This window comes from Lytechinus variegatus, chromosome 19 (assembly GCF_018143015.1).
Source record: "Lytechinus variegatus isolate NC3 chromosome 19, Lvar_3.0, whole genome shotgun sequence".
NCBI lineage: Eukaryota > Metazoa > Echinodermata > Echinoidea > Temnopleuroida > Toxopneustidae > Lytechinus > Lytechinus variegatus.
In genome coordinates, this window is record NC_054758.1 from 12,308,448 (window position 1) to 12,432,837 (window position 124,390).

The 124,390-nt window shown below is 36.4% G+C and overlaps 3 protein-coding genes across 4 annotated transcripts; 2 read left to right on the top strand and 1 right to left on the bottom strand.

The window, feature by feature from the left end:
* Positions 1-2,187: 2,187 nt before the first annotated feature.
* LOC121406380 (CMP-N-acetylneuraminate-poly-alpha-2,8-sialyltransferase-like) lies at positions 2,188-22,959 on the top strand. 2 transcript variants are annotated; one of them, XM_041597421.1, is made up of 9 exons: positions 2,188-2,321; positions 12,922-13,124; positions 14,947-15,063; positions 16,178-16,300; positions 17,005-17,140; positions 18,235-18,356; positions 19,600-19,689; positions 20,144-20,376; positions 21,218-22,959. In XM_041597421.1, the coding sequence occupies exons 2-9, from the start codon at positions 12,928-12,930 to the stop codon at positions 21,448-21,450; spliced, it is 1,251 nt and encodes a 416-aa protein (XP_041453355.1). In that variant the 5' UTR covers positions 2,188-2,321; positions 12,922-12,927; the 3' UTR covers positions 21,451-22,959. The 2 variants fall into 2 exon arrangements, with proteins under 2 accessions (XP_041453355.1, XP_041453356.1); XM_041597422.1 differs by lacking the exon at positions 2,188-2,321 and adding an exon at positions 7,999-8,082.
* Positions 22,960-26,973: 4,014 nt separating this feature from the next.
* LOC121405840 lies at positions 26,974-32,552 on the top strand. Its single transcript, XM_041596809.1, has 4 exons — positions 26,974-27,112; positions 29,531-29,581; positions 31,333-31,449; positions 32,077-32,552. Exons 1-4 carry the CDS (start codon positions 27,053-27,055, stop codon positions 32,092-32,094), a joined length of 246 nt encoding a protein of 81 aa, XP_041452743.1. The 5' UTR covers positions 26,974-27,052; the 3' UTR covers positions 32,095-32,552.
* A 9,147-nt stretch (positions 32,553-41,699) lies between these two features.
* LOC121406051 (acetyl-CoA carboxylase-like) lies at positions 41,700-111,106 on the bottom strand. Its single transcript, XM_041597059.1, has 53 exons — positions 110,943-111,106; positions 107,449-107,796; positions 106,218-106,313; positions 100,742-100,904; positions 100,194-100,332; positions 98,341-98,532; positions 96,934-97,142; positions 96,196-96,359; positions 95,358-95,514; positions 94,379-94,552; positions 93,235-93,326; positions 92,524-92,593; positions 91,798-91,961; positions 91,034-91,184; positions 89,982-90,085; positions 89,301-89,528; positions 88,366-88,560; positions 87,870-87,960; positions 87,085-87,231; positions 86,089-86,277; positions 85,076-85,179; positions 84,298-84,511; positions 83,370-83,597; positions 81,363-81,452; positions 80,755-80,873; positions 78,669-78,746; positions 75,390-75,407; positions 70,065-70,199; positions 67,952-68,147; positions 66,824-66,922; positions 64,920-65,057; positions 64,228-64,302; positions 60,813-60,980; positions 60,253-60,413; positions 59,696-59,807; positions 59,051-59,206; positions 57,607-57,672; positions 56,930-57,004; positions 55,524-55,655; positions 54,150-54,287; positions 53,346-53,466; positions 52,588-52,685; positions 51,397-51,651; positions 50,597-50,717; positions 49,850-49,946; positions 49,210-49,306; positions 48,564-48,699; positions 47,654-47,831; positions 46,103-46,248; positions 45,099-45,220; positions 44,582-44,752; positions 42,823-42,962; positions 41,700-42,039 (listed from the first exon to the last, which is right to left on the bottom strand). The coding sequence occupies exons 2-53, from the start codon at positions 107,718-107,720 to the stop codon at positions 41,916-41,918; spliced, it is 7,305 nt and encodes a 2,434-aa protein (XP_041452993.1). The 5' UTR covers positions 107,721-107,796; positions 110,943-111,106; the 3' UTR covers positions 41,700-41,915.
* Positions 111,107-124,390: the final 13,284 nt, after the last annotated feature.

A 124,390-nucleotide genomic window follows, 5' to 3' on the forward strand; every position in this document is an offset into this window, starting at 1 on the left:
AATATTCAAAATACAAGAAATCGTTCATAGAACATTGTAGAAAGGGCCACACTCCCTCATCCAAAACATCATGATTCAAATGAAAGTGTAAAATACGATATAGGAAGAAAATTCAATTATACTACAAAAAGTAATAACTAAATCAAAAGTACATTGCTTATTTATGTCAGTATAAGCTAGATGTTCGATTGTAACAGCGCCCCCAGAATGAGACCGTTGGTAAGGCTGACAAGAAAGGTGCTACAAAAAAAGTTTTACTTGCATTATGCTCTCGCTTGATATATCATAAAAGTATCTGGATCCAGAATGAAATACATGATAATGTTTATAAGCAGGCATATAGAAAAGGTTTTTCTCGGAGAGAGGAATCCATTTTTCAACAAAATGATTAGAGCAGGCAAATATGAATTAATTTTGTGTATCAAAACAAGCAGCACTCGTAAGGCCAAAACTGTTGTTTTGATTTACGGATACTCGACAAAGACTGTTTTGCAAAAGGACTTGATAATAAATTAGTGCTGAAAAATAAACAGTAAATTGAAACATAAACGGTTTTCATATTTTCATAAATTTTTCAAAGTCTTTCCTATTTCACTTCATGCTATGTCATAACATTTTATATTACAACACGACAAATCCATTTTACTCTGTTGATTGTTATTCAGTAGCCCTAATTCTGTAACTCCTAAGACCAAAGTTCAAAATCAATGGATTGATTAGTGCAACAATAAAAAGAAAATATTATACAAATAATGAGTGTTTATGAGTGCGATGGACAGAATACTTCACGAGGTGAAGGATAAAATGATCCATTTAACGAGGCGTAGCCGAGTTGAATGGATCATTATTTCATCTTTCACCGAGTGAAGTATTCCGCCCATTGCACGAATGAAAAAAACAAATTCATTATTTGGTTTATATGACACTTAAAAAATGATTTATTTTATTCACATGAAATTCATGAATTTCGATGCAGAACATTGTCTATCTAGGTGTCATATAAAGTCTGTTATAAGACACCTAGATAGATCCTTGTGATTTGATTGGTTGTTTGATATCGTTCATTCAGCCCATTTCGCAATGACGTCATCAACCGTGCAATGTTGGATCCATACGATTTTGTCCATTGCACTCGCGCACCGAGACTGCAGCTCATGCAACAGCAGTGCGCATGTTGTAATGACAACAATCAACAGACCGAACTCGCACTGCATGAGCATGTTTTGCATCGATTTTCATGAATTTCATATGGACAAAAAAATCGTTTTTTAGGTGTCATATAAACCAAATAATGATTTTTTTTTCATTCGTGCAATGGACAGAATACTTCATTCGGTGAAAGATGAAATAAGGATCCATTCGACTCGGCTACGCCTCGTTGAATGGATCATTTCATCTTTCACCTCATGAAGTATTCTGTCCATTGCACTCATAAACATTGATAATTTTATGATATGATTGATATGATAGAAAGCGAAAGTATCACACAAATTATAGGTGCGGGTGTGTGTGTGTGGAGGGGTGTTGTGTATGTGTATATGTGTATATACAGTGGTGCTCGGGAGTTTTTGGATTCCAACCAGAAAATAAACATATTCCAAGTGTTTAAGTTCTGCAATGTTTTAGATATTTTAATTATGAATTCATTGCAATCTAGTTGTCTACATTCAACACTCAGCATGAAAGGGTGTATTATTTTGTGGTGGGGTTCATTTAGTTTTGAGTATAAGTCTATATACATGTATATGTTCAATTCATAAATCATGAATATGACCATAAGACAGAAAATTATTAAACCGAACAATGGTTTGTACACTCTAAAAACAAATCAGTCAAAATGACTAGTTGATAGGGTCAGTTGGGTGCATCTTGTTCTAGACTATTTTCTAGTATTTTACTAGAAAAGACTCATTTCTGACTAGAATATATGTCATAAATGTGTCTAGCAATGATTGCCATGTCAGTTGCACCCAGCTGACTACTGGTCTAGTCAATTTGAGTGATTTTACATTTTGAGTATTTTGAGTGTAGTTACATTAGTATAATCTGAAAAGCCCCTTAATGTCAACAAGCCTGTTTATTCAATTCCAGTGCTATTCTCCACCCTTATCCCACCTCCACCGCCATTCAACATGAATAATAAATACTTTTTATACGTAGGTCACGATAACCAAACAGAAGCATATTCGAGAACGTGAGCATCGCGTGTATTACGGGCAGGCAGATAATGAAAGCTGTGTAAAACAAAACTAAGCGATATTTGGAGCTATGATTATGCGGTAGGAAATAGGTAGATCATAGATTGTGGTGCGCTGTATTCGGTAAGATTCTGTCTTTAATTTAAATTATGTGCACTTGTCTTTTTTTCTTATTTTGTCAAGAAACGGTAAGTTTAAATCTAACGAATATGTTCATACCTCTTTTAGCGATATAGTGACAATTAACCGCCAGATATTTCTGCCGGCATCTTTTCGCGCGAATGCGTGCATTAGCAATAAAAGTAGGCTCCACAGAAAATTATGTTTCGAAAAAAATGATTTGCTTCGTTCGATTTTACGCAATTATCATTTACGATTGTGGTAATTGTCGATTTGGACATTAACAGAAAGTGTTTGATAGATTAATTATTTATTTACTTATTTATTCACTCATTCATGTCTCAGTTCAATTTTGTTACAATATTGGCTCTTTAGACGTGCCAAGTACTATTAACTGCTGTATCAATTAAACTACTATTATATCTTGTTACTGTTGCAGTGACAAATTATAAAAAATGGAGTATTCAATTATATTCAAGGAAATAAATACTCCTTGCATCATTTTCATAATATTTGGAAATAGTAACCACTGGCGAAGATTTTTTTTTCGGGGGGATTGGGTGGGGATTCGGGGTATAAATAATTTACAACCAATAAAAAAAAAATTGAAGAAAAAAACGAACGAAAAGGGGGTGAAACATTACCTTCTGAGTATCGTGTCAAAATATATTATTACGGAATTTCATGTTTGCGTTATGATGTTCAATTTACTTGCTCATCGGCTTTGCTCGCTTGCAGATTTTTTTTTTCATTTGGGCCTCATTCGCCATTTTTGCCCCCTTTATATTTTGGCTCACTCTGCTTCTGTTGTGCACCGTATTTAATATCGTTATCGTTAGAAAAAAGGTACCAAATTACAATGGACCTTGCACATGTCTTTGCATGATGTATTGAAATCTCTCGTATTCCGGTTGATCATGTGTACCAAATATAATTATTAAGGACCTTACATTTGATATGTATATCGGGCAGGGAGGGTTATAATAAATAATCACTTTTTGATTCAATAGGAAAAAGAATATGTTAAGACACAGTAACATCCGGATGGACTCAGATTTCGATAGGGTGGAGTTGTGTGGCCCAGAAAAATCTGAAACCATATGCAATGAGGGGCCCTCTTCTTAGATCTTCGAAAACTGAAGTCTAAAATGAGGGGCTATTGAAGGAGGAGAATTGGTTAGTCAATCAAAAAGGGTGGATATTACAAGCCTGCGTACAGTAACTGCTTGCAATAAATAAAATGAGAGGCTGTTCTCACTACGAGGCCGTTCTCATTACGCTTTCTAAAACTAGTTTACTGGAAACCGATTCAGGAAACCACTTTGGAAGCTCGCTTTGCTAACGTACTTGATCACACGAAAGTTGGTCTTAAGGGCTGCACATAATTTTACGACCATTATATGCCCCCCCCCCCTTGGGTAACATAGTTAACAGCCATTATTTCACTATTTCCTCAGTATCCGTATGATACACAAAACGTATCAAGTGAAGGCAACTATCATACAGTAGTTCAGGATTAATGGATGTTACCGTTTTGAGTTTGAATACCGTACTGAAATGGAAGAAAATAGATGTTTTATTTGAATTTGAATTTTACTAAAAAGTGATGAGGGCAACTCCTAATCATATAATTAATAACATTGGCACTATGCATGATAGAAAGGGAATAATTGAGGCATTATCTAGCGTGGGTGAAACATGACAATATCTTTTTGAGTATTCTGATATGACTAGATTACCACTTGTTCAGACTCCATCTTGGAAGCCCGTGTAAGAGAACGGTGTCCCCCTATTCCTACTGGAAGGAGCACCTCAGTGTCCCACAGTAGGTACCACAGTGTGTTCACAGTGTAGAACACAATGTGAAATTACCCTCACACTGTTGAGTTTGAGCATTTTAACATTGTGAATCGCATATTAAAATAGTCGACCATGCACTGTAAAAACTGTGGTGTTAAAACTGACACCAATTGGGGTTAATAGAGGACCACACCCTGAGGTGTTAAAACTACACCCTAGAGATTGAACATAACACCAAAGAGTGTAAATATAACAACCAAAGGTGTTGTAATATCACCTATAGGTGTAAAACTAGCACCACCAATTTAACACCGGTGTAAAATAACTGGTGTGGTCCTCTATGTACACCAGTTGACACCACAGTTTTTGCTGTGTGTGAACACAATATCCAGGTGTCCACAGTGTGTGAATTATCTTCGCAAAACAGCACAGCTCCCCCCCTCCTTCAAAATTTTAGAGTGGAATAAATGATGATAGATATTTTTTATTTACACATGATATTGTTCTCTTCATCCATTTCTTTACACAATATTTAAAATAAAAGAGTTGCCAAATATGTTGTACATGTATAGCTTCACACACAATACTTTCTCCCATACGTGTACTGTATCAAAGCAACACTCTAAAAAATGAAGTGCTAATTCAGCTCTTAAAGAGCGTGTACAGTGACTGCACTTCAAAGTGCTGATTTGTCTAGTTCAAATTTGAACGAGAAAAATCAGCACTCCGAAGTGCAGTCACTATACACGCTCTTTAAGAGCTGAATTAGCACTTCATTTTTTAGAGTGAATAGCTTTGATCCAGCTGAGGCATGGCGGCTTGTCATTGTTCAAAACCCAACTTTCACCCGACAAAGGAAATTACAATTGGTATGGTGTCGAAAATCTGTCTATCTGACAGTCAATTGGATCAGGGTCACCCTAGCCACTAACCCGTCTCTGTCGTCTAGTGGTTAAGGCACCGGCGTTCAAAGCTGGGGGCCCGGGTTCGATTCCCGGCAGAGATATTTTTTGGCATCACCTAGTTTTCCAAAGGGTAGATAGCTCTGGGGAACCTTGATTTAAGCTAGGCCTACCATTGTTCTCTTCATCCATTTCTTTATATATGTATATATATATATATATATATATATTATACTATTTGTTTATTTTACACTTTTTATTTAGAGAATTCTGCTTCCTTACAAGCTAGAATAAAAAGAGACATATATATGATCAATGTAAGCTATACATCAGTGGACCGTAGATTGTTGGCTGTATCACAGGTCCTTACTCGATTGTGTAGATTCTCGACATCGCATTGCAAACTGTGAAGTCAAATTTCAGTACAAAAAAGCTTCCTCATTATTGATACAGGGCAAACATGATCAGCCTTAAACAAACACCAAGACAGAATATTTATGAAATAATATTGTTGTTTTAATAAGAAGAGGGCAGTGTTTCCCGGCAAGATTAAGCACTATGCAGCAGGCTTAGTTTCTTTTTCTGTTTTCTCCTCTTCACCTGAACCATTTTCTAACCCTTCTTTATTTTCCTGCTGTTTTTTTTATATTTGCTACTATTTATTCGTCTATAGGCGAATTCCCACCAGAAGATTCGTTTTTAAGGTCATACTCCTCTGTTAACATAACTTGTATGTGTTTTTATGCTTCATTACAAATTAATTTTTATATGAATTAATTTCTAAAGCATGGGGAAATTTGTGAAACGGAGGAAAACAAAATGTTTACATGAATGAAAAAAGGTGCATCCTGTCATCAATATGATTTCTACGCAGCCAAAAATGTTGGGTAGTAATGAAACACACTAAACTTGAAGGCCTGGTTCCACTGGCCGACGGCCACAAAACGCATTTATAACGGATACAGCGGACAAGCAAAATCTCAATCAATTCAATTCAATCTTTATTTCGCAAAATAGGATGAAAATACAAAGAAAGACAAATAATGTGATTAGATAATAAAATAAATTGCGTGGCTTTCCATGAAGGTTATAAGAAACCTGTAAGGCTGCATCGCCAAAACATAGTCAAAAGACAACAATATTGAAAAAAAAAAAACAGAATGTCATGTCATTATAGTAAATACAACGTAGGAAAAAGGAGAAAAAAAAACAACAACAAAGAATACAAAAAGACACGAAACGAAGGGGGGGGGGGGTAGATACGGTATACAAGTAATGCATCGATATCAACTGCGAAAATTAATTATTTACTCGGGGTGGCTCCATCCGTTTTCATCCATTCCAAACAATGAAATCACAGCGGTCGTATGTTTGATGGATATATTATTGTTATAATCATTTATTCGGCATTTCACAATACATAAATTATAGTACAATACAAGTTACATAAACAATAGGACATACGTGACATAGTACAAAAGACCTGGAATAGAGATGAAGGGGCTGCCTGCATGGGTTTGGAAAAGGTTAACTAAATTACCATGACCCACATGTCTCCTTTCCCACACCCCTTTACATCCATCCAGGTCAGTAAAGAATATAATGATTATAAAAAGAAACACATAAATTAAAATTATTCATAAAGAAACGCGTATGCAAAGAGTACACAACGGATACATAACGTTTTCCAACGGATGGCAAGATTCTTTCACATCCTCTCTGCATCCGTAAATGCAGTGGGACCAAGCCTTAACGCTTCCCTCTTTGCTCCTATTTATCCAACACCGTCGCAGGTTAGGCATACACTTCACTTTAAAGGTCAAGTCCACCTCAGAAAAAATGTTGATTTGAATTAGACAAGCACAATGCTGAAAATTTCATCAAAATCGGATAAAAAATAAGAAAGTTATAACATTTCAAAGTTTCGCTTATTTTCAACAAAATATTTATATCAACGAGCCAGTTACATCCAAATGAGTGAGTTGGTGATGTCACTCACTCACTATTTATTTTGTTTTTTATTGTTTGAATTATACAATATTTCAATTTTTACGAATTTGATGATTATGACCTCCTTGCCTGAAGCACAAAATGTTGAAATAATGGGATGTTCAGGGAGGAATGAACCTTCATTTCACATGACAGTGAAGAGAAAATAAAAATATTTCATATATCATATATTATGAAATACAAAAGAAATATTGAGTGATGTCATCAGTTCCTCATTTGCATACCGACCGAGATGTGCATATAACTGTTTTGTGAAATGAAGCGAAACTTTAAAATGCCATAATTTTCTTATTTTACATCCGATTTTGATGTTGAAATTTTCTTTTTTTTATTCAAATCAAGTTTTTGTTTGGGTGGACTTGTCCTTTCAACAAACACATCCTGCTAAGCGTTCGATCTATAAACAGATAAAGGAAGATCAGCATTATCATGATTGTGTATGTAGTCAAATGTAAACCATTCTCTCTAGAAAATAAGCAATGTTGCATTGAAGATTTATTTTATATTTCCTTGATTTCGAGTTGTATGGTTTTGTTGCTGAGACATGTGCTACTTTAGTTGAGATCCTCTCGAGTCCGCCGAGTGTCTAAATACCATTGTTACAAATGTGAATTTCTCGCACAATGATAATTATGCTATTGTAGCATAATTATCATGTGTACTTATACTTCAACTTACACTATAATAATGTAAGTTGAAGTATAAGTACACATCATAAAAAGATGATGATTGACATTGTTGTACACTTCACATTCTGAAAGAGATATAAATGCCGCGTAGTTTAGTCAACCCGCGCCCTTCCAGCACTTGTGCCCATGCACACATCCACACGTATTAATATATCAAGTCAATAATGTTGCTTTCAGCTTTCTTGTCACCATGGCAACGAGAAAAGAAGAGGGTTGTAAATTGATCCTTCACTGTGGCATAATCTCTGCATGGTATAATTGGTTCCTCGTTTGATGTGGTTTATTTCACATAGCGTGCAGATACACAGTATATAAAAACCTAACAGTATGGAATAAATATAGTATTTGTGACACTGGCTATCGGTGAGTAAAGAAACGTTGCATATTATATTGTCGTTGTGTTGTTGCTTGTAATAGTATTCATCGTATTCGCAATTGCCTTATTGGGGAGTGATATTTGTGCATAAGACACACTTTTGGGGTTTATGTCGAGACAATGTAAATAATAACGGAAAAGATGGTAGATTTTGTCCAACGGAGTCCTACTTTTCTAAGGTCAAGTGTGCACGCTCAAAAATATGTTGAATAGGGAAACGGAAACATCGATTACCGGCGCCGGAAATTGATGAACCCCAAAACGCAAGATGTATCACTTTGCTGGAAAATAATGATTAATTTTGCACAACCATGCATAATTATGCACATTTCGTTGCCCAATGCGAATCAAAAGAGAACAAGGAAACCATTTTTTCTGCAACTAACTGACAAGAAGGCCCTTTCTTACAAAAAAGGGGGAAAACATGGAATGATGTTCTCAGAGAACATTCAGAACACCACCCTGTCAATTAGCAAATCACCTCTTGGGGATTTGTTTTAACCAATGCATGTGTCACAGCCAGAAATTAACTAACACAAACCCTGCCCCATGGTATAGAAAATTTATGAGGTCATATATGTGTATCTTGTTGACTTTCAATTTAGGTCAAGAGCCAGTTTTCAAAGTCCATGGCGGGGGGGGGGGGCACTCAGTATATAATGCATAGTGGGTATGTGCCGCGGAGGGGACCCCCATTTTCACACTCAAATTTCCGTTCCAAGGCATAGCATTTTTGCCTTGTTGAGAAAAAGAACAAAGAAAGCCGCTCCAAGGCATAGCATTTTCTTCTTATCGAGAAAAAAGAAGAGAGAAATCCGCTCCAAAGCTTCGCATATTTTTCGTTACGCCGCTCCGATCGCATTGAATGAGCCGCAATTTTGGTGAAAAGCGGCCGCAGAGCTCCCCCGGCGGAGGCCGCGCTAGCTGCATCATGCGCACATGACCGTTCCATAGGGATGCATACGCACTCACACGCTGGCGATCCGTTCCAAGGACCCCCGTTTTCACAAACATTTGTCGTTCCGAAGCCCGTTCCGAGGACCCTCCTTTTTACAATAAGCCCGCTCCAAGGCCCCTGTTTTTTGTCTCGCCCACGGCACACCCCCACCACTTTTTTGGTCGAGTGCCCCCCCCCCCGGGTCCATGGTCGTCACCAGGTGGTGAATTGCACATGGCCTTATCCACTGTGCTTTTTTTCCGGGGTATGTGTGTGTGTTGGGGGGGGGGGGCAGGAAGAAATCCAGGCCCCCGAAGCCACCGCCATTTTTATATGCATTAGAAGCTGGAATAATTCATGAGGTTCGTGAATTTTGCAAGAGTACGATGCTCCCACGCCATATATGATTTGGTATGTGTATTAAGCAAAACGCATATCAGCGAAAAAGGCAAAGGTCGACTCGGAACATTTCATTTCGGCTCTAAAATTCTATATCACAAAAATGCAACCACACATTTTGGATCACGATCCGATTTTGGATCAAATCGCATTTTGTTCATTTTCTTGAATATATGAAATGAAAAGTGTGTTTTTTTAATTTAACACTCGAGTCGTAGCCAATCGTACGATATTTATGACGTCATAACGACTAGATATTGAATTCGCTTTTAATTTAGTAATGGAGGATAGCATAGTCACACAATTGAACATGGGTATGCGTTACATGAATAAGAACATCAGACAGTGTCAAATATATTCCATTCTTAATATTAGCTTCAAATTCTTCGACATTTCATTCCAAAATCGGGTCGCAGGCCAATCGTAATGTGTGCGCTGGCCTTTATAGGTAAAGCATTGTGTGTGTATTGCATGTTCTAGGGCCCGTTGCAGAAAGAGTTGCAATCAATCGCAACTCTAAAAAAATCATGCGCAATTTGATTTTCGACCAATCAACAACGCGCATTCGGGACTTGCGCATGATTTTTAGAGTTGCGATTGATTGCAACTCTTTCTGCAACGGGCCCCTATGCATACATAAGCACATGCTGTTTGAGATTATATTAGGCCCTTACCTGGGCGTGGGAGCGGAGTGATGAGCTCGTCTTCTAACGTTTGAATTTCGAATATCTCATCAGATAATCGATTTTGTATCAAATATTCGAAGGCAATGTAATTGGACTCCCATTGGGTTCACAAACTGAAGGAAATTCCATTGATAATATTTAGTAGCGTACGCAGGACTTTTAAAGAGGGGAAGGGGGTTCGTGCGGAATGAAGATTTGACACAAAAAAGGATTAACCCAAAAGTTGGTGTCGTTTCGTACCAAAGAATTAATGAGAATCCCCCAAAAGGGTTTCAAAGAACATTAAGGGAGGGGGGGGGGGGGTAAACCTATGGGTCAAACACCTGTCACCCCCAACTCCCCCCCCCTTCCCTTACCCCGCGGACGCTACTGATAATGTTGACCAATGTTAGTAGCAGGTGCCTTGAAATGCTCGTTGTTTCCACAAACGATCGACATTTTGGCATTTTTTTGCAATCACTACGCACACTCTTTCTATAACACAGATAATATTTTATCAAAAGCCCTTCAATGACAAAACAACCTTTGTCGAAAATCGGCGAAGATACAGAAAGATAGATAAATAAATAAATAGATTTTATAAAAATCAAGACATCAAGGCCAAGTTGCGATCTATTTACCAGGTAATAACGAAACAATAAAATGTTCAAACAATAACACAGATAATTACAAAACAAATGATACGGATAAAGTATGGTATTGAAACTACTTGTGTTGTGGAATTCTAGAAAGGAATATTGACTCAAAGTAAATTATGTGTTTGGAAATTGACTAGTGTGTATGACATTGTAGTATTCAACTATACCATAATAAAATCGGAAGTAATCAACAAATTAACGGAAACATTAAACAAATTGGCAAAGGGTATTTTAAATGACGACAGCATAAAGAGATAAAAGATATAAGGACTATATGATTCATGCATGTGCTATGATATAAGTTTATGAAAACGTGGGTAGCGTATGTGTTGATAAATTGTCTAGTATACTGCCATTTTGTTTAAATGTTACGTATATTAATTTCAAATAATTAACCTATACAGATTTTTACAAAAGTAGCAAGTTAATGTATCTCTTAAACACAAACATAATAACATAACATAATGGACAAATCCTTATATCGGTGAAAAAGAAGAAGAAGATTATAGTCAGAAGTGTTTCATGGTGTACAAGCAGATCCGAATAATAGAGACAGTAAAGGAGAATTAATATTAATCTGAAAGTAACCGTTTCAAAGGGTAAGGACCACAAATATTACATGAAATAAGAATTCCTAAACATTACGAATAAAAAAAACTGATTGAATCATGACATTGTATATGTATATACATTGTATATGTATATTGATATATATCTCTTAAAGTTTCACGTATTGGCTTCTGTAAGGTAACAAAATATGCTGAAGATAATGCTTTCATTGCCAATAAAGTTTTTATTAAAAAAAACAATAAAAACTATATTGGCAATGAAAGCATTATTTTCAGCATATTTTGTTATATATATATATATATATATATTATATATATATATATATATATATTTGTGCAGTTAGACGTTGGACTTCGTTTAGCAATGAGAAATAAAGTTAAAAAACATAAAATGTATATTTGTCAAGATTATTGTACAGACAGGTTGGGAATTGAGGAACCTGGTAAAAGCGCAGCCTGTACATTACAGACATACTGTCAAAGCAAGGAATTCTAACTACAACTTCCCGACCAAAGGTTATGGATAATTGATCGCTCTTGGTATATTTGTTGATAATTCACAATCTATTTCATGTGTATTCTTTATAGAATCTGAAAAGCAGGTGCAAATGTCAGGTTTGCCCGTGTGCAAATTGAACGGTTGCTAGCACTCTTGCGTGGAGGAGGATGAATGGGGGTGGGGTGGACAAGGCGATATGTGCCCTCATTTTCTTATGTTATACACAAATAATTCAATGTATTGGGCATAAGATTATCCAAAACTTACTTTCTTGACAGATTATGATTATTTTCCTTCAATATGTATTTTAAGTTGATGTATTTGCATTTAAGTTGATGACCTAATCAGAATCTATGTTTAGTATGTTCATGTGTGGTTGGATGTGGTTGTATGTGTGTGCGTGTGTGTTTATATATGCATCTTTGCAACAGTTTTTCCATTCTATTTTTAGCATCTTAACCTTATTATACATTTTTTTCTCTCTCTCCTTTGTATCTTGTAGATTAGTATATCCTAGGTTTTATGTTAATAATTATAAGTATTCCAGGGCCCTACTCACAAGCTTTGCTTTTAACATGTTTAAAGGGGTCCTAAAACCAATTCGTATATGCTATAGTCTAACTGATGTATGTTAATGTACTTATTTACGTTGTATGTACATCTATTTTGATAATGATGTGATGTTTTTGGTTTGAATAAACAAACTTGAACTTGTATTTACATGCTTATATGCCGCCCCTCTAAAAATGAAAAAAGGGTTTAAAAAATCAAGGGGGGGGGTAACCCCTATATTATAATAATATATAGAGTAAAAACTCTCTTTATGCTACACTCTTAAAATAGTTGGGCAAAAATGCCCCACTTTTAACCAACCCTGGGCAACATTCTGTCCACACAAGTTTTGGTTAAAATCTTTCCAAATTGGGTAATGATAGCTAATAATTGGGTAAGAAATTTGCTCAATTGGATAATACTTGCCGAGATTATATATATATATATATCTCGACACACTGCCATTGAGCAAGGAAACGGTTTTTAATCGAGTTTTTACTTTTACGCATTGTTGTTTTTGTCTTCTGTACTTCATAAACTTCATAGGGCGCCATGAGCGCATTAAGATCGTTGCGTGCCCCCAGTAGAGGGACGGTCCTTTCATCATTGGCCATCGTGGGGTTTTCATTGGCAATCATTTCATTGACATTGTCGTCGCATTCCAGTCGGATTCTGTCGGGCATCACAGGCCAGAAGGAGTCGATAAGACGGTTATTTGCTGAAGAGACAGAGGAATCAAACTGTACCTGGTAAGTCACACAGACAGGTTTACTAAAAAATAACAGCACGCTAAGGAATAACGGGTCAGGTTTGCACCTTAAATGATACACTTTAGGGTGTAATCCTGCACCCTATGTTATAATAGTGAAAAAAACTATTCAACTTTTTGAAAATGTTTGACCTAAATTTGATTTGTTTTGACACCAATGGGTGCAAGTTTGTACCCTTAAGCTAACAACTTTGTACAATTTAGGGTGCACAGTATTTAGGTTAGAAATATTTGCAGCTTCCTTAAAGGTTTGGTCTGCATGATCTCTACACCATTTAGGGTGCATAATGTAACTGCATCATTTAGGGTATATGATGTAGCTGACCTCATCATTAAAAGTGCCTTTAATATGCATGTCAACGCCCAGTGGGTTAGTCAAATTTGAAACTCCGTTTCTGTTATATTATATCAATATCAATTTGAAAGTGACAAAGCATAGCCACTATTGTATGTATAACAAAATTACTCGATATACTGCATTCGATACTCCCACTGCTAATTCCACAAAAATCAATATTATCTAATTAAATGCTTTTTTACACAGATGTTTCTTAAATAAAGACATAAAACAGACTGGTTCATTGCTATTGCAATGGGAAGATGGTTCCACAAGTTAGGAGCTGCGCAGCTGAATACGCTGTCTCCAAGTGTTCGTTATAGTGTAGGGTATTTCTTTTAGTTAGATAGAACATTTATAGATTTTTTAATGTACTGCACTTATTATGTTTGATGTGTTAATGGATCTATTTGTAGAAATGAATGAATGAATGAATGAATGAATGAATGAAAGATTTATTTATTTATTTGCCAACAAGAAAAGCTCTGTAGTGAATTGCATTCCACAAATCTTTTAAGGAAGATGAGAGATATAAGATCACACTCCCAACGAATCCTCATTTATGATGGAAACATTCACTGAGCTTACATGAATGAATGAATGTACATTTATTTCCAACGATAAAAGCTACAATACATTTAAAGAACTTGAACTAAAAAAGCACAGCTTGTGATGAGTGCACTATGACATAAATTCACAATTTGCTTTTAGTCGATTTGTCAAAACGATATCACACTTTCGCTCCAATACAGGATGCGAAATGTGTAGATGACATCTGTTGACTGGAGCACTCTTAATGAAATTAATGGTATTCACATTATTCAATTATTGCTTTTACCGCCCTTTCAAACGGTAAAAAAATGACGAATATCATGCACGTGTGAAACCAAACCAGAACGTGATTAGAATCACAAACGCTAATCAAAGTCACGATTACAATAGCAATTATCATTACAATGATGATTCAAGATTCACATCTGAAAAGGCCCATAGTTTCCTTCCCCTCATATCCATGTGCTCTATAATTATACTGTTTTTTTCTTTAAAATGCCAATCCATCAATTTCTATGTGATTCTTTTTTATTTATTTGAATTATGTTTGAATGGAAATTAAATCAAGAAGAGAGAACAATTTTCATCGTAGTTTTGGTAACTTTTGTTCCTGAGACTTCCTCAGGGTTCGTTACAATTTTATTGATGACAACCCCCCCCCTCCAAGGTACAAAAGAAAGAAAGGGGAAGAGGTCAAATGTTTCCGGAAACACTGTCCCATCCATAATTTACTGACAGAAAAGATTATTAAATTTTTTTTCCACAATCTGTGCTTACATACTGACTATTAATATGCCAATATGTTTCCTATCCCTTTCATGTGTTTATGCTACGATCATACAAAGCAAATAATGAAACGACTTTTGCCCCTTTCAGTCTTTTGTGTATATTTATTCATTAACTATATTATCAGCAACTGCTCCTGTGAAAGTGACGTCCCGGATTACGATTCTGATTACCGAAATACTTCGGGGGGAATATCTCGACATAGCTCTGGTAGCCATCTTCTTAAAGGAGCAGCAAGCGATACGTAAGTACCCATTGATTCCTAAGAATATTCTAAGAAGGTTCTGCAAGAAAATATTGGCAATCAACGGCAAAATTCAGTTTCAAGTTTCCAAGGAATACGATTCATTTAATTAAATAAATTTAAACATGTTGATGCAAGAAGCAGATTGATCAATCTATTGTAATTTGCGATGAAATGTATGACTTTCAATTGATTTCGGAACTGAAATTGACACAATTACAAGATTTTTATAACATCCCAAAAGACAGTTTCCGATACATCGTCATGATCTTGGAAACTGACTTGAACGGTAAAGCATGCAGATTATTGATAACATACCCAGGGATCCGTAACACAAAGCTTAGCAAATTTTTATCCTAGAACACTTTTTTAACTATTAATGTACATTTAATCGTTAAATGATCTCCGGAAATCAGAACTTCAATACATTATACATACATACATATACATATATATATATATATATATATATATACATATATATTTATACATATACAGATGTATATTTATATGTATATCCTAGTAAGGATGAATGTAACGTAGATAAAATAATACCGGAGGCAAAACAGAACCTTGCCGGACGCCTGAATATTGTCTTGTCGTGGCGGCTTTGGGGTAAGGTTTCAACGAACGACACCGGTGCATGACATCAGTTCGATCAGCTGAGTGCTATAGTGCAGTGGGTTTGGACCCAAATAACTAAATTTGCGCTTTTAACAATAAAACCTGGGTTTCGGGGCTTGTGCAGGAATAACTTGGATAATTATGTCAATGGTTTATGACTCAGCGACCAATAGCACCCTGCTCGAACCCCGAGACAATATTATGATGGTATCTTATTTTTATCATTGGCTTTGCTTTCGTCATGCTGCCATTCTGCCGATTGTTCTTGCAAGGAGCTTATTTGGTTGCTGCCAGGAACCCGAGAATTAAAGCACAGTGTGGGTAATTTCATTTGGGCCTAGGTTGTAAATCGAACCAACGACTCATTGATTGATGTCCAGTTGATATATGCAATCCAGGCAGATTTAATTAATAATATAGAAATGATTTGTACGTACGTCCAATAATCAGAAAATTACTGGCGATTTTTTCATGATTGTATGTATTGCAGAGAGAGATCGATAGTCAACAATCTGTGGAATTTCAAGGACATTAATGATGAAGTTCTGTTTCTTTATGAACAATTAGCCATCAGGAATAGTCATGTGAATCATACAAATACAAATATTTTCAGGTGAGTTTGAACCTTCTTCCAATAAGAGGCAGAAACACTTGGGGTGGGGGGTGGTGAACAACCATACTCCATGTTTTTTTTTTTTGGGGGGCGGGTAAATGGAGAAAAAAGATAAAAAGAACGAAAAGTGGAAGGAAGAAGGGGTATAACAATACTGTGGTCTCAATCACGTCGCTATACTACACATGTTCTTCGAATTGGAAAGAACATGGAGTTCTGTTTAGGTCATCTAGCTCCACCCCTCCCTATTACAACACAACCAGTCGGACTTGTCGGACGTTTTATCCGACAGTTACCATAGTAACAGTGCTTCTCAGCCAATCAAAATCCAGAAAAGTTGTCAGATCTGACCACTTGTCGGACAAAAATGTTGATGAAACGCCCCCCTGATGCTGCTCCTGGCACGATATAACGCTCGACATAGACAGTTGGTGTTGGCGTTCGTCACATATTATTTGATCGGATAAACCATCCCATTCGTCATATATTATTTGTCATGGGATAAATGACGGTGACCTATGAACTAACTATTTCCCCCCCTTTTTTTGGGGGGGGGTAGTTTTCATTAGATTATACTATAGCCTGCAAGTACTTCTGGTAATTGATGTGACACTTGGTGTTAGAAGATGTCCCTCCAATGACGAAGGTTCCCAGGGACACGGGTTTCTCTAAAATCTCTAATCTGTACTGTCCATTCTATTCAGAGAAGAGCTGGCGAAATATCGAGCTGATTTGAACGGTAGTTCAGCCATTCTTCTTCATCAAGGCAATTGCCAAGTGGATGGGTCATCCAGAAAATTGATTAAAACATCTGCTGAATTTTTCGATCTCCTTCCAAAGGTAAGTGATATTCATAACCACTCTTTTGTAAGCATATACCATTCCAAGTGAGTTTATGCTAGTTGGGGTTACAAGCATAGATTTTTAGAGGGGGGGGGGCTTATTTGCCACAAAAAGGTGCTCTCGTCGACAAAAATTGTCGACCACGGGGAATGAATGGATCGGCATTGACCTGTTAGTGAGTTGAAAAGAAAATACAAAAGAGAAAAGGCTGTCGACCCCACATGCGTACAGAAGGGGGCATGGGGGCCATGGACCCCTCCCCCGAAAAATTCGAGATCAAGAAAAAAAGTGAAAGAGAAAGAGAGTGATGGAAAAAGGAGTGAAGGAAGTTATTTTCTGATTATTGTATCAAATTCTATCACAAAATTTGATTTTTGTATCAATGTCAAAATTTGTGCCCGCTCGCTTGCGTGGCTCGCTCGCAGCTTTCATTTAGAAATGTTGTCAATATGCCATGCCTGCCCTCCCCTTGGCTCATTTCGTTACTGGTAAGCCCCAGAACCCCTAGTTTATACGGTTTGTTTAGCTAGGCATGCTACATATTAATCGTGAATGGTCGTGGTACTTGACTCGAATATAGTTAGGTGGACTAATAGAGATAAAAATAAAGGGTAGAATTGTTTATTTCACTAATTTTCGAGTTACCTCCAGATGATCACGATAATGATTTTGAATCGGTTATTCTAATGGAACAATATTTTCCTTTTCACTCTAAATTGACCCTTTAAAGACTAATTTTCCAAGCATTCTACCTGTACATTTAACATTATCATGTGGAGCGTTGTGGCCCAGTGGATAAGTATTCGGACTTTAAAACAGAGGGTCGTGGGTTCGAATCCCAGCCATGGCGTAATTTCCTTCAGCAAGAAACTGATCCACAATGTGCTGCACTCAACCGAGGTGAGGTAAATGGGTACCGGTAGGAAGTAATCCCTTAAAAGCTGTGCGCGCTATATGAACGCCTAGCTTAGCCGGGTAATATAGGAGCGCCTTGAGCATCTAACAAGGTGGATATGTGCGCAATATAAATACCCTATATTATTATAATATTCATGATATAATGAGGGAACCTTTTCCGTTTCTTTCTAAAGGGTGATCCTTTTGGTCTGCCGGAGCAAAAACGTTTTCCAAAATGTGCTATTGTAGGAAACAGCGGGTCACTTCTACACAGTGGTTGTGGAAAATCTATCGACAAACACGATTTTGTAATCAGGTATGTTGTTTTTTATGTTTGTTTTCTTTGACCGACTAAATGGCAAATGCTGAGAAATTATCAACTAAAGCCTGCTTCGAAAAGAACGTTTTAGGGGCAGTGATTACTTACCAACACCATCAATGGAGAACTTATACACAAGAAATTGACACTTAGTAAAACAGCCTTTGATCATGAACAATGACGATTTGAACAATTCGGGGACGTTTCAGAATTTCAAATAATTTTGTTTCTACCTAGAAGGCATGATGAGGTATTGAAGTTTAATGTGTAAGGGAACTACAGGTACCTCCACTGGCAATCGAGGACGTAGATGCGCGCGAATTCACATTTACGACATGGTTATAGGCTTTAAAGGTCAAGTTCACCTCAGAAAAATGTTGATTTGAATCAATTGAGAAAAATCAGACAAGCACAACGCTGAAAATTTCATCAAAATCGGATGTAAAATAAGAAAGTTATGACATTTCAAATTTTCGCTTATTTTCATCCAAATGAGAGAGTCGATGATGTCACTCACTCACTATTTCTTTTGTTTTATATTGTTTGAATTATACAATATTTCAATTTTTACGAATTTGACAATTAGGACCTCCTTGCCTGAAGCACAAAATGTTAAAATAATGGAATTCCACGTGTTTAGGGAGGAATGAAACTTCATTTTACGTGACAATGACGAGAAAATCAAAAAAATATTTCATATAATAAAATAGAAAAGAAATAGTGAGTGAGTGATGTCATCAACTCTCTCATTTGGATGTAACTGGCTCGTTCATATAACTATTTTGTTGAAAATAAGCGAAACTTTAAAATGCCATAACTTTCTTATTTTACATCAGATTTTGATAAAATTTTCAGTGTTGTGCTTGTTGAATTTTTCTCTTTTTATTCAAATCAAGTTTTTGTTGGGGTGGACTTGTCCTTTGGATAGTGGCAAACCGAAGATATTTTCAAAATATTATGGTTTTGCATCGTAGGGTAGGCCTTCTGTTAAAGCGTACCATCACAATTTTGATTATTATTAGTTCTCGTATGGAGAGAAAATTTTCGCATGGTCCTCGTTTGACCAGATTCCTACTAAATGAACTAATCGGTTGTTTATAAAATGTGTTTTATAGGATAAGAAAACAACGGGATTCCCACGAGGTGGAGGTTCAATATAAGCCAATGGTATACGTTTTTATTACATTTAAGTGTAAGTCATGTCAATCGCATTGCTGATTCTATTTTTTTTACCATATAGATGTAACCTTGCATCCTTAGCTCCTTTTAAAGAAGATGCTGGACTAAAAAGTGATTATATTACCATGAATCCAACACTTTATTTAAGAAGGTAAGAATACAAGCAAAAGAAGTGTACTACACAGACAGCTTTTTTTAAGTGAGTGTGAGGAAGTGTGTGTGTGTGTGTGTGGAGGGGGGGGGGGCTGACCATGCAAATCCACAATCAGTTGGGGGTTTTTACGCTCTTAAGTGGGGGCTCAAGCCCCAAACCTAACACTAAATTGTGATCCTTAAATCCCCGAATTTATATATTTGGGCTCCTTTCTAGTCCAAATGGCCATTCTGTTTTACAACATGGTAACGGGCGGTCATTCTGAATTTCGGCTTTTCTGATTCCGTCCAAACTTAGAAAACTGCCATACCCGCTATTTTTTTCTGTACGAAACAATCGAGAAACGGACCTATGCTCCACACGGTAATGGAAATGTTCTAGATGACCCTACTATGATTATGGTTTAACTGTGACTTCGTAGTTCATTGTCGTTATTCGTTCTCGTTTGCAGATATAAAGGGCTGGGTAAAAAGGTGAACATCGACCAGTACAACGAAGACATGTCGCAGTACGGCGGAATGCTCAGTATACCTTGCTTTGGAATGAGAGAAAAGCATAATGCACGGGCGATTCGATCTTATAAAGGGAAGACACCGAAAATTGTATGCATGAACGGACTTCACTTTAAAACCGTCACCGATTTCTGGAAAAAGATGGGCGTCATAGATAGGAAGCCCTCTACAGGTAATCCCTGAGGGAAAGTGTTCAACAGAGTGGTCACAGTGTGCTCACAGCGTCTTGTGCTGTGTGTACACAGTGTTTAGCCAAGTGTAGGATCCAGTGTGTTCAACAGTGTGTTCACAGTGTGGAGAACAGTGTTTCGTACAGTTTATTCACAGGATGGAATATGGTGTGTTCTACAATTTGCTTACAGTGTGGGAACAGTGTGTTGTACAGTTTGATTACAGTGTGTTCTACAGTGTGTTCTACAGTTTGTTCACAGTGTGGAAAACAGTGTGTTCTACAATTTGTTCAGTGTGTTGTACAGTGTGTTCTACAGTATGATCAGTATGGACTAGAGTGTGTTATACAGGTTGTTCAAATGTGAAATAGGAAGTGTTCTACAGTTTGTTCAGTGTGTAATATAGTGTGTTGTACAGTTTGTTCACAGTGAGAAATGCAGTGTGTTGTAGGGTTCGCAGTTTGTTCACAGTGTGTTGTACAGTAGTGTGTTCTACAGTACTGTTACTTCAGAATTAAGATACAGCTTGTAATACAGTTTGTTCACAGTTTGTTGTACAGTTTGTTTACAGTGTGGAATAGAGTGTAGTTCTTCAGTCTGTTTACAGTGTGGAATAATGGGTGTTCTATAGTATGTTCACAATGTGTTGTACAGTGTGTTCTATAATTTGTTCACAATTAAGATACAGCTTGTTCTACAGTTTGTTCCCAGTGTGTTGTACAGTTTGTCTACAGTGTGGAATAGAGTGTGTTTTACAGTTTGTTGCACAGTCTGTTCTACACTTTGTTCAGTGTTAATTTTTTTCTGACAAAAAGCTTGCGACTTTTTTTTACCTTTATGCAGGTTTCTATTTGGTGACTATGGCGGTACAGCTTTGTGATGAGATAGACCTCTATGGATTCTGGCCGTTTTCATCCAGATTAGGTAGCAACAAGACCGACGTGCCTTATCATTATTTCGACGAAATGACGAGCGTGAAAGCGGAAAGTTCGCACAGAATGGACAAAGAGTTTACAACCCTTTTACAGTTACACCTTCAAGGCATCTTAAGAGTACACCTCGGATCTTGTAGTTAATGAATATTTCATGTTTGCAATATAACCGGTGATGGCGTATCAAAGGTGGGGGAGGGGCACGTGCCATGGGCGCCATTTTCGGGGGCGCCGAAGATGCAGAATTGCCTTTTAAGAGTTTAAGCAAGTTGTTTAAGCCCGTTACTCTTGCAACTATTGTGTAAAGATTTAAACATTTTCCAACAATTAAAAAAAAGTTTAAAAAACTGTTTTGAACTCTGAACATTTTTTAGGGTCGGGCTTAACAACGTGATTTCGCGTTTTCACTAGCAGTGAAAAGGATTCGAAAAAGAAGTCTAAGGGGTAACCCCCCCCCCCCAAAGCAGCGATAGAGGAAAACGTCCTTGATAATTTGAATTTGACCATCGCCAGACATTGGGCGGAAATACACCTCTCAAATGTTGCAAGGGACGCAAATGTATCCCTCCTCCGGGTGATATACACCTCCGTTTTACTTTAATACTGAAATAAATAAGTATAGTCCTTGGTAATATAGCATAATTTAAGCTTGTGCCATCACGTCTGGTAGGGTGATCGCTTAACCAGACTATTCGAGTGGAGGCGCCCTCCCCCTATATCTTCCCTATACATCGGGTTCAATTTACCCGATTTTTTGTGAAAATTGTATTGCCAAATACACAAAGGGTCTTAATTGTAGACTGGAGCCGACCTTCCGGGAATGTAGGGGTCCGTTTTCGCAAATGGTCAGGCACGCGATTGCCCGGCCGGACGCGACATCCGATCTAATGGCACAAGCCATTTTTTAAAGGCAAAGTCCACTTCATTGTCAAGTCGGCTGATGCATGAAATTAAATGAGAATAGTCAATGAAAGTTTAACAAAAATCCGTTGAAGGAGATGAAAGTACAATATTTAAAGTTTATTATTAACTGATTACCTTGCGAGTAACTCGTATATGTCTTTTCTATAATGATGGAGAGAAGAAGTGCTATATAAATGTTCTAATGTGTATGCGTGTGTATGTATGTATTAGTACATGCATGAATGTTATAAATGCGTGTTTGTATCATGCCAAAAAGTTTAGATGACTACATCTGTTCAAATAGAATAACGCAAACTTTAATCATAGGGGAAGAAAAAAAAAACAAATCTATAACAACTCAATTCCAATTTACTGATGTGGCGCGTAGATAATGGAGACAGTTCGTTTATTTCCGAATATTTCCTAAAGTGAATGTTTAACCTACCGATAAGCTGGTTTATTAAAAGCAGTAAAACAGAGACTAATATTCTTGAATGCTTGATGAAGAGCCCCAAAAAGGAATAAGAGTCGTGAATTTCAAATGTGCAAAGTGATATGCGAACAGCTCCATTTTTCATTTAAGAATAATTTCATACTGCCCTATCCAGCACCAGTTTTTTAAATACAAACCCTGATATTTTTTCTCTATTATTTACTGCTTTCATTAAACCAATAAGGGTGAACTTCCCCTAGTGTTTTAATTGTTGCTTGTTGTTGATATTTTATTCATTCTTAGAAGGTTCTCATTTATCTGCACTGTTAGAAAAAATAAAAGAAGTTCCTGCAGCAGAGTCTCGAGAACACTTGTAATCTTACCGAATTGCGTAATAATCATTCTGTAAATTCATAAAACAAGAATTTTTCTGCAATTTAACAGAACAGGTCTGTTTAAAAAGGGGAAAAGGGTGTTTTATTCAAGGAAATTTGTAAGATTCCATACATCAAATACCAATTTCCTGTAAGATTACGCAATTCGGTAAGATTACAGGTGTTCTCGAGACTCTGCTGCAGGAACTTCTTTTATTTTTTCTAACAGTGTGCATATTTTTTTTACTTCATAATTTTTTTTAATGTACAATTTCACTTTGAGCTTTCACGAACTTTTTTTTGTCTTTCTAAAAATTGCTTGTATATATCTGAATATTCGTTATATTTATAAACAATCAATATCCTCCCAATTATGAAAAAGAGATGGGACTATTTATTGATGGTGCTTTTACATATAAAACGAAAATGCCAACTCCCTCGATCAATTTAAGACCTTATAAGAAGACCCATATTTTTAATGTCTAGATATTTCCAGTCTGCCTATTAGTTGTGGGTTGGAGATGCACGTCTTTGTTTCGTTTCGGGTTTTTTTCTGTTTCTTTTACATTTGATTTTTTTTTCTCTCATTTCTTAAGATACAGCCCCGGTTATTAATTTATAGAAAGAAAATTCAGCGCTAAGAAACATTAGTATTAAGCGCCTTACAAAAGGTTATAAACATTATTATTATATTCCCAATGTACATTATATATTTATTTGTTTGCAGATTTCTAATCCTCATAGAAATACCAGATTCCATTTTTTGCATTTTGAGTTTGTTTTCCCCACACACATTATTTCACTCATTTTTTTTTATTCAATTCGTGATACAGACTTTCAAATAAATTTTCACCCCCCCCCATGTTTGGAATATATTTTACTTTAGGCTTATAATGGAGGTAAACAAAGAAAAGAAATACAAATTCAGTACAAGTTGAATACCTGATCACTGCTCTTGTTTATCAGAATGTTTATCGGAAAGCTAGAACAAACAAAAAATGGGCAAATTGACAGTGAAAATAAGATAATTGGATCAGTTGAGATTTAAAAAAATCCATCATTTACATATAGATCATGTGGATAAGTCAGTCTTACCAATTATGATGTCAGGAGCAATAATAGACATATGAGCTGTCAAATATTTATTTTCTCTTGATGCCTAGAAAATCAATCGAATAACATAGCTTAATTTGGCTTCTGAAATGTAGCATTCTTTTGAAATTTGTTTTAAAAAATTATGGTTTATGCCCATTCTAGAAAGATTTTTTCATAATTTTATGCATATTAGACCTAATGCATTTTTTTTCATTCACGAAATATTTATCTCTTATTAGCAGTTTGTTCTTGTTAATCGTTCTATTCGTTTTGTGTGACTAATTTGTGCGCTCATTTCATATACGATCGAACATCGATTTGGGTGCGTGTGTGTGATTGTGTATGGGATTTGTAATGACCTACTTATGGGGCTATTTTTTTTTTTTAATTTACCCATCAACCGAGGACGTCCCCGGTGAAGATAACAATGCCAATCAATTCTTCATCTCATTTGAAACCGTTTCATTAACTCGTGAGGGGGGGGGGGGGTCGGATTCCGGTGACCCGGGTTCGATTCCCAAATGGTGCGCTAGTGCCCTTTGCAGTGGCGTATCTAGGATTTTCCACAGGGGGGGGGGCAAATTCGTCCCCCCAAAAAATTGACGAGCACAAAAAAGGGTCTTCAACCACAAATATAGGATTTCGTACGTACCAGACAAAAAATTTACAAGCCCCCCAAAAGGGTCTTCAAGCTCGTACGCTAGTGGCCCATTGGTAAGCCATTTATCCTCATTACCAGGTCCATCGGAGAGAACCTGAAGTCGTTGGTCCCCTGGTTGCTTGCTCGCAGGCAATCGTGCTTTCTTAGCAGTCAGGTAAAGAAAAACATCGGTATAATGATTTGTAAAAACACACAAAAAGTCATGTTCGGCAAATTAAAGTGAAGTTGTGTGTAGGACGTATTATCGAAACTGTGCTTACATTTAACTTTTTTTTACTTGTCCGATTTCGTCTGTCTTCATTTTTTCGCTTGTCAAATTCATCACCCAAATCACCTTTTTAATGAACGGTTCAAACACTTTTTTTCACCAAAAGAGCACCCTCTTAAAAAAATCGTTCCCAATCCATCGTGTGTGTGTGTTTTGTTAGAGAGAAAGAGAGTTGATGTGGAGTGTGTGCGTGCAATGATAATAACGATTTTTTTCTGCAAATCATTTTATGCATATTGATTTCCATATAACTGTTAGGCGTACATAAGATTCAGGATCAAAATTAGTTGTTTTAGTAATTAAAAAAAATAGGCATTTCATCCCACCACTATTTTGCTTCAGTTTTATTGTAACTATTTTTGTATATCATGTTTATATAACATGGAGACTTGCAAATCTTGTAATGAATTAACTTTGAGTTAATGTAACTCATTTTAATAAAATCCTTGATAAAAAACATGTCGAAAAAAGTGTTTGAGTGACTGGTATGTGTTGGGGTGTGGTTGGATATTGATTTGATTAGTGTCGTGTGTTTTCTATTCTATATGGTTTCTTAGCAATCAGGTAAAAAAAAATCACCACCAAAGGGGCGTGGAAGAAATATAGTGTGGAGGAATGGAGGAGGGGAAGGGGGTATGGGGGGGGGTCTGATACCAAGATAGAACCTCGTCCTCTTTTAATTTGCTATTAGTTTTGAAAGCTAAACTCGATGCTTTAGTCGTATATGAAACAAGAAGAAATATATCATATAGAGAGAAAGGTTCACGTTTTTATTATTGACTCTCTGATGTAATTTCATTAAGTTTGTCATGTCGCCAAGATTAAGAAACCACCCGATTCCAGGATATTGTACCACGGGTGATGTAATGGCATCGTGTATCTGTTTACTTTCTTGTTTGTTTGCCTTGTCATTGTACAATCTTATTACTCTAATCTATACCTTGTATTGTATTGATTTGTATTTAGATTTAATAAACAGTTAAATTGAAGAAAGAATATTAATTGAAAGTAGTATCCGTTTATCATTTGACATTAACATTTTGATTGACTCTTATGTATACTAATTTTCATAATTTTCGTGTTAGAATGATGATGATTATAATGATAATGATGATGATGATGATGACAATGTTAATGATGATGATGATGATGATGATAGTGATGATTATAATGATGATGATGATGATGATAGTGATGATGATGATGATGATGATAATGATGATGATGATGATGATGATAATGATGAAATTAATTTACGCCTGAACTCTTTTACTTTGGATAGTCCAGGCCCAACGCATGCACAGAACAAATAGGCCTACTCCTTTACTTCAGAAAAGTCCGAATTCGAGCAATGAAGAAATTTATAGGCAATTTTAAAAATATATGCTAGCATAAGGAAAGTAAAATGAGATAACCTAAAAGAATAAAATCTAGCTAAACAATTAAAGCGATCACATACGGTACGGCAAGTTGAACATTTTCAGATTTAACACTTTTTGTAAACATGCAGGAACGTATACGTACGTAGGCCTATTTGTTAATAAGTAAAGTAAATAACAAAAACTCGAATCAAGAGAAGAATAATTTGAACAATATTACTTAAACACTGGATTATTAAGCCCTAATTGTCCAGTTGAACAAATCTTTAGTGGGATGGTTATCATAGCATTTAATAAAAAATAAATCTTCAGTTTCAACCTTATGGGGGAGGCGACGTAAGATTTTTTTAAAAGGCTAATACAAAAAAGATTTTGTGTTTGAGGGGGTGGGCAGGTGTCCCTTGTCCCTGCTCCCTCCCTTTTTAGCCGCCCCTGCTGATTTTGTTATTAATGCATCGTTGAATAAGTTAAATAGGCCTACCGGTCATGATGTGATTCAATGCCTAGGCCTGGATCGAGCTTCCAAATTTTTCTTCCATAATTGGACGCTTCTCGGAGACCCCATCCTGTTTTGTTGATTTTTCTCTGACAGACAGTGATACTCTTTTGCCAATAATAAAAGGTCTCTTTACAATGGGTGCTTGTAACGAATGCTTGTTTGGAGCAAGGGAGGATTATGAAGACGTCGATCCGGTAAGTCTGCCTATTTTCCAACTGTTCATTGTTATGTTTTATATGAGTGAAATATAGGAATTGAATCGCTCTAAATAATTCAGCACCCGCCGTTTTGAGTATGTGGGACAATACACTCGTCCAAAGTGTTCCGTATGGGGGGGGGGGGATGGAGGGATGTCCTTATTATATAGCAGATACAATTTTTGCTTTGGGCATCTAAAAAAATCATACATCATATATGAAGAATAATTGTGAATGTTTGTGTTTTGTTAACATATGCAATTTGATGAATCTTTGTAAAGTATTAATGTAATTACGGTACTTATAAAAATAAATAATAAAAATAAATAAATTTAAAACAGGAAGTTCACCCTGACCTTTTTCATATCATAACCTTGTTCATAGAATGAGTGCCCTGACTGAGGCTGAGCCTCGCTGAGTCCATTCAATGAACAAGGTGATAATAAAAGTTAGATCTAATGTTAAAGCCTGACGAAAACTTTTTTTTAAAAATAGCAGAAAAAAAAATTGGTGAAAGTTTGAGGAAAATCAAGAGTAAGAAAGTATATCAGAAAATAGAATTACAATTTTTTTATTTGTGATTTCAAAGGAGCAGCTGCCCCATACTAGTATACGGATATCAATTTCATTTTTGTTATGGTTCATGATGGCTTTTTTTTCTTTTAAAGGTCAAGTCTTCCTCAGAAAAATGTTGATTTAAACCAATAGAGAAAAATCAGACAAGCACAATGCTGAAAATTTCATCAAAATCGGATGTAAAATAAGAAAGTTATGACATTTCAAAGTTTCGCTTATTTTTAACAAAATAGTTATATGAAGGAGCCTGTTACATCCAAATGAGAGAGTCGATGATGTCACTCACTCACAATTTCTTTTGTTTTTTATTGTTTGAATTATTCAATATTTCAATTTTTACGAACTTGACGATTAGGACCTCCTTGCGTAGAAGCCCAAAGTGTTAAAATAATGGAATTCCACGTGTTCAGGGAGGAATGAATCTTCATTTCACATGACAATGACAAGAAAATGAAAATATTTCATATAATAAAATACAAAAATAATAGTGAGTGAGTGGTGTCATCAGTTCCTCATTTGCATACCGACCAAGATGTGCATATAACTGTTTTGTGAAATGAAGCGAAACATTCAAATGCCATAACTCTTGTATTTTACATATGATTTTGATGTAATTTTCAGTGTTATGCTTGTTGAATTTTTCTCTTTTTATTCAAATCAAGTTTTTGTTGGGGTGGACTTGTCCTTTGAGGAGCAGGTTTGATACAATTTGTGTATTGATAATGATATACTGAAGGTGTAGTGAGTGATTGTAACACCGACCCCCTTGAACGCGTTCATAATACGCGTCGGAAAATATTTTTTTTACGCTCAAAACTTTCCAATATCCTTCCAAAGGGAACTTGAATACATGTAACGTTACAAAGATGATGAAAAACATATTTTCAGTGGAAATAATCTCAAAATAATAAAATATGGTCATAAAAGCTCATTAGTGATTTTGTAGTTTTCTCAACTTTTCCTGTAGAAAACACATGTTCGGAAATATTATAAAATTTTTAAGTGACCAAAATATTTCATATGCGAAGAGGGGTCTGATTGGAAGCTGATATTGTAAAAAGGAAAACGATTTTGGCAAATTTTTAACAAATTTCTATTTTGTAGGTATAGTGTGTTTGATATGATTCAATTAATGAAAAGTGTTTGGTGATACTATCACTACCATACAAAAAAAAAAATTCAATTTCCTGAGAAGACATATTGATTTTTTACCACATGATAAGTAGAAAAGCTGCTTGCATATGACATCATATATCAAATAATTACAATTCCAATAACTTTTTAATTCTTTGATGGATTTCTCTCAAACCTTTTGCCAATATTTTTTAATAGCCAGATATGCAAATGAAATTCTCACTGTTCGTCAAAAAATAATATATTCAAGAAATAATACTTGACATCCACCATTTTTTTCTTATTTTTAATTTACTATGTGAAGTTTACTCTGTGAGTACTTTATGATTTCATTTTTCCTGTAATTGTCTGTGACTGTTAAATATATTTTGATGTCATCACTCATAGGCCTTGTTGGGCCGGCCGTCGGTTTTGACGGATGTGATTTTTTAATAAAGAATAAAACTAAAAAACTGTAGAGCCTTTTTTTAAAAAGAGGACTGTTCTCAATCTTCTCAAAGGAAGAAGAAGAAGAGTAGGTCTAATTTTGATTCTACTCTCTAAAGTAAATTTATTTCATTTGCAAGCAAGAGACAAGAGTTGAAAGATATGTCCAAACATTGCCAACTTTATGTCAGCATGTGTGATGAGTTGCTCAAGAGAATCAAGTTCTATATAATTAGTACTTAAGAAGTATTTGTTTTCATCTTTTTTCCCCTTACTTAGGAAACAAAACGGAGGCAACAAGCGGAAGCAGCTGAAAAAAGATTTACTCAGGTAATTAAAAAAAGAGATTTGCTTGGAAGGAGGGCCAAAGAAAACAAATACCTGGGGGTGAAGAGGGGGTTCCATGACTATTGCTCCGGTGACACTTGCTCCAATGGAAAATCTACATGTTAAAGATAAATTCCAGTTCTGGTAACAATCTCAAAATGACTTTTTACAGAATCTAATATAATGACCACCCAAGTGTCTGTTTGTATGAATAAAAAATATGTGCCGAAGGACTCTGGAAGAAATTGTGTAATTGCTGAGAAATAAGCGAAATGAGCGCGGATTTGGTCATTTCCGTCGGGTCTTTATTCCAGCAATAATAATACACTGTCCTAGGTGTGCCTATTTGTGTTGGCGATCTTCAGTGTGATTGCATTTCACCTTAGATTTTAAGATTTCACAAAGTTAAGTTTATGTAACTGTACCAGATCTAGATCCACGATGATATAATCATACATGTACTTAACCTTGGTTTTACAGACTTTCTCACAAAATTAGTGTTTTACTACAACTACTATCATTTAGCTTTAAAGCCAAACATAAAACCTAATCTCAAAAACTAAAGATCCTTGCATTATTCCGAACCAAAACCTCTATTACAATCCTAAATCTAACCCTATGCCCTCAGAGATGTTTAGACCGGAGCAAATGTTGCAGGAGCAGATGTCGTGTCACCGAGGAGGGGTATCAGAAGGGTGGACGATATTCTTCTTTGAGACAGCTTCAGGATTTTTTTTATTTCACTTTTTTTTTCAACCCTCTCTTGGTTAAACACAAACCTGTTTGAAATAATAATTGTACTTGCTTTTATAGTGCTTAATACTTACTTTGTCAGAAGTCTCTAAGCGCTTTACAGTATATGCAGAATAATTACCCTGGCTTTAGCAGTGCAGCTGTTACGGGCGCTGCATTTCAAGGAATAAATTCCTGATTGAAAGTTTGAAATTTCATGTATTCATGTACATGTAGTAGTTACGTATATGTATTAATAAAGTTTTATTACAATAACAAATGCACAATTTCTATAACAAATTTATCTTCAGCCAAACAGATTGAAGGATTTTAGTAACTTTTAAATGTCGTTGCCAATTTGTATGACAAGTTTTGAGAAACGGGACTCTGGACCTACTTGTATTTCTACTTTTGTCTTCTTATCGTTTTGCACTAATTGAAATGTGGATCATGAGACTGATGTTAGACCAAGATGGTGTTAGGCAGAATGGGTATAGCCTAAAAATAGGAAACTAGACAGAATAGTATAGTCTTAATAGATCAGTTAGACCAAATGGGTATTAAAAAGAATGCATTCAGGGACTTTTACTTATTTCTATTAATGTTTAAAGTTAATGATGCTTTACCAAAGCTAAAGGCTGGTTTTAAAGGAGAAGTGAGCTGTGCGTGGTCTGTTACTGATGGTGTGCATACAGTACATGTAGCTCGTCTTAAAAACTACCTTTCAAATAATATAATTATTGATAATTCAGCAAATAGGTTGCCTATAATTTCATATAGAGAACCTAACATTTCCTTAAAGGATTTTTTTAGCTACTTGGTAACATAATGATTGCACTATGAATGTTACGAGTAGCGAATTACGGTAGTGGGTTGCCATTTAATTGGGTTTACAGTGTATTTTACAAGACTACACTGCTGAGAATGATGCATTATGGGTTAGGAACCTGACCAGATGTGAGTAGTTGAGGACTTGAGATGGCTCCTGGTTCATATGTTCTTTAAACTGTTTAACCCTATAGCAAGAGAGCAGAGGACTAAAGGACCCAGAAGGAGTGAAGAGGAAATTACAGCAGAAAGAAGAAGCTGAAAGGAAAGCAGCCAGAGTTGAGGATACAGGGGGGCAAGGAGGGTTAAAGGTATGTATTCGTAGACCTGGGGGCTGTTTCACAAAGTATGACTTAGTGTCGCACTTACATGTAAATGTCTAGTTGCATGCGGTATAATTGACCAATAAGATTATGTGTTTCATGTCGTGTATGCGTCAGCATTTAAGTGCGAGTGTGTGACTCTAAGTTAAATCTATGTGAAACACCCCCCTTTATTCTGACTGTACCATAGTAGAAATACAGCAATCTATGCAGATTTATGCATATTTCATCGCATACACTATAAAGAAAAGCCCAATTATAAATGCACGTTTTTGGCAAACGGCTATAAATTGGTGCTTAGATGGAATGCAATAATACAAGAAACCTTCATAATCCATTGTTCTTGTGCCGTGGAACCAATGAAACCGCTGTTTAGAAAATATGTTGAAGACCACAGCTGTGTTGACTCAACTGGTAAGACACCCAATATTCATACATATCAGGTACATTAATAACTCCTTAGCATATCCCCCAAGAAAAAAAAATATATATCTAAAAAAATAAAAATAAAAATGAATAAATAAGAAAAAAAGAAATAAACAAAAACAAATAATAATAATAATTGAAATAAATTTTCATGGATTGTATTTTAAATTATATCCTTTCTTTACTCAGTGGCAAGTTTCATCGTAGCAGAACTTCAACCTACCCTGAATTCTAACTGCTCGCGGAAGCCATTCACAAAGCAAGCTGCAAATACAAGCTGGTATGGTAATATTGCTAAAGGAATAAAAAGACATGCATCGCAATGGAGCTACTCGTGCACTCGTCTATGAATGATCTCCGGGAAAATTCCATGTTTCAGGATGAACTATTAAGGTGGTGATATTTTCTGAGCAAATATACATACATGTACATGTTCTGCCATGGAATCTCAAACATGATTGGCATACATGAATGCGTTTCTACCTAGTCATAGTGTCACACAATACATGTATTCATTTCAATAACCTATTATCAACAATGTAAGATGTCGATAAGTACTGATAATTAGGCCATGTAATGAGATATTGAATAAGAAGCTATGGAAAAAAAAATCAGAATTACTTTTACATGTATTTGTTCGCATGCTCATTATTGGCATTGTTCACGTTGCAAGTTTTGGGCTTGACAGGCTAGCATACAGTAAAAAAGGGGGGGGGGGCTGATTTGAGATTACGACCCTTTCATGACCCTTTGCAAATAGTGGCTTTTTACCATAGTGATTCGGGGAGCATTACATGGAAACAAGTACAATGATTTTTCTTTGATTCTTGTTACAAGCTACTGCAAAGTATTTACATCAAATCGGCAACAATAAATCACAAAAGGCGGCGAAAAATGCACTGTTTGCAGATTTTTTAAAATTTGCATTCTCTTAAATTTCTGTATTTTACTATAATGATTTTAATAGCTCTTTGAAATCACGTCCGTGGCAATAAACCCCTTCCAAATCTGTTGGCAAGAGCAAGAGATATGTGGATAAAAAAGTGTTTTTTTTTTCATTTTCTTGAAAATGTTGATGTACATGTACTACTGGGTGCTATAATGTCTATAAATTACAATTAGACAATATGCCCATGGATATAAATTTGCCATACATGTAGCTTTGGTCATTCCAAAAGAATGTGCGTACTAGCCTTTGGCCCCGCCACGATGCCATGTTAGGATTCATCTAGCCCACATCGTCTTTGAAGTTTAAATGGTGTAATATGTTTATATTGTTGTATTGTGAACAGTCTGGTACAGGTATAATTCGTTCAACTCTGTATTCTTTTATTGCATTATTCAATGAATGTACATGTATTACTGGATAAGGAAAGACTTGTACAGTGGTTATCTTTGCGAATACTATTATTGTACTAATTCATTATCTTTTAGTCTTTGTTGTAGTGCATTTACATGTGGTTGTATCATCAATTTCATCATCATTTTGTCATCTCTTCATGATCACCATCACTATCATCATTACCATCATCATCATCATCATCATCATCATCATCATCATCATCACCATCATCATCATTATCATCATCCTCATCATCATCACTATCGTCATCATCATCAACAAATTCATCATCTTCAACATCATCATTACCATCACCATCATCAATATAATTTCCATGACTGTTAGATAAGTAATTTTTTAATGCATCTATTGCTTGTAAATTTATACTCTATGAATTTATATTATTGCGCCATTCTTGCAAGGTTTTACTCTCATTCCTTGAAAAATATTCATTGTTGATATATTATAATTATGTACATGTATCCTTACATTGATCCATGTACCTGAATTTCAAGAAAAAAATCACGCATTTAAAATGTTTGATACAGTATATGATCTTTAATTTGATACCTCAATCACAGAAAATGGTCCAGAAAAGTTCTGTGTCTTTGAAGTGATGCTGGTATAATTTTATTTAACAAATGTGTTTTCACAGACTCCCTACTGTAGCTATTGCAGGAAAAACAAGACTTAATGTATGGCTCATTGTCAACAAGGCGTGGTGAGGGGGCGTCGTGGCCTAGATAGTGGTTACGACTCTCGCATCTGAATCAGAGTGATGTGGGCTCGAATCCTAGCCATGGCATGTTTTCCTCCACCAAGAAATTTTCACACATTGTGCTGCACTCAACCCAGGTGAGGTGAATGGGTACCCAGCAAGATTAATTCCTTGAAAAGCACCGAGCTCTGGAAGGTTGGTTGAGCTAAAGCTAGGCTAATAATAGCGCACCTGGGAATAGATGGCACAATATTATACATACCTATTATTATTAGTGTTTACTAAGTCCAACAGATAGCCTGCAATTTCTCTTCATTTTTATTGAAATTCAATTTAAAGAGAAATGCCAGTAGCTGCAGTAAACACTGATTTCATGAAAAAGTCTGTAAAACCAGGCTTAATTGTCAGAATATCATCGAGGAACTAGATCTGGTACAGTTACATAACTGAACTTTGTGAAATCTTGAAATTTACGCTGAAAAATGTTCACACTGAAGATCACCAACACAGCTAGGCACACGTGGGACAGTGTATTAATATTGCTGGAATAAAGACCCGACGGAAGTGACCAATTCCGCGCTTAGTTTGCTTATTTCTCAGCAATTACACAATTTCTTCCAAAATCCTTTGGCACATATTTTTTATTCATACAAACAGACACTTGTGTGGTCATTATTTTAGATTCTGTCAAAAGTCATTTTGAGATCGTTACCAAAACTGGAGTTTATCTTTAAATTAACAGAGCTTTGTTATTTCTTGATCATCTTCTGTGGAGGTGTGGACTTAAAGAGCAGATATTGAACTTCTGAGATGCAATTTTCTTGTTGACATCCAGATAGCCCCCCCCCCACAAGGGTTTTTTCGGTATCCTTTCTTCAAATGTTCACTTATTCATGTGTGAAAGAGGAGATTCTAGGCTTTACAGTCGTAGGTAATTAGTCATATTGGTGATTAAGATACAATAAATCACCAATAAGTATCAGTTTCTTCTTTTTTTCTGGGTTGCACTGCATATGGATGCATGGCTTACAACTCTCTGTGATTGCTATTTGTAATACTTGTTATTCATGTATTGTATTTTGATATTGAGAAATTTATATTGTTTACTATATTATATGTACATGTAGGTACTGGTGTTTTGTCATTCGTGCAAAATTATATTGAAAAAAAAAATGTACTGTTTCCATTATCCAGTTTTGCATTTCAATGTTCCTATTTTAAGTAATGTATTTGACGTAGGGAAGAGAGAGAGTAAATATGAATATGAGATGTTGATGAGTACATGCGTATGATGAATATGACGACGATGATTAATATGATGAATATGATTGTGATGATGATGATTATGATGACAATGATGATGAATATGATTTTGAGTATGACAATAATTATGATATTTGATGACTATGATGAGGATGGTGATGATGAATATGATTATGATGAAAATGATGATTGTGACAACGACGATTAATATAATATGAGGATGATGATATGATTATGTAGACGAGAATTATGATGATAATGTTGATAACTGATGATGATGACTATGATGATGATGATGAAATCAATATGATTATGTACAATGATGATAATGGTGATGATGATGATGACTATGATGAAATCAATATGATTATGACAATGATAATGGTGAAGATGATTATGATGATGAAATCAATATGATTGTGACAATGATAATGGTGAAGATGATATGATTATGATGATGAAATCAATATGATACCGTAATGACAATGATGATAATGGTGAAGATGATGACTATGATGATGATATGATAATGATGATGAAATCGATATGATTATGACAATGATAATGGTGAAGATGATATGATGATGAAATCAATATGATAATGACAATGATGATAATGGTGAAGATGATGATGACTATGATGATATGATTATGATGATGAAATCAATATGATTGTGACAATGATGATAATGGTGAAGATGATGACTAAGATGATATGATTATGAAATCAATATGATTATGAAAATGATAATGGTGAAGATGATGATGACTATGATGATGAAATAAATATGATTGTGACAATGATAATGGTGAAGATGACTATGATGATATGACTGATGATGAAATCAATATGATTGTGACAATGATGATAATGGTGAAGATGATATGACTATGATGATGAAATCAATATGACTATGATGATATGATTATGACAATGATGATAATGGTGAAGATAATGATGACTATGATGATATGATTATGATGATGAAATCAATATGATTGTGATGATGATAATGGTGAAGATGATATGATTATGATGAAATTGATATGATTATGACAATGACAATGGTGAAGATGATGACTATGATGATATGATTATGATGATGAAATTGATATGATTATGACAATGATGATAATGGTGAAGATGAGGATTATGATGATGAAATCGATATGATTATGACAATGATGATAATGGTGAAGATGATATGATTATGATGATGAAATCAATATGATTATGACAATGATGATAATGGTGAAGATGATGACTATGATGATGATATGATAATGATGAAATCAATATGATTGTGACGATGATAATGGTGAAGATGATGATGAATATGATGATATGATTATGATGAAATCAATATGATTGTGACAATGATGATAATGGTGAAGATGATGACTGTGAAGATGATATGATTATGATGATGAAATCAATATGATTATGACAATGATGATAATGGTGAAGATGATGATGATATGATTATGATGAAATCAATATGATTATGACAATGGTGAAGATGATGATGACTATGATAATGAAATCAACATGATTATGACAATGATGATAATGGTGAAGATGATGATCTTGGTTGTCCTTTGTAAGGTGCTTGAGCATTCAAGGAATTCTGCACTAATGGATATCCATCAATCATCCCATCATTCAGAATGAACATTCATACTCCAATAAACAAAGTACATTTTTCTGAAACCACAATAATGAAACCATTTGAATTTTATTCAAACAAAATTTGATTCTCTAAAGCATATACATCTATGTATGAAAAACATCTTCAATTATTCATCAAGAAAAGCATTAGTAAATAAGAGTACATATATTTCCAAATTCTCCCATACAAATTGAATATTTCATTCCAGAACATAATTTGGTCAATAATTCAATGTAGTATACTCAATACATCTCACCAAACAGATATTAATATAGTATTAATAATATTAAAGATTCAGTAATACTGCTCTGGATATGTTGATATCCGAGGCATCTAACTGTTAATATATCAGCGGTTATGTCCCATAATGTATCAGCAAATGCAAGCGATGCTTGAGAAGAAAAAAAAGGGGGCACATTGTCCTAGAAGCACACTCTACCTGTGCAAAATAATCTCAATGTACATACAATGCAACAGCTGTGATGCCAAAAAATGCCAAACTTAAAAGTTGTTAATCAATTTTGCAAAACAATACATATATTTTCTGCATTATCAAATAACCACCCAAGTACCTACATATAAATCGTGAATACAGCCCTTTGTGCTACATTCAGATTCTTAATCATAACACTTTCCCCGAAATATACAAAATACACCCACTTTCGCTCTGATAATGTATTACAATTGAATAGATACATGTAACTTATATAATAAAATTGCACAGTTTCATATCTAACACATCAATTAGAGTGATTAAATGTTAACGCTAATACAGTACACAGCGAAAATTTCATCAATACTCACTTGTGAGGTGTTGCAAAAATTTGCATTCAATTGCATGTGTATTTTTGTTCCCTAAATCAATCATATCTCTTTACAATTAACTGAAAATTTCAGGTTGATCGTTAATCTGCTTCTTGAAAAAAGTGTAATTTGATTTTTATACAGTTAAAATTGATCTATGGCCGAGCTTAAGTGGCAAAACAGTCCGTAGTAAGACTATTTTCACGTGCAGCGTACATGTATACAGCTCTTTATAACAGCCTCTGCATTGGTGAATACTCTGTATGTCGCTGACTGAAATCCGATCAAATCAAATCAAATCATAGAAATTTCTGATATTTCATCACCAATGAAAGTTGTTCACAATTCAAATTTAATACATTGTTCTTAAAAATATATAAAAAGCTGCTCACAATATATCTCTGCAATACATTTCATAAATCTCAGTTTCATACATGTGCATTTACCTTGATCGATTAAACATTATAAACTAACGATACCGATGCTTTAAATAATACGGTGGTCCAATGACTCGATCCATGAAAAAAAAAGGTGCATACAACCTTTGATGACCATTTCCTCATTTAAAAAAGAATCAAAACTACAATCAAAGAATAGAAACCAACTTAATGTGCATGTACCCCAACAAATGCTACATGTGATACAAAAACGGAAACTAAATGTCACACACAAATGGAAAATTACACATGCTTATAGAGAGCACCCAGTACTGTCAACGTACAAACACGTATATTTATTGGATCTCTATTACAGGAAATGCTACTGAAAATCGATAAAAGAAGTCTGAAAATCATCGATAAGTACCCCTTTCCTACAGTTCATGAAAAATGTGTTTTCTATGGTCGAAAATATGTTGAAAAATTCTGAATTCAGACGTTCGTCAAAAAAAGTGGCATCCATGCCATGAACACAATGGCCAGTATTCTGAAGTATGGTTTAGCTTTGGCCATAGTTAACCTGTTGCTTTTTCCCAGAGGATTTTTGTACAGGGGTTACCCAGTTCCAGTATGTAATGGGTTAAGCCGTTCACTACTGAATTCTGTAAATCCCACAGGTTTTGTAAAGGAACCACACTCAGGGTTCAAGTAGGCGATGGGTCAACAAGTTGGCTTCCGAATTCTGCAATTCCCATAGGATTCGTACAGGGATCACCTGGTTCCAGTAAGCAAGGAGTTAACTTGTTGATTGACAACTGAATTCAGTAATTCCAATAGGATTTATACAGTATCCACAGGGTGCCAGTTAGGCAATGGGTTAATCTGTTGAATTCTTACATGTAATTCTGTAATTCCTATAGGCTTTGTACAGGAACCATTTGGTTCCCGTAGGCAATGGGTAAGCCACCATACTTCCACAATAAGATGCAGTCAGTGTCTAATGGCAAAGAGCCGTACAACTACATGTATGAGGTTTACAGTACATGAAGAAAATTTCAAATGTTCAATTTCTTAACATGTATATAGGTATAATTAGAAAGAAAAAAAAGAGTCCCTGAGATATGATCTAGAAAATCAGTACTATCCTTGTTGCCAAGTTGAAATTCCATACAGGAAAAAATATCCAGTAATATGCATAATATTTGCATAACGACATGCATGTATTAAAAACAGAATATATTATATCGTATTGAATAGGAAGTGGTTTAGCTCAGATGGAACAGTGTCTGCCTGTCACACTAAAAGGTTGGGGGTTCAAGTCCTCCCTGGGTGGATGACTGAGGCATACACTATGGGTTATCAGCCCCAGCCATTTACAGTGACTCCCTCAGTCCCTCCGATAGGATGTTAAAAAGAGGACCTCGATGTATGAAAAGACATTGTCACAGAAAACACCTCAAATGTCTGGCATACACATACATGTATATCACATAACAGACTCATTCAGAATAAAAATATATAAATACAACTATCTAAAATTGTACATATGTAAGTCGGTTTCACAATTATAAGGGAATACTAAATGAAATATTTAAATAAAACTATCTCTTAAATTGTACATTTACATGTAAATAATTCTGTGCTCTAACAATAAAGAAATGGTGGAATACTAAAGGAAATATCAAAATACTTTTTGGTCATTTAGCTTAAATGCTCGACGGGTACATGCAGTTACATTTGTGAATACCAGAATTAAAAGCTAAGAAAACACAGATTTGATAACTGCTATACATTAATACATTTAGGTACCAAACCAATTTGGTAAAATGAATTGAGTTGAATAGAATATAATAAATTCTACAAATTCAAATAAACCAGCTTTAGTCAAATGTAGAGTTAGAGGGTTAATGTAACCTTATCCCAATAAACAAAGTACATGTATATGCAAGTACATTTCCATACATTACGTACATATAAGAAACAATGAAATAATATCCCACAAGTGAAGTACACCTCAATTGCGTATGCGCTCTCCAACACAAACTACTCCTTTCTGATAATTTAAAACCCTGTAAAACAAACATCGTTTAAACAAGCAAGAAGTATTCAACATAAAATACTGTACACCCTGAATATACATGTACATTTTCTTGTATTGTGTTTGCACTACCTAAAACAAGTGGAAAGCATGCCATCCTATCCCTCAGCATAAATGAGTAAAAGCCTTGTCTCATTGTTCTGTGCAAGCCTTACATGTGACTTGCGGGTGACTATTTTTGCCACCTGCAGGTCCCCAGCTATGACAGTATCCTACTCACAGTGCCCTCATCAGCGTCGTCATCACCGTCATTTTCTTCAACTTCATCATCATCATCATCTTCGTCATTTTCTTCATCATTATACTCATCATCGTCATTGTCATCAACATCAACTTCATCCTCCTCCTCATCATCATCATCACCATCATCACCATCATCACCATCCTCATCTTCCTCCTCCTCACCATCACCATCATCACCATCACCATCATCACCATCATCATCATCACCATTATCATCACCATCATCACCATCATCATCACCATCATCATTACCATCACCATCATCACCATCATCATCATCATCCTCCTCCTCTTCACCATCATCAATTACATGTGACTTGCGGGTGACTATTTTTGCCACCTGCAGGTCGCCTCTATGACAGTATCTCACTCGCAGTGGCCTCGGGAGCGCCCGCAAGTCTGCTTTGCATGCACAAAAGTTTCGAACATGCTCGAAACTTGTTTGCGGGCGAGTTCAAGGCTTGCACGCAACGCTGCGACAGGGCCTTCGTGGTAAATTCAATTTCCTAATTCAATGGACTAAATTCCCACTTGGTCCACACACCCACTTTCTGTCTGGTCCCACTCCACATGGTCTATTCCGACTTAGTCCACAACCAGTTTATCCACTTATCATTTGGTCTAATCCCCACTTAGCCTATCTACCATTTGTCTAACTTCAAGTTAGGCTATACCCATTTCGTCTGGACCGAGACAAAAGAATAGGTAGTCTAGTATTAGACCAGTGAGGGATGGTCCAATTGGCACTTGGACCAAACTGATACTAGACTAAGTGGGTTTAGCCATGATGATGCCAATACTAACCAAACATGTATGTATTCATCATATCAGTGCTACTAACATGTAATAATAATAATACATAAGATAGAAATAGAGTCTCAACCTACCACAAATAATGATTTAACCGATTAAGGCACTGTTCTATATAATTATGTAGTCTTGAGAAAATGTAAGAATTGCAGAGGTACATATACACTTTCACATCTTCAAAGAAAGAAGAGGATAACATGCAAAGTACTGTACAGGTTATATGATGCAAGGGTAGGTCCTACACATGATTTAATTCAATACAAATCGAGTGTATGAAAGAGAATTCCCGTCATGAACACAGGAATATAATGTAAGTGAATGTCGTCACTATTGCTTTCTTGCTCGATGGAAGTTCAATTTTTCATTTCAAGACAGAGGACCGCTTCAATCGGATTCTCGACATACATTCATTATTTATCAGATTCTTGTTTTATACAAGAGATATGACTTCTGTTTCCTTGGTTGCAAACTTTATTTTCATGTATCATAACCATTACTAACAATTTTGTGTATGAAACATAATTCTGTCCAGAAACAATGGAGCTACGATTCTTGTTGCGATGGGAACATAGTTCACCTATCACCATAGTTGCTAGCAAAGCCTGAGTATGAAAGAGAACTCTGTCCACAAGCAATGGCGCTATGATTCTTGTTGCCATGGTTACACAATACATCTTGATTCCGGGACGGCAGTGGAACCGCATCAATTTGATTTGTGTTCTATGGATGAGAGTATCCTGGCAGCTTCCGTGCGTTGGCTGGACGACATCTGTTGGGAGATGTGGATGATGGAGTCTAAGGCGACATCAGGGTTCTCAAGGATTAGCCTGCAGAAAGGAAAAAAAGGAAGATCAGAGATGATTGTGAAATTCTCATTAGGGGTAATTTCATGCAATCTTTGACCTATTTGTTTGTCCAACCCCCCATTTGTTTTTTGTTTACTTTCCTACTTCACTTGTCGTTGTGCTGCACTCAACCCAGGTGAGGTGAATGGGTACCAAGTAGGAAGAAATTCCTTGAATGCTTCAGCGCCTACATGACAGCACAGCTAAAGCCAGGGTGATAATAGCAGGGCGTTGTATTTTAGTATTATTAATCACTTCATGAAATGCCCAAACCTTGATTACATGTATTTGAGAGCATTACAAGCTTGATGAGACAAATAGTTTCGAAAAAGTACCAAATATAGGGTTCATATTGCATGGGATTGCCCCTATGAAGTGATTGATTGTAAAATGGGTTAACTGCTTGTTTAATCCATCCATTCATAAATTCATTCATGCATACATTCCTTCCTTCCCTTATTCATTGATCCAGTTATCTACAGTATTCATCCACTCATTCATCCATCTATCCATCCATCCATCCACCCATCCATCTCTCCATCCATCCATCCATCCACCCATCCATCTATCCATCCATCCATCCATCCATCCATCTATCTATCTATCCATCCATCCATCCATCCATCCACCCATCCATCTATCCAACCATCCATCCCTCCATCCCTCCATCCATCCATCCAACCATCCATCCCTCCATCCATCCACACACCCACCCATCCCTCCCTGCACTCATCCCTCCATCCATCCTAATAAAATCTCCCTTACTGTCTCATCTGTTGCATGATGCTGTCCCTCTTTACTGATTTAATGTTCTCCACCAAGAAGGATGTATTCGTCTCCTTTTCTTTCTTCTCTTGTTCTGCTAACCAGTTCGTCACAGCCTTGTTATCCTCCCAAAGATAGGACTAGACAAGAAAAAAGGTGAATACAAAGTTAAGCGAAGTCTGTAGAAACAAACCACTCACAAATCAAATAACAATTGAGGTTTAAAAAAAAGTGCAAAAAACCTACTTCATCTATTTAAAGACAAAATTAATTCTAAGGTCCGCAGAGTAGGAGTATGGAGTAAACCAAATTTTTCTTGCTTTCCAGGGAATAATTTTGCTTTACAAATTTGAATAGCAATTTTGATTTATAAGAGAAAAGCTCTCAAATAAGTAATGTACAGTCCTATGTAAATATATGATATACAAAAGACTTTATGCATAGCAGTCTTTCCAAAATGAGGAGCATATTGCGATGCGATACCAGGAAAATTATTTCCTGCTTTCAAATTAAATAAGGCAATTTTATCTTATCATGTTTACTGTGCCCAGATTTTACTTTAATCCTGTTTTTATCTTTTGTTTGTGAGGATCATCTCCAACAAGCTATCTGTGTGCTTTTTATGATCTTCCCTCCAACAGATATTTGATTACCTTTTTTTTGTATATTCATATGCAGGGGAAGGCGGGGTAAGTTGTGACACTTTTGCATGTTAGAATTGATATGACTAGTAATATTGTAGAAATAAATACCTTGCCTTTAAATTTGATTCTTGGGAAAGGTTTTTCACCTATACATGACTTTCTACCCCACACTGAAAGTCATTAAGACCTTTGAAATAACCGATGTCAAATGGTTCAACTTGCCCCATATATGGGGTAAGTTGTACCACCATCTGGGGGTAAGTTGAGCCACAAAAACTATGTACAAAATGTATGCGGGAAGAACCAGGATGTCCATTTTTTATTTAAAGTCTTTTCACTTGCTAATTCTCAATAAATACTAACATCTTCTAAAAGCAAAAGAACTGTCATGTGAATTTGCTCCTTTCTGCCTGCATACCAATGGCTTTTTACATTTTTTAATTTTTTATTATACATCACCATAAGAATTAACATGGCTCAACTTGCCCCATGTTGATTTGGCTTAAATTAACCCAATCCGAACTTATTGCGATATTTTCACATCCACACATTTCTCATGCATTCATCATGTAAAAAACTATGACAAGAATGAGAATCCATACCTGGACCAACAATATTGTTCGTATTTCTATAATATATTTAAAGATGTGTGTTGGTCAAAAGCACTTATCTATTTCACACCCTTTTTTACTTTTTTGGCTGAAATTTTTATTTTTCCCTCTAAAAAAGTACTTTTTGTTCAAAGTTGGAAATAAAGTGGTTGGGTTAAGGGTTATGCAATGGGTCATCAATACATGACACCACCACTATGTCTGACTCATTCATTATTAGCCTGGGGGTGGTGGCTCAACTTGCCCCTATGCTAAACTTACCCCGCCTTCCCTACAGTTAAACCTGTGTTAGTGACCACCTTTCTATAGCAACTACCTGCCAATAGTGACCAAAAACTTCTTCCATAAGAGGCATATTATGTGTACATGAACCCGTCTTCTGCAGCCACCTGTCGATAAAGGCCATATTCTCAATTTCCCTTGGGTGGCAACTATAGATAGGTTTCACTGTATGTATGAAATGTTTTGAAGTGGAAATAAATGAATGAAATGAAATCTCCTCACATTCACTGTTCCCTGGTCTTCCACGAACCATCTCCTTAGCATGGACTGGATCTCTCCGTGGGAGAGCTTAGGGTTACCCTTAGAGATCCTCTTGGTAACGGCATGCTCCAGGATGAGACGGCGCAACCTCCAGTAGAAGAACGTCCTGGATGTCTTCCACTTGAGGATTTCCTGCGGAAAGAGGATATCAAAATATACATTCAGTAGCTGGTTAAGGAGCTGTGGAGTACAAATGTAATGGAAGTTACACAGGGTAAGTTTTTTTTTTCTTTCTTTTTTGCAGAGGTATAAAGTGGGAGTCTATTGTCATGTATGTAAAGATTGTTAGGAAATGAGACGTATATAATCATATCTGCGCAATGTATGGCTTCTGTGAAAACTTATCTGCAATGTGCTGCACTCGACCCGGGTGTAGAAAATTGGTTCCTGGCAGGCACATTCATTGTTTGAAATGGTTGTGTGCCTAAACTGAGAGCAGCTTACAGTCAGGGCAAAAACAACAATCAATAAGACTTACTGAGATGACTCCCTTCTCCTGCATGCGACCTGCCCTGTCGTGAAGGTCAGCGAAGGTCACAGCGACAGTGTGATAAATGGGTAACAAGGCATCCTCTCTTTCTGTCAGCTGTTTGGTGAGTGCTGCAGGGAGAAAATTAAATGAATGAAATTATAATTCAATATAATACCTTTCCGAGTATCACCATAATAATAATAACTCTTATTTACCCAGGGTAGCCACTCTCAGCTGTAAGCTGTTCTTCCAGCGGGCCCTGCATAACATAATATGTTATTATTACCCTTCTCCATTCTAAATGCTGAGCGCCAAGCAAGAAGGCAGAAGGTCCCATTTTTATAAGTCTTTGGTATGACTCGGCTGGGGATCGAACCCACGACCTCCCGTCCATGAGCCACCATGTCCATCATCAATCATCATCATCTTCTCATTCTCGTCGTCATCACTAGCATTATTATTGTTGTAATTATCATTATCATCACCATTGTTGTCATCACTATCATCGTCATCATCATCACCATCGTCACCCTCCTCCTCCTCATCATCATCATCGTCCTTATCTTCATCATCATCATCTTCATCATCGTCGTCATCGTCATCATCATCATAATAATCATTGCCATCACTATCACCATCACAACCACCACCATCCTCTGCCGCCTCCTCCTCCTCCTCCTCCTCATCATCATCATCATCATCATCATCATCATCATCATCATCATCATCATCATCATCATCATCATCATCATCATCATCATCATCATCATCATCATCATCATCATCATCATCATCATCATCATCATCATCATCATCATCATCATCATCATCATCATCATCATCATCACCACCACCACCACCACCACCACCACCACCATCATCATCATCATCATCATCATCATCATCATCATCATCATCATCATCATCTTCATCTTCATCATCATCATCATCATCATCATCATCACCACCTCCACCACAACCACCACCTCCATCATCACCACCACCCCTACCTGTCTTTTCATCTTTGCTGAGCGTTGGTCTGGCCAGTTTCTCCATGAGAGCAGAACAAACCGGATCGATGCGTCTCATCACTTTCACTTGGTCCTTCTTACGGAATTTGATCTCTACCGTACCCTCTGGTTCTAGAACTCCTCCCCTAAAAGAATGAAAATGGGATATATGTCTAAGAATGTTCTCAAACATCTTTCATCCAGAGAAATGACCATTATATCATAATCAAATATAAACCTTAACAATTGGATTAACCAGGATCTTTATTATGATGTATCAAAAAGATATAAAAATCTCTGGTGGATAAGAAATATTTCTGATGTTCTTTATAAGGCACATGGTTTACATGTCAATTGCCAAGCTTTTATATTCAACTGAAAATATATTTTTTTTCTTAGCTCTTTTGACATTCAAATTATTTATAAAAAACTTTCAGGAAAACATTACTACTTCCTATATAAGGGGAAGTTCACCCTGACAAAAAGTTTATTGTAAAAATAGCAGAAAAAATAATAAAAAATATTGCCGAAGGTTTGAGAAAAATTCTTCAAATAATTAAAAAGTTATTAGAATTTCAATTATTTGATTTGTGACGTCATATGCGAGCAGCATTCCTACATAGCAAATGGTAAAAAATCAATGAAATGTCATTTTCTCAGAAAATTGAAAATGGTTTTCACTGTAACTTTTGTATATCAATAGACAAATCATTTCACACCCGATCATGAAAAGAAAACAAAATTAAGTCATCAGGAACCATACAAAATTTGAAATTCATACATTTTATATTACATAACACATGGGGCAGCTGCTCGTTTATGACGTCACAAATCCAAAATTTTGAACTCTAATAACTTTCTTACTCTTTAACGGATTTTCCTCAAACCTTCACCAATATTTTTTACTATTTTTTCTGCTATTTTTACAACAAAGTTTTCTTCAGGGTGAACTTCCCCTTTAATTCATCAATGATTAGAGATAACCCTAGTAAACATAACAAAAATGTGTACTTATACAGATTTAAAAAAAGGTTTTGATATATTTGATTTTCCATTATTTCAGCATAAACTTACAGTACTAGGCAATGGCTTACTGTCTAATACATGCAAGTTAAACCAAGAACCTGTAACATAAACCATTATGATACTGACTGATCTTACGGCTGATTTTTTGACTGATTATACACAATAACCTATTCAAAACATACAGTATCAATCAAGGCCCCGTCTTACAAAGAGTTCCGATTGATCCACTCAATCGTAACTATGGAAGTCAGTGTCATCATTTTTTCTACAGGAAATTTGCAAAATGTCCTTTGCAAACAAAGGAGAACAGACCAAATAGTCAAGAAATCAATGAATTTATGGATATACATTCTTATCTAGAATTTTTTTTTAACATGCATTTTATATGTTGACTTTGCTGGCTTTCCATAATTGCGATTGATCAGATCAATCGCAACTCTTTGTAAGACAGGCCCCAGCTACATGATCCATCACCAGGCTCTATTATGCAGGGTTCAGTAATGGGTCGGATTATCATTGACGTACCTGCTGTCTTCATCGGCATACATCTCCATGTACTTAGGATTGATAGAGGGATCGATAACCACCCAAGATCCTCCTCTCAGCTCAGCGAAGGGCGGGATGTAGACCATCACTGGTTGCTTGTACTCGCACAGGCCGTCGACGATGTAGGACCCGTACTTCAGCACCTGCTCGTACATGTCTGGAAAGTGGAAATGGAGGGAGTGCTTGTCACATAACAGTTACTATTCTAACAGAACACTCTCACTCTAGAAAGAAGCAACGCACTTTGTGTCTGTGCATATATAGCTGGCTGGTCCACTCCTTCCTACATGTACATCATACTATTTCTCTGTCCCTCCAATCATCCATTTAATAGCCATACTTGAAATTATGTTACCCCCTGTCTTTATCTTAATTTCTCTTATCTTTGCTTGTTGATTTGTATGCTTAATATATGTTATTCTACTATGTATCGTGTAATCTTCTGTCTATATCATGTACTATTCTAAATTATTTTGTGCAAACAAATTGAATTTCCTTTTGTACTCGAGTACAATTGGACAATAAAAATATCTGAATCTGAATCCATTTATCAAACGCTCCCCTTTCCATGCCCCCTCCCTTCATCCATCTCTATATTCATCCTTCCCTCCCTCCATCCAATTCTATAACTATCCCTCCCCTTCCTACATTTCTCTATCAATCCATCCATCCCTTGATCCTTCCCTCCCCTTCCTCTGCCCTCCCTACCCCTATCCTTCCCTCCCTCTCTCTTTCCTTCTTCCCCTTCCCTCCCTCCCTCCCTCCCTCCCTCCATCTATCTATCAAGCCATCCCTCACTCTTTTTATCCATCCATCCCTCCTTCATCTTTCCATCCATCACCCCTCTCCTCTTAATCCACCGCTTCCCTCCCTCCATTCTTCATTTTACCTTTCATTCCTCCAGAGAAACCTCTCCAGTTGGCAAAGACAATGAGTGGTAACCCTTCTCTGTTGAAATCCTTGATGGCCTGTGCAGTCTTGAAGGCTGAGTCTGGGTACCACACCATTCCAGCTTGAGAAATCGTCTATTTTGAAAGTACAAAGGACAAACATTTTCTGAATGTAAGAAATATTCAAATAGAAGATTTGACTAACGATATTATTTTTTCTTGAATAATTACTTTGCAATAACTCATGATGTCATAAGTATAATACTGGAATGTACAATCGTATGCTAAAAAAAAAATCATTGAGAAACCGTGAGATGAACTACCAATTACATGTACATGACTTGTACCCAGTGGGTGCATAATAAAGCTATTAATAGTTACGAGCGATTTTGCAGACTACTGATGATCCTTTCTTGTGGTAAATGATAAACACCAAATCTACATTAATGTGCATTTAACGTGCATTTAATGTGCATTAAGAAAGGATCACCAGTCATTCTTAAAGATGCTTGCTACTAACAGCTTTATGAAACACCCACCAGGTTAAAGAGAGAGTGAAAGACAGAAAGAGAGCTGACGATAAGGAGAGGGGAGGATAAAATAGAGAGAGTACAATAATGTACAAAAAAAATGTAAAAATTTTACCTTCGCTTCTGAGTTAGGATTGCCTGGGTCAGCAGGGATCTCAATGTTCACCGACCTCGTCTCCACGGCGACGACACCAACAGGAATACCTCCCAATCTTTTAAAATAAGAGGAAGGAGAATACAAAGGATGAATAATGTTTGCTGGAAAAGTAGCAACATTAAAAGTACTGCCATTACATGTATATTGGATTAAAAACTCAGTGTCCTTCTTTAAATTTAAACTAGGACAGTTTTTAATGTCACACTTTGACAAAGAAAATATATGATGCAAAACACTGAAATTGAATAAAATATATATAAACCGTACACACTGTGCTCTGATTTCTTTCACAAAATATTAAATACAAACAGTACAAGGAAAATCATTAAGGCCCTCAATAGCATCTACATGTATCACAGCATTTCAATGCAAATTAAAAAATTGCTGAACTCCTACACACACATTTTTGCCCTTTCTCTTCTTATTCCTGATACAATAACTGTAAAAGAAAACACACCAATGAATAGAAAACCAAACTGCTGCAATTTGAAGTATATATAATCTAAGCGAATAAGGTTTTAATAAATGAAATGTCCCCAATTCTGAGTCGAAATACAAGTACTCGAGGTTATAAAAAAATCCATGATGCCTGACTCACTTGGCTCTTCCTGCAACGACAGTCTGGGCCCATGGTTCCATAATCTCCATGAAGCTACCCTTGTCAAAGAATCCAGACTGCCACTCACTGACCTTATCTGAAACAAGATTAATGTTGATTGATTGATTGATGTCTGCATGTAGATGGTTTTAATATTAATGATTATATTTTGGATGACAATACAGTATGTCCTATTTTATCATAATCAGCTTCTTCACAATCATGGTCATCATGATCAGGGTTATTACAGTATGATCGCTTTCTTCATGACCATCATCACTATCACAAATGCTATACATGTAGCATCCTTCTGCACCTCAACCTCATATCATTAAATTCTTTCTCACCTAAATCATCATCAACATAATTTGCATCAGCATCATCGGCAGCAGCACCATCATCATTACCATCATCATCATCCTTGTAACCATCACCATCATTATTAACATCACCATCATCATCATCCTTGTAACCATCACCATCATTATCATCATCATCATCATCATCATCATCATCATCACCATATTCATTATCATCATTATCATCACCATATTCATTATCATCATTATCATCATCATTATCATCACCATCATCATCACCATCATCATCACCATCATCATCATCATCAACAGCATCAACATAATCATCATCAACATCATCATCACCATCATCATCACCACCATCATCATCATCAACATCATCATCAGGATCATCATCGCCAACGTCGTCGTCACTGCCATCCCTTACCTGGGTTGGGTCGACCAGCAAGCATGTGTCTTGGATCGTATGGTGCCTTTGATGGGATAAAATCAATCTCCCTTTCTATTGGGTCTGCACTGGGAATGATGGGAACGAGGCTATCCTTTGCCTAGAAAAAAAAATTTAAAAAATAATAATTATGCACTACATTCATACACAAAATGCTTTAATGGGAAGAAAAAAGAGCTGGGAGGAAGGTGACGGCAGCATCTTTATCAGCATCTGTCTCAGCATGACCCTCCTTTGTCTGTACAAATTGCCCTACAGACTGCTATTCTAGGAAAAATATCACCTACATGTAGCACTACATAATTGTCTTTTGAGAAGACTACATGTACATCGTAGATGACTACTGTGTCAGTTTCTCCTATCACATTTAAAATAATTATGTGCTAAATACTTTATTAAAAATAATACACTACGCTAATTATATAAATTGTATACTAGATCATGTAGACAATGCATTATATACAAAATATCCATATACAAATGTACATATATGTCAATGTTTCTAAAGCCCATTAAAGTAATGTTAAGCTTATATAAAGTGACTGTGATTCTAAAATGTGAGCGTAACAAATTTTGACACTGTAGGAAACAAAATGGAATGAAATTGAAATAAAGTAAATTGAATTGAATTACATTAAAGCAAAAAGAACTGAATTAAACTGAATGGGACTAAAATGAACTGAATGGAATGGAGTTGAAATAAATTGAATTGACTGGAATGGATTTTGAAAAAAATTGAACTGAATTGAATTGAAATAGTTTACAGAGAATCGCCTCACCTTTGGCATGTACGAGAGCCACCTGAGTAGCGTCCCCACACCGTCAAAGTCATCCCTTGAGACGGCGTGTGTGACACCATTGTTGTGCATGATCTGTATGCCGCCAAGCTGGCTGTTAGACGTGTAGACCTCTTGTCCGAGGACTTTGTTCAGTGCGGCCGCTCCCGTCAGGATGATGTGGGAGTTCTCATTCTGGACGATGCGCTGACCGAGGCGGACCACGTATGATCCGATTCCAATGGCGCGGCAGGTGACCTGAAAGTGGAACAATTTTCAAACTATAAACTTTAATATTTGCGGGTGACAGGAAGATTGCATGAACTTGTTATGGATTTTTTTTTGGCAAAAAAAAAATTCTGGAGATTTACCTAATATAAGTGTTACAAATATTTTCATTCTAACCATCAATACCCCCCCCCCTTTTTTTGCTTTATGAAGCATGTATCTTTTTTACACTACTCTCATATTTATTATGTATAATGCACATCTTATACATGTACCTTTCTGATAAAACAGAAAACATTCCGCATGCAAGCAGCGTAAATGCACTGACATTCCAGCAATACATCATATTTGGGTTTTTTTTTAATGCCTCCGTTAAACATCCTAAACTCGGTTTTCAAAAATTAAACCCTGGTTTGAAGTTGTGGTTTGTGGTTTAACTACATGTACCGATAGCCAATTGAGGCACAAATCCTTAACAGTACAAATCCACTTTATTAACCAATTTGACACTCAAATCGTTCATAATTGTCTAGGAACGATAACTGAAGTATTTTCTTTTATTATGAAAGCAAAAGGAAACAAAATAGTACACATAAGAAATATACAATATAAACATAATTTTTGAAATTTTGGCTCCCCATAATTTTAGCACAGAGTTAAACCGTGGTCTAAGCTACATGTCAACCTGACTTCAGAATACGGGCCCCTGGGTGGGTATGGGAAAAATGCAAGCTTTTAAATTGATACAGAGACTCCTTTGGTCATACAGCATCTTTAACATCAGATTTAAAACTAAAGCCAATGTTTTTTATTTCATAATTTTTTTTCACAAACATCCATCAAAGTCCTTTCATGAAATGCTCCCCTATTCATGAGAAAAAAAATTGAGAAACAAAGCTTAATCTGACCACTGGTTATTCGACCTTTGACCCCAACTAAATGGTTCTCCCTTGTACATGTACGTACCATGTTGAGGGTGATGATCTGCTCATAGGCTCTTGATGTCCCTCCTGCGATCATACCACTTCCTCTTAGGTTTTCTACACCCAATCCTTCATCCTTGCCTAATGTAAAAAAAAATATATATATATATATATAAAAAAGGGCAATTCCATAAAATGATCAACCTTTAAGTATGTCCGACCCCCAATTTTCTTAAGTTTTACTTCACTTCATAAACTGATGAAGTCTTGGTCCTTTTAAGACATTACAGTCTGTCAAAAGAACAAGAAATCAGAGACAGAGTATTTCATGAAGGTTCAACATATAGGTGGTTGGATGTACATATTTTATGGAATTGCCCAAAAGAAACTCAAGTATTAGCTTTATACATACTGGTGGGTGTGTCATTCTAGAAATAGAAAAAAAAATGCCTAGAATATAATAATATGTCCATTTATATAGCACAGTTACTATGTGCATATGCTCAACTGCGCTTTGATACTTGGCTATCATATTATTACCCCGGCTGTAGCTGAGCAGCCATATAATAGGCGCTAAAGCGTTCAAGGAATGAATCCTACCGGGCACCCATTCACCTCACCTGGGTTGAGTGCAGCACAGTGTGGATGAATTTCTTGCCGAAGGAATTTAGGCCATTACTGGGATTCGAACCCACAACCCTCTGTTTCAAAGTCTGAAGACTAATCCACTGGGCCACAACGCTCCACGTCAATATGAGAAATAGACCAACTGCTTGAGAACAAAGTTAATATAAAGCTCACCTATGATGTCTGTAATCTTGTAGCGAGATTCTCCATCTTCTTCGATGTGATCGGCACGGATAGAGTTCAAAGGAGTCAGCTTCTTGAAGTCACTCGGTGTGAGATAGAGGTATTTGAATCCCTACAAATAATAAAAATCAGATATTTATCTGAATGAATAAGCCAATCAAATATCAATAAAACAAAAAAAAATCAATTGATTCATTTTTCAAATGATAAAATGAACCAAAGCCATGAAAAGTTTAAATATTCAGACATACAAGGTATGTATGTTACGGCGGAAGACAACGGCAGTACTTTTGGCAGAAGTTGCAGAGGACCAAGGGATAAGGAATAAGATTACTGCAAACATACACTGCTCTGAATAAACAAAATGAAATAATTATCAGATATTTACTGCTTTGTAGGGCAATAGCAAGGAATAACTACACATACTTTGATTAAAAAAAAAATCATGCTCTAGTCAGAAATGCTTGAGCACTTAAGCACAGCCTTTTGCTGGCAAACGCCAAGCTGGTATTAAACCAATTACCTAGGAAACATTTTACGTCTAGGTTAATCAGTCAAAGCGGCTGGGGTTATAGATGACAGAAATTACTCTCAGGCAGAGTGGGGATTCGAACTAACAACCTTGCGATTACAGTATGAGTCCTAAGCTCTAACCACTACACCACGCAACAAGACATTCCAGGCTTGTAAAGCCAGGGTTTGGAAGCCTGTAGGGAAGTGAAATGACAATGTGATATGCCCTACACATATACAGATTATCATTATTACAAGATCTTATGACTGGAATAGGCATACCTTCTCCGGTTCTTTTGCATCTTCCCAGGCGACCTTGAAGAGGTACTTGACCTCATCAGCCAGTCCGATCCTAGCCCCGCTGTTGGCCGAGATGTAGATGCGGGGAATCCCCTTCTCGACTGCATGGTCTGAGGCTTTCTGCATTGGAGAATTAATACAAGAAACCAGCATAAGCAAAAACCTTGGACATGCCGCTAAACCCAATGGCCCGTATTCTAAAGCCGGGTTTCATTTAAACTCCAGTTTTAAGTTGTGGTTTAACTATGGAAATCAAGTTGTTACATAAATCTATAACAGTAAAGGTTCAATGTATCAGCTCATTTGACTCCCAAAACATTATTAGCTGCCTGGGAAGGATAAGTATGACAGTTGTCTTCACCATTAAAGAATTAGTAAAGAGCACAGTAAACATGAGAAGCATTCACTGTAAACAAAATTTTGAAACGTTTGGCTTCCCATAATTTTAGCACGAGTTAGACCATGATCTGTTAAACCTGACTTCAGAATATGGGTCAATGGGTGGTATCCTGATAATTAGACCTAGATTTAACCCCGTCTTAATTATAATTTTACGCCTCACTTCTACGAAATGCTGGACTCCATGATATTTTCCCCATTTTCATGGTAATCATCATGTATCGATTGATTCATTAAAATTCATAAATATTTGTGAACATTTTCCTATTCTTTCTATTTCACGTCTTCATCATTTTTTGACAACTATTTTGCAGCAGGACAAACAAACTATCATTTTGGTGAACGAATTGACAAATGGCACTCCATAAAATTGTAGTCTAAGTTAACCCAGGTTTAACTAAACCATAGCGATCGAAATACCACCCAATGCGGTAAAATACCCCATTCAAAAAATGGCCTGCTAGAAAATCAGTCGTTTTCAAATCAACTTGTTGGCCAGCCTGAGGGTCAAGCCAAGGCTCAAACCAATTATCCCTGGGCTTTTTCAGATCAGATCAGGGGCCCAGTTCATAAACAGTTACAACTGTTGTAACTTTGCCATCATGGTACCATGGCAACGGGGCTCAGCAGCCAATCAAAATCAAGGTTACCATCATGGCACATGTAGTTGCCATGATGGCAAAGTTACAACAGTGGTAACTTTTTATGAAACAGGCCCTGGGCTGTGAAATGTTTGATCAATGCAAATTTTGCCTGGATGTGAAGACACCTGTCAAGGTTCCCACTATGCAGGGTTTCTTCTGATGAAAATCATTTTGTATTTCGTTACCAAATTATGCAAAATGAGATTCAAGTATTCCTAATTTCATTATAATCTTGTTAATATTATTTTGTTATTGTTATCTAAGAGCATGAAAAATATCTCTTCCTCTACAATCTAAAGCCGTAAAAACGCACCTGGAAGAGGCTATCTTCCTCCACACCAAATGATCCAATCTTGAAGGTGATGTCGTTGGCAATGACGACCACGTCACGACCCTTAGGGTATTCCGGGGTGAGGAATGTAAACTGCCATGCAACCATACCAATCTGAAAAGAAATAGATAAAGCACAGTTTCAAGAACACGTACATTCAGTTGTTGCTTGACCTTATCTTTCACAACTAAAAATTTTGCTCTCACTTAATTACAGATAACTTTTTTTTTAAATCATTATAATTCTGGAACATATTGAATATTCACCATTTACTTGAAAATTACAAAATTGATCTTTTAAATGCCAAATATTTTCATGCTGACTTCACAACATACATGTAGAAACCCACATATATATTAGGTGAAAAAATATATAAAAATGGAAAAAAAAAGGAAACAAGACTGCCAAAATTTCTGATTTATTGTATGACTGCTTAGTTCAAAACTCTAGGCTTTTGACACCTTCCTTACAGGTATGAATTCCAGGGAGGGGTTGAGGCCTGGGAGTTCCACATCATGAGGCTGCTGAAGAAAACATTGCACCATTGACTTTGTAAAAGTGGTGCAGTCCAAGGTCAGGGCCAGCCAAGGGAACATTTCATGAGAGGACTTGTCGGACATTTTATCTGACAGTCACCATAGTAACAGTGCTTCTCAGCCAATCACAATCAAGGAAAACTGTCCGATCTGGGGCCCGTTGCAGAAACAGTTGCAATCAATTGCAACTCTAAAAATCATATGCAACTTGACTTTCAACCAATCAACAGCGCGCATTTAGGACTTGCGATTGATTTTTTGACTTGCATTTAAACGCAACTCTTTCTGCAACGGACCCCTGGCAATATGTCGGATGAAAATGTTGATGAAACGCTCACCAGGTTCCCATCTTACAAAGACTTAAAACTGATCAAATCAATCACAACTATGGAAAGCGAGCAACGTCAACATCTAAAATTCAAGTTTGTTCAAAACATTTTCGACATATAAAGAATACTCCTAAACAGTATACATGTATCTATTGCTTTCTTGAAATTTGAGTGCTCTTTATCTTTTTGTTCACAAAGGAGATCGTGCAAATTTCTTGAAGAAAAATTATGACACTGAAGGATTTCCGATCAGGGGCCAGTTGTAGAAAGAGTTGCAATCAATCGCAACTCTAAAAATCATGTGCAACTTGATTTTCAACCAATCAACAGCGCGCATTTGGGACTTGCGATTGATTTTTTGACTTGCGTTTAAATGCAACTCTTTCTGCAACGGGCCCCAGTTGAGGTTGATTGGATTACTTGTAACTCTTTGTGAGACGGGGCACAGGATTCCATCCCTGTTCAAAGCCAAGTCAATTCCTAAATGTCGAGAATAGGGGGACAGGACTATTCTATCACTTACTGTGTTCTCTCCTGGTACTCTGTTCATGTGTTGAAGCTCATTGTTCCTGTCATGGACTAGCTCGTGTCCCGTCATCTGAAGATTGGAAGAAAGAAATAACAGAGAATAAGAAAACAGTAGACTCAGCCTACGTGTAAGCCGACCGTCAATAAGAAGAATAATCACCCAGTCGAGGCAATTCTTCAACCAGAAAAACAAACTTGTAAACATAATCTCCTCTAATCTCTCTTTGGATAAATATTACTTAATTAACTATGGAGATGACTCCTTTTCTTTTTCTTCATTTTATCCTCTTTTCTCGCTCTTACTCTTACTATGATTCTATTATTCCTCTATTATCTATTTTTTCTCTCTCACTTTCCTTATTCCTATGTTGCAATGTGTGTTTGTGGGTGTATGTGCTTTTATGGTGTGCAGGCCTTTAGCTAATACTTACGTTTTTAAACAAAGTTAATTTAATGTTATTTTTTGTATTTTATTGTATTTCTTATTTGTCATTTAGGGCCTCAAATATAAGCACAGGATGCTTTTTCAGAGGTCCTGGCTCATTCTTATGTATTTGTTTACTTTGTAACTTCTTGATTATTTTAATTTGCCAAATAAAATTGAATTGAATTGAATTGAAAAATGATTCACAAATAATGGACAGAATATCAGCAAAAAATAGAATATCTTACAATTTCTTCCGGAATCTCCACTTCAGGATGGCTCTTCTTGTGCTGCTCCCACAGAATGACTAGATTCTGTTGTAAGAATCAATACATAAAGGAAACATGGAAGGGAGTCAGCGAAATAAGTAAGGAAGAAATGGTAGAGCAAACAAAGAGCAGTGACATGAGTGTAATGACATGAAACATAGACAATGTATTCAAATAATGATGAATTAAGATATGGCAAATATTCAGTGTCTATTTGGTAAATGTAAATATATATGACCAGAAGATACATGTACGTTTAAAAAAGAATGTTTCAGTTTTGGGCCCATCATTCAATGATTTTCACATTAGTTTCTTTGATTTCAAGCTCAAGTTTAAAAATATATTTAAGTCTCCTTATAAATCACAGTTCAATTCCCTGCATCTCTGAATTTGTCATATCACGTTTATGGGATGTGCTGTACAGCACACTAAACAATAATGATAATAATAATAATAAAATCAAAATCGATATAGCACTTCAAACAGACAACGAGATAATGTGTTAAGTACATTGGCACTCAAGCATGACTTCTTGTCAGACATAAATTAATACCAGAAAATAGAATGCAAAGTTATGACATTTTGGAACTATGAATCATACCATCCAACAAATCATGAAACTACATGTAGAGTATGGATCTTAATATAAGATACCTTGAATGAAGCAAGGCCTAGTGTTCAATATCTGATAGCCAACTGAAACTAAATAGTTTTTTGACAGTTATAAGTGGCTTCAGTAGTTCAAAATGTCAGCAGTAAAATTTCATATGTGCAATGTAAGTAGTTAAAAATTTCTTATGTAATGGAACACCAAACTTGGTACATTGGGTGATTTCAAGTTCAGTATTGACCTTTTGGTGTTGGTGTTAAGTCAATTTTTACACGATTATAACACCAAACATAACATGAAGATGGTCCCGAAAAGTCACTCACTAGTTGTTTAGATGTCAATAATGTGATCTGGAACAGTTTTTCAAATTCTGAGTAAGCTTTGGAGCAAGGGGAAGGCAATCAAAATTTCAACCCCAACACCAAAGCCAACACAAGACTTGAAATCATTGTAAAACACCCTCAAATTGGTCTGGAGGTAGTGTATGTAATACCCTTTGGCCCGTATTGTGAAGTCAGGTTTAATTCAAACTCAGGTTTAAAGTTGTGGTTTAAGTATGGAAAGCCAAAAGTATCAAACTTTTTATTAAGTTGTATGTTTCTTATGTTTATTGTGCTCTTTACTGATTCATCGATGGTGAAGACAATCATTTATTTATACTTCCTACACAATTATAAATTGTTTGAGAGCTGAATTAGCTGAAGTTTGATGTCTCTATACTGTTAGTAATTATGTAACAATTGGCTGTCCATACTTAAACCACAACTTTAAACCCGAGTTTAAGTTAAACCCGACTTCAGAATACGGGCCTACCTGTCTAAACATCTCAGGGAAGTCATAGACGTAAGTCGTGCCCAGGCTCTGGGCCTGGTATCGCTTGAGTTGTAGATGATCCTTGGTCATGTAGGGGGCGTTGATCAAACGACCGTGGAGAACTCCTTTTCGCATGCCATACGACACAAACTTCACCTGCACAACAAAAGTCGATATTGGAATAAGGTCGAGGTCATCATGTCAAACCTTCGTTCGACAGCACACTCCTTTGTCAACCCCAATGTGCTGAGAAGAGTAGTTTGAGCATTTGAGAATTTTCATTTAGATTAAAGTGTTACTACAATAATTCAGGCTTGCTTGAAATCATATTCATTTCATTACCGCATGCTTTTCCTGGTGTAGCTAACACAGGTAACAATATATGGGACCACATGTTAAACGGACAGGCATTTTTCAGTATTTTCACTCTTCTTCATCTCCTCGTTAACTTGGTAATTTCACACTTTCCTGAAAAACTATTTGGCAAATATCAATTATTTATAGTTTAAGTAATTCTGTCTAAGCTTTGTTCAAATTTGTGAATATTCACTTTGCTGTTGTTACCAGAATTTGTTTCCTTTTCCTTTCAACACTTGAGAAAAAAGTCAACAGCGCTAATATTCATATTTATCTCATTAAACTCACCAAACCAGTAGAAGGATCTGTCTCCTCCAGGTAAGTACTGATGTCTAGACGATACCCTGATTCATTGGTCACAAAGATCCTTATTGGAAGTAGTGGACTGTGTGCATTCAACCTGTAACAAAAAATGATTTAAATTGCGATCATGAAAATACATTAAAAGCAAGAGCTGTAGACCATGCCCCACAGGAAAAATAAAATATTTGATTATACCCTGTTGTATTTTGTATACATATTGGAGAGTGTATTGCTGTAACCATGAATTCTATAGAGTTGTATGCAGCAGGAAAAACATTATTTTGTTACTGCTTTTGATCTAGATTTTACTTTTTCACTGATGTTTTATCCAAGTAACAGCTGCTACACGTGACATCACCACAGTTACATGTATCATCATAAAATCATCATCATCATCACCGTAAAAGCATCATGATCATTATGATCATTAACATCTTCATCACCATCATCACCACCACCATCATCATCATCATCATCATCATCACCACCACCACCACCACCATCATCATCATCATCAATTTCAATATTATCACATAACATACTTGACATTAAGCTTGAGTTCTGCCTGCAAGATGCGTAGCTTCCAAAGCCTGGATCCGTAGCGGCTGATCATGTTCCGTAAGCTATCTGTGGCCTTCAGCGGATCCATGTACACGGTGGGTACAAAGTTCAAGAAGATGTGATTGCAGTCTGTCCGTTTGGACTAAAATAAAAAAGGGTTGCAAAGAGGGATGCATTATTGCATTGGCTCAAAATTAAGTCTGAAGGCAAAAACAACTGCTATTCCATAGCAAAAGGAAGAAACATGGCAATGTTTCTGACCAATCAGAAGGCTACAAATTGAATGTGCAGTGAAAGGTAACAACTACATGCATACACCGTTTTGTAATTAGCTTTAATTATGATGGATAAAAAACAAGCTCCAGTTCATCAATAGCTCGAGGAGCCCTTTCACCCTTGGTATTCAGATACATGTACTAAATTTATATCTACAAGGGTGTTTGCGATGCACTTTGACCAATCAGAAGGCTGTAATCTAAATATTCAGCGAATAGTAACTACATGTACATGTATTATACACTGATTTATCATACAAACTTACATCGGGATGGGTGAAGGCAAGCTCAAGTTCATCCATAGCTTCGAGGAGCATCCTCTCGCCTTCGTTCTGGAGATACTCGAAGGATGCCTCCTTGGTTACCAGGTCAGAGTGACGGATGATGGCTCGCAGGAAGAAGCGGTAGTCGGTGACCTCTTGACCTTTCTCCACCTGTAAACATAGAGGAAATGATACATTTTTAGAAAGGTTTGCGATCCAGCATAAAAGTGATGAAGTATAGCAGCTTTCCAGTAAATATAGTCAAGAAAATAAGTGCATGTTGTTCTGCCTTTTTTCAGAAAGTCTAGCAAAGAACAGAACTCTGAGGATGCATGTAGATGTACCTGTGTTGAAAGGATTTTTCAATAACAGCAAAATATCAAAATATGAAGAACAAAATACATGTATTGCAAATGGAATGTTGATTTTATTTTGTGCTACATGTACAAAAGTATTTATCACAATTTTTCATTAAGTTTTTTATTGCTTTGGATGGCAACACTTCTGATTTTAAAAGAAATTTTCCGCAAATTTGATAATTTTCACAAAGCTGATTGAAAATATAAAACATGTAATATCATTTGTTGGTGATTAATTTTTCCAAATTCAAATAGCACTGCAAGCAAACCATCTACACTGTACATAATCAAATGTGAACCATGTACTGTGTGTGTCAATTTCATATGACATTCTCCCTCCCTACACCCTTCCCCCCCACCTCCACACACACACACACACACAAGAAAAAGATGTCTGATCATAGAAGATGTATTTTTGTTTTCTTTTCTCACACATGTTCATTCACTAAAGGCCACCGCATACCTTAAGACTGTTCGCGATCCGATTTTGGAACAAATCGCAGTTTGCTCAGTTTTGAAAATGTGAATGGAACATATCATTTTTTGAGGTTAAAATCAATTGAAAGAATACTAATATAACCATTTTGAAAGATTGCAAGCTTTTATTTTGAAGTAAAGGCCAAATTAGTTTCAAATCGTAGCCAATCGTTCGACTGCTATGACGTCATTACGACTAGATATTAAATTCGCTTTTATTCTAAGAAGGATGACAGCAAAGTCACAAATTTGAACATGGGTATTCATACCATGATTAAGAACATTAAGATATTCCAAGTCTCAATATTAGCATCAAATTCTACTACATTTTATTCTGAAATTGGGTCGCAGACCAATCGTAAGGTGTGCGGTCGCCTTAACATACAGTTGTGCTCAAAAGTTAGTGAACCTTGCCCCAAAATGCACTCCTTCATGCCGAGAGTTGAATGTAGACAACAACATCACAAGGTTCGGTGAGCCCAGAGAAACAAACTTCATTGAAAGTAATATTTCAGTCACCTGACTTCACAATTAATCATCTAAAACCTGGCAGAACTTGAACACTTCTAAATGTGTTCATTTTCTGATGGGGTTCACTAACTTTCGAGCACCATTGTTTATAAATTCCATTTTATACAAAGGATTCATACATGTATTCATGTGCTACAACACAGTTATCACACAGAAGTATAGAGTATATAACAGCATTATTAAGAAGTATGTGATGAGTCTCTGTTTAGAAATATAGAACAGAAATCCATAGAAAAGAAGAATAAGAACCTTCCCTTCAAAATACAAACAAGTGGATGTTACACCTACATGTATATGGAATAAGTTGTTAGTATTCCTTCAATCCCAACTCTCTAGGCTAGAAATAAATAATTTTCAACATGTATGTACATGTAAAATGAAATGTAATGCATAAATTAGTGCTACATCAATGGTTCCCAAGTGAGAGAGAAAAAAGTTAAAAGTGAGTAGAGAAATTTTACATTAATATGTAGAATAAATGGGACCCAAATAAAGAATTTTCTTAAACTATTAAATTCAATAATACACATTTGAATGGATATGAATAAGGACATCTTTAGCTCTTTAGAGAACTTTATACTAGTAGTACATTGCATCACTGGGGCACCTGGTGGGAGTTTCATAAAGCTGTTCGAAAGTTAAGAGCACCTTTAAGAATGACTGGTGATCCTTTATTGCAGTAAATGGTATACACCAAAATGTTCATTGGCGATTGTTTAGTGCATCAGAAAGTTTCACCCGCTCTTAACTTAAGAACAGCGCTTTGAAGCACCCTCTGAATATTAAGATATAATACAGAAGCCGACATGCATAGGTTTTCTATTTTGCAAGGTTTTATGTAAGTGAATGGTACATGTACCGGTAACTAGTCTTTTACATTTTCTCCTGGAAATCTAAGGTTTGTGACTTGCATTCATAAGAAAGAAAAGAAAAGTGATCATGAAATCTAAGCTAAAAAAAAACAATCACACTAAATACATGTATTGGCAACAAAGATATGTAGGACACTGTATTACCATTGAGAACAGACACTGGCCTGAGTTTGTAAATTTCTCGGTAATTCCATATTTTCTAACAGAATTATTTGGCACAATTTTTTTCCCTTGAATTGTATCCTTTTTTCATCACAATTCATACGTATTTTATTTTTTTCGTTCATTTGCCTTCAATTGATATACATGTACACATATGGACGTACAATTTATATACAAATACTGAGTGGTCCTGTTATTAGATGCTCTTCAAACTCATTCTATGATTGTTACAAGAGGTGGGTGTTTAATAAAGCTGTTTGTAAGTTATGAGCGACTAAACGATCGACTGGTGATCCTTTCTTGTGCTGCATGTACATGATATCCCTAAGTACTGTAGCTGCTTTAGCAGATAACAACATGTTCCGCCGTGCACATCTTTATGAACAGCATTATGAAACACCAACTGGGCATTTACGTTTAAAGAGAAGTTCACCCTCACGAAATGTTTGTTAGAAAAATAGCAGAAGAAATAATAAAAAATATTGGTCAAGTTTTGAGGAAAAACCATTTGTGATGTCATGTACATGTATGAGCAGCTGCTCCATTTGTTATGTAATATAAAATGCACAAATTTCATTATTTTATTCATGATGACTAAAATTGCTTTCTTTTTGAGCAGGTGTGAAATGCTTTCTCAGTTGATACACTAAAGGCACAATAAAACCCATTTCAATAAAAAAAAAGATATTATACTTTTTTAAATAAAGTTTTTGTGAGGGTGAAATTCCCTTCAAGAGTGTTGATCTGAAGTGTTAGTGGCAAAAAACTTTTTACCTGAGAAAACTCTGGTAAAAACTGAAAACTAAGGTTAGTATGATTTCTGCCATTGACTTTAACACAGGGCAAAAACTCGGATAAAAACAACCTGAGTTTTCTCAGGTAAAAAGTTTTATGCAACGGGCCCCTGAAGTGTTAGTGGCAAAAAAGATCAAACTGCAAATGTAATGTGACTATGAAGTGGCACACTTGAGTAAATATGTTGATTATATCAGGGGGGTATTTTACAAATAAATTTACATGTGGGTCAGGGGGCTTGAGCTTATGATCTGCACTGCCAGCATGGTAGTCTCGTACGACAGGAGTTTGGATGAACTGAAAAATAAAATTACATGCACATGCAAACAAGGGGATGGAAGTTGCAATTAAACTCAACTAAAAACAACAGGAATGCATTCGGGTAGGATAAAAACATCAATTTACTACTAACAATAAATAATAGTTTTTGTATAACGCATATCAATTCACAATGCCAATTCCTGTTAGCAATAATAATTTGAAATTACAAATATCATACACTTTAACAGTGTAATTTCAAATTCACTAAATCCCTAATCATCATCATCATCACCACCACCATCATAATCACCATCATCACCACCATTATCACCATCATGATCACCATCATCACCATCATCATCACCATCTTAATCACCAACATCATCATCATCAACTTCATCATAATCATAATCACCATCATCGTAGTCATCATCATCATCATCATCACCATCATAATCATCATCATCACCATCATAATCACCATCATCGTCGTCATCATCATCATCATCATCATCATCATCATCATCACCACCACCATCATCATCATCACACTTAAGAATTAGAGATACATGCAGCAATCTACCTGTTCTTTCAACTTGGCATGACCACAACAATACATGTACCTATACCATCAATCATAATAATCTTCATACCTTAGCCGAGCCTAGATAGAGATGCATGCGGTAGTTGGCTCTGTCCATGAGGTGTAGATCAAAGTTGCTCATTCTGTTGATCTCCAGCTGGAATGCTAAGGCTGGCTCCAGATGGCGATAGATACGGTCCTCATGGAACTGATAGATAAGACAGGAAAAATACGTTATCACAGATCCGATTGCATTCTTCAAAATGACAACATTAAAGAGAAATACCAGTGGTTGCAGTAAACACTGATTTCATGAGAAAGACTGTAAAACAAGGCTTAATTGTCAGTATATCATCGAGGATCTAGATCTGGTACATTTACATAAACTGAACTTTGTGAAATCTTGAAATCTACGCTGAAAAATGTTCACACTGGAGATCACCAACACAGATAAGCGCACGTGGGACAGTGTATGATTGTTGCTTTGAATGTCGGGCCCGACGCTTGACCCGAATCCTATGCTTATTTGCTGATTTCTCAGCAATTACACAATTTCTTCCAGAATCCTTTGGCACATAAGACTTTTATTTATACAAACAGACACTTTGATGGTCATTTCATTGGATTCTGTACAAACTCATTTTGATATTATTACCACAACTGGAATTTACCTTTAATACTTCTATAATAATTATTCAATATTTACATAGAACCTATGAAGAATTTTCTCCGAACTTCAAAATATAGAACCTACTGCATCTACCAGGGATTTTTTTTTTTCATTTTCGGGGGCTACTTTTCCCAACTTAATGCCTAAATCTGCAACATTGGATAAGCTTTAACGATGTGACAAATGGGGATTTCTAGTGCTTCCTTTTTTAGTTTTCAGGGCACTTTTATCATGGGGGGGGGGTTAATTTTCCTCCGCCCCCATGCAATTTTTTCCGCTATACACCTATATCTACTTCCAATCCAATCCATTGTGCATTTGGTACATCCCCTTGTCAGCTACAAAGGCTTTCACTAACATACACATAACTAGCTAAATCTGCTTAACCCTATCTAGGCCGGGGGGGCCCTCAACGAATCGCGCGATATTTTCGCCGTGCGAAATTTTTTGACCGCGCCGCTCGGTGAGTTTTTACTTTCAAGTCTTGCGCAACTTTTGAGACCAATTTTGCATCACCCGGGTATGTGGTTCCGAAATTACATAACATTATGTAAGTGCATGTCAGACCGAAAATTGCTCAAAAACGTGATTTTGTGTACAAAGTCAATGCAAATTGTGTTTTCAACCAAATTTCATAAATGTATGATTATTTTTAGTTTTGCTAGTCTAAATGTATTCTTTTTATGATCACAGAAGAGTCCCCAACAAATTTCATTGAAAAAACAATGAAAAACAAAAGGTCCAAAAAACAAAGAAATACATAAGAAATTGCAAAAAACAATATAATACATAAGAAAATGATTTGATATCACAATTTTTTTCATGTACTCTTGCTTAGGACACCACAAAGAGTTTCTATACCAAAAATTAGTACATTTGGAGCTTTATTTAGGGAGTTAGAGGAAAAAGTATGATTTCGCATACTAATTACGCATAAATTAGCATAATCACTTAATAGCGATTCGCATGAAATAAATTACTATACAATCTTGTAGATTATGTCCCAGGCAACCCGTGTGCCAATTTTCGGCGCGATTGCGCGGTCGACGGCCGAGATCCGGCCATAGGAACTCCCAAAATACCCCGGCCTAGATAGGGTTAACACACTCGTTTACAATTTACAGAAAGGGTAGTTCTTAGGTGTTCCTTTAGAGGAACTAAAAGAAGAGATCTCTCCACATCACTCCTTCAATTGTCCCTTTAAAAGTCAATTGAGTCGACCATTAAAGAATTTGTCTTATTTATAATTGAATGTACCTAACATTGTATACTGATCATTGATATGTACATGTATTGAAACTTACATCCAGTCTTGCCCGGTAGGTGAAGTACTTGGGGAACTCCCGTCTTTGGAAGATGACGAACGTGACTCGTCGGATGTCCCTGTCGAACAGCTTCTGCCTCTGCCGAGTGCGGAAAAAAAAACATGTTGGCAATTTTTTACTGAAGTTCTGAAGTGTGGATGAAATTTTCGATCATTTTGAGGAAGCTTTATAGTGAATGGAAAGGAAATCTAATCTGCATACAATACTTGCTGCTACATTGTATGAAGAGGAATCCTCTCGCAAGCTTCTGGGTTATTCAGGTAAAGAAGTTTATCTGAAAACCATGAATGCATTTCAATGCAAGTGAACTCTTATGGGGTGTTGCAAGAAACTTGCGATCAATTGCAAGTCTTTTTTTGGTCCCTAAATCAATCATACATGTCTTGCAGTTAATTGCAAATTAGTGATTTATTGCTTATCTGCTCATTGAAACAAGAGGTTTAATCTGATTTGCTACAGCTAACATTGATCTATCAGTTGTAAAATTGCAACAGAATACTTGCAATTGATCGCAAATATTTTCTTGCAACACCCCCTTAGCCTGCCATGGACATAATCCCTCCTATGCCACATTAGTTTGAGGGTGCAAACTGAAAGGGTTTTGCATGGACTATCAATGCTAAGTCAACTCACAATTACTTTGGATGGGTTGATACACTGCACACATTACCATTGATGTATATTTACTATAGATTTATTGCAATCTGTGTGTAATGCTAATGAAATGTGACTGAGTCGACAAGCGAGCAAAGAACCAACTACAAAATTCATTTTTTTAAAAGTAATTTGGGTCGGCCATATTATAAAAAATACTCTCCTTGGCTGCTGTCCTCTTTTAAAATGCCTTTTTTTTACTTACATGTATGAACTGATATGTCTTTGATGTATGAAGTATTCTTTGTGATACTCATGTATTTTACTACATGTTCATTTTAAGCAGAGAGAAATAAAATTGAATTGGATTGAATATACAAAGAACTGATAACAAAATACTGTGAATCTGATTGAGAACAATAAAGGGTCACTAGTCACTATAAAGGGTCGCTTGTAAAGTCGTGCATAATTCAATAAATGACCTTATGAGACACCACCCACGGTCCAACCTACCCTTTCTCTACAGAACCCCATGAACATTTCCCCGAGATCCTTATCGCTCTTCAGCTCCTTGTACTGGATAGCGATGTTGACGATGTGGATCGGCTCGTCGATCTCGCAGTTGTGTTCCGGGTTGTTGTCCGCGTCCACACCGTGGGAGAAATTAAGATGCATGTCTGCAAAGCGGTCGATGACCTCGTCAAAGGATCTGTACAGTGGGGCGGAATAGATTTTACATGAACAATGATACAAACTATCTTAACAACAAAAGTAATATTTTTTCTGATGTCTCATGAGGCCACTGATGATTAATAGAAAGCATGTGTATGTCGGGTACCCAGTTATTACCTATTTACCCAATATTACTACTGCTGCTGCTGCTACTGCTACTACTACTACTGCTACTGCATGTATTACTGCTAATACTACTACTACTACTAATACTTCTACTTCTACTTCTACTACTACTACTACTACTACTGCATGTATTCCTGCTAATACTACTACTACTAATACTACTACTTCTACTACTACTACTACTACTACTACTACTACTACTACTACTACTACTACTACTTCTACTTCTACTTCTACTTCTACTTCTACTACTACTACTACTTCTACTACTACTACTACTACTACTACTACTACTACTACTACTACTACTACTATTACTACTACTACTGCTACTACTACTACTGCTACTACATGTACCATTACTGCTACTACTAATACTGCTACTACTACTACTACTACTACTACTACTACTACTACTACTACTACTACTACTACTACCATTAGTACTACAACATCCCAGTAAATGGAAATAAAGTATTTCACTCACATTGTTGGGTCTGACAATTGAAAGATTGCTGACAAACTTCACTAAATGGTGCTCAGGGCCTACATGTAGCTACACAAACTTTGTTATTGATCACAAATATTAAAAAAATTAATTCTGACTGCTTATTCATCAGTGTTTTGAAAATAGCTAAGGTGACTCAATGACTTACATTGGCCATTGCGTGTTTTGCAATAGATCTCTGTATCAAGGAACCTTCGGGGCCCAGTACCATACAGCTCAGCAATTTATCAAGTGACTGAGTTTTAAATTTGATAATACACAATTGTCAATGCAAACAATTATAGAAATCAGCCCTATAATGAATCGCTAAGCTATATGTTACAGAGCACTGGGTACCGCAACAGAAAGGTTAGTGATTAACCCTAAATAGACTGGGCTATTTCGACGCCTAAGAAGACTGGGGGGGGGCTGATTCATCAGCCCCCTTATGATCTCGGCTGTCGATCGCGTGATCGCGACGAAAATTGGCACACGCATTACCCATGGCATTATCTACAAAAATATAACATCAAATTCTGCAAAAATCTCATGTCCCATTAATTATGCTAATTTATGCGTAAAATCATAAGTTTGCTCTAATTAATAAAATAATGCCCTTGAAATGCTAATTTTTGTTTCACATACTCAACATAGGCATCTGATCAATTGATTTCAAAAATATTTCAAAATCACATTTATTTTCTCATATATTCTATTGTTTTCTAAATTTCTTATGTATTTCCTTGTTTTTTGACTTTTTGTTTTTTATTGTTTTTTCAATGGAAATTGTCGGGGACTTTATTTTGACCATAAACAAGATAAAATTAATTGATTTTAAGCAGTAAAAGGAAAAATAATGATACATTTATGAATTTTGGCTAAGAACATTATTTGCATTGGATTTGTACACAAATTCACGTTTTTGAGTAATTTGGGGTCTGCATGCACTTACGAAATGTTGCGTAATTTTGGAACCGCGTACCCGGGGGTCACAATTTTGGTCTCAAAAGTTGCGCGAGACTTGAAAGTAAAAAGTCAGCGAGCGACGCGGTCAAAAAATTTCGCGCGGCGGATTTATCGCGAAAAATGTCGAGAGGGGGCTGATTCAGCCCCCCCCAGTCTTTTTAGGGTTAATCGTATGGTTGATTTCCACGACTGATTGTACATTGTAGTCAATGGAATCAATCATAGGAAAATGTTCTGCGATCATTGCTAAGCTTTGTGTTACGGAGCCCTGGTCGAGAATGTGAACATTGCAGGTGCATTGACCTTTGGACTTACTTCTCGAAGTCCCCTATGCTGGAGAAGGCACACATGAGGCCTGTCCTCTGGCAGGGGGGCAAGTACGCCCCCGTTAGCTCCTCACCGACGCTAGCCACTCGTGGAAGGCCATCTGATCTGGGAGATTTGATGATCCTACATACATACATACAATGTATAAAGAAGACATGCTAAATCATATTCAGTAATCAGAGTCTGAAATGAAAGTGTTAGTCTAGGTGAATACATATACATTGCTATGCATTAGATGAGCAGACTTACATGTAGTCTCTTCTCATTCAGACCTGTTACAACCAATGTAGTGAGATAAACAATAGCCATTATACATGTTAAACATATACTGTATTGTTATACAACTGGAAAGGATATAAATAACAGAAGGAATAAATTAGAGCATGTACCAGGAAGGGGTTAGTGTTTTAAAATGGCAAGCAATTTTTTGTTCAGTTTGATGAGTTACATGTACATGTATATGTTATGGTGATTCAAATTACAGGGGACCATCAGTATCATATGCTTTTGAGGTATTACATGTTATTTTTATGACACAATTGTCAATATTAAAGAGTATACAGGTATAAGCAATGTGTGGGGCAACAGTGTGAAAAGAAACAGATTTCTCCTAGCACAATATATCCTATAAATCTATAAATACAAAATGCACTCCTACTTTTGCGGCAACAATGATCACAGGCTAATTCTACATCTGCTGCTACTCCTACTTCTGCTGTAACTACTTTTGCTATTAAATGCTACTACTGCTACTACTACAAATGCTGTACAGTTGCTACTACTACTACTGCTGATGTGACTATAGCAAACTACAGAATACATCTGCTGCTGCTGCTGCTATATGTACTACTACTACCACTACTACTACCACTACTACTACTACCACTACTACTACTACTACTACAAACTACTACTACTACTACTGCTGCTGCTGCTGTTGCTACTACTACTACTGCTGCTGCTGCTTCTATTACTACTACTACTACTACTACTACTACTACTACTACTACTACTACTACTACTACTACTACTACTACTACTACTACTACTACTACTACTACTTTTACTTCTACTACTACTACTACTACTACTACTTTTACTTCTACTACTACTACTACTACTACTACTACTACTACTACTACTACTACTACTACTACTACTACTACTACTTTTACTTCTACTACATGTACATGTACGTGTACCCCCTGTACTACTACTACAACAGTACAGCTTTGCCCTTTTCCTACATGTACATGTATAATGTGTGTGATTAACCACTTTTTTTTAACTTGATACTATAACTCACTCTTGACTAGTTCTTGCTTTGTAGATTTGCTCTTTTAAGTCCAAGGACCCATCACATAAAAAACTATACTGATGATAACATTACCATCTTAAGGGAGACCGCCATGGAATCCTTGATTTCGATTGCCTGGTCAGCGTGTTACCATGGTAATAACCATTGGACAGCAAAGATAACAGGGAAAAAATACACGGGGGCTCGGGGCCATTTTGCCCCCGAAATGTCCTAAAGAGCCCTGGAAAACTAAAATGGAGCCCCTGAAATTCATATAGGGTCCAATGTAAACTTTAACACAAATTAGTATATTTGGGATAATGAGCTCAAAAATAGCCCCGGAAAATAAATTATTAATTTTTTCCCTGAAAGATAAAATTAAAGGGGAAGTTCACCCTGAAGAAAACTTTGTTGTAAAAATAGCAGAAAAATAGTAAAAAATATTGGTGAAGGTTTGAGGAAAATCCGTTAAAGAGTAAGAAAGTTATTAGAGTTCAAAATTTTGGATTTGTGACGTCATAAACGAGCAGCTGCCCCATGTGTTATGTAATATAAAATGTATGAATTTCAAATTTTGTATGGTTCCTGATGACTTAATTTTGTTTTCTTTTCATGATCGGGTGTGAAATGATTTGTCTATTGATATACAAAAGTTAGAGTGAAAACCATTTTCAATTTTCTGAGAAAATGACATTTCATTGATTTTTACCATTCGCTATGTAGGAATACTGCTCGCATATGACGTCACAAATCAAATAATTGAAATTCTAATAACTTTTTAATTATTTGATGAATTTTTCTCAAACCTTCGGCAATATTTTTTATTATTTTTTCTGCTATTTTTACAATAAACTTTTTGTCAGGGTGAACTTCCCCTTTAATACTGACATTTCTTCAACAGGCTTCTCAACCAAGCATGCTTGTATTGTTTGCTCACTGCAATTGCCATGCCTAACTTGCAACTCTACACGACCATTTGCTCAAGATTTTCATCTTGCCTCAACCACTTTCACATAAAACCCAGGTGTAAACCAAAGGAGACAAAGGTATCTCTAACTCATACCAGAAGAAAAAAGTCACCTTAAAACTTATAGTGTAGGGAAGGGGCAGTACCAGGGTAATTCATAAGGTGAGGGGGGGGGAGGGGAGGGGTGAAAGAGGGGGGAAGGTATTTATATAATTTCTATGATCAAGCTATCTCTTTGATCAATACAATCATTTTATTTCTTTCTAGGCCTTCCTTTCCTCCTCTTTCCCTGTTTCTCTAATAACTATTGGTTTTGGTAAAATTCACTCTTAATCGTAGGAGGTGACACCCCCCCCCCCACCCTAATATGGCACTTCCCCAGGGATATAATACAAGAAGCAATTCTAACCTCTAAGGAAACCTCCCCATCCCCGTTGGTTCTTCAAATGCCGAAAAAGATATAGAAAAGAACTTTTAAAAAGAAAGAGGTAGAATATTAAATTAAGGTCTGCGTCATGTCATTCTATATTTCCCATCATTGAATTGTGAGCAAACAAATGTCGGAATTAGGTCACCTTGCGCCCCAGCCTATCAGAAATATTCAGAATACCATATCCCCACCACTGGATGTTAAAACTGTTAGTATTGATTAGAAGTTAGTTTACAAAGGTAAGAGTACAAATATGTATATTTATCCTTCCATTTTTTTTCCTTCATCTCATCATGCAGAATGCAATTCATGGCAGTTTAAGTGTTTCATTTCAAAATTTGTATCATATTAAAGGCAGTACATGTATGTCTCCATATACAATTGTTATTTGCAGTGTTAATCTATCATCCGTAAAATCCCTTTTTTCATTTTTTTTAGACAATTTTGTTGTTATATTTTGCAATTATCATTACTTCAAACTGGTACATGTATATAAGACATGAGGGGGTGTTTCATAAACTTATCATGCACAACATACAATCACCCTTACATGTATATTCTCAGTTGTATACTTTTACTTGCATTTGAAAAAAAACACATCTCTGCATTAATACTAAAAATATGCTCAGAGGATGTGCTCTTCTACATAGTTATCAATGATATATTGAATATCACATGCACATTTGGCATGACGTTTAGTCAGACATGATTATTTGTGAAACACCCTGAGACATATACATGTACAATGTATGTGTATTTTCATAGGGTTTGTATAGGAGGTGGGGTTAAACATATACCGTTGTCCAAGTGGAAAATGACATAAAATGACATTGTCAAAAAAAAACTAAACTAAATATGCATTGGTGTGCATTGTAGAAAAGGAAATGAATACTCTACTTGTACGCATATTCACTCAAAAAGAAAATAAGCAAAGCAAAAGATAAGACAAGCTGCAAAATTTCCAAGGCTTTGATAGCATTTTAGTGTACAGACATGCACAACCATAAAACTATCAAGTACTTCTCCTCTACGTTGGATGATAGCTGGGGGGTGGGGTGGGCAGAACAAGAGTGGCATATTGAGAGTGACGTTGATTGAAACCATCGCTGATTGGTCAGATCTTTTTTTTAGGGAGCATAAAAAGTGTCCTCATTGGGCAGTTTTCTGATAATTAAACCTAGGTTTCACCCTACATGTAGTTTAATCTAGAATGTTAAGCCACACCTCTATGGAATGCTGGGCTTCATAATTTTTCTTCCATATTGGTAGCAATTGAAATATAATGTAATAATTCATAAGAATTCATTATATTTTTGTATTTTCCTTTTCTTCCCATGGCTCAATTCTATTTTGGACAACTTTTGCAGCTGGATAAGAAAAATAGGTAAATGAGTTAACAAATGGCGCTCCATAGTTAACAAATGGCACTCCATAAGAGGGGGTCTCAAAGTTAACCAATGTTGAACTAAACAATGGCTATCAACATACTACCGCATTTGTTTTGAGAAAATAACTTTGGGCAATTCCATAACTTAATTCATAAAATATGTACGTCCGACCCCCTATGTATATGGGGCCTTCATGAAATTTTCTGTCTCTGATTTCTTGTTCTTTTGACAGTCTGTAATGTTCTCAAAGGACCATGACTTGCTTTAATAGCTTATTAAAGGTCAAGTCCACCTCAGAAAAATGTTGATTTGAATCAGTAGAGAAAAATCAGACAAGCACAATGCTGAAAATTTCATCAAAATTGGATGTAAAATAAGAAAGTTATGACATTTCAAAGTTTCGCTTATTTTCAACAAAATAGTTATATGAACGAGCCAGTTACATCCAAATGAGAGAGTCGATGATGTCACTCACTCACCATTTCTTGTTTTTATTGTTTGAATTATACAATATTTCAATTTTTACGAATTCGACGATAAGGACCTCCTTGCCTGAAGCACAAAATGTCAAAATAATGGAATTCCACGTGTTCAGGGAGGAATGAAACTTCATTTCACATGACAATGACGAGAAAATAAAAATATTTCATATTTCATATAATAAAATACAAAAGATATAGTGAGTGAGTGATGTCATCAACTCTCTCATTTGGATGTAACTGGCTCGTTTATATAACTATTTTGTTGAAAATAAGCGAAACTTTAAAATGCCATAACTTTCTTATTTTACATCCGATTTTGATGAAATTTTCACTGTTATTCTTGTTGAATTTTTCTCTTTTTATTCAAATCAAATTTTTGTTGGAATGGACTTGTCCTTTAAGTGAAGTAAGACTTGCGAAAGATGGGGTTTGGATGTACAAAAAGATTGATCATATTTGCCTATTGAACATATACATTGTGCATGTACACTTGACTGTGAAGTAAAGTATTAATATGCATTTTACAAATCCCCCTCTCTCTCTCAATATATCCACTTTTTATAAGAAAAGAGATGAGCCATACAGAGAAAGATATGGAAATGGATTCCTTTGCCAAAGTTGGCCAATCTCTGTCAATAGAGGGCTCTAGGCATGCATTTTTTTCTCAATACAGCCCTTTTGGCAATATCACAAGAGGGGGAGCATGCAATTCTCATACTGCGGCAATCATTTAGCAGCGGGCGACTTACACACGGCTGTTCTTTCCTCTGCCATAAAAGAAAGGGAAAGAGACAAAAATGATGATGGATAACAACAATGACATGGGAGGGGTATGGTGGGGTTGGGTAAGAGGGGGGGGGATAGGTAGTTGGGGATCAGGGGCACGTTGCATGAAATTTACTATTATGGTAACTTTGCTATCCAATGGTACATTAACTACTATGGAAATAATGCTCATCAGCCAATCAAAATCAAGGATTCCATGGATGGCAAAGTTGCCAAAATAGTAACTTTTATGCAACGGGGCCAAGGGAACAAAAATGGGTGGGGGCAGCCAAGGAATACATTTAAATTTCAGTTTGGGGAAACTCTTTGTGGTATTGCAAGCAATGGACACAGGTCTTGATTTCTACATGTACTTAAGACTTAAATAACAGTTTATAAGTTTTCTGTTCACAAGGAAATATCGGTAGAATTCCCTGCAACTTCTGTCGTTTCAAGTAGTGCTGCATGAAAAAATATTGTAATATTGAAAATATGTCCTTATAATTAGTCTAATGAAAATACAAAACGTATTCATGGTTCATCTAGTAAATAGAGATGACTGTGCCAATTTTACAATACAAGTATATCAAAATTGATACAACATAATTGGATACAATATTAAAAAGTATATTTTATACCCCTTTGTGCATTAAAGCATATAGAAATTTATAAAAAAAAGATAAAAAGTACTTAATATTTTCAAGCACAAAACATCAAATCAATAAATGTCATTCAAACCTTATTAAAAGAGAAAATAACAAACTGCAACTCTTATCAGTAAAAAAAAGTAGAATAGTGAGAAAGAATCAAAGATGTAAATGCATACTAAGAGTGGAATGAGTGAGTGACATATATTATACTGTAAAATGAGAAAGGAAATTAAAGATTTACAGATTTAACCCTAAATCTCCCAGGGTATTTTGATTCTTGTCATTCCTGGGCGGGGGGGGGGGGGGGGGCCATTATGGCCCCCCCTTAAGATCTCGGCCGCGGATTGCGCCATAACGACGAAAATTGGCATGATGGTAGAGAATGACGTAATCTATGCAGTTGCATTGTTAAATTTCACTGAATTACTTTTTTTTTTATTTTATATGAATTAATTATTCTAATTTATTCATGAAATCACACTTTTTGCTCTGATTCATTAAATATAGCTCCTAGAATGCTATTTTTGGTGAAAAATATTTTTATAGCATTCCTAACAATTATGAATGAAAAAAATGTTGGTACCAAGACCAATTTCTTATGTATTTTATTGTTTTTTTTATTTTTTTTTACTTTTTGTTTTTTATTAATTTTTCAATGGAAATTGTTCCAGACTTAATTCTGATCATAAACAAGGCAAAATTAATCAGGTTTAATCAGTAAAAGTAGAAATAATGATACATTTATGAATTTTTGGTTAAATACACAATTTGCATTGGATTTGTACATGAAATCACGTTTATGAGCAATTTGGGGTCTGACATGCACTTACACAATGTTGCATAATGTCGTAACCGCGTACCTGGGCGTCACAAATTTGGTCTCAAAATTTGCGTGAGATTTGAAAGTAAAAAGTCCGCGAGCAGCGAGGTCAAAAAAATTTGCGCAACGGATATATCGTGAAAATTGTCGAGGGGGGGCCATTATGGTCCCCCCCTGGGAGAATTAGGGTTAAACAAAAGGAAGGAGAGAGATACACCAAAGGGAAGAAGAGATAGATACAAAGTGTAAGTGAGAGTGGAAATTTAAAGATAGACAGATAAAGAAAAAGAGAACAAGTGAAAGAGAGTACAAAACAAAAAAGAAATCCAAAAGTTGTAGTTTTAGATTGAAAAAAAGAAATGCAAGGCACTTATAAAATATATTTATATGTACAAAAAGTATGCATAGCACAAGAAGCTAAGCATTTGTTAAATGAGAATAGGAAAAATGAGACATATAATTGCTGGCCTGTTAAAACCTTGCATCACATAAGTTAAACAAAAAATTATGATAGATGAAATAACCTTCTCCTGACATGAAAGTGTTCTCAACAGAATTTTTTTCCAGACAATATGACATTGCCACAGTTGTCATACATGATTATATATAAAAAATGCAGCTACATGTATTTCTATGTTGTCCTTCCTATTAACATTCATGATTGTTTTAATTTGGAGATATAAGGTTTTAACAGCGCAGCGACAGTATTACACTGATGTGAACACAGCTTTCAGTAAGAGAAATTAGTGAAATATTTTGAATTAGGGACATTCTAGATAAACATTGGCAAAAAAATGAACAGAAAATACGAGGAAGACAAATGAGTTATAATTTTTGTGAAGGGCACGGCAAGCAACCATTCATCAATTTAGGATCATTCAGACAAAGCACGAGAAAAGACCATGGACAGAATTTCGCAACTTCCTGGGAAAGCAGCCAATAGGATACGAAGCGAGAAATAAAATACAGGGGGCAGGAGAAAATTGATATTTATTTTCTAATTACAAATGAGACCCTAAATTTGTCACATTTTACATGTAACATTGCAAGGGGTTCTTTACCAATCAAATTTTGAAGAAAAAAAATCAACTTTACATCCAGATGCTTGGGATTTAACTTAAGCTAATGAGAATATGATTTTTTTTATTTTAGGGTTCCCCTTACTTTTGATATTGTCATAGCTGCTTCATCTCAATTCCTATAAAGATGCTAATTTTGTTGAGGGTGACGAAAATGAGAAATAAATTTTTCATACGAAATATAGCAGATTTATTTTCAAACATTTAATTACAGGTATTCACATTTAAAGTTAATAATCTGGAGATTATTTCATATTAGAGTAGATAGGAATTTGTTAAGGCAACAAATATGGACACAGTTCACTCAAAGATAGTTGATGGGTTCACATCAAGATTTGAGAGCAATTTAGTCTAAAGCAACACTGTACTTTGCTAGGAAAATATGACAAAGTAATGACAAAAAGAGGTTATTGTGGGTGAGAATTAGATACACAAATGTAACAAGAATCAAAGCAAAATTTACGACAAAAAAGGTTATTGTGGCTGCATTTGTGGAGAATTAGATAACGACAAGAATCAAATTGAAAATTATGACATAAAAGAGATGGTTATTGAAGGCGAGGGTGGTGAATTGGTTATAGAAGAAGTTAAGCAAAAGTTTCGTGACATCGAATACTGAACACCGACATGCAGAGAACTTGCAAAAAGGGATTAAAAGTGCCGAAAGGAGATTGAAAGGCTTGTGAAAGGCTGATACGACATTCTGTATCTCACCTGGAGCCGGAATTGGACTTTTTCTTTTTGACACTCTTAGTGCCGGGGACATTGTGGCCCCTGTCTGTAATAAGGAACCTTGGAAAGGAAATCAAAGAGTATACATAATAATATAATAACATTAATAATATTAATAATCCATATTATATTGTTCAAGATAGAAATCAGAAAAAAAATCACACGCAAATTCAATTTGCCCAAGTGATCGTGGGCCCGGCAGCCACTGTGTACCGCCAGATCGACATTGCTCTATCCCTTAAATCGTTGAACGCACAACAGGGTAGCAGCATCTCCCCATCTTTTCACGTCTTTTGGTTTGACGCGACTGGGGGTTGGAACTCCCGACATCCCGATTGTGAGGTGGACGATCTACCAACTGAGTCAACACAAGTGTGATTATAGGTAAAGTTGGGATGCATTGCTAAGTTCAAAGAGGTACTTTGGACACATATGCTGGGCTGAAGTTGTTATGGTTTGGGTAAATGCATTTCAAACAGTGATTTCTTACCCCCCCCAAAAAAAAATCATTGTATTGCCAATTCTAATGAACTGTATAATGACCAGCTTAAGTTATATGGCTTTCATTCATGAACCGCACTATACATGTTTACTGCTTTGTTCTTTTCAATGCATTTGTCTATTTGTTATTACATGTACTTTCCATTAGTTAAAACATAAGCCTGAGTGTGTAGTATTCAATAAATGTTGAAAAAGATGAATAAAGGTTACAATATTAGAACTGAATTAAAGGGAGATGTTTTTTCAATATTTTAGGGGGTTTGCATCCCTGAATACGATAAATAGGTTTAGAGAATATCATAACTGATTATTGAACCATCAAATACGTTTAGATTAGTACTGGGTAATATCTTATTTAGTATTGGATAGTATATGTATGAAGTATAACTAATTATTGATGAACAAAATTAATAAAACAAATTTTCATATGACCTTCTATATGAATACATCTGAATGAGATTCATTGTGAATTTACTTGTACCATATAATCACAGGAGCTTTTAAAGAGAAATGCCAGTAGTTGCAGTAAACACTGGTTTCATGAGAAAGTCTGTAAAACAAGGCTTAACTGTCAGTATATCATCGAGGATCTATATCTGGTACAATTACATAAACTGAACTTTGTGAAATCTTGAAATCTACGCTGAAAAATGTTCACACAGAAGATCACCAACACAGATAAGCGCACATGGGACAGTGTATTATCATTGCTTTGAATGTCGGGCCCGACGCTTGACCTGAATCCTGTGCTTATTAGCTGATTTCTCAGCAATTACACAATTTCTTCCAGAATCCTTTGGCACACATGTTTTATTTATACAAACAGACACTTTGGTGGTCATTTCATTGGATTCTATACGAACTCATTTTGATATCGTTACCAAGTCTGGCATTTACCTTTAAATGGCTGAATAAAACAATGGGATAACAGTGATCGATGTAAGAGAAAGTATGCTTTCAGCGGCTCTTAAATCACACTGTTATGATTGCATTAAAATGCTGACTTGTTCACGAATCTGTATGAGATTAAATCAAGTGTGAGCTTCATGGGTTTGACTGTTGCAAAATTATTTATGATGGTAAACATGTGCAGTCGTATGGAAAATGTTATTCAATCATGTCATTTTCATGTACGCTTGACACCAATCCTGCAATACAAGAGAGTAAGATATTATTAATCTTCATATTATTGCACAATTTTCATTTTAAAAATGCAGGTGACAGAAAGTCCTGCTAGGGACTCCATTGCATGCTCCAGAAGGCCAAAACAAAATATTTAAAAATCAAATCTTGCATGATCCATGTACGAAGTATGATGGATGATGGACACCCCTCTTTCAGAAATGAACCAAGCAGCATGATCATGTGCATTTACTTCAAGATACACAATTTTGGACTGTTCCATTCATGACAGGGGTGGAACACACAAGCATGACCAAGAGCTTGACACCAGACAAGAGTTCAATCTTGCCTAGATATACTGCACACCCCCTTTGCAGGAATGGAAATGGCAACAATATCACATGACCTCTATACATGATACATGATTATGGACTATTCCATTTACCTGTTGGGGTGGGAAGATGGAAGCATGAACTGGAACTCCACAAGGCACAAACCATTGGAGAGCATTGCATGTTGAAGGCAGTTCAGGTCATAGGCGATGTATGCCCGTCTTATATAGACCTAAAAAACAAGTAAAAAAGGAAAAAAACTATAGGTATATTCTGCTAAAACATAATAAAGAATTTATTGCTAGATGAGCAGTTTCAGAGACAGCAGTACTTCTGGAGGTCCATTACAGTCATTGAGAGAAAAATATTGGATCAAAGTCTATTCACCTGCATGAAAATTTGCCCTGTCAAAAAAAAATCCTCAATTACAGATGATTTCAGTAAGGGCAAGGAGGACTTTTTAATAAAGCACGTACAGTAGAGTATCTACTTATCAGGTGGGTGTTTCAAACAGCTGTTCGTAAAGTTACGCACGACTTTACGCATGACTGGAACATGTTCTTACATGTAGGTCATAAATCAATTACATACGGATATCACATAGCACAAGAAAAGATCACCAGTCGTGCATAAAGTCATTCGTATCTTACGAACAACTTTATGAAACACCTACCAGGTCACATTTAGATTTAGCTGGAGCATATATCGTCAACTTTCTTACCTCCAGTGCAGCCTGTCTGACGACCGAGTTCATGTGGAAGAAGAAATCTGGTAAGACGTCGAAGATCGTCGTCTCGGACATGATCAGTTTCTAAATAAAGGAGGGAAATTGAAAACATCAACAATAAGCTGTACACAATCATGTCAGTTTTATTCTGCGCACTTTGAGATAAATTATCAATGTAGGTGCCACAGTGAAATACATACATGATTTCAGAAAACAAGGACACGTACAAAAACATAGATTCATAATACGTACAGTACCACCTACATGTAATGTGCAGAAAAGCAATCTTTGTAGCACATGGACTTACACGGAGCCATCAATATCAAATCATAAATCATCTATATGATTCCTTCTTATTCTTTTAATCTATGAAATAATTTCAAACATCACAGTTGTCCAGGCTGCCACACGGATTTCTTTGATAGGTAAATAATTTTCTTAGTGAATTCATTTATTGTATAAAAAACTCATCTGTATTCATGTATACATCAGAGCAAATTGAGAAATTTAACTCATTAAAGAGGCATTCACCAATCATGTATTTTCATGTAATACAACTTATTTTTTGTTTATCTAAGTATTGAACAACACTGGAGTTGATTAGCAGAGATTGAATGGGTGTCATTGTTGGTTCCATGATATTTGCTCCAGCGACAATTGCTCTGGCGACAATTGCTCTGATGGAAAATCTGCATGTTAACCCCAACATAAAACCTAAGCTCCCAGACTAAATAAAGCCCAATCCTTATCCTTACATTATAAACCAAAACTCTATGGCCCGTATTCTGAAGTCGGGTTTTAACCCTATCTAGGCCGGGGGGGGGCCTCGGAGGCCCCCCCCTCAACGAATCGCGCGATATTTTCGCCGTGCGAAATTTTTTGACCGCGCCGCTCGCTGACTTTTTACTTTCAAGTCTTGCGCAACTTTTGAGACCAATTTTGCATCACCCGGGTACGTGGTTCCGAAATTACGCAACATTATGTAAGTGCATGTCAGACCGAAAATTGCTCAAAAACGTGATTTCGTGTACAAAGTCAATGCAAATTGTGTTTTCAACCAAAATTCATAAATGTATGATTATTTATTGTTTTTCTAGTCTAAATGTATTCATTTTATGCTTTTTATGATCACAGAAGAGTCCCCAACAAATTTCATTGAAAAAACAATGAAAAACAAAAGGTCCAAAAAACAAAGAAATACATAAGAAATTGCAAAAAACAATATAATACATAAGAAAATGATTCGATATCACAATTTTTTTCATGTACGCTTGCTAAGGACACCACAAAGAGTTTCTATACCAAAAATTAGTACATTTAGAGCTTTATTTAGGGAGTTAGAGGGAAAAGTATGATTTCGCATACTAATTACGCATAAATTAGCATAATCACTTAATCGCGATTCGCATGAAATAAATTACTATACAATCTTGTAGATTATGCCCCAGGCAACCCGCGTGCCAATTTTCGGCGCGATCACGCGGTCGACGGCCGAGATCTTAGGGGGGGCCTGGGAGGCCCCCCCCGGCCATAGGAACTCCCAAAATACCCCGGCCTAGATAGGGTTAACTTAAACCCAGGTTTAAAGTTGGGGTTAAAGTACATGTATGGACAGCCAATTGTTACAAAAATCTATAACAGTAGAGATAAAATATTTCAGCTCATTTGGCTCTCAAACCATTCATAATTGTCTAGGAAGTATAAATAGATGATTGCCGTCACCATCGATGTATCGGGAAAGAGCACAGAACATAAGAAACATGCAACTTAATAGTAAAAAAAATTGACACTTTTGGCTTCCCATAATTTTAGCACAGAGTTAGATCATGGTCTAAGTTAAACCTGACTTCAGAATTTGGGCCTATACCCTTTTAGATATCAAGACCAGAGCTAATGTCACAGGAGCAAATGTCTTGTAGACAAATTCATAATACTTCAGTGATGTTTCAACTATTTTTTTTTACAATTTTGACTTCTGAATGCAGTAAGAGGTCCACAAACCTTGAGGCTATCTGGACAGTACTGGTGCCCATACATGTCGATGGCAGACAGGAAAATGGACTCCACTTGGTTGTGACGGAGTTCGTAGGATGGCTGGTGGGCGGCGATCAGGGCCTGGCGCGACCGCAGCGCCACCTTGGAGTTGTCGGTTTTGTTGAGGGTGGTCAGCTCGCTCAGGATTTGGGTGAGCTCGTCGGTCAGACCAGATTCACGGCTGCTCAACCGATCCTACAAGAGATCAAACCAGTTTGGAAAATCATATGAGACAATTTGATGATTTCGAGGAAGGTACAGAATATGTAAATGTGCAGATAGATCAGTAGAAGGGTATAACCTTACTATTCAATAAGAAGGAAATGATAACTTCTTACTAGTGGCTTAAAGACTCAAGTTTTCTGTTTTCTAAAAACGGAGGAGAGATCTGCGGATCATAGTGATTCAGTTCACTTTTCGCCTCCCAGGCACAGTTGACGCCGAACAAATAATAATAATAAAAATGTCAGTTTGGTAATTATTCTCTGGTGTTCTTAACATCACAAATCATGTTGTTTTATGACATTTACATAACATACATGCAACACAAAAGTGTACATGTAAGTGTAAATAATAAAAAAATGCAGAAAAAACTTGACAAACACATGCAAAAGGCCACAAGGGTTGATGACCAGATTTTCAATTTAATATGCAATTTGTTTCATTGGATTCTACTTTGATTTTCAGTTTATTCTTTCGTACTTCATTTTTTGGGGCCTGGAAAATTGTGTTTTCCACAAAATTCTGAAAATTCCATGTTCTGCATGAACTGCATGCTTCTTTTTCTGCCTTCTGTATCCCTAAACACCAGAGTCTTAGTTAAGCGGGAGTCAGAATATGGGTGAACATTTATTGTGTGCTATTTAACCACATCAGCTGCTACATAAGTACTTACAATGAGGCCTACGACCAGCTTGTTCTTATTCTGGACTTGGGAATGAGAGTAGATGATGTTGAAGACCGTCGACATGTCACCCTTGAACTCGTCCCTCAGCGCAAAGACGCACTTGTCGTAAGGGCCATGCTGGAACCGTTTCTCCACGTCCAAGTAATGCCGGAGCAGCTCCTGGATGATGGCCTTCATGTGGCCCCGGATCCCGTTACGATAGCTGCGGAAGGTGATGATCAAAATATGTTATTGAGGTGTACATATATTTACATTAAACTGGTTCCAGGCCTAAGATTTAGTAGAAGCTGATTAAATGGAATGAAAGGCAACACACTGGATTCCATAACTATATTCCATCAAAGTCAGATGGAATATAACAAATTTACATCACAAGATTTTATTATTTAGGAGAAACAGTTTATTATCATGAATACAGGTATGCTATGAACCTGATGGTATCTCTCTTCTTTGATTAATCAAGAGATTACCATTATCAATATTTTCAGCTAAAAAAAATATTTAAAAAAACAGGATTGACTCAATTATCTATATCTTGTCTAGGTCTTACTCTAGTAACAGGGAAATTTGTGACACAACTAGTCACCCATTTTCACCATATATGTGATAAGCTACTAAAATCCTTGTATCTGATTGGCTCAGAACAAAATAGTCAGTGAAAATCATTAACATTTTGTTTCATGAAATTCTCCTCATAAGGCATCCGGAGGCCTTCAGTGACTGGTTCGGGAAAACGGGCAAGTTTGGACGGGATCAAACCACTCACCGTTGTACAAGTTGCACGATACCCTGAGTGTGCATGAAGAAAGTGTCTCTATCAGCTTTCTTCTGCAGCATGGTAGCTGCATAGCGATCCAATACATTGGCAATCTGGTCAAATGAGAGATAAGGGAATTATATTAACATGTTGACTGCTGAACTCAGCCATTTCCATTTGGTTTGTATATGGACTACCCAGTTTTCAGTAGTTTATTGGTTAAAGGGACATGTAAAATGCAAGTCGTTGCCGAGCAGATAAAACCTTGTGAGCGTTTCATCCGACAAGTCCAAATTTATCCGACATTTACCACGGAAAAGGTGCTTCTCAGCCAATCAAAATTAAACAAAATTGTCAGATCTGACAATTGTCGGACAAAAATGTTGATGAATAACTCCCCTTGTATTTCAAAATTTTTAACTTTTTATGACAGCTCAGAATAAGCTAGATTTTTAGAGTTATAACATGGGTAGCAACCTTCCATTGCCTTGAAAGAGTTCTTCACGGGTATCAGGAGACTGTTTTGAGACAATATGAGACTGCCAACATTGCTATATTTTTTTTAATATACAGCCTTTTCCAAGCTGCCTTCAAACTATAGGAGTTCTGCTAGTGACAAAGGGATGTAAAATGAGCGGCTACTGGCCGTATTAGACAGTCAGCCACTAAGACAAGTTCGACTTTATACAAAATTCAGACATCCGTATTCTGAATATGGGTTTAATTAAAACTTTTGTTTAAAGTTGTAGTTTAACTATGGACAGCCAATACTTGCATAAATCTCTAATAATATGAATATAAATGTATCAGCTCATTTTTTGCTCAAATCATTCTTAACTGTTTCGGAAAGATAAATAAGATAACTTTCTTCACCATTCACGAGTTAGGAACGAGCACAGTACGCATAAGAAACATGCAATGTCAGGAAAATGTTGACATGCTTGGCTTTCCATAACATTGGCACAGAGTTAGACCATGGTCTAAGTTAAACCCGACTTCAGAATACGGGCCAGAATGTATACCTGTTGACTTGGAAACTGGCAGAGGACGGATGTGATATTGCTGGAGTAGTTGTTGAGGAGTCTCCTGATGTCCGCTTCCACTGTGTTCGGGACACGCCCAGAGATGCTCGCTATCATCTCTTGCATCTCAAGAAGAGGGAGGACGGGGTCTCGCAATGATGTCATTAGCTTATCTGTAATGGTGTTACACTAGAAGGGGGAAATGAAGAGTTTTTTGGAGGTTAACAAACTGGGAACTGTTTTTGAAACTTATTCAGAGGGAACTTAATCAACCCTCTCTTTATGATTGTCAAATAACCCAGTCCTCTGGTCAAAATGGAGGATTGTATTTACTACATGTATTTTCCCTCGACCTGGTCTCCGGGAGAACAGTAGGCCTTTAGTATCAAAATTATTTGGGGGGGAGGAATAGATTTTACTACTGCCCTCTTGAGTAGTCAATATTTGTATATCACTGCTTGGATGAAGACCAGCAGTGATCTTGCTAGACCCATTTTAGTGGTAGTCGCTATTTCACTGCATTACAATTTTTTCAGGCAGAGTAAGTGGTTTTAAAACCAAAAATGAAAAGAACAATGTATTGTAATGTGTCACTGTAATAACAATCTGAGCAAATCTTTAAAAATCGGGTGATATTTATAAAATATAAAAATGTTCAATGTATATCATGCAAATAAAACAAAATCAAAGATGGAAATAAACGCAAGTTCATCAATTCCTCTTTGCAAGGAGTTAGTTTTGAAACACGTTTCATTTGAAACTTGTGGTGGACAGAAGCAGTGTTGTTTTCATTCTGTGCCGATTGGGCCCGACCATCGCCGTCCACTGTAGACCAGACACACGGCTTTGGTCTCCGGGAAAACAGTAGGCCTTTAGTATCAAGATCATTTGGGGGCAATAGATTTTACTATTGCCCTCTTGAGTAGTCAATATTTGTACATCACTGCTTGCATGTAGAACAGACACATGGCTGGCATGCCATTTGACACATCTCACCTTTTTGGTAAAGTGTGGTTCCTGGAGGCAGTATCCATTCATGATGTTCTCCACGGATTCTCTGGTCTTCCTGAACATCTGGTTGAGTTTCAGCCCAACGTTCTGGGGGTTGGTGGCCTCCGGAAACTTCCCTGTGTACAGCTGGGCCTAAAAGATACAAAAGAAAGGTAACCATGATAATATCTAGGCGTTTTTGCAACCATTTTGCAGATGATTTCTGGGACGTAGAGAATCTATAATTGTCAAAAGCCCTTCATGACAAAGCAACCTTTGTTGAAAATCGGTGAATCAAAAAAGCAGTTTCGTCTGTGACTCTGGACAAACAAAATATTTGTGATTTTTTCAGCTCCGATTCTTGAGATGATTTGCTGTTTCCGTTCACTAATTATCGACAAAGACCTCTCAGCTGTTCATTGTAATTTTACTATGTTCTAGAATCTGTTCCTGTTGCAATTGCATAAACTTGCTTATCACAACATTAGCATCAACAACATAATAACAATTAATTTTTTTTTTTTCAAAATCAACGTGAAGAGTAGCCACTTCATTTACAAAAAACGCTGAACCTCACTATCCCACTTACCATCTAGACTGAACCTACATGTACAATGAGCTAAGCATGATTTCAAAAATAAGTTCCAATGAAAAAATATATGCCTGAATTTAACTCAAGTTTATTGAACTATCAAACAATTGTGACCTAGACCCCATTCATTGATTACTTGTTATGCTAAAGTAAATTGTTTCTGTATGTACATGTAATAACTACAATGTATTAAAACTACCTTTTGGACTCTACTTGGGTCATCAAGCTCCAGTTTGGCCACAACACTCCCTTGGTCAAGGACGGCTCCTGGACGCTTTACATAATGGATGCTGTATGACAGAAGGAGGGATAATTTCTTTGAGATGTACTGTTTACTAAAATAAAGCAAATGCACATAATCATCATAATCACAATATTTACAATCATCATCCCTATCATCTTCATCATTGTCACCACCATCATCATCATCCTCCTCATAACCATCAACATCACCATCATTTTCATCATCGTTCATAATCATCCTCATCATCATCCTAACCATCATCTTTACCATGATCATCTTCCTCACCATCAACAACATCATCCTCCTCATCATCATCATCACCATCATCACCATCATCATCACCATTATCATCATCATCATCACCATCATCATCACCATCATCATAATCTTCATCACCATCATCCTTTTCCTCCTCATCATCATCATCGCCAAAACAAAAAATCTTCCTTACCATCCAGTCTCGTTGACCCTAAGACTCATCACCATCTTCATCACCTCGATCTCAGCGTACGGCTGACCTGCGTATACATGACCTCCGTCCTCCACCACGAAGTTGATGAGCTTGCCTGCCGATGGAGAGCGCAGGACAGTGGGATCATTCTCCTTCTCAAAGATGCAGGTCTGAATACCGATGGTGATGCGGTAACTATGGAGACACAAGAGGCAGAAGTGTACATGTAGGTAATGATTGATAAAAAACATTCTGTAAAAAATCCTTTTCCTTTTTATGTCCTTTTTCTGCATTGTTTTTTGTCTTTCACTCCATTTATTGTGCACTTTTTAATTCATTTAAATCAACTTGATGTTAGGGTGAACTCCCTCTAAAAGCTTTATTTTTACGTCAGTACATTCTCTGAGCTCAGCTCTATTTTCCTTCCCCTATTTTCAGCTGTCAATGAATATGCATAAATTGTTGTTAAGGGCCAATTCATAACAAGCTCTTGCTTTATTTTATGTCCCTCCACTTTGAATGTGCAGTAATGCTCTTACTTGTTTTTTTTATTTGTATTTATTGCAATTATTTGAACTATTTCGGAATGAGTAATATGTTTTTGTACCTTGACTGATTAATCAATGAATTATTAATAATAATAGGTATTTAGAAAGTGCTATCTATCTAGAAATAATCAATTCCGAGGCACATTGTTATTATTATTATTACCGTCTTGAGCTTTAGCTGCCTTTCAGCGCGCTATGCATTCAAGAAATTAATCCTGCCAGGTACCCACTCACCTCACCTGGGATGAGTGCAGCACAATGTGAATAAATTTCTTGCTGAAGGAAATAACGTCATGGCCGGGATTCGAACCCACAACCCTCTGTTTCAAAGTCAGAAGACTAATCCACAGGGCCACAATTGGAAGAAAATATCTGGTTTCCTCTTACCTATCAACCTGTTCCTTGAGGTAGGACGTGTAGCTGCTGCCATCGTAGGAGACCAGGAGACCTCCATCGGGCATCCTATGAATCTCTGCCTCTACTGTCGACTTGTTGAGGCAAAGATGGTAGCTGTTGGGACCCTGTCTCGTCACCTCGGTGACGTACTTGTTGCCCTCGTGGATGAGGTCCACCTCTCGGGTGTTGCTGAGGGTGCTGGCCGGTAAGACCTGTCCTCTGTGAATACAAGACAGCAATTATGGTTTTAGTCATAACTTTGTCCATAATGACGTGAATTCAAACTAGAAAACACGACAAAGTTGATCTCCATGTAAATGAACAGATTATGTATAGCAAATGAACACTCTTTAAGCAGTAAAGCCACTATGGATTTAAGATTGGTGTGAATTGCTACTGGGTTCATTGCATAGTATCAATTGGCATAAGCCACAGTGCATAGTGAAACATATCCCCTTTCAGACAATATTATATTCTTCTCCTGATAGTGACACAACATTTCCTCCTGCGACAACTGTTCCGGGCTTTATTATATCTCTGATGCAGGGTTAGGTTTAGGGTAGGGAATAGTGTTACACCTAGGGTTAAAGTTAGTACTTTGATTAGTGTGTGGAATTAAGGGAAGAGCCATTGTCGCCAGAGCAATTGTCATGGAACTTGCCTGATACGTACCTTTCAAGGTTGGTGAGGTAGTTGGAGAAGCTTTCATGAATGGATGCGTCGGCAATGTGAATGGACCCGATGATCACACCAAGCATTGGGTCTGGTTTCTCTGCCTGTGAAAATAATTACATAAACAAAAGTCTGTCATACAGTATCTTTAATGGGGGAAAAATACTAACACTCAATAAAGTAAACTGAAGCAAAACAGAAAGGGTTGATAAGTAGAGTAATATGTAGATACAATACGATGATGGCACAAGAAACAAAGTTTTTACACTGTTTTTCAATATCATACTTCAGCAGTTCATGATGAAAATAAAATTATATTCCAAAATTAATCAGTCCATGGAGGCATAAGATATGGCCATATGAACAACTTATCCCCACTGTAGTCGGTGTAAATTAGACTGAAGGGTGTTTCATAAAGCTGTTCGTACATGTAAGTTACATTGTAAGAGTGACTGGTGATACTTTCTTGTGGTAAATGGTATTCACCATTAAATGTTCATGGGTGATGGTTAGTGCATAAGAAAGGTTCACCAGTCGTTCTTATTATCACTCTTAACTTTCTAACGGCTTTATGAAACACCCACCTGGTTTCAAACAGTTGATGAACTATATGTATGTCAATTTTATTTCAATGGGGCTCATCATCCGTCCCTCGGATAGGACGTTAAATGGAGGCCCCGTGTAGAGGAGAGTCACCACCTTTGCATGATAAGAACCCACTGCACTATTCGTATAAGAGTAGGGGGTAACCCCAGTGTAGTGGTCCACCTGCATTCCCCCCAATCAGTTATATCGGGAGGAGAGACCTGCGGGTCATAGTGATTCAGTTTGCTTTTCGCCTCCCAGGCACAGGTGACGCCAAACAAATAATAATAATAATCAGGTAGTCGCTTGTCAAAACCTTGGGCTTCCATGAACTAATTCATTTTAAATAAGGTGAGACATGATTCTACTCTACCAAAATATGGTCAAGAAAAGAATGAAATGCAAAAAAAAAGAAGTAAAGATGTCACGCTTTGGTATTCTATAAGGGTAAAGACAAATGTAATTACCTGGACTTTTTCTGCTATGAGCCTGTCCAACCAGGCAGTGTTGAAATCATTATTCTGAAAGGAATCCGTCTCTAACAACATGATCAGGTATTCCACCGTCGTTCTGAAGTCACCCCTGATTGAGAGCTCCTTCAGGGCGACCACCATATTCCTGTCAAAGCAAAGATCAAAACCATGCATTAGAAGTCCTTGATTGATATTGGGTCAGATGCATGAAGAGAAGCAATTGCAACCATGCACTTCACATAGGAGTTTTCTCAATTGACATCACATCGTCTGGTAGCGATATACATACATGTATGTAAGTCAGCATGAGGCCATTTCATGAAGCTTTTTATCAGTTACGCATTACTATAAGCACAACTAATGATCCTTTCTTGCGAGATACTATATAGTTTCCCTCTTAAAAAATGATAGCAGTGAAGTTTCTATCATTTTTGATACTCAAATCCCAACAAATGATGAAATCTGCAGTTTGATCGATTGATTAATTAAATGATTGACTGATAAAATGATTGATTGATTGATCGATCGACTGACTGATTATCGATCGATTAACTGATTGTTTGATTGATTGACTGATTAATTGGTAACATGTTGCTTGATTGATTGATTGACTTGATAATCAAACAATCTTTTACTCTTACTGTTTCCACTTCAACAAAATTAACAACGTAAAGCAAAATATAAAACACAGAAAATGATATTGTATGTTTCAAAATGCAGATTCTGTCCTCAAAAAGAAGGTGCAAACACATCCTTACTCTCTGGCATCTTCTCTGTCCTCTCCCCATGAGAAGCAATGGCCAAACTGAGAATCGGCAAACTCATGGAGCCCTCCTGCAGCTGCCACGCTGAAGTAACCCCAGACGTTCTTGCTGCTGCGGAAGTTCAGTTCAGAGACGGTACCGGCGCTGGGTTTGAAGCCCTGGAGAGACGAAGAGAGAGGGAGAAGAGAGACAGAAACAAAGGTAGGGACAGAAAAACAGGAAGACAAACAAGATACGGAGAGGAAAGTGAGGAAATTGGGTAATGAGGGGAGAGAGAGAGAGAGGGAGGGGAAGAGACAAATATAAAGACACGCAGACGGACAAACAGACAGATAAACACAAAAAAAGGACAGAGAAATAATTGTTATCCAGGATTGATTAATGAAGAGATTGTAATCTGTAACACATTTAAAATAAACCATGAGTTTTGAAAGATATCAAGAAATTCCAAATAGACTATTCCTCCTGATTTCTTTTGTTTTTTTTGCTAGATGTGCCAACATACTTACTTGTATATACACATTTTCAAATTACCTTAACATTTGAAATCCTTCACTACTTAGAGAGATAATAGTTATTAATGTGTAAGTCTGTGTAAAAGGTGAAACGAAGCTATATGCTGTACTTACAGAATAATCAATAATAAGTAAAATCTTATTTGTTAAAAACATTTTTCTCTATCAAAGATGAAAGGAAAGGGACAAAAAAAGCGCAATTTACCTCATCTGGATTTTCACTGGTGATCCTACAGGCAATCACATGACCCTTGGGGGATGGGGGTATGGGAGGGCTAAAGAGAAAATTGGGGGGGAAAAAATGATCAGAATACATACATGTCAAAATATGGAAAAGGGCTATTATCCAACATTACTGTAGTTTATTCCAAGTTATAATTTTGATTGTTTATTGCACCCCTGTCAATTTGTAAAGGCTATTTTTGGGGGAGTACTTTAGGGGCAAACTGCTGTTTTTCACTATTTTCTATCTTTTTTTCCCTTTTTTAAATATACATATTTTTTACAGTATAAAAAAATTACCTCCACACGTGTGAATAATATCTTGTCTAGACATTTCCATTTCAGCACTATGAACATTCAAATTTGCATCCCTCTCTTTCTCTCCCACATAAGAGACTATTTGACAAAAACTTGCAATTAAAATGCAAATCCAAACTTTATTTGAAACTTGATATGTGGTGAAAATTGCAACATATCACATGTAGAACGACACATTCGGAGCTGCATTTGTTTCAACAAAAATGCAAATCGTTCTGCAGAGATGCCACTTAGAAGTGATGAAAAAAATCTGAAAAACACAGCTTTTTACACAAAAATGTGTTTTCTATGATTAAACAAAGTTTGATAAAAATATGAATTCAGACTTAAAAGTGACATTCCTGTTTCTATAGATAGTCTGCCTACATGTACTTACTTGTCAAAGTTTATTGGTGTGTCCTCCCATGGGCTTTCAGAGTACAGTACCCTGATATCTTTGATGCGATGAAGGGGAATACCCATAGCAACCTAACCATACAAACAAAATATCCTAAGTTTTAGCATGTGTTAGACTAGACCAAAAGCTTCGGTCTCTGTTATGTTGGTTGTTCAGCTGAACTCCGTTGGCTTCACTCACCAAATACAGAGACCGAAGTTCTAGCGCGATTTGTACAGGGGACTCAATGGCCGTATGTTTATGTATTAAGTTCGGATAAAACAGGAAAGTGAATTTACGCGACAGCCGAGGTAAGTTACTGTTATTGTTCCTTTAACTTGATTTTTCCCCGTTTTTTGGAAATTAATTAAAGGGAATATCAATTTGCATTTTGGTCACGTTAATTTTATAAATTTTTATTCATTAAAGACAAAAATTGAAGAGCCCCGACGGGGAGATTTTGAATTGAAAGTCCCCTAATGGTGGCTGCACGATAGCGAGCCGTCTGTGTACGAGAAATTTTTTTTAAAAATGTTTAAAAAACTCCTCAAAACAGACGGCTGCCAGCTGTCTAGTGTTAGACATGACCCGTCACCCTAAAACTAACAATAAGTTGTCCAAAGGGAATTTTTAGTGAGCTTAAAAAATCACATATTTTCTTTCAAATTTATTTATTTCACATCTTTAGACAGGGTAACCACTTCAGCTATTCACAATAAAAACATTAACGAAGATAAAAAGCTGGTTTGCAATCAGGCCCCGTTAATCAAAATACATACAAATTATACAGTACATAATGTGCAAAATTATTAAAGATATAAATCTTTAAAAATCCCAACCCTCTGTGCCATCATCAGATTTATCAGAAACACACAAACACACGGAAGCACCAAAACCCATCCACACACACACACACCCTCACATACTATGGCACATTCTGCAGACTTAAATTTCAGATGATATATTGCTTGTTAAATTTGATTTTGAAAAAAAATGCACATGCAATTGAATGAATACAGAAGAAATTATGTGAGAGTTGTTGCTCTTCTTTTGTTGTTGATTTTTTTTTGGGGGGAGGGGGTGAGGGGAGGAAGTTCCATCAGCCAAATATAATGTGCAATATTGCCTGTAGACGTTCACATACCTGTAGCTGTAATGCAGGGAGATTAACTCCGGCCACCATCTCCGAACAGGGATGTTCCACTTGAAGACGGGGGTTTAGCTCGAGGAAAGAGAAAGTGCCGTCCTCGTCATTGTAGAGGTATTCCACGGTTCCTGCACTCACATAGCCAACCATCTTGGCTAGAGTTACCGCAGCCTGGGTGAGGAGAAAAATTAACAAGAAATAGCCATCATCAAGAACTTTTTTAGAGGTGGGCTAAAGAGGGGCTAGAAAGTTAGGACTTTCTTCACTCTCAAAGGACGATGACTCATCCTTTTTAAACCTCGCCCCCTCAAATTTGTTTTTTTTTGGCCCGCATTGTCCCACTTTCAAATGCCTTCCTTAAAAGTGGTGTCGTATTGATCAGGGCAACAATCTGCTTCAAATAAGATAAACTTGGTCTTGGAATATCACAGGGCATGGTGGGGTCACCTGTAATCCAAGCTATGTGGGGAAGTTACAAGTTGATGCAGAGGTTCGAGCCCTGGTCACGTCTTTTAGATGGTGACTTAAAAGGTTGGTCCTAGATGTAAATTATCATTTCTGATTGATACACGTCTGACAAAACTCAAATACACACACATCAAGATCACCTATTCATAGCCCCCCTCTATTCATATAAATAAATCTTATACCTGTATGTATGAAACTTCTTTCTTTTATTCGTTGCTGCTTTTACATCTCCCCTTGTTTATTTCAGAACAGCGAACTTTACTTTCGGGTATAAACCTCTCTGTTATTTTAGAGGGCAATTATTCTTCACCTGAACATTTTGAAAAAAAATGTTGCTTATCAAGCTTTATTTAGGGTTTTTTTTTTTACTGACTCTTTAATCATGTATAATTCGAAATTGGATCAAGACAATCAAAGAGAGGGGTAATAAAAAATACATGGCCAACATTAAAAATAGTAATTAGTTGAAAATGTCTTATGTTGTACAAAACCCCTTTTCTTTTTCTACCTTCTCCATCTGTTTGAAGACTTCATCCCTTGCGATGGAAGTCGGTGCCTCCTCGATGATCTTCTGGTGGCGACGCTGAATGGAACAGTCTCGACCAAACAGGGAGATAGCATTCCCATACTTATCAGCGAGCAGCTGGACTTCTAAGTGACGAGCACTGAAAAAAAAGAGAAATTTCACTCTCAAATTACCACAAGTTATATCATGGTCATGCTTTGAAATACCCCAGGAGTATTAGCGTTAAACTCCGGGTTAAGGTTGCGACAGTCAGTAATGGCATAAATCTCTATCAGTATAATATCAATGTTTCCGGTCATTTTTCTCTCAAATCATTCTTAACTGTTCCAGAAAGATAAATGAGATAGCTTTCTTCACCATTCTCGAGTTAGGAAAGAGCACAGTAAACAAAAGAAACATAACAATAAAAGGAAAATTTAGACATTTTTGGCTACCCATAATTTTAGAGCAAAGTTAGACCATGGTCTAAATTAAACCAGAGTTAAGAATATAGGCCTTAAAGTTTTCCTACAATCACCTATTAACAATCAGATAACGAAACTTCTTTAATAGTCAATCAAAACAACAGATCCTTGTCAGATCTGTCAGACGACAGGTGCCAATCAAATGCCCCCCCCCCCTCCTGATGTACATACGTAATGTAATATGGCACAGTAATTTAGTTAAATTTTTCTGTCCCTGGCATTCCAATTGTTGATACTTCCTATCTTGTATTATGTAGGCACTAGTATTGTGTATACTCAAATGTATTATTTTTTGTCATTTTCTTTGCCGAATAAATAATAGCAATAATAATGAAATATTCATTAATGAAGCTTACCTCTTTGCTAATTTCATCACAAAAATGGGTGAGCCTGGTACTTCATTCTGCACTTGTCTGAAGAGACTAGCAAAGTCCTCCTTGTTCTCGGCTTTACGGATTCCCTTTCCACCGCCACCCTCTGAAGCTTTGATCATTACTGGGAATCCAATCCTCTCCGCCGCCTGATCGTAAAAGAATGATGATATTACTTCAAAACATTTATAAGGTGCTTACCTTAAAAAGACTGGACTATTTTGGTGCCTAAACAAACTGGAAAATTACAACGCAAGAGTTTAATATCCACTGCAAAATCTACAAAACTAAATATCACATTCTTTGAAAATGCTCATTATCAATTAATAAGTAAATATACTGCTTCATGAATAAAATAAAAATGTTTGCTCGACTTAACTTAACAAGGCTCGAAATCTGCAATTTTGTTTCATTCACATACCATTTGTAGGATTCTATTCAAATGTACTTTAAAAATATTCAATAATCATAATTTTTCTTTTTTTAATCTATTTTACCATTAATTGAATTTCTTATGTTTCTTGGTTTTCCGACAAAAATTATTTACAAGTGCTGAAAATAAGAGTGTTATCCATCAACAAAATTTGAAATTCTCAGAATCAGAAAAACAAAATCACCTCCATATAGACCAACTAATCCCTATCTCCATCAAGCAAGTGGTCCTAATATACAGGTTTCCCTGTCTAACTTCCTCTTTTCTGTTTTCTGCCCATACAATCTTACCTGCAAGCCCTCTTCGGCATCCTCCACGCATCCCTTGCGGTAGAGGTCATCGGGAATGGTCAAGACCTTGCCGCTCTTGGCGTCCTCCTCGGTCCAGTCGATGGTCAAGCCATCCCCACTCCACGGCAGGGTGGGCACCCCAGCGCTCTGGGCAACAATGGACGATGCGATCTTGTCCCCCAGCGACCACATGGCATTCTCAGGCGGTCCTATTGATGAACAAACATGAATACCAGTTACTTAGTATCAGCTTTATGTACATGTATATAGTCGTCAATTTTTTTTTTCCCCTTTGTGGAGGCGTCGTGGTCTAGTGATTATGACTCTCGTCTTTCTTACCTGTCAATATCGTGACCCAGGTGAGGTAAATGGGTACCGGCAGGAAGTTATTCCTCGAAAAGCTGTGTGCACCTGAATAGGTAGCCTAGCTTAGCCGGGTAATAATAACAGCAGGGCCCGCTGGGAGAACAGTTTTCGGAACTGAAGTGGCTACCCTGGGTAAATATACCTCTAATATTATTATTATTATTTCAATCTGAGGGAATAAACCTGATAAAAGGAGACACTAGTTTTGTAACTACACAGGGACTTTTAATACTGAACACACGTAATCGATTTTCAGATGATAAAGGAGCATTAGAAAAAAAATATTGATATTGAGAAAACTCCTGCCATGTACGCGAGTCAGTAATACTGAAAACCAGGGGAGTTTTCATGAACAAATAGTCTGTGATACTCACTGGCATTTGTTATAAGCTACTGAAATCCTTGCATCTGATTGGCTCAGAGCAAATCTGACAGTGAAAATCACTGACAAGATGCTTCATGAACACTCGCTGGGACCTGTTTCGTAAAGCTGTTCGTAAGTTAAGTGCGACTTTAAGAATGACTGTTATCCTTCCTTGTGGTAACAGGTATACGCCAAAGTTTTCATAGGCGATGGTTAGTGCATAAGAAAGGTTCACCAATCGTTCTTGAAGTCACTCTTATCATTACGAAACACAAGACCGGTCAGCAGTGGGTGATTTCAAGTTCAGTGTTGATTTCTTGGTGTTGTTGTTAGGCCAATAAACACATGAGCATTGCGCCAAACATAAAATGAAGTTGGTTTCTGAAAAGTCGCTCTCTAGGTGCTGAGCTGTCGATAAGTTTTGGAGCTTATACCTCGGACACATTTGCTCTTCAGCGGCCATAAGGCAAGTCAAAACAGCCGTTTTAACATTGCTTGTACTAGATGTAGCTACATTACATGTAGGTGATTTAAATAAAACAGCTGTTCTTGACTCGCCGCACAGCCGCCTTAGAGCAAATGTGACCGAGTTATAAGAAATGCAACCCTAATTGTACTTCAAATACCAAAACCACCACCAGATTTGAATCAGCCAGTGTTTTCGAAAGCATCCTCACCTATAAAAGCTATGCCGCTTTTGTGTAACATTTCGGGGAGCTTGGGGTTCTCGGAGGCGTGACCCCACCCCGCCCACACTGCTTCCACCTGCATACGAGTTGCTATGTCAACGATGAGCTCGACGTTAGCATAGTTGTTGTTATTCGACCCGCCGGGTACAGGCACATAATGGTCAGCCGTCTTGATGTACTCTGCAAGAGGAAGGGAAACACATTTGTTTTTGATAAGCTGCTGTAAACAATTGTTTTATACAACATAAAGCCTATTTATAGTTATGGAAAGTCTCCACAAAATTGATTGTCGCTAATATAAAAATATCTGTCGAGATTATTTGAATGTTTATGAACCACAACAGTTATGAGGTGGAGGATATAAAATAATAAAAGTGTGTTTTAGTGAATAAATTGTGCAATTTTCACATTTTTTATTTCTCAAAACCATCAGTATTTGAGCAAATTTGAAATGAGATTTTGGAGTTATCTACCGGCAGAATCTCTCTCTTTTTAACTTTTTTTTTTTATATCCTGAAATTTATGTCCAACACCAGAGGCATGCTTCACAAAGAGTTAAAGAGAAATACCACTTGTGGTAACGATTGGAAAATAAGTTTGAACAGAATCCAAGAAAATTACCACCAAGGTGTTTGTATGTATAAAATAAAAAAATATATGCAAAATGACTCTGCAAGATTACTAAGAAAATTGCTGAGAAATTGCTGAGAAATGGGCAAAATAAGCATGGAATTCCACTAAATGTCAGGTATTTTCCCAAGCAATTTTAATACACTGTCCCACATATACTTTTCTGTGTTAGTGATCATCAAAATTATTGGTTTTGAGCTAGGATTCACTGGCATTAATACATGCACACATACACGCAAAAACATGAAAGACAGACAGGTCTAAAGGAGCAAAGCCAGTCAAGCAAATAGACCCACCACTCTATATTTGTGGAACAAAAAGAGGTTCAATCACACATTCTTAATAGTGACCACAATGAAGGGATTATGGGATTAGGGTGTATCTTGAGATAACCAATGTGTATAATCCCTTGACTTTAATAGTAAAGCATAATAAACTATGCTTTTCTATGGGCAGTTACTCTTAAAAAGCTTTCTTCAAGATGCACGATAGCAATCTGCTATTCTTATACTGCATCTGACCTTCACACAGATGATACATTCATTTTTCAAGAAAGATTGTATAGACAATTCTTCTTCTTCCAGTCTGGTAGTCTGCTACTGGCGTATTTTCGTACCTTTCAAGTGACTTTTCCGACCCCCACACTTGTTTTATTGTATTTATTTATTTATTCAATTTATTTATCTTATTTCATTATATTATTTTTATTTTCATATTTTTTTTTTTGGGGGGGGGGGGGTTGGGGGCGTTCTTCAGAGTCTTACAGTGTATATCACTGCAACTTACGGTTGTTTATGGTTAAACAGAAGATTATAGATAGGTGATAATACCTCGTACATCGATTCATCTCAAACTTGCAGGAAATCACTTTTTAAAATAACCAGGGGCCTGTAACACAAAGGTTAGCGATTGATCGTACGCTTGATTTTTACGATTGATTGTACATTGTAGTCAATGCAATCAATCGTAGAAAAAATGTTCTACGATCATTGCTAAGTTTTGTGTTTACGGGCCCAGATACAGAAATGGTATAAACGATATCACCACAAAATTCCAGCTTTTTATCGAAGGACATGAAATTCAACAATTTGAGTAGCCATCAATCATTTTCACTCATGAAAACAATTTTTTCTTAAGAAATAGATAGAGATTGTTGTCTGATGAGTGACATGAAAATGTAAGAAAAATTACATTTAGTCTCCTTTCTTTACCTGCATTTGCATTGAGATCTTCAGGTGTTACCATGACAACAAAACGGATGGCCTTGTCGTTCCTGAAGACTTCAAAAGCCCATCTTCTGATAGACCTCATACACTTGACAGCAGCGATTCCATTATTAGCAATTAGAACCTGGAGAGAGAAACATGTAACAGGGTAAAATGATTGATGTAATTTTTATGAACTTTATATAAATCAATTATTTATTGATTCATTATTTATCTATTTATTCTAATATGTTGCCGGAGGGCCTCTTCTACAAGTACAATGTGGATGTATTAGTCTTTAAGATGTCCTACATGTAGCTCATTATTTTGTACATCTTTGTGACTGTAAATGATTTTAATGATGATTCTAATGTTGCCAAATGAATTTAATTCAAATCTATATTTGAAAAAAAATGTATGAAAATAAGGGTCAGTTGACAAATCATTTCTTCTGTAAAATTTGAATAAAATTAATAATTCAGAAGATTTTACAAGGGTCGGTCAGGTACTCAGGTTTAAAATTAAGCAAAAAAGATTTTTCAGCTTCATCCTACCTTGTTGATAACAAAGTTGCCTCCATACTTCCTGACAAATTCTGGGGACGTAGCGACGGCAAAATCTTTGCTGTCCCTGCGTCCTTGACGCCACTCCCGATTGTTGACCGGCCGTCGGCTGTCCATCTCCACCAGGTTCATACCGGACATGCTGTGTCGGAAGCTGCAAGAGGTCAAAGGGCAGAGGTCAACAGGTCATGATTTTATCGTAATCCAAAGGATAAAACAAGTGAGCAATCTTAAGCCGTTTTTCTCTTCCTCTTTTTTTTTATGGCTGTTTTGTGGCTGTTTGCCTCCTCTTAAAAAATGGCTAGAAAAAAGTGAATTGTGTCCACTTAGGTATACATAACGGCTACAGAATGACAAATCTGGTGCATTTGGTTCAGCTTTCCTTTAATGTCATGTTAAAAAAAGGCGTTGGATATTGTATTTTTTTTATACTGTTGTTTTTCCAACAGAAAGAAATGTCTTCACATTTTCAGATCATTTGCACACTATAGCAAACCATGCAGAGAAAGTTTAATCGATTGTTATAAAGTATCAAGTGTATCTCTTGTATATTAAGAGCCGTGAATACATTAAACAATGTCGTGCATACCAAAACATTTAGAGTTCTGTATCTACATGTACATCTACACAATGCAGCACGTTTTTACTCAAAATGTGAAATTCACAGAAAGTAAAATGAACAAGCATAAACCAGATCTCCCAACAGTTCTTACAGAAAATTAACTATGACTTTTCTCAAAAATAGTTCAAGAAACAATATTTTCAAGCTAGGAATGTTATGAGTATCAAGAAGTACATGTATTGGAAAACCATATAAAAACAGCTTGGAACATCCCAAACTCAGATTCTTTCCTTCGAATTACATGTAAGAAATGTTGGGAGGTCTGTTGAATTTATCTACAATCATACAAAAAAAAACACATGCAAAAACTTCTATAAATGTAATATAAAAGCAAGCAAGCAATATTGTCAGAATGTCACATAACGCAATTTGAGAGATATTACAAATATTATGCAAATTTGCATCAATAAATAAAACACTTTGAATAATACAAAAGCAAATGTAATTGCAGTATTTAGAAAAGCAGAATGGGAGATAGATATTCATACTTGTAATATATGTCCTGTAGATCTTCATTTTTTTTCAGTTATGTACTCCATGCTTGAGCTAGATGCAAGAATATATTACATGTACCTCTTAAAAATATTTTTGAGATTGTTTTTACTTCTAAAGGTGAATCTACTGTTTTATGTTATAAGGACAGGACACCCTAATTCCTCAAAATTAGCAAAGGTAACACAGTTATGCAGAAGGGCAGAAGATGACTGAGAGTATATAAGAAAGTCAAATGAAGAGCACGAGGAGGCATATTCTGTCATTTTCAGGAAAAGCAAGCAAAGACCGTAATAAGTTGGTGCAAACTGACCATGCATGAAGATATTATTAGCCCATATTCTGAAGGTTTAACTTAGACCACAGTCTACATGTAACTCTGCTAAAATTATGGGAAGCCAAAAGTGTCAAAATTTTTATCAAGTTATATGTTTCTTATTGAGTTCTTTCCTGATTCATCGATGGTGAAGAAAATCATCTATTTATACTGACTACACAATTATGAATGGTTTGAGAGCAAAATGAGCTGAAATATGATATCTCTACCGTTCGTGATTTATGCAACAATTGGCTATCCATACTTAAACCACAACTTTAAACCTGAGTTTATAACTTTAGTTCAACCCAACTTCAGAATATGGGCCACTGAATTTAATAGACTTTCTGAGAAACTGAAGATTTTAGTAATGAGAGCTTTCATAGAAAACCATTGATTATCTTTTTTAAACTGCCCTTTTTTCCTTTCACATTCTATCGATTTTTTTTAAGGATAGTTATTTTTGCTACACATCTACATGTACACTGTATACAGTGCTATACATGTATATAATGCGGGTTTTATCATCATTTTTAAAAATTTCCTAAAAAAACAATATTGCCTTTAAATTTTAATGTTTAAAATCTGATGAGCACACACACACAAAAAAAATTCACCTGAAATAAGGAATGCCAGGTTTCAGAAGAGAAGATATAACAATAATGTGGGGCTGAAGACAGTGGTTGAGAAAGATGTGGATCATGAAGAAATTGTTAATCTTTCCCACCACAAGACAACCAAGAATTTCTAATACCCCTTTCATAAACCCAATTATGCGGCTAATAGCAGCATAATTTGGTCATAAAAACGGAGGAGGACCACAGTTATCCGCGTTATTTGATGCTGCAATTATCCGCATAATAGCGGCATCGGGACCAGATTTTGACTTTATGAACGCATTTCCAAATAATGCGGATAATTGCCATGGTGCGGTCACAAGGTCACCCTTTTCCAACACAACCGCATTGGAGAAGCATGTGCAGTTGTCATTACGATTATCCGCCTTTTTCAGGACGGGCGCTCGTAAAAATAGTGCAGATTATTTTCGGAGTTTGTGAACGCAATTTTTACTGAATTATGGTATCCGCATTACTCTTAGGCGGCTAATTGGAGGATGGGTTTATGAAAGGGGTATACTATAATACAACAAACAGCCAAGAATTCATCAAATGTACAGTGCAAATATAAGATGAGGATGCAGTTTTGTTGCTGCTGATTTTTTTTTTCGAAAAAGTCTTAGCAACCGATAACAAATTGCTTTGATGTGTATAATTGCATTATCATTCAGTATTAATTTCTGAAACTCTGCTTTGACAACTTTAGAGTAACTATTAATGCATTAGAACTGTAACTTACATTTCATAATTTAAAGTACATGAAGTGAAAGCATCATGGCTGATCCGGTCTTCAAAATTGTAATTTTTTACACAGTCAAGGATTACTGCGCCCTTTTTACACATTAAATTAGACCCAATAATCCTTTAATATTTGGAAGAATTGAAAATGGGTACTTCACTCTTCCTTGGTATATTTTGTAGCCTTGGCATCCTACAAATGGCCACTCTTGGTACATTTCATTCCTCCCTCCCTCCCCCTCCCGCACCCCAGGTATATCAATCAGAAACAACTTCAAATGACATATGGGGGAGCTGCTTACAAATGATGTCACAAATCAAATTTTAAATATTCATACTTAAAACCAAACTGAGTTATTGTCAAAGTGAACTTCATTAGTAACTCTAATATAGATGTAGGCTTTGTATACAGAGGCCAATTCGCTCTATTGAAGCGGCAATGGATTTAGATGTTCACAAAAGTCTATTGCCATTCTTTGGCCAAATGGGACACAGAATGAAAGAAACCAAAGCAAAAAAAAAAACAACAACAGAAGTTGTTAGCTTTCAAATGGCAAATCAAGAAGTTAGAGAAATATTATGTTAGAACCAATATATGGGACTGTACTTACTCTTCAGATATTTCACTGAACAGACAAGTTAATGTGCAAAGGATAGGAACAAAAAAATGTATACAATGAAAATACATGTACAACACTCACAGGCATAGCCACTATTGTTTGAAGGAGAACGAAACCTTTGGAAAAAGCTTGTGTGAAAACAGAAAAATCAAATAAACAGATCAACAAAAGTTTGAGAAATATAGGACAAATAATGAGAAAGTTATGAGCATTTGAGTATTGAGATCACTAATGCTATGGAGATCCTCACATCGGCAATGCGACTAAGATGTGTGATGTCACTTGTGAACAACTCTCCCCATTACTTTAGTACATATTTCACTTAAAATGCCTCTTTTGTCTTATCTATCAGTAGATCATGTGTTCTTTCTGTAAGAGGGCACGTAACACAGATTTTTATAGAACATGTCATAGATAAAGAGTTTGAATCACCATAAGAAAAAGCAAAAAGATACATTTTTGAATATTTTATAGTCCATCAAAGGGAAAGTTGTTCATATGTGACATCACACATCATTGTCGCATTGCCAATGGGAGGATCACCATAGCATTAATGAGTGCAATATCATATATTTGTCTGATTTTTTCTCAAACTTTCTTTGTTCTTATTCTTTGATTTTTCTGTTTCGACACAAGCCTACTTGTTCCAACGGTTTCATTCTCCTTTAATTGTTTGAATTCACACAATGATTTTTATAAACTGTACATGTAGACTGCAAACATTCAAAGTCTACCACAATTCAAGCACACTTTTATCCCCTTCTTTGATTTAATTTTATTCTTTTTTTTGGTTGTATTTCCTTTTTATTAATCAAAACTCAAACAGTCAAACTTTGATGTAGTATGTAAAAATGCGCAATGTTTTTTTTTCAGGAAATGCAATAAAGCGCAAAACTACACTATCTCGTCGCTTGGCTATTACACACCTCAGAAATAGCTGCATTTTCGATATATGACAATGGAGACAACCTCATGCTGCCAGAGAACAGTATCCTAAATTCTGTAGAGAAACTCAAAGGGAGTTGTCACTCACTGATATTCAAGCTTTTTCCGACCTCTCCTCATTTTTTTTTTTTTTTACATTTAGAGAATCATGCATGAGGTTCAAACAGCCCAGCGACTCTAAGACATTACTAAAACACTAAAACAGGAAAATGGGTGTACATGTAGCAAACACGGGCGGCAGCGCAGAGGATTACATCCGTAGGCTAATGTTTTTAGGGGGCAGTAACATCTATTGTTGCATACGCCCCCACCCCCATCCAAAAAAAACCACATATAATCCTATGCGCTGACGTGCATGGTAACAAATACATAATTACGTATGGATAAATATGTTGATATTTTTTCAAAAAAAGAATATGAGCGTTCAACTTCTAACAAGCATTCGTATGTCAAGAGATTACTTGCAGGCTTCAAGGGAGAGGACTCTAGCAATACAGATGGAGTCAGATGCAAAATCATGCAATATCTACCATTTGCAGCTCAACTTTTCATTTCCTCATGTCAGACAAGCATTGACAAAAACATACATTTGATGCATGTTACTTGTTCTTCACAATAATATCCAGAAAATGGATTACATGTATCTCTCAACTTTTTCCAACCATAATACATCTGCACGAAGGTAACATAACAAGTCCATCTACGGTTGGAAAGTGACTCAACAATTGATTGCATGGCCATTGCTTCTGTTTCAATTTTTCTAAAGATAAAATTAAAAAATAGCGTTCTGATTATGAACTTAGAACCAGATTTGTTTAATTCTAAAGAATATATTAAAAATAAAAAAGAAGAGTGTTGGGTTTCGGATCAAAGTTCATGTTTGGCCTAATGTGCAGATATTTTTTGTAAACTGTAGAAGCAACTGCCGCTGGTTCAAACATTATAGATTTGAAGGGTTCAAATGGTCTCTATTTTTAATGGAACAAAAATCAAAGCATACACTTTGAAAAGTTGTCTGCAAATGGATGAGACTGCATGCGTACGTGTATACAGAAACCATTCAATATTGAACACGAAAGCGGGGACGGTGACCCTACTAAAAGGTCGTGACCCTTACTTATCCGACGACATTGACATTACAGGGGAGACCAGGTGGCATAGGTGTGGGGCACCGAGGGCACTTAATCTGGGCTTGGATGCGTCTTTGGCTTGACTAAGAACAAAGAAACGTGGTGGGATAGACTTCAGGGTAACACTCATCCAAAAGATAGTTCATACAAAGGATGGCAAAAGAAAGGGCACAAGCAAAAAAGGAATAATGTACTATAGGCCTGGGGGATATTTCATAAAGGTGTTCATAAGTTAAGAGTGACTTAAAGAATGGCTGGTGATCCTTTCTTTTGGTAAATGATGTCCACTTGTGATTATTCAATACGTAAGAAAGGATCATCAGTCATTATAATGTCAATCTTACATTTGTAACTATGAACAGCTTTATGAAACACCCACCGGGGGTCTGTTGCAGAAAGAGTTGCGTTTAAACGCAAGTAAAAAAAATCAATCGCAAGTCCCAAATGCGCGCTGTTGATTGGTTGAAAATCAAGTTGCGCATGATTTTTAGAGTTGCGATTGATCGCAACTCTTTCTGCAACGGGCCCCAGGTCAGAATTGAATGACAGGGTCCTGCTTCATAAAGACTTGTTATATTACAAATGAACAATTTCAATATCAAGTTTACTATCAGCCAATCAGATTGAAGGATTTCAGTAGCTTTTAACTGTTTTTGCAAATTTGCAATTTCAAGTTTTATGAAACGGGCCCCAGGCATCATCCAACCTGAAATAGAGGAAATTGAATATCACATCTAAAACTGGTTTACAAAAGTATGCATGCTATCAGAAACCAAACAAAGTTTCCTTTGGAACATTTCAACATTGAGTACCTAGTTTTATATTAACTACATTTTATCATAGCAGGGATGTCTTTTTGTGGTTGGGTTTCTTTTATATTTCTCTCAAAAAAGGAATGATTTCATACTTCAGATGATTGACTTGATTTGATTGATTTGATTTTGATTTGATTTATTGTTTTCTTCTACATTCATAACATTTGTAATATAATACTATAATACAATTTTTCATTACGTAACAATTATGTAACATTATTTGATTGGGATCAAGATCAATTGGAATATTTTTCTTAAATTCAAGAAAAAATGTGGCAAACCGTGTCTCAATAAAAACGGTGGGACAATCCCTGAGCACTGGCAAAATAGGATAGTTTTTGTATTAAGATTATCCTTATTAAAGACATTTTCCTCCACACCAGACAGAAGACTTAATATATACCTTCCTGGTTTCTTCTGTTTGAAGTTTCCAACATCACTATTTGAGCCCGAATCCGTTGCCGTGAAGACACTGTCCGAGCTCTCCCCGTTGTTATTCGGCGTCTGCGGGGGCGACTCGTCCATCGTTGAATCCTCAGAGATCTGGAAGAGCACCCTCTTCTGGGCGCTCTCCGTCGAACCCTTCCGGTTGACGGATGCATTCCCGTTGGATGTGCCGGCCACGCCCTGGCTGGGCGGAGCCTTGCCGCTTTCCTTCCCGGACGAAGCAGACATAGCGGATGAATCCTCCTCTCTTCTTCGTCGAGTTGTTTCTAACGTACCAGGTTGCCAATTTGAGGGGGCCAAAGATCTATGATGGTAAATGAATGAGAATATGAAGACAGTCAAAGCTAGGAATAACATTACAAATATCCCTTGATACATGCATCCTAATGGTAGTTGGCAACAACCTCAAGCAGACACAGTGCTCCGTCTTCTGTTTTCTCAACAAAAAGACATTGGTATATCCTTTGTGGTAACACAAGATATCCGTAGACCCTAGTCGAAGTATCTTGGGAATACCTGGTAGAGCTTGAAGGGGTTTTCACTCTTCAAATATTACCTTGCTTCTGTTGGTGATCCTGATGTAAATGCACAATGGTGCTACAGTACATTTTACCTCTCAGGCCTACTGCATAGGGACAATTGCAATCAAATCAAAGGCAGGTCTAAAATGCTGGTCTCTGATTGGTTATAAAATAAATTGTGTTTGATTCCTGGAGTTGTGTTAATTGCCCCTCTTTGTACAATAATCCCCTGGTCCATATCGTTAGGACTGACGAGAATATTTGTTGCTGATCATGCTTAAATCACCAAGGCCAGCTTACACAAAGAGTCACAATCAAACGGAAGTCCAAATATTGAACGTATCTTGATTGCTAACCATTATTAACAAGTCTGCATTTTGTCTTGTGTTTGATTTATGGAGTTGCGTTTAAACATGATTCTTTGCGTAACAAGCCCTGGGACTGATAAGTCCAAGGTGAATGGTAATTTTCAATACAGAATGGTCTCTTGATTTCTACGGTTACCCCTTTCAACAATCCCAACCTTTGTTCTCATTACAGACACTCATTCTGCTTGATAGGCAATTAATTTGAAATCAAAATTTAATGAAGAAATGTTATCACTTGTACATACAGGAACAAAGAGCAATATACATATGACTTGAAGAAAAGTTTTTGAAAACAAACAGTAGGGGAAGGCGGGGTAAGTTGTGACAGTTTTTGCTTTTTGCATGTTAGAATTGATATGATTAATAATCTTGTCTAAATAAGTACCTTGCCTTGAAATTTAATTCTTCTGAAATATTTTCCACCTATATATAACTTTCTGCCCCAACACTGAAAGTCATCGTGACCTTTGAAAAAAACGATGTCAAATGGCTCAACTTGCCCCATATATGGGGTAAGTTTGAGCCACCTTCTGGGGTAAGTTGAGCCACAAAAACTATGTACAAAATGTATGGGGGAGAACCAGCATGTCAATTTTTTGCTTAAAGTCTTTTCACTTGCTAATTCTCTATGAATACTAACATCCTGTAAAAGGAAAAGAGCAGTCATGTAAATTTGCTCCTTTCAACCTGCATTTCAATTGATTTTTATGGTTTGTTTGTTTTTTAAGATACATTACCATAGGAATTACCATGGCTCAACTTGCCCCATGCTGTTTGGCTCAACTTACCCCAGTCCGAACTCAGTGCGATAATTTTGTATCCACACATTTATTATGTATCCACCATATAAAAGACTATGACAAGAATGAAGATCCATACCTGGACTAATAATGTTGTTATCATGTTATATTTATATTATATTTAAAGACATGTGTGTTTATAAAGCACTTATCTATTTCACACTCTTTTTTACTTTTTTGGCTGAAATTCATATTTTTCCCTCTAAAAAACTAGTTTTTGTTTCAAAGTTGGAAACAATGTGGTGGGGTTAGGGGTTATGCTATGGGTCATCAATACATGACACCACCACAATGTCTGACTCATTCATTATTGGCCTGGGGCTGGTGGCTCAACTTGCCCCTATGCTCAACTTACCCCGCCTTCCCCTACTGTCTGGCACCAAAGGCCATTGCACTTGCAGCTGCATGAAGTGCACGAATGTCAGGCATGGGCACAGATCCTGATCTACCCCCCCCCCCAAAAAAAAAATAAGTTTTGTACAGCAGCCTATGGGAGAGATTTACTAGAATATTGTTATTGGACATTTCTTTCAAAAAATATTTGTTTACTTTCACTGTTGTTGCAGTTATGTTTTACAGCATGCATATCGCTGTTTATGTTTATGTTTTTACTTTGTAAACCTTTCTCAATTCAGCCACTGGCTGCGATGAAATGATAATAAAACCTTCAATTACAATAATAATAACTGTGTCTCCACGCAAAGACTAGCACATACAAAACTTGCTAGTCTGAAGGCACAGACCCTGATCGAATCTTTGATCAACAAGTGTGTCTCCACGCAGAGACTAGCACATACAAAACTTGCTGTGAGCGAGAGGGCCTTCAGTTCACAAGGCATGAGAAGGCTGCAATTCAGACCCTGAACTCCCGAGTGAAGGGTTTGCACAGCAGACTACTCTCTGTCTGCATAAAAAAAATGGTATCCAAAGCCAGCCACAGTACAGAGTGGATCTAGTCTAATTACTTCAGACTCTGCATTATGCACTAGAGATTCAAATTGCATTATTAAAGGGGAAGTTCACCCTGAAGAAAACTTTGTTGTAAAAATAGCAGAAAAAATAGTAAAAAATATTGGTGAAGGTTTGAGGAAAATCCGCTAAAGAGTAAGAAAGTTATTAGAGTTCAAAATTTAGGATTTGTGACGTCATAAACGAGCAGCTGCCCCATGTGTTATGTAATATAAAATGTATGAATTTCAAATTTTGTATGGTTCCTGATAACTTAATTTTGTTTTCTTTTCATGATCGGGTGTGAAATAATTTGTCTATTGACATACAAAAGTTACAGTGAAAACCATTTTCAATTTTCTGAGAAAATGACATTTCATTGTTTTTTTTACCATTCGCTATGTAGGAATGCTGCTCGCATATGACGTCACAAATCAAATAATTGAAATTCTAATAACTTTTTAATTATTTGATGAATTTTTCTCAAACCTTCGGCAATATTTTTTATTATTTTTTCTGCTATTTTTACAATAAACTTTTTGTCAGGGTGAACTTCCCCTTTAACGAACATATACAAGTCTTGAAACATCATTACTAAAAATTAAGAATTATAGAAATAATTGAAAATATGCAACTTTAAAGTAAAGGATCAATTTGTGAAAACTCTGAATCAATGCACTTCGATCAATACTGATAATCAAGCTAGAGCAAAGATGTCTTGAATGACAATCTGAACAAACTATTGTCTGCCAGCGAAGGTCAACACCCTTGTAAATAAAGTACAATGTACCCAATGAATGTTGCTATACTTACAGTTCAACTTTAATACAGAATTCCAATCAGTACTGCAGTAAACATGGATAAAGAATCCGAAAGAATCCCAACTTTTCCAAATGAACAGTGTCAAGTGGCAGCTAACCTATGACTGAGCAATGCTCTACTTGGGTAGACTAATTTACTGCAGCTAGTTTTCTTTATGAACTCTCCCCTACCCTGTTAAACAATCCAAGAAAAGACTGATATGCTGGTATTTGTAGTTTGGAATGTTGGTTTTAAAATACCTTTATATTTGTCCAACAGGAAGCATAGGTATCATAATATGAAATCTACATGTAATGTCATAAAATTGGGTAAAATTTCAAGAAATATGAGGGTACTACTAATAGACTCCCAAAGCTCAGCGTTCTATTGACTCGGTGCATTGCATTCCTCTACACTTGAAAGAAGGGCTTGCAATTTGTACAATGAAGGAATCACCCATGCATAAATAGTCAATGAAAACCTAATACACTTCTGTATGAGATGTTGATGATGAGCATTATGTCTATGCAGCCACATGAACATTTGGATACAAGAATGCAATGGGGTTATTTTGCTTTGGCATTCAGATCACTTTACTCTTGAAAGAAATGTATGATTTTCTTGGAATTTAAACAAAACATGGCCAGTCATATGCAGATTGAACAAAAAAAAGTGACGTCCATGCACCAATTCACTTTACACTAGGGCAGATACCTCCATCCCCTTTATACAAAAATAAATAAATAAATAAAAAAGTAAAAGTCCTGTAAAATGTATTTCCTAACCTGATTCTGGCATTTTGATGATAAAGCCTCCATTTTGACTTTTGAAAATTGAAACGGTGGCATGAAATTCCTTAAATTCAATAGTTTTCTACCATTTTAACCTTGAGTTTTAATGAATACATCTGTCTACAAAATTTGTGTTTGTTGTACATGTAGGTCTTCTTTTCTTCGAATAGAGCAGATACGCATGCGCAGAGAAGTGGCACTGTGCAGACATTGGGTCACACCACAACCTACATGTACAAGTAGGTGTGTTCAAAGTTCAAACTTACATGTTTTGTCTTTCTTTAAAGGACGAGTCCACCCCAACAAAAACTTGATTTGAATAAAAAGAGAAAAATTCAACAAGCATAACACTGAAAATTTCATCAAAATCGGATGTAAAATAAGAAAGTTATGACATTTTAAAGTTTCGCTTATTTTTAACTAAACAGTTATATGAACGAGCCAGTTACATCCAAATGAGAGAGTCGATGATGTCACTCACTCACTATTTCTTTTGTTTTTTATTGTTTGAAATATGAAATATTTTGATTTTCTCGCCATTGTCATGTGAAATGAAGTTTCATTCCTCCCTGAACACGTGGAATTCCATTATTTTAACATTTTGTGCTTCAGGCAAGGAGGTCCTAATCATCAAATTCGTAAAAATTGAAATATTGTATAATTCAAAAAAAAAAAAAAAAAGAAATAGTGAGTGAGTGACATCATCGACTCTCTCATTTGGATGTAACTGGCTCGTTCATATAACTATTTTGTTGAAAATAACCGAAACTTTGAAATGTCATAACTTTCTTATTTTACATCCGATTTTGATGAAATCTTCAGCATTGTGCTTGTCTGATTTTTCTCTATTGATTCAAATCAACATTATTCTGAGGTGGACTTGACTATTAAGTTTGCACAAAATAACTTTAAAATTAATACGATCAAAAAACAAAAAAGAGTATACAAAATAAATTGAGTCATATAAATGAATTTAATGAGCGGAATTAGAACAACATAATAAAGAATGAAAAAGAAGAAGAGACCTCAAGAAGGCATTGCTTGCATAAAAAGCCCCATATCCCATCTAGCTGACTTATGAAATACCAGAATAGAATATATACCAGCAAGGATGCTCAATCCACAGGCGCGGATCCAGGAGGGGGCCGAGCCGGCCCCGGCCCCCCCCCCCCTATTTTTTGACAACCTGCAGAAAAAAGTGTACTCTTTACTTTGATAGAAACTACGAAAAACAGAAAGAAAGGTGAGAAAGAGGTATTTTACCCATGATGGGTAATTTACAGCCTCGTAACGACCGGCCCGACCCCGAAAGGATACCCCCCAAAAAGGTGAGGGGAAGAATTGGAAAATAGACTTTATATTAAATTTTTCGCTCGCGCTTCGCGCTCGCATTGCCTGTGTAATGAATCCCATTCAAGAGGGTTAAATGACACTAATAACCAATATATATACAATATATTCAGTTCTGATATCAATTTGCACACAATTTTTTAGCTCGCACATCAAGCTTTCATTATTTTGTTTGATTTACACAAATTGTTAATGTGTATCAAAATGTTCAGCTCGCCCTGCGCGCTCGCATTGTTTGAGAAACATATGCTTTTTGGAAATTCTTACCAAAATTTGTAAAAATGCTCCTTTATCATGTCAGTATATCAAAAAATTTAGCTCATGCTTCGTGCTCACATTTAATTGTTTGAGACACACAGCTTGTTTATTTAAATAAAAACGCGCTTAGACTGTTCCCTTTTTTCAGGTCGGAATATCAGAAATTTTGAACTCGCGCTTCGCACTCTCATTATTTAATTGGTGATACTTGTATCCTCTTCATTCATCACTATAAAAACAGTCCTAATTGAGTCACTTTTCACGTTACTACATGATAAAATTTCGGCTCGCGCTTTGGCGCATTGTTTAGTCGGATTCTTATCTTTGATCATGATTATAAAAACTGCTCTGAATCTTCAGTTCTAAGGACATAAAATATCAAAGATTTTTAGCTCGCGCTTCGCGCTCGCATTATATATTAAGACCACATATATGAGATACCTTATATTGTTTATAGCAATAAATACTAACATATACTTAAAACTTCAGTCTTTAATTAGGACTACCCCCTGAAAAACCAACAACAAAAAAAAGAAGCCAGATTGTAGCGGCCAATCAAAAAAATGTTGATCAAAATGTTTTTCGGCCCCCCCTATTGGCGAAAGCTGGATCCGCCCCTGATCCAAATATTGCTGGCAGCACTGTATTTTCTAGGAGCTTCATTGTAGAAAAGCTACATGCATGTAGTCGAACCCCATTTATCTTGACAGCTCTATTTACCCCTAACTTTATTAACCTGCATTTTATAATGTTTTAGGGAAATACAAGTAACCGCATAAGTTTCAAATCGTCAGAACTTTCTTATTTTAACTTGAACCAGGGGGCTCAGGAGATTTTGCCCCTGAAATGATACAAATATCCCAGGAGTAAGATACATGTTTATGTGCCATTCCTTTAATAAAAAGCATGTACTGTTTTGAAGAGAAGATGAAAAAAACATTTATAAATTTCTCAATAAAAAATATGAAAACAATGAAGTCAAGTGAATCAAAAATGCAAGGCAGCAACTTTTAAAAGAAATGTTGTGATTATGTTTATTTCAATTCATGATACAAATTTTTTTAAGCAATGAAATGGGTAGGCTATAAAGAATCTAGACCTAATTGTAGAAATGAATAATAGGAGTGAAAATAAGAGTAACACTTAATGTAACATTCATACATTATTGGTCCAAGAAGTGTTTTAAAACACAGGTACAATGTATATATATATACATGTATATATATCCCATCTTATTTTAAATTTGAGCCTGTTAAGGTCAATCAAGGACCCCCTTTCATGGCATAAAGTTACAAATAACTGAACTATAAGCTACTGAAATCCTGCAATCTTATTGGTTAAGAGCACATTTGTTCTTTAAAATTAGCACTTGTTTAAGACTTGTGAAACAGAGCCAAGATCGCTTTATCATTAATCACTTCTACAAACACCAATATTACCTAAGAATCAGCAGAATACAGCGCATTCTGATAATTATTATCTGTTCACCTATTTTAAGGTGAGATGTGTAGTAATTAGCATAATTGGGTGAGCCTGCAATGTTTATTTTTTACAGGAATATGGTACATAGTGCTCTAGCTAGACACATTGGCCCGAATTCACAAAGGTGGTTTTGTAAACCCATGGTTGAGTCCATGGTTTATGCAGATTTCCTGTATGAATTACGCTTATTTAATACCGCGTATGTTAAAAATGTCAAATGCTGATGCGCGCTTTTGTCACAGTGCACCAAATTGACGCCTGTTACAATAGTTAGATACGCTATTTTAATGAGTCCTCTGTGTGAAGAGTGGACTCATGAATAAAATAGTGTATCTTACCATGGTAACAGGCGTCAATTTGGTGCACTGTAACAAAAGCGCGCATCAGCATTAGACATTTTTTATACACGCGCCAAATAAGCGCAAAAATAAGCGTAATTTATACAGGAAATCTGCATAAACCATGGACTCAACCGTGAGTTTTTAAAACCACCTTTGTGAATTCGGACCATTAGTGGTGGTTGCTATTTCACAGCATTACAAAGTGTGGGGTTTTTTTCAGGCCGAGTTGGTGGTGTTAGAGGAAAAAGTGAAGGAACATCAATCAATGCAATAACAATCTGTCATTAGTAATTTTTTAAAAATAAACTATCAAATAAAAAATAAGAATCTTTAATGTAAAATTATGCAAACAAACAAGATAAAAGATGGAAATGAATGCAAGTGCAAGTTCTTGCAAGGAGTTGCCTTTGAAATACTTTTCATTTGAAATCAGCACGGAAGCAACGTTTTTCATGTTGAGTGGTGGTCAGAAATCTTCTGTACGGTTGGGCCTGACCACTGCCGTCCAGTGTAGCTATAACACTGGTGGAGCAATATGATTGCTGTGGATCATCTAATCAAAGTATTTAAAATCAGCATGTGCCAATGAAGTTTTTGTAATGTCCAATAGAGAGGGGGAAGGGGGGGACTCACATAAATTGGGTGGTATAGGGACATGACACTTTGATGACCACCCTTTTCAGACCTGATTTTCAGTTCTCTAGATACTCAGATCTCAGAATGACAAAAGTTATATTCAGAAGCTGCCCCGCCCCCGTTTGCAAGACCCCCGTTACGAAACATCTCAGTTCCCTTGCCCTGCCAAAATTGTCAAACGCGATCACCCACGGCTTCACAACTCCCTTTCCTAGCCGCTCCATCATGCACCGCTAGCCCCACACATGCACAGCGCGAGTGTGCACCGTACATATGCACATAATGTAATGTGATCCCGTTTTGTAGACCGTTTTTCACAATGCCCGGTATATATTTAGCACTCAAGACCCCCTATTTCACCCTTGTGACCAGTCAGTTCCTTAACGCCCACTTCAGTTTCATGAGGCACACCCCCATCAAAATATACACATACTTTGAGTGCCCCCCCCCCATACCCTATAATGCTTGGAACATTATAGGGCGATTCCACACTAGAACTTCAAAAATATCATAAATTTTAACATGGTTTCAATACATCCGTTCCAAGGCATAGTATTTCTGGTTTATTGAGAAAAAGAACAAAGAAAGCCGCTCCAAGGCATAGCATTTTCTTCTTGAGAAAAAAGAAGGAAATCCGCTCCAAAGCTTCGCATATTTTTCGTTACGCCGTTCCGGTTGCATTGATCTGCTACAAGGACTCAACCAAAAAAGTGGTAGGGGGGTGCCACGAGCGAGACAAAAATGGGGTCCTTGGAGTGGGCTTATTGTAAAAAGGAGGGTCCTCGGAATGGGCTACGGAACTACAATTGTTCTTCCCAAACGTTACGCGATGCAAGCGTCCGTATCATGGGTGAAGAACAATAGAAAATAAGATGATGGCGTAAACATCGGGCAAGTCTTTTCCGTCTATTCATTATATATTTCTCATGTTTTTGATGAATTCTTGTTTAAAAATACAATCCATAGCGTAGAAATGTCGGAAATGAAGTTGTATCCCATGTACATGATTTAAATTAGGGCTAGATCTAGATCTTTTAGTAAGTTTTAGAAACAAAGTAGAAATCTCAGGGGCGAAAGTTTCAGGTTTTTTGCACTCACACATTGTACGAGGTTAGTATGTACTAACCTCGTACAATAGACCGTGTTTGACCCTGGATTTCGAAGTAGTCGGCAAACATCGCTTCATTGCTGTAATATTTGACGAAACTCCTTCTCGGTACGCACCGGGGCTCTTGCCGGTAAGTAGCAATGGGGGCAACAAATAGGAAATTATTTTAAAATCATAATCATTAAAAAAAAGCAAATTTCACTTACCTCGGCTCGAAAGTGACTTTACTTGTCTCTTCCACGGAAATACAAGGAAGCCCGTTGTTGGCGCTAATAATTTCACAACCTTGATTCAGCTCCTCGGTAATTTTATAACTGTATCTAAATTCTTTGAATGCGCAATCCTTATAATTAATTTACTAATTATGGGCATCAATGAATGAAATACCTTCAAAAACATAATTAAAGATTATTATTGGTGATGATAACACTTATTTGCAATGAATTTAAAAAGATGACTAATGAAAATAAATGAAAATAATATACGTGCCTGGAAAGAAACCAGCAGTACAAGCTTTAACGAACGTCAATAATACGTATACGGTATCCCAAAGTCTATACAATGAAAAGATTGGACACTTCACGGACTTCGCGTAATGCCTTGCGTCGATTTGCGTGTAGAAGTAGTGTAGGTGCCTAGTCTTTCCCTTGTCGTGTCTTTGATATGAATATAAATCGCGCGCCCTCTTTAGGCGAAAATTGATATCCGCGCTGAGCAGATTTCATCTCCGTAAAATCTTCACTATACATGTACATGAAGATCAAGAAAATATACATGTTTTTTAAAAGAAACTTCAAGGAGAAGTCACGGAAGGATCTAAATGATTCGGTAAGTGTCATAGCAGAATGTGATATCTAAAATTTTAAGTCATATTTTATGTGGGCAAAAGCCCAGCAAACTTTAACTGTGTCGTGTGTGTCGCATGCATACGACTGATATTCCTTCGCACGTGAGATGCTTTGAACCCATGCAGAGCTACTCACGCATTATGCGTGAGACTCAATCAAGCATTTTGGACTCTTGTTCAGGCCATGCGTTTTGAGTTGGGCCCATTTCCGTTACAACTCAAATTTTCCTCTAAAATCGCACCATTTTATACAATTGTATTTTTTTCTTATGTTTGACATCCTATACCCATAAAAGTATATATATTCTGAAAGGAAATTGTCTGAGGAATTCAAAAATGCAATCAGAAAGGGCATAGAGTAATGTCATAAAAAGTTAAAGGTCAAAATATGTGGAAAACTGTGAAAAAACATACTTCCCAATAAATCTGAGAATCAGATATACTTTACACCCTATAGGGAAATAACATGCATATTTCAACTCTTTAGAGTGAGACCTTTCCAGTGATATATAACTTGTTGGGGATAACTCTACCAAAATAACTGGGCGCAATCATCTTTTAAGACCAAATTCCACATCACAATTTTTCGGGTAAATACGTATCAATGCTTGATTTACCCATAAAATATTAATTAGTTTTGCCTTTAGTTGCATAAATACACCTGCAAACACTAACCAGTATATTATAATATATTTACTGTGGTTAATATGAATAAAAAATGATTTCATTTGACTCAAATCATGGGATTTGTCACCTCTTGGCTCAAAGACCGGTGGACCACACCACAGGTTGACAACTGAGAGTCAGGTTTAACATATAAATATAGGGAAAATGTGAATGCACACTGAAAAGTTCTCATGACTGCTTTAGTTTATTTAAACTTAGTTTGAATAAAAACAACTAACATGTTATAAATTAATTCATACACCTGGCAAAAATACGTTGATGTTATTTTACAGTGTTATAATTTAAATATGCCCTCTTGCTCAACATTCTGCAGGACATGGTCTCTTGGTACTGGGTCAATTGAATGTCAGTGCACAGAACATATTCTACATGTATGGGTACATTTAACTCTGTTTAGTTTAATCTTTGTACCAGTTTCATTCTCAAGTAGTTTTTTGTTTAGTTTTTTTTTATAATTTGGTAAAATATTCTCTGTACACTTTTGTGCCAATCAAATATGTGTCATCTACTGATTTATAGACGCAGTGTGATGGAAAAAAGTAAATAGGATAAGATGAGGGCTTTATTGCAACAAACAAGTTTTCATTAATTAAAATTGCATAAAAGGTGTATTTGCTATCTGTTATGTTACCAGAGTAATCTGAAGATTCGGACACATCATAGTTATCACTATCAGTCTACGCTCTGTATATATTGAAACCATGAGGTCATAATAATTATTCAAACAATAGATTGATTTATCTCTGAAGCCTTTAATTAGTTTGTGCTTTTCTTTTTTGAATTTTTGCAGCTTCTAAATTTTATTGAAGGTGTAACCCACAACTATATTTTATCTGACTTCATTTCTTATACATCAGACAGTCACAATTTCAATCATGTTAATTTCATGATTTACATCAATTAATTATACTAATTAGCTTAATTAGGTATCCTTTAAACTTAAAAGTTCAAATTTGACCCACTTATGATTGAAGACTAAGCCAGTGAGCCCCAAAACTATTTCATATTTAGGTACTGCGATGTTACACATTTAGTTTCTTAATAGTGAAATGAAAGTTTATGCTCCCCTCGTCTACCACCATGCAAAAATGGCCAATTGATGTTACATAATTGCTAATTACTGGTAAATTAAGTAATCTCAAGTATTTCTTTTTCTTTCAAGTAATTGGTATAAAGATTCCCTTTAATACGATACCAAATATACCCATGTAGCACATGTATTTCAAATTTTATACCATTAATTCTTTCTGTGCTTGTCGTGCAAATGTAACGATACCACCTAGTCTTGAGGACGCAATGATGATGATTTTTTTTTAGATGTCATATATACTTCATCATTGACGTCTTGACACTCTCTCCATAGACTCTTCAGCGAACGACCAAAACAAAGATGGATTCCCCCAAAAAATCCATCTTTTTAAACCGAAGTTACTAGAAGTTTGTTAATTTTATTAATTCTTACACCTTCCTACGCCTAATGCGTAGGAAGGTTTTAAATATTACTTTTAAAAATGTAAAAAAATGAAGATTTCTTACCTAACTGATGCCGCGTAGACCCCTCGTTCCACATGTAAACAACGGAAATACAATAGCGTCGACCCTTGAACCGCTTATGTATGACGTACTTCCGGAAAGCAATGCCGGCTTAACGAACAATTTAGAGATAAAAAATCTTATTTAACAAATATCAAAATTTATTTTGTGATCATAAATAATTTATATATATTAATATGAATTATTTATGATCACAAAATAAATTTTGATATTTGTTAAATAAGATTTTTTATCTCTAAATTGTTCTTTAAGCCGGCATTGCTTTCCGGAAGTACGTCATACATAAGCGGTTCAATGGTCGACGCTATTGTATTTCCGTTGTTTACATGTGGAACGAGGGGTCTACGCGGCATCAGTTAGGTAAGAAATCTTCATTTTTTTACATTTTTAAAAGTAATATTTAAAACCTTCCTACGCATTAGGCGTAGGAAGGTGTAAGAATTAATAAGATTAACTCTTAACATGCCACGCACACTACTAAGCCAATGCCACAGTGCTAATCCGATGCTAATCCCCTGTGCCAGCCACAAAACCCCCCTGTGCCACATTGATTTTGGGATCGCGAGTCGTATTCACTCCTTCCAATAGTCATGATTACAATTGCTTGTAACTCTCTAACGATTAGTTTATCCACAAAATATTGTGTAGTAAAGATGTAGGAAATTTCATACCGCTTATAATGATGTCCTCATTATGTGGATTGGTTATTATCTTTACCGCTAAAATATGAGTTGTATCAAGTAGTTCCATTTTGTGGAGTGTTTTGTATGGATCAAAAACCTAGGTCTCTTCTCTCTCAGAGGCGGAGCCATATCTTGTAAAAAATGTAGAAATACTCGAAAAAGTCGAAAGTAAACCGCGTGAGTAAGTTTATCTGTCAGAAAGCAGAGTTCACACTGCACACAATAGTGCTAATTACGACGTGCATGCGATGCGCAATACAATGCAAAACGGCGTAACAATGATTGTTATTCCGAATGTGCGCAGTCATGCACGAAGCAGGCGAGGGTAGGAAACAATGCAAGCACAAAGCAATCAATAGTAGGCGTGCGAGCACGAGTGTGGCATGTTATAGTAGGATACGTAGCATGCACGAAGCACTCAATGAGTTAACAAACTTCTAGTAACTTTGGTTTAAAAAGATGGATTTTTTGGGGGAATCCATCTTTGTTTTGGTCGTTCGCTGAAGAGTCTATGGAGAGAGTGTCAAGACGTCAATGATGAAGTATATATGACATCTAAAAAAAAATCATCATCATTGCGTCCTCAAGACTAGATACCACCTATTTTTGCGGGCCCAACATAAAACGCATGGCCTTCATCCCCTGAAATCTCTGTCTCACGCAACTATCACAGGCACAGCCTATCCCCATATACATTTGTACACAATGTCTGTGATCTCACTCAGATTCACAGAAAATCTCACGCATAGCTGGTCTTTGACTTTGAACTTGGCATCTCTGCCCATGGGTGGGTTTTTGGTGGTAGATCTAGGCCTACATGCAAGTGAATAGAAAGTAACGAAGACCTCCCTTCGTTGAGAGTGACCTTACGTACGTTAGTAAATGATTTTCACTCTCTACAATGCTCTAGAAGCCTCCTGGCTAGCTATGCCGGCATGGCCATTGGCATAGACATGCTCGAGATCGCGATACCACACAAACATGTAGTAGGCCTAGACAATACAGCTATGCAGCAAGGTCAAAGAGGCACACGCCGATATCGCTCTAGCGGGCTACGCTCGGCGCGCGCCTGGTCGAGATTGTGCTGTTTATCGTCGCCACATCCCACACTACACTCACTAAAATTAAAAAAAATGAAGTACATACTACATTGAAAAGACATTGACTATTACGGCTAACATACTCATGTTCCAAACAACAATGAAATACTACATTCCGTACATGATTTAATATTTACCGAAGCCGGTTGTGAAGGTAATACAATGAAATCAAGTAGTTTTTTTATTTACCAGCAGCCTGTATAGGCCCGAGTACACGGTCCCATCCCGTGTAATCATTTGTTTTGGTCTCGTTCTACGGTACATGTATAAATTCAACATTGTAATAATTACAATGTAGTAAAATTTTGACTAAAATTAATTGGTAAACAATTTTAGGAATAATTAATAGTTTCACATTTACATTTCAGACATCTTATTCATTCAATGGAATCTTTGAAAAGAAATGATGCGTTTTAAATTCACAACATACTAATTGGCAATGGCATGGTTCGATTTAGGGAAAATCAAGTGAAATTTCATTGGTGAAAAAAGTGGGCTCGTCCGATGACGTAGCCATGGGATCTCGGATTGATCAGTGAGCTGAGAGGAAGTACGCATGGCCTGGGGAGTGATGAACATGAACATCATGCTTTCGATAGTTGGGGAATGACCGACACAAATATCCTACGTCAGGATTTTTTTTAAAGGGGGGGGGGGCGGCGGGAACCTTTTTATTAAAAAACATTCTCTCTCTCTCTCTCTCTGTATGTATTTTTGGGGGTATACATGTACATGATAGATTTTGATAGGATATTTTTTTTAAATACATGTACAACATTCCACCCTTTTTCTTTTCCTTTTCTTTTCTAGCTCCTTGACTTTATTCTCGGTCGTGAATTTTTGAGGGGATTCATGCATGGCCCCAATTTCCCCCAAAGCCCCAGATACAACGGGGCGTGGAGATAATGAAACATTTGCAACAAGATATAGCTTTTGCTGATGTGGTTTACGGTACACGTGTTGCAGAAACAGTGGATAGAAGAGAAGAAGTGGATAGGTGAGAAAGTGGAGATTTGAGAGTAGAGTATTTTTTCTTGAAAATAGTCCTGAAAAAGACTGTCAACCAGAAGGAATGTTGAGTGAGAACAGCTTGAGTAGTAGAGCTGATGAGGAGATGCTGGCTTGAGTCGGCGAGTAGAGATGATGAGTAGTAGAGAGACTCTCTACAGAAGCGGATTTAGAGGGGGGTGGGGATTGCAACCCCCCCCCCCCCCCCCCCCCCCGCCCCCCCCCCAAAAAAAAAAAATCCGGGGACCATTTTTTTAAATCTCATCTCTTTTTTAAACTTGTTATTTTATTTTATTCTATTTCTATGTATTTATTTCATTTATTATTATTATTATTTCTTTTTAGGGGAGAGGCGAACAAATGTCACAGAGTCCCTTGCCCTCCCCCCCCCATCAGCTTTTTTGCCGGGACACGGGCCACCCTCATGGCTATCCACTACCAGGCAACCCTGCAGCTAAGTTCCAGCAAAATAGTTCAGGGATTATAGAAACATCCAAGGCGTCTCATCTGCCAGTCCATCATATTTGAGGTTTGCCAGTATCAGTGACAAGCTGTTCATAATTAGGCTAACAGTGCTTATTCCAAGGTCCCCAATTCTTTGTATCTGTGTTGTTAACTGGCCTTACATTGCAGGAAAATGCAACTTAATTTTGCAAATTTTCATGGGGGTTAATTTGGCAACGACCTCTATACCAAAAATAGTGGTGCTTTAGATGCAAGAAAACGCAAAATTTTCACACACAGATTTTTTAAAATTTTCCCTACTGTGGGAGGGGGGTGTCCCCCCTCGCTCGCTCGCTCCCTCGCATACCACCCCACCCCCCCTTATAAAAAGCTGGGTCAGCCCCTGCTCCACTCTCTGTAAAATTATTCTGATTTACATTACTTTGTTTTGGGGGAGCATATGACACAGTGACAAAAAATCTCTGAATTAGTAGACACTTAATGTATATAAGTAGAATTTGTAATCACATTTCGATTTTTTTAGTAGATTTAACTTGACGCATTTAACTTGACTCGCATGTAATGAAAAGTTCATGCTCTTGCACTTATTTAAAGGGGAATCCAGCCTTGGCCATAAAATGTTGTTTTGGAAAAGAGAAAAATAGATTAAACAGAATGGTGAAAGTTTGAAAGAAATCGGACAAGCAATAAGAAAGTTATAGCTGCTTTAAAATTGAGATCACTAATACTATGTAGATTTCAAATTGGCAACTGGGTAAGTAAATTATGACAAGGGGCAAGGACAACTTTCCCATAGGCCATGTACTTTATTATCAGGGATTTGTGGTTTTCTCTTAAGTACCAATTCCCCTGGGGAAGTAATCTAAATATAACCCAGGTAGTATGTTGTTTTATGTCCTCATGAAAGAAAAAATTCAATTTGAAATAAAACTTTGGGACAAAATGACATTTTAACCATAATATGTATTGGAGTACATGGAAGAGTAGTCCTTGCCTTACATCACTATGACATCACATGTGCGGCCAATTTGAAGTCTCCATGGGTATAGTGATTACCAATATTTACAACTTTTAAAAATTAATAACTTTCTTGTTGTTTGTCCCATATTGTTCAAACTTTCACCTATCAACTTGTCTGACATTTCTTTTC

Bases quoted from the DNA above. Each gene is read 5' to 3' on its own strand.
- LOC121406380 (XM_041597421.1), top strand. From the start codon at position 12,928: ATGAGCGCATTAAGATCGTTGCGTGCCCCCAGTAGAGGGACGGTCCTT. The intron at 16,301-17,004 runs GTGAGTTTGAAC...CATTCTATTCAG, and splicing joins ACAAATACAAATATTTTCAG to AGAAGAGCTGGCGAAATATC. The intron at 17,141-18,234 runs GTAAGTGATATT...TTCTTTCTAAAG, and splicing joins TTTTCGATCTCCTTCCAAAG to GGTGATCCTTTTGGTCTGCC.
- LOC121405840 (XM_041596809.1), top strand. From the start codon at position 27,053: ATGGGTGCTTGTAACGAATGCTTGTTTGGAGCAAGGGAGGATTATGAA. The intron at 27,113-29,530 runs GTAAGTCTGCCT...CCCCTTACTTAG, and splicing joins ATTATGAAGACGTCGATCCG to GAAACAAAACGGAGGCAACA. The intron at 29,582-31,332 runs GTAATTAAAAAA...TTAACCCTATAG, and splicing joins CTGAAAAAAGATTTACTCAG to CAAGAGAGCAGAGGACTAAA.
- LOC121406051 (XM_041597059.1), bottom strand. From the start codon at position 107,720: ATGTCTGCTTCGTCCGGGAAGGAAAGCGGCAAGGCTCCGCCCAGCCAG. The intron at 95,515-96,195 runs GTAAGCTTCATT...CTTTTTTTTCAG, and splicing joins GTGATGAAATTAGCAAAGAG to TGCTCGTCACTTAGAAGTCC. The intron at 48,700-49,209 runs GTAAAATTTTTA...CTTTCAAAATAG, and splicing joins ATCCTAACTCAGAAGCGAAG to ACGATTTCTCAAGCTGGAAT.